We start from the raw sequence: 130,786 nt of genomic DNA, 5'->3' as shown, positions 1-130,786 counted from the left end.
GTAATCGCGTACGCGACGTGGTCAGATCTCGGCAAAGTTTTGCGTTTTGCTGTTTAGACGGAAACGTAACGGCGGAGCGTTTTCTACTTTTCCACTCTGGAGGCCGGTTTCAAATTTTTGCGTTTTTAAGCCCCCAAAACGCCGTCCTCGTATAAACGGTAGGGTGTTTTGTTGAAATATTTTGACGTTTTTTACCTGCAAGCGTCCTCGTGTAAACGGCCCCTTAGAGGACAAATAGACCCGAACCATGCCTGTAAAATGCGCCTCACAGCAGCACAGAGCCACTGGATTCACTTATTGACAATATGATGAAGAATGACTGATCTGACCACATCACTTTGGTCTGTATCTTTTTCTGTAAGCCGTTGCTTGTGGTTTTTGAGCCACTAAACTCCAATGGGTGTATTCGTCTGTGCAATGTAGTCATGTTTGCAACCCTGCTATAACAATCCTCTCTGTGTAATTGTTGACACTGTTCTTCCTGACAGTCTGGTCATGTCCTGCTTTGACATTGTCAGTCACCTCAGAAAGAGTTGCTTTTGGACTAATGCACGAGCATCCTGGTCATCAGATGTGTTAACTACCATTTCCAACCCTGTTAAATTATGACTTTTAAGTAGATCTAAATGCAGACGTCACTTTCATCTCTAACCAGTAGAGCAGTCTTTGTGCCTGAAGCTCCTGCCATCTGTACCTCAGCAGTGAACCCTCTTTTAAAGTCAATCAGGTGTTTTCCTCTTCTCATCTTACAGCAAAATTAGAATCAACTGAGCCTGTTCTGTATTTTTGTTTTTATATGTGGAAGCATCTGCATTCATTGTATTCACCAGTCATTTATTCAGATTTTTTCTTGAATTCATCACCCTTCTGTATGTCTTCAGCGTTTGAAACTGAGAGCCTCACATGGTGTAGGAGAGTCGGAATGAAGAGATGGACAAATGCACTATTTTTTCTTTTTAGAATTTGTTGACAGTAAGAAATTCCAGCCTACATAAGAGTACTATATAGATATGATTAAAAGCAGCAAAACTTTGGTTTTCATCAGGATCTATATGATAAAAAAATCTACCTAACAAGAAGCCTTAATATATTAATAAATATTTGTGTCTTCTAAGGTTTGCTGCATCAGATTTAATTCTGTTGGTGAGCAGGTTTAGGTTTCCTCCCATGATGAACAGATTTTTTAACAGCTAGAAAAGCCTTGGGCTGAACTCATTGCTTAAGTTGCTGCCTGAAAGAAGCAAGCTAATGTGTTTGAGAAGCTGAGGTGTGTTAAATGTCTTCAGTGTATACGTTTGTGTTCAGCTGAGCTGTGAGCTGGACGGCAGTTTGTCTCCTGGGCAGTGTACGTGTCGCCACCCCACCCCCTGCTCCTCACGATGCTGGATAAAGATATTAGCCGGCCAGTGTTGACACTGCATGCACACTCGTAATGGCCTCATAAATTTTCTTCGTGTGAAAGGGGAAAAAGGGAGTGAAAAGGAAGGAAAGGGACCGCAGACTCATTGGCAGTCCACTCATTCTCTGCCTGCTCTAAACCACCCAGCGTGCTCTCTACCTGCAGCAAACACATGCAGCGAATAGTTCTACAAGTAGCGTTTGACATTTGTGTTTGCATTACACTTCAGAGCTCTGGTTACACAGTTTATTTAGCAGCATGACTGCTTTTTAAAGCCCTGATAATTTATCAAGGCTTATTCTTTTTGCTCACATTGGCTTAAATACATTATGCATGTTTCTTGTAATCTATAAATCAACAATGTCTCTTTGATTCAGTCTTTCAGAACACGGTGGTGTCCACGTTTCCTTTCACACTATTCTTAAGCATCTGCTGTGTCTTTCTAGGTGGGACTAGAAGCTATTTGTTATTGCATTTCAGGTGGATTAAATGGTGTAATGCATCTCTGTTATAAGACATCACTGAACATTAAAACACTGTATCCACAGGTCACACAGGTAGTGGCATTTGGTGTTTACTTATGTATTTTCTCAATCGACTTGAAGCCTATTTGTGCCAATTACACAAATTGCAAAAGAGAAAGTAATATTTAGGGTTGATTCAACCTTCAAAAACCACAACTTGATACTTAGAAAGTGCTATTTGGTTGGATTTACCTGTAAAACTATAAATACTTGGACAGAAAGTATAATTTTGAGTGGAATTTGGGCACACTTAAGCAATCACCCAAGTTGTAGGGAGATCGCTAAAGTTGGTGGGGTTGCTGTGAAAATAAAGGGTCATAGAACTGTGGTCCTACAAGTGCAGATCCTTGAACTGCAGACACACAATATTATCTGTGATACCCAGCAAGTTGTAGCCCTGCAGAGGGTCTGAAAACCCTCGGCATTACACTGAGGTGTGCTTGCATCTCTTTGACCATACATTGCTTTTTATATGTATTCCTCCACTAGCCTCCTCAGTACGTTTTACTAGAGAACAGTGAGGTCTCAGAGGATAATTTGCCTGAAGACTTCTGAAATCAGCACCATGTCTCGTCCTAGTGTTGTCGCAGCAGTTCCAGTTGTTTCTCTAGTCTGACTTTCAGTTCCCAGTCTTGTATGGATACCAGCAGGCCAGATGAAGTGGTCCTAGCAGCTAAATGATAAGAGGCACTGATGTGAGTTCAAAACATTTAGAGTGGAAAAACGAAGCTTATTTGTTTTGAAGTGAAATATCAGTGGTTCTCTTGGTTATATTTCTATTTCAAATCATAGCGTTCTATATGGATAAAGTCCAAATTAAGCTGGATGCTACAGTCCAGTGAGTGCTGCATAAACAACAGCATCATTAACAAATTCTTCTGACCCTTTTGTGAGCCAGAGGTTTCACGTGAATAACAGGTAAAACCTTTAAAATGTCAAGCCGTTGTGGTGAATTTGATGGTGATATGCAACAGTCAGTGACTCTGCCTAAATTAGATGCTGTAAAGGGAGGAGGCAGTGTTTCTTGGCTGCTAAGATGTCACTTGCTCACCCCAGAATCCCGTGGCCGGTATTGATTGTTAGATCCAGGAGCTGTTAAGGGGCTACTTGCATCTCAATGTGTCCTTCAGTCGAAGATTAATGTGGTTTCTAAAAAACACACTCTGCTTTTCTCTTCATTATTAATGAAACTTAAACGGCCGTTTTCCAAACCAAAGTAAACCGCTTAATTAGAACGCACAGCAGTTCCACCTCCAACAGCAACATGATCAAAAGCAACCGCAAACACACAGTAGGATGCATATTTATTATTTATCTTTAACTAAACAGTTGTCAAGTTTATATGCAACCTCAAAGAAAACGCTCAACATTTTGGGAAATACACTTTTTGGCTTGTTTGACTAGTTTATTAGAGTACTGATGAGACTTTCATGTCCATGTGATGAATGGAAATCTACAGCCAGCAGTCAGTTAGCTTCACACAAAGACTGGACACAAGGGGAAACAAATAGTCAGGTTCTTGCCAGCAGTAACACACACCACCTACCAGCACCTCTAAAGCTCACTATTTAACCTGTTTTTATCTCATAATAATCTGTATGAAACTCAAGTGGGAAAAAAGACATGCATTGGGAATGTATGTGGTTATGTCTTTGCCAAACATCAGAAATTCCAGGACGTTACTGCTCCCGATCAAAAATAGTCTGGCCATTTGGTACATGGTATAAAGCACCAAGAAATTAGCAACAGACTCTTTAAAAGTCCAGTATTTTTAATTTGTGTTTATCTATCAGCAGAAATGGAATTTAATATTAAGAATTATTTCTTCATTGGAGTATAAATGTCATAGTCTTTGGTTTTGATTTGTTTATTTCCTGTTTATTTTGAAATCTCATTTCCTCGTGTATCACTTGTGTTTTTTACTTCTCCTTTTACGGAGAGAAGCAGATAATGGCAGTGTGCATTAGTCAGTATTTTGTTTATATATGTAGCATAATCATATATTGTCTCTTCAGATTTTTAGAATAATTGACTTTACTGCCATTATCTGCTTCTCTAACATAGATTAGTGTGTGTGTGTTTACAGTGTTTGCAAAATACCTGTCTACAGTCGAGCTTAATATCAGAATATTCTATTACTGTTAATCCCGCTGTGAATATTAAAATACGCCGAACCATTTGTCCTGTATCATAGCTACATGTATGATGTTTGCAGCAAAAAAATAAAAATAAAAAACGCGTGAAAATCAGTTTAATATTCAGAGTTAAGATGGATTAAATGCGCTGTCAAACAGCGCTGAGTGGAGCGGGTGACCGGACCAAGATGGCGGCCGTATTTCTCGCTGCGCAGCACCCCGAGCGGCGTCAACTCTTTATTATGTCTATGATTATAGCTACAGAGGGTCACACTTCTATGTTTCTATGGTAGACCAAAATGGACAAAACACTGGCGCTTTTAAAGCAAGGGTTAAACAGTTGTTTGAAGTCTGCAGCTTTACCACTAGGTGTCACTAAATAGTCCACACTGCTGCAGTGCAACACTTAAACATGGACACCTGCTGCATTAAAGCCCTTCCAAAATAAGCTGATAATACTGAAGTTTCTCAGTGCCAGGTAAACCTTTCTGTATTTTGCATAATACTAGAATTTTAAATCTGGTGTCTGTGATGCTGTTCCTGTGCTGGCACATCGGTTGCATTTGGCGCCAATGATTGGCTCACTAGAGCTACAATAGGGAGTAACCATAGTGACATAGCAGGAAGTAGGGTCCAAGAGAAGTTTCTGATGCTCCAGATTTGGAAAAAAAAAAAGAATAAATTGGCATTTGGATACAGTCTATTAAAAAAGCAAATGATGGTAAGGCAAATGCTAAGCACAAAGCGAGTGCTTGAGTGATATTTTCCTGTTTGAAGAGGAAAATGAAGATTTTGCACTGCAGGCCAAACAAGAGCAGTATCCCTTAAGACTCGACATTTCATTGAAGCTTCAGCCCAGCTGTCTGACGGTCACAATCTGAACTTAAAGTCGTTTCGGTCACTACACCTACCCACTTCTCTTGTGTCCAACACTTTGACTATGACAATTAACTGTTCACTAACTGAACACCTTGACATGTTTGTTGGTGCGAGATAATTCCCTCACTGCTGTATGTGTTAGAAAACTGGTAACTTTCTTTGCCTATGTGGAGATAAGTGGAGAAAAAGGGAAGTTCCAGTCACTGTATTACATTATATATGTAATGCAGTGTCAATATACAAAGTTTTCCATGTAATGCTGCACAGTATTCAGTTTGTGGTATGTATTTTAAAGTTGCTGTTACTCGTATCGCTCCACGATCCAAACGGTATTAGACGGATTTCGTCAAACAGAAAATCTGTTATTGGGAAACATTGAACTTTAAAAAGTGTGCGTTCCTCCTGGTTGTTCCCCAGATTACAAAGTTCAGCTGAATTCTAGTCGCAGATCTGCAGAAAATTTGAATCTTAATGCTTTTACTGAGCTGCTGTAAGTTTACATTCATCGCCACCTGAAAAGTTAAACCACTGCATGCAAACACACACACACACACACACACACACACACACACACACACACACACACACACACACACACACACACACACACACACACACACTGACATGCTTTTGGTGACACACATAACAGTCAGGATGGCGGGTCAGCTCAGGTTTATCTAGTGCAGTTTTCACTCAGATAAACACGGTTTGTAGACTTATTGTTTCCCATGAATTCCCAGGAACAGAATGGACTCTTGTTTGGTTTCAGTTAAATACCATCACTGCAGCTTTTCATTTTCTTAAAACAAAAACCAGTGAATAAATATCATTTTAATGGGCACTTTTCTGCTTAGTTCTTTCAGCACAGATGTTGCTAAAAACCAGCATGCTATTACTGAACGCACAGGTATGTTAATGTATTAAAACATTGGAAATCAGAACTGAATCATAAGAGACACTGTTGCCTCACCGTCTGTTAAAAACATTTCCGTACTGCCCAAATGACTTATCTATTGTTTATTGTACTGTAAGTCAAATCTTACTGCTGTTGTTCGTTCTAATGTCGGTAAATAACTGTAAAGCACAACTTTGAACTATTAAGACAAGAAAAATATCTACAAACACATGATACTGACAGAGATACTTTTACCAACTTTTCTTCACTCCAACAATCTTATTTTTGCAGCTTTCTTTTGTAATAACTATTCCTATTGTACACTTCTTGTACACTATTGTGCGAAAGTTCTCACAGAAGAACAAAAACAACCCTCCAGCTGTGTTTTCTTCCTCACTGTGATGCAAAGGGAACTAAAATTAGACCGTCATGACACGAGAGTTCGCTGCTGCATCCTACTGGCTCAAAAACTTGACAGTTTAGAGGATTCAGTGTCGACAAACACAGAACAGGCAACAATACTTTTCAAGCAAACATCCTGAATGTGCATCTCTATATTTCCTGGGTGTGTTTTGCGAGTGGACTTACAAAAATAAGGTTATTTCTTTGTTTGTGGAGTTTTTAAAACTTGGAATTGGTGTGAAAAGTAATAGCCAGTTGGTGTCTTTCTTATTTGAATTTGTCCTTATTTAATCAAAAGTTGTGTCTAATAGAAGTTGGACTAATTACTGAGCTGTTTTATAACCGCAATGCAAAAAAACATCCATTAAAAATAAATAACTTCTGAATAATGAACTCCTCAGTAATCATTGTCTGTAAATAAAACATGGAAATGAGACAAAGAGTGAGTCAGTAAATGAAGTCGCTGTATTTTCAGTCAGCTACAGACACAAAATGACTTTTATTCCCAAACTTGATGATGTCAAAAAGCCGAACAATGAGGCCCAGGTTGAAAATAACTGGAATTATCCTTTAGGTTTGGTGACTACACCCTCTGCGCTCTAGTTTTGCTGAAAGACTTGAAAACAGTCACAGGAAGGAGTATATCAAGATGAAGTTCCTTTTTTAAGCCCCACTCTTATTGTTTCACCTCAGAGCAGGAGAGAGGAGCAGATGCACACTTTCCTCGCCTGACGCAAACAGGAGACACAGAGATGGACCTCAGAGTTCATACTGTACAAACTGTTTGTCTAACCGATGTACGACAGTGTATGTATGTATGACCTGGATCTACATCTGTATCTTGATTGGGGTGTAAACTCTTAATCGATAAATACACACATTCATTCTTATTTCAAGACAGACACTAACTGTTATGTTGAAGTGTAGCAGAATCCGCTCAAATGCTTCTGAAACTACACAAGAGCTACATTATGAGGATTTGTCTAAAACTGTAAAGGGTACGTCTGGAGACATTGTTTCTTGTTGTGAACAAATCCAACACAAAAATCCCGAACTGACAATAAACCGAACCTATCAAAAACCAGATATTTCTTATTCTTTAACTAAAACACATCACTGAACCATGAGGGACCAGTAGAGTCGTTGGTTTTTGTGAGTGGATCCCAAATACACCATCCTGTTGCGATAAATCGTTATTTGAGCTAGTTTTGAACAGCTTCTCAGACTTCCTCTCCTGCTGGTGCCATTGTGTTGAACTGAATGCTCACGAATTTCAATAAAGCTCATTAGAGACCAGGGAATGCAACATTGTTGGCTTCATCAGTGTATTAAAGTGACGGCATTCTGTTCTCCAGTCATAGGCCACTTTTCTGATAATGTTTCTCAGGGCTTAATGAAGAAATACCTACAGCAGTACAGTCGCGATATTTGCTACACACAACAGTACGACACGAAGATTAGTATTGAGATTAACCCTCGTGTTGTCCTGTGGGTCAAATTGAGCCGTTTTGCAGTTTGAAAATATGATGAAAACATTTTTTTTAAAAGTATTTTCACAGTGAAACTTCTGATGTCCACATTTTCAACATTTGTTGGTGGGAAAAAATGTTTCTTAAGAACATTCACAAAAAAATCAACCAAAATCCAGCAAATTTCCCATGATTTTGTTTGATTTTTTATGAATATTTTTAAAGAAAATATTAGAAGTTTTGTTGATAGATGTGTAATCATTTTAGATATTTTTAGGGTTTTTTGGAAGATTTTGCTAATTTTTTGAAAATATTTACAAGAACTTTCTTGCCAAATGTGGGAGATTTTTTTTTTAGTTTTTTTTAAATTAAGCTTTTAAGAAAAACTTTTAAGGAATTATTGGAATTTTCTTCCTGAAGGTTTTTGGGGAATTTTTTTTGCAGAATTTTTGGATTTTTTTTCACACAAGGCAAGGTAAACACTTCGCACATCTATCAAAAAACAGGTGCGTAGAGGAAAAAAGACCATAAAGTTGCAAAAAGAGGCCCCCGCACACTGTCCAACTTGCAATATATCCTTTATTGTGACGTTTCGGTACTAGACCTTCATCATTGTCTGATGAAGGTCTAGTACCGAAATGTCACAATAAAGGATATATTGCAAGTTGGACAGTGTGCGGGGGCCTCTTTTTGCAATTTCACACAAGGCAACAATATTTTTCGGTGCCCATAAATAAAGACAATAGGAGGGTTAAATAAGTATTACTTGGCCACTCTATATAAGAATGATCAGAACATTGTTTGGCGAGGTTATTCATTAAAACTGATGTACAGATGTTGTCATCTGTTATCTCATTTAGTTTTTATTTTGAATGGACATCTTAGTTTGTGATGGATGTGAAATTGTAGAAAGTGCTTTTTTGATTTTGGTGCACAAACTGTGTCTTTTCTGCACTAATATTGGTGCTGAAATAGTGTAACATAAGCCTTCCCTAAACTGCCTCACACCAGTCAAGTTTTCCATGCCCATGATGTGATGTGACAGCATGTAGTTCAGACTTGTGCTGTATTGAAAGTGATAATGAAAGGTAAACTAGGGCTGACTTAGTAAGATTGTTGTTACAACTTTTACAAAAAACAACTGAGCAGGATTCTCATTCATACATGAAGACGACATGCTCAGATGCAGTCAGGTTAACAGAATGGAGCGCATCTCTGAGAAGTTCAACTTGGCTGCTTTTCTCTTAGTTGCTTCCTCAATACTCTTTGGTAATACTCTGCTGCAGGCTCATAGACAGAACATACATGTAGTTGTTGCTATTGTGCTACTTTCTAGTCCACTCAGAGGATGTGTTTTGTACATGCACAGTAGTCTGAATATTCTACGCACTGACTCCACTGCAGAGCATGCATACACTGCCGCCTGTGTAACTCAGTCACTGTGCAGACATATTTAGAGCTGCATGGGGGACGCCTGTGACGGGACTCTCGTAAACTTGGGGAGATGATGAAAATTAAGTTGTGGGACCCAGGTGAACACTTGCAGATGTGGAAAGTGTAACACTGGCATTTGTGATTGACAATGGTACACAAAAAATTGTCCCTAAACTCACAATTTTTTTAGTTGAAATGATTTTGTTAAAAGTTGCATAGCCTGGCTGTTTTAGGAAACTGCCACAGACCGCTGATATCCGTAACATATCATCAGCATTACCCAATGAGGACACCTGCACATCCTAAAACATGTTTTCATATCAGCTGTTTTTCTCTGTCAGCACTGTTTGGTGCTACAGACCATGTGACTCACCCTCCTCCCCTTTATTGACTCATTTTGAAAACACAATAATTGCACCGGCAAAAAAATGGGGTCAAACATGCAGCCACATAATGTTTCTCAATGAGCTGGTTACTCTCTTAGTGGCAATTCTATTTATAGTCTTGGCGAGAGCAGCACGTTTGTGGTGCCTTTGATTCAGTTGACTGAGTTCCTTTTCTCAGGTTTTGCATTGAACTGTTTACTAATGCATCAGTCAGCACATTGCAGATGATCTGCTTGCAGTCATATCTCAGAGTCTGCAGTCTAATGCGTGTAAGATGCTTGTTGTTGTGTGGGATTGATTTTTGAGCTTTAATTGTATGGCAGAAGAATATAGAAAGTAAAGAGGCTCTTCATCAATGTGTTGTACTGATGTGTCTTAACAGAAAACCTCCTTCATTTATTTAAGTGTCTGAATTATAAGTATGTAAATTTTTCCGCTACATGGAGGCCTCTGTCCAAAGAAGGATGCAGTGACTGTGATGTATACGTTACATTTCATAACAACTTGATCATTCCAGTTGCACGACTCTACAGCTGGCAGATGTTATGCCAAATTATGATGATTCTTTAAGTGTGAATAGTGAACTATTATCCTCTGTAACCTCTCTTAGAGTAATATATAGTAATGTAGCTCTGGGGTAACATCAGTCACACTCATGTTTTGTGATCTGAAACAAAACAGCCCTTTTTTTTCTCCCCTGCTGTGGCTCTGATTCCCCACAGGACCGCTCCCCTTCCTAACGCTGCTGTTTGTTGCTGTGACACACAGTTCACATATTTTTTTTGTGTAATAAATCCTCACCAGCTGACCACAGTTCTGGAGTAAAAATAGCCTCCCTTACTTCACCACACGCCGGTGAGTCACAGTTAATGCAGTGAGGGGTTAAATGATGTCCATGAGCTGCTGAGGATGTGAAGCTGGGCTGTGCAGGAAACAGGGATAGCAGCTTCCTGTTTTGAAAAAAAAAAAGGAAAAACGGGCCTGCTGTACAGCAATCAGACGGACTGATGGGCGTGGAGGGAAACAAGGCTGGTTTATCAATGCATCAGACTGATTTAAGATCACAAATACAGGTTGTGTTAGTAAGAAATATGTCTACATATCCTTATAATATCACCCAACTGGGATCTCAGAATGTGCTGTATTGTTGTCACAGAATCGCAACTTAAAAAATTAACTAAACTCCATGCTGGTGAGACTTTACAACAAATGTACAAATCATTATGCGTTCACTAAGTGTAGGATGAGTCCTGTTGGGTTACCATTAACTATCTCTAAAAGTTATTATCTCACACTTAACATATTATCAGATAAGGAAGGTTAATAAACCATTACTTCATACATGAATCAATATTAGCTGATTTTCACTTACATAAAACTTTATTTCAAACCCAGAGTATAGCTGCTGTGAGTCTCTAGAACAGGGGTGTCAAGATCCGTTCCTGGAGGGCCACTATCCTGCATGTTTTAGATGCTTCCCTCTTCCAACACACCTGATTCAAATGATCAGGCTCGTTATCAGGCTTCTGCTGAGCTTGATGATAAGCTGATCATTTGAATCAGGTGTGTTGGAAGAGGGAAACATCTAAAACATGCAGGATAGTGGCCCTCCAGGAACTGAGTTTGACACCCCTGCTCTAGAAGCACAAGAGTACCTTTTTAAAAAATGTATATGATTTTCGGATGCAAACATTTAGACAATAAACTTAAATACACTTTTGAAAATCAACTTGTATGTATCTGAATTTTAGCTAGTTTGACCACATATCAGTTATTGTAAGAAGTAACATTTCTACAAGTGTGAATTCATCCCATAAGTAATAGTAACCTAGCCTAGCCATGCTACACCCATGTTTCTGACAGCACAAGGGTCTAGGGAAGCTCGACAGGGAGGGAGGCGGGCTAAAAGGTTGTCTATCAAATCCCTCTGCAGCAATTGGGTAGGTATACAACCAATCAACGCAACGAATAGGCTGACGTAGTTTCGAGAGCACCGACGGATTGTGGCTAAGTCCCATTAGCTTCCCAACCAGCGGAGCCGCGGAGCCAACTGGTATGTTAAGGATTTGCCATATCCCGTCGGCATAAATCCAAATACGTCTTTCTTCTCAATGAAACACTTAAGTGCCGTCCTTTGTTTATCTTTCAAGTTGAATTGTAGCTTCAAATCTTTAAGGGCTGTGGCCAAAGCCGAGTCGAAAGATAACTGTTTATTGTGCGCCGGTTGTTTCTGTCAGAATCATCGCGCCTCTGTCATCACTTCGTTACGCCCGCCTTCTGACTCTACACTTCATGGTGATTGGTCCGGCCAGTTTTAGGAGAATCCAGCCTCGAGCCTTATGGAGGGTAACTAGACCCACCCTGGCAGAGAATTAAATTCGTTGCCGTGGGTTGTCTAGCGCGGCTAGGCTAATAGTAACCTGATAATCTGAAGGAATTCATGATGTATTCTGATTTTATTCATGCATGAAATTACGAGTTTCTGGAGGGGGGGCGTTTCTTCGCAAATGTTAAGAGGGGGGAGGCTAGAGGGGGGGTGAGGGAGAGGTTGTATGTGCGCATGCGCATGCTACGTTCAAAGTCGTAGGAAATTAAATCTCCTCTAATGCCTTTAATGGGCAGAGTGGCTCATTAGAAAGCAGGCAATTAATGAATTACCGACATTTATTTGCTTATGCTTTGTATTTTTGGCAAACGGAAAGTAGCCAAAGGGACCGACACAATGTGGAAACTCAAAAGGCTTATACAACTCTATTAAACAATCTATTTACAAATAATAAAATAATGTGTTATGACTGATAAACACTGTAGCAACACTTTTTAATAAGGGTACAGACCACATAGTGAAGTGATGATTAACTAATTTGTGACTAAAGAGGATTTCATGCTAGCCTAGCCATGCTACACCCATGTTTCTGACGGCACAAGGGTCTAGGGAAGCTCGACAGGGAGGGAGGCGGGCTAAAAGGTTGTCTATCAAATCCCTCTGCAGCAATTGGGTAGGTATACAACCAATCAACGCAATGAATAGGCTGACGTAGTCTTTTACGGCTGGGTCCCCCTGGATCTTTATCTGCCATTATGTAAAAAAAGATGAGCAAAACAAGTCGCCAGCTAACTACGAAGCTATACCAAAGCAACACATACAGAAAACACGCAAGTCCAAGGCGTACCTAATCTACATAACTTGGCCTGAGCCGGAAGATTTTTGATTGACAGGAAAGGGAGCAAACCAAACGCCTCGGTCCGAGCGCGTTGATTGGCTGATGTTTTTCAGGTCCTGCCATGTCCACAGTTTTTTTTTAATTATTATTCTTTTAGAGACCATACATACAAGTCCACTAAAGGTCAGTATATTCATTTTATGTGAATCAGACAAATTAAACAAAAAAACATCCTCCATAATGCCTTTAAATAAAGATTAATTTTAACCTGCCAAATCTTAAATTTTATATGTGGGTAGTAAAACACAACAACAGCCTAACTATTGCTCCTGTTTTAATCTGTGAATCATTTATTAACCTGTAAAAATGTCATTGGTTTCAACGTAAAAAGTTTTGTAAAGAAGAAAATGCTGCTATTTTCATCATGTTGGTCTATTTTCATGATGTGTAAAGTTCGTATTAACTGGTGTTTATGCAGTTCAAGGTGGTGGTCGTTTGTAGTAACTGCGTCGCTTTAATCTCATCCAAAATCTAAATCACATCCCCGCCGTTTTCACATTTCCTTATAACTCTGCAACAACCGGACTGAAATACTGATCAGCCCGGTGTGTTTCTGTGCAGGCGGGATGTTAACGTTTTGAACACTTGAGTGAAGCTGCTGCTGTTCAGGATCTTGCAGGCTGGAAGTGGATCGAGGTCTCTCCGTTTGGTTTCCAGTCGCGTCCTGTGCGCTGTAGGACGCACCGCGATCAGCTGAGCAGCGTTTCCCTCTGAGAGGAGGACTCTCTGAGCTGGATCAGTCTCTCCCTCTGTTTGGACAATTCAACTCAATTCACCGCCGGATCCATTTTTACATGTTTTCGCAAAGTGTCCTGCATTGTCGGCTGAGATGTTGGAGATGCTCGATGCGCAAAGATGAACACAGGTGAGATTTTTGATCTTAAAGTAACTGATCATGTTACTTACCTCAGTTTGTATTCGTTCTTTAGTGGCCGCTTGTTGTTGTTGTTGTTTTTTTTCATTTTAAGTTGTAATTTTAGTCACATCTTTTGATATTTCTGCTCCTTTTCTTCGCGTCCCTGAATCCAGCGACAGCAACAGGATGTGAAGCAAATATAAAGTGTTCTTAACGCCGCTTTTATTCATATGAGAGGGCAGAGCAGTGTTGGTAAGTCATACGCTTGATATACTGCTGATAGAACAGGAGGATGATTTAGAAGGAATGAAGCTCGTTTTGGGAGTGAAAACTCTAATAAGCCTCTTGAATCCTCAGCCAACCCAAGCTCCCTTTTATCAAATAGTAACTGTAAGTGTTGTAGTTTTATGTTTAGATAATCTTAATTGTCTCATTTCAATTCATTTTCTGTAAGTTGTCATATTTTGTCCACAGGTTAATTTGTTTGAATATACACGAGTTACAAAATTGTCCCTTACTGTGTATAAAGTATTCTTCTTAAAGCAGTAAGGCAGCCTGACAGGGGTTTCTCTCCTTTGAATGGCAGGAAGTGAGTCAGGGAAATCCCTTAGACTTTTCTGTATTCTTTCTCAAAGGGTGTTAAAGTGCACATTTCTCTATTAAAGCCCTTTATTTTATCTTTATGCCAGCAAATTATTGCAGTTTGAACAGCTGTACAGTATTTTTGTGATGCTTAAGCGCCCAGCTAACTTGCACTGGTTTGTACTATGGGTTGAATGTTTGTGCTTTAAGAGTGATTGTGAAGACAATGGTCAAACTGTGACCTTGCAGATATCTAAATGTGACACATGCCATTACGGTTGTATTATTTGTGAATCTTTGAGCATTTTTAGGTCACAGGGACACAATACAAATGACCTGTAAGCTATTTTAAAGTGCATAATCTTACAGTTTCCTCTTCCTGTTGTTCTTTCAGACTGCACCAAGCCTTCTGTTGCTCCAAAGCCAAGATCTGTTTGTCACACCAGCCTGAAGCGGCCCCCTCCTCTAATGTCTGCAGCCAGGGGTCCTAAACCTTCTATAGCCCCAAAACCTAAAGTCATACTGCAGCTTAATGGCAACCAGGGAGGCTGCAGTGATGGCAGCTCACCGACTTCAGATGGTGAGGTCGATGAAGAGCAGGAGACAGAGAACGGTCCAGACAAAGTGATTATAGACGCATTTAACGCCTACATCCTCAAATCATCACAAGCCGATTTACAGACGGTGTCACAGGGGTCGGAGGACAGAGAGGGGACAGAGGAGGAGAAAGAAGATGTGATGCAGAAGCTGGATGGAGACTGGAGATTAACTGATGGCGCTCGAACTGAGGACGCCGACTCTCTGGAAATAGTTTGGGTGAGCGATACGAGGCTCACAGGTGACTCTGAGGAGGTGGTGGAGATGATCGACACTGACATGACGGAGCACACGGATGCTGAAGGTTGTGATGCAGGCGAGGCGCTGGCTGACACAGATGGCCTCTCAGTGGGAGACTTCTCTGTCAACAGCATTGATGAGGATGCAGGCTGCTGTTCTCCTGAAAAACAAGACATGGAGGAGAAGCAGGAAAACACCCCAACCAGTGACGACGGAAGTACAGCAGGTGATTTAACAGAGTCTCTCACAGATGAGTCGGGTCTCCTCGTTAAAGAAAACACTGATACCCAACATGTTTTTCTAACAGAAGATGAAGAGAAAGAATCTGCCTCTGACTGTGGTTTCACTTGTAACATCCTGAAGTTGAGTTGTGGCCATAAGATGAAGGAAAGGGATGAAAACCTGCAGAACATTTGTTTTAGTGATGTTGTTCCTGAAGACCAGAAAAAGGTCTGTGATGCCATTAAGAAACATGCTAATTTAGTATGTGATCCAGCTCATGAGCCTTTTTACATCTCTTCAGAGGACATTATTAACAGAGAGTTGATGCCAAGGAGTGACAAAGCTTATGGACTCCTGGAGAGTGGACTCAAGCAGACTTCTTCTATAAACTGCAGTGGAGGATCATCTTGGAGCTATAAGGAAACAGCAGAAAATGGTCAATGTGTGGCCTCTATGGATTTTGAAGGTATTGGTGATGGTGATGAGAACAAGGTAAGGACGTGTCAGAAAAGGACGTCTGCAAAAACTGAAGAACTCAACAGTCACACAGTGGAAGATGTGTTGAATCACTTGGACTGTCAGCCGAGGTTCAGGCTGGTCTCTATCTCAGTGCCAACGGACACCGACACTTCCCTGACCTCCTCTATATCAGACAGCCAGCTGCTGTCCCCAAATGACTCTGACGTCTTCAGAGACGAGGACGACCTGGAGGGTCACATTGTGCCATTTCTGGATGACACCACTGATACAGAGCAGGACATCAGCGATGAGCATGTTTATGAGGAGCCAGGTCCCAGTTTGGAGGCTGATGTTGTCCTTCCTTTCGACAAGAGAACCACTGGGATCAGATCCAGCTCTGTGTCACAGCGGAATACGAATCATGTGGAGGATTTGGGAGTGCAGTTCATTCAGAAGCCCTACATGAGTGGATTTGGACAACCTACACTGAGCAGCAGCCCCATGTTAAACTCAGCACGACACAAGAGCTACTCCAAAACCTCCAAACCTCACTATTTGTCCCTGTATCCTCGATCCCTCTCCATGGAGGGACATGACATGCCTCTGGGTGTCTACAGGGAAGGATCTCCCAGACAGAGAGGTGCCTTCTGTTCGTCCGAAAGCTTCTCCAGGTGCTCGCCTCTGTCGTCCAGTGCTGTGTCCACCCCTACTTCTGTGATGGATATCCCTCCTCCATTTGAACTTGCCTACATCACCCAGAGGCCCATTACAAAGAGTTCACCCTCACTTCTCATTGAAGGAGACTTGTCAGAGAAAAACAGGAAAAAGAAATCCTCCATCAAGCGCTTCCTGATGCTTAAGTTTAAGTGGAAATCAGAAAACAAGCAGGTGGTAGATGTGAACCCATCCTCCTCTAAATCTCCAGCAGAGTCCAGCCACCACACACCCAGCAGACTGCTGGACTTAGATCGACACAGCATCAGTAGTTCACCACAGCTCAACTCACGCTCAGCCAGCAAACCTCAAAGTTCACCTGATCCAGCCTCCCCCTTCCTGTTGTATAAGGAGAGCAAAAGGAAAGGGAACGCCGTGGCCTTCCTCAATCGCAGCGTCGTCCGAGTGGAGTCATTCGAGGATCGCTCTCGTGTGCCTTTCACGCCTCTCCCCCTGACCAAACCTCGCTCCATCTCCTTCCCCAACACAGATACCTCCGATTATGAGAATGTTCCTCCCATCAGCTCAGACTACGAGAACCTTCAGGTGCCACAGCGGAGGCCTGTTCGGCAGGCACCGTTCACAGGCTTCTTTGACCGTCCCAGTCGGGCGCTGTCCTCTGCCAATGAGACGGATGGTTATGTGGACATGAGCAGCCTTCCTGGATTTGAAAAGAAAACTCAGCCACCTGAACAGGAAACAGAAAGGTAAGTGAACAAGAGTAGGGCTGAGTTCCAAATCGCATAGTTCGTACTGCAGCTGCCCTTACAAAGTCATGCAGTAGGCATACAACTTTTTCATAATATTGCAACTTAAGTTTTGACCTTTCACAGTCTTACAAAATCAGATGTCATCTGTCTCTGCACAATCTTGTTTATACTTGCGCAAGACATCGTGAATATATGATGTAACTGACAGAGGATTGTGGACGAATGTGGCTGGAAAAGCTAGCTTACATATATATCTGACCAAATGTAGTAGGACATTACCATGTTGTCAGCAGCTGAGGTATCACTGAAAAAGTATAATTTTGTTCTGATGATGGTACCAGAAAAAAAACAAAAACAAAATCACAAGATTTCATCATCTGGGATCTGTGTATCTTCATATTCAATTTGATGTAAATTGTTTAGATTTTTTTTTTTATCAAAAAACAAAGCAAATGACTGGCCTACATAGAGCGAAGAGAGTCACACTGCTACCAAGGCCAATAACACTCATGTCTGTGTGTAAGTATGTATTTATGAAGATTGATGGTGTTGGACATATCATTAGTGAGTCTTGCCACCTTTTGCACTGAGCACAAGCCTTTTTTATTACATCTCGGCCACTGTGTATGTTTAACAATGTCCCTAGGGAGAAGGATTCACAACTATTTATTATGTAGAGTCCCTTGATGCTGTGATCGCAGCGGACATGGATGTGGTGGTCAGTGGTACAGAGGAAGCTTCCCTCTTGCCTTGCGGTGAGATTTAATAAACTCCAGCTGCGATGTGTCCGTGTGTTGTTGGGGCATGTTGGGTGGGAGAGGAAGAAATGCAGGCGTAGGGGTGGTCTCTTCAGATCTCAGTGAAAACAAGCTGGTCTCATTCATAAATCATCTGTTTAGGTGCAGGAACAGGCTCCTCCTGAGCTGCTGTTGAGGGTAGAGCCTCTCGTGTCCCCGCTGTGGTGCTTGTTGGTATGATCAGCCATGCTGGGCTGACATTAACCCATCCCCCCTGCATTCCTGCTGGCTGGACCCATATCATACAGGCTGCTCAACATGATTAATAGTCAGAGGATTTTGGAGTCATTGCTCATCTCCAGCCAGTCAGGAACAACAGATACAATCTCACTGTGTTCAGTAGTCATCAGTTGTTCACCACAGAGCTTCTCTGTCCTCACGTTCACCATGTGTGTTACACTGTATGTGCAAGCTAAACCGTCCAACTAGGACTCTAAAATACTGATTCTGGTGAGAATAAATATTTTCTTGTATATCCTCAAACTACAAATTCATATATAGGTAAAATACATCAAAGTATATATAATACAAAACATTTTTGTCTTTACCAGCACTCCATTCTGCTGGTGCTTCAGATCATCAGGTTTAAGTGAGCAACATGATGACTTCATCCTCTGATTTTTTTCCTCAAAGAAATTGATTATTTTGTCTTTGTAGATACAGAAGGTTATTTCCAATGCACACTGGTGTATTTTTCAGAGAAGCAGTCAATACATATTTCATTAAAAACAAAAAACAGGGACAATAATCAATATCAACCTGCACAAAGTTAAAAAGGTCACATAGACATGCTGTATGATTGTACTGGTAGTAATTACTTAGATTTGGGCAAACAGTTGGCCATTTTGCCTTAAAAACATATAGATATCGTGTCTCCTTTTTTGTTAGTCTTTTCTAAATACAAACCTTTTTCATTGGATTATTTTCTTGCTTCCTGTTGAAGAAGCTGCTTCCTCCATGTTACCTGCAGGGGGGATTAGAAACAGAGACAGTTAATAAATCCTTTGATGTACTACACATCTGCCTGGAAATAGCATCCACATCAAACGGTAACTCGTATTTTTACAGTGTTTGACCCTAAAATGAAACTGTTTTAGTATATTTAAAATCACTATGAATTATTATTGTTTTTAAGGAAAGGATGCTTGACTTTTTCTGTGCTTATTTTCCAGATTTTACCCATTTTGTAAAATGACAGGGAACATCTAGTAAAGTCACAAAAAGTGTGTATTTACATGTTGACTGTACAAATAAACAAGCCAAAACTGTACAGAATCCCCGCCTCAAAAAATATGTATTTTTACAAACAATAATTTACTCCTTTACAAGGTGTGACCATAAAATCAAACTCTTATTGTATTTCAGCACCCTAAAATATCACTATTTTAGAGATGTTTCCCATTATTTATTTTTTTTACTGTTTTACCATTTTTAAATCTTACAATGTTCAGATATTTCTATATCTTTTTCTCACAGTATTTTTATTTTATTATATTTTTCATAAGTCGTTATGGCTTGAGCGTAACACCTAAATGATTTGACCAAATGTTCTCAAAATAGTTGATTATCTTTCAGTCTACTAATCAGATAATTCCTTCAACATTCAGTGTCAATGCTAAACAAAAACAGCCTTATGGATATGAATGATAAATATGAATATGGTATATGATTCTCTGCAATGTGTCTCAGCCTCTAATGAGTGTAATCACAGCAAAGTGATATCGGGACGGACAGCAGAGCCAGCGGTTGAGGCTGTTAATTTTACAGTAGCCTGAAGCAGCCATATTAGCAGATAGTTTGCAGATTGTCGTGTCTTTATCACATCCACATTTTACTGAAAACTTAACCCAAGGAAAAAATAGAAGTAATGTTTTTTTAATCTCCGTCTGTAATTTATCTCCATAGATTTTGCCTTCAGCCTTCATACGAATGAGAAGTGACAGAGACGCTTTCTTTGGTAGCAAACTCAAAGCCCAATATAGAAACTGTTCATGGAGTTGTGTGGTTCAGGCACCCTGGTATCTCTGTCAGAGTTTGATCCAGTAAGCAGTAATGGGCCATGCAGCTCTAATGTGTCCTGAACTGCTCACATATGTTCTTCATATGTAGCTAATTTACATCTCAGTGGGGCTAAATCCACTGGTGCTTGGAGTGAAACATGGTGAGGCAATTGGTCACATGGAGGACTACAGCCTCATCAGTGCAACTTCAGGACGTGTTTTTATTTGCATAACTTACCTTCCCCACTGAGCTGCAGCCATTAGCATATTCATTCTGGTTCCCTGCAGAAGACAATCTCGTAGCATAAAATACCAACATGCGTCCCTGGTCGGGTACAGTTGTCTCCTCAGGCCTTTCAGGATCATTTTATTGGCTTTCTGCAGACCTGCAATGTTTTATCTATTCACATTCGCTTCTAACACTGAATATGTTTATTATAGTGATATTTCAAAGTGCAGGACCGTAAAGGACTGCAGAGGTGGCATAATTGCTTCAATGAAATATGTCTGATTTACTCTCTCATGAATGAAGGTGCGAAGATAGAATATAGATCATATTATAAAACTGCTGTGGGAAATTGAGGAGAAAAGGTCAGTTTACAGACTAAACCACTGGTTCCCAACCTCTTATCTGAGAGATTACCAAAGGATCTCATGAAAAATATGATCCAACATAGATAATATATATTACAGAAGAAAATGATTTTTCAAATACTGAAAACTTCTTTAGAAGTTCCTAAGAATCTTTACTACTATCATGGCCATAGCTGAGGGTTGGAGGTTCAACCGCCTGGTAAGTCGAATGCTTCACTCCTCAGTGTGATGATCCAGTACAATCACCACATTACTACTACGCTGCTTCAGTTGGTCAGAGGGAGCAATCCACTGGTTTTCCTGCCGAAAACCAGAATCTCAGCCTTTGAGTTGGTCAGTCTTGTAGGCTTTCTTCAACAAATATACATGAACATAGGATTCAAACTATGCTCTCTTTAGTGAAAGTTTTGTCTTCATCCCATTGTATCAGTTTGACACTATGTTGCTCTTTATACCATCTGTTCTTGAGTGGCTGAAATATCCAGTCGTGTGTGAAATTTTCCTAGGAAATATGTAGTTTATTCTAAAATCACTTGAATTACAATATGCTGAAAGGTAGGTTACTTGAGGAATTTGGCCTACCCTAGATTTAGTTGTTGAGCTCTAGCTGTGCTGGCAGACAGATTCAGTTTCCTTTGGACTGAGCTAAGCTAGTTGTTTCTTCCTGTAACAAGTCTAAGGTAAGCTAAACAGCTGCCTTCTTTAGTTTTCATAATTAACAGATACACTGCTAGATGGATAGTCCAACATACCATGTCCACACTAAGCTTGGAGGCTGTCTTGGGGGACCATAAGCAGTCACAGCTTCATTTTAACTGGTCACCACATTACATTTTTTAACTTGACTTTGGCTGACAGGAGATTGTACTGAATAATTCCAATGCATGAATTATGCAAAAATACCACCAGGGCAGCTTAATAGAGTCAATTGTGTCCTGCTTGACCCGTCACACTAATATTTTCACCTGTTCATGCACTCATTTAGTAATGTGTCAGCGTTTTTTTAGAGTTGACTGAAGCGTTTGAAGACTTCCAAGTTGTCATATTGCCATACTGTTTCTTAATGTGATTCTGCATACATGTTTGGATACACATATTGCTTAGCCTGTCTGCACACCATGTTACATTTTGCTGCTGTTTATTCTTCCCACAGTGCCTACACAGAAGCCTACAACGTGTGTTCGATGGCTGTTGGTCCGCGAACAGGTTCAGTGGGTGATGGTGGAAGAGAGATGGTGGGTGAGGAAGACCTAGGACGCACCTCTGAGGAGGAAGATGGAGGGACGGACAACAATTACGACAGACAGGTTAGTTCTCACAAATGTATGTTGAATTCGACTAGAGATGTAAGTATTTACGTTTAGAAAAGTTAAAGTGTTAGAATGGCCGAATTGCAACCTGAAATGTCACAGTTCCTGTACAAAAGGCCAACTGTTATTCCTCATTCTTTAATGTCTGTCTCTTGTTCACTCTCATTTTTAAAATCCACTGTCCATTAAAATGTAATTTAATTAGCTTTATATTATACCATAATTTGCACAGAGTAGGTGTCACATTTTCCAGTAAGTAGAAATTAAGATGATAATAGAAGAACAGAGCAGAGTAAAACAAAGTGAACTGTTTTTCACCTTGGGCAACAGCAAAATTGCCCTCACAAGCTGGGATTTCAATGCAGGTTAATGGAAGTTAATGGGCTACTGCTCATTATTTAGAATTTGATTGCTGCTTAGAGATGATGTGCAGAGTGGAGCCAGCAATATTTGTTGAACCCGTGCCAAAATACTTCAGTTTCTCCTTACGCTGGGCTTATTACAAGTAAATATTATGATTGTTTACAGCCTGACGGTCGATCCAGAGCTTTTTACATCGTGAAAGAACTGGTAGACATGGAGAGATTGTAAGTTAGAAATATGTTTTTCTTTTCAAACATACCTATCTACCACACATACTCAGTTTCCCACCGCTATCCTGCTAAATTGTATGCTTACTCTTGTGTCCACAGACATGTAAAGGCCCTGAAGCTGCTCCAGGAAGTAAGTGACTTATCTGTATCCCCTTTTAATTGACTAATCCAATATACATCTCATGTGTGTGTCCAGATACACAGCAGAGGTGGCAATTACATTAGTTTCTACATTGTATTACAGTTGGCTGTTTGAGCCTTGTGGATCTGAGTTACATATAAAATAAATGCAATTCATATGTTATGGTTTGACATGTTTGCATTTATTGTGTAGGACAGTATAGACTGAGTTAAAAAAATGTTTTTTAAAAAACAGAGTTAGGGATGTTCCTGTTTCCATGGCTGCCTGCACTGACTGTAAATGCTTGTTTACAAGATTGTTTTCTCCATTTTTATTTACAATAACAATCTAAAGTTGTATAATGCAAACACAGTGTGATCTGTGTAACTCCACTGAAGCAGTCTGGAGTTAAATACCTTGCTCAGGTGCCTCTCAGTGGTGGTAATAAGGATGGAGCAAATCCTCCTCTCTCATTCTGCTTCCTGTTGTGTAGGGATTAAAACAGTGACTTAAACCACTGATGCTGCAGTGCTCCAAGAGATGATGAGATTCTCTGATATAATAGCTCCTGTGCACCCCGCCGCCAGATAATATCAGTTATCCTATGGCGGAGAAATGGAATGAAGACAGGGAGAAAAATGCAGACTTTGGAGAAACTGCAAGCTTTTTAAAAAAAAAGATGTAGAGTGCAAGAAAGAGTTGCTCATGTCAATGTGAAAACAGATTTCGACAAAGCAATGTCAATTGATGGAAAATCAGTTGATTTTACACTCCAAGCAACTCCGTAAAAAAATAAAAATTAAAAACACGAGTTAGGGGATGGATACAAGAATTCGAAGTCACCAAATACCCCTTGGATTACAGTTAAATCCATTATTAAGAAATGGGAGAGGGGCAAAGAGGAAAGCCACTGTTCAATAAAGTTTATATTGAATCTTTGCTAGAGTTTGCCATAAAGTATGTAGAAGACTCTGGGGTCATCTGAAAGAAGGCTCTTTAGCCTGTTGAGACCAAAATTAAGCTTTTTTTCCCATCAGGCTAAACACTTTGCTTTGTGGAAATGAAACACTGCACATAATCATAAACACAGGTGGTGACTACTCACACATTCACTTATTTTACATTTTAGATTTTTAAGTAGTTGGCATTACTTTGTAGACATTCGTTACATGAAATAGTCTTTTTTTGTAAATTCTTGTCCAAAAAGCCTAATTAAATTGATAGCGATTTAATGTTGAAAAGCAATAAAAGAAGAAAATGAGGCTGAACACTCATCAGCACTGTAACCTGAACTATAAAATAACATCCCTTCCTCTATACTCCTTTGTTTGCCAGGACTTTCGGGAGGCAGTGGGGTCGACGGTCGGGGATGAGGGGGAGCCTGTGTTGGATGATGAGAGACTTCGAGAGATTCTCAATGAGCTGCCAGATGTTTACAGCCTGCATCGCACGATACTGGCTGAGCTGGAGAATCGAATCCGACACTGGTGAGACGTGGCACATAATCTAGTGTTGTTAAATAGGAAATACTGATGCACAACCATGCAAACACATAATTTCCTACAATACTCATTCTTGTTCCTCCATAATACTGTTCAAAAAGAATTCTGGTATCTTAGACATACTGCTTCCTCTTCATACTCCTGCTTCTATTTCTTCATTCAGGGGGGAGAGACAGAGGATTGCAGACATATTCCTGTCTAGGAAGGCAGAGTTCCTGGTTTTTACCACTTACATCGGACACTATGACCGAAGCATGAGTTTACTGGAGGACAGCTGCCGAACTTCGTCTGCCTTTGCTGCCATCGTTCAACAGTTTGAGGTCAGACCTGCAGTGCTTTTCTAACTTAAAACGTGGAAAACACAAAACACTCTGTACAGCTTTGTTGCAGAAGGTAACTCCACCTTTCTCCTAATAGAATAGTGCATGAAAATTAAAAATAATCTGATATGAATGAATGCCACATCAGAAAGATGTGCTTGAAGGAGAGCACACTGCCATGAATGCATTTTTCGACCACTAAGCTTCCTTATTTTCTCTGGTCCTACATTTGGATGTGTTTTTATCATGTAGTGAACCTATTCTAGGCTCAAGGATGTCTTTATTATCCCTGAGGGGCAAATCATTATACCATCAGCAGTAACCACATAATCCAAACAATAATAAACAGAAAATAAATACAACATAAAATGACATTGAGTTATGTAAAAGGCCAATAACATCAGGAACAAAAGAGCTTTTGCTTCTGTTTGCTGTGCATGTTTGGCAGATTATATCTTAAGCTAGACGGTTGCCAACTGGACTGATCTGAAATTGACTAAGATCATCCAGGACTGCACAGATGAGAAAGGTCATTCAAAACAGAATTCTAATATATAAATACCATAACAAAAAACAGTTGGGTGCATTAAGTGTAAGAGAGACAGAGAACAGTAAACCTGTGAAAGATGTAAGCAAAAGTCAGGAAGCTAAGTAGATAAAAGTAATAGTTTAATTTAAAGCAGCTGCTACGTTGCTTGTGGCGATTAAAAAAGAAACTTCCATGTCACCCAAAGGAAAAATATAGATGCTAAGAACTAATACATTTGCCGTGAGCCTTCAGAACAACAATTTAAACACCAAATGTCTCTTAAAATTGATGTAGGTTGCATTTCCCAACAGCTTTTTTGGGCTCAACAACATCGTCAAACAGATGCCCTTTAGTGAGGAGTTATAATTAGCCTCAATTAACAGAGCAGACACAAGACTGTTTTTCTAACCAGTCAGCAAGAGATGTTGCTGGAGAAGCCAATAAAATAAGTTTAAAGCGTAAAACATACAATAAAGGCTATAATGATCCTCAGCAAAAAAACAAAAAAAAGTAATATCACTTCAATGTCGACAGTTTCATTTACAGTCAAATATTCTAGTCAGCTGCTGCGTTGAGTGTCTTCCACGGTTCAGTGTTAAGGCTGCAGTTTTTTTTTTATCTCCTCGGGGGTTGGTGGCACAGAGTATTACAACCTTTTGTAATGGTATAGCTGGATTATAGATGAATATCCAGTGGCACTGTGTGCATTCGTTTCATTTATCGACGGAAGAATTTTCAATATTTTTCCTCCGTTTTATAGACCACTGAGGACAGGAGTTGGCAGGAATTCTTTGCAGAGATGGGCAGTTTTTTTTACTTCTGATTTAGGAGCATCACTGTTTAAAAGTCCTCAGATTCTCTTAAGCACTTTGTATATTGATGCCAGTGCAGTAAGCTTTTTTGTCTACCTTTTAGATGCGAGACTGCTGACAGAATAGTTTCCCCACACTATTGAATTAGACGCGTTTGTCAAACTCTGACCAGTGTCTTCAAAATACTATTAAGGATCCCCAAAACCTAAAGCAAGCCCCAACATTATGACTACTTGCCTAATACTGTGTAGATCATCATCATGCCACAAAAACAGCCCTGATCCGTCAGTTCATAGACTAGACAAGACCTCTGAATTGTTCTGTGGTGTCTGGCTCTAGGAAATTGGCAGCAGATCTTTTGGGTCCTGTGATCTGTGGGGTGGGGTCACCATGTTTTGGGTATATTCTGGAGCATCTTGTGGATGCATGATTGGACTGGGATCTGTTGAGTTTGCAGGTTAGGTTGAGGCAATGACCTCTTTGTCATGTTCCTCAAACTGTTCCTGAGTAGTTATTACAGAGTAGCAATTTGTATTGAGGACATTGAGGAGTTAGTGCCAGGGAAAGTGTGCTTAGTCTGTAACTGTTTAGGTGGATCTTATCTGTCAAAAACCCTTTTCAGACAGACACTCCATTCCATTCATGTAACAGCAACTAAACTTCTAGGCTTCATGTCTGAATGAGCACTCTGCCTGCGTTTCTGTTGTGCTGGCAATCTTACTAGGTTGCACCTGGTGACATTTCTGTGTCACTTTCAACAAGGCACAAGTCTGAACCTCGTGTTGTCAAATTACCAAATGGCACGTACCACTTGGACTTGTGGAACACCTTTTTCACATTTCAGCACCAATATTGGCAAAACAGCATCACAGAAAGCAGAAAGAAACAGTTTTCTTGCCAAAATTAAAAATACCTTTCTCATTCACTTTGTTCTACATTTCCACATCTATTTCAAACTGCAATGTTCATAAAATTAAAACCGTACTGAGATGAGGACGGATTAATGAGCCTCACAAATAAAAAAAGTAAGATGTGTTTTTGACATAACATTAACAGGAGCTGTTTGCTGTTGAGATTGTTGCTTCTAGCTGTTTGTACTGTAAAAGTTTTCCTCTGAGTGAATGAAATACCTGCAGTATCAAATAGCATCTCCAAAAAGAGAGTTGTGTGCATTGTTGCACATTAACTCAAATTGGTCCTCACAAAGATATATGACCAGTAGAATAGACAGACAGAAGTATAGACACACAAGCCATTCTGTTTCCATCACTTCAAGGGACATGATAATGAATTACATTTACTTTCTGGAGTCTTACTCTAAATATAACACCTGGCTAACCCTTACCTTTACCGTATGCCAAGTTTTCGAACTAAAATTTAAATATCTATAATATAGGGAATTGCTTTTTGCTCGTAAAAGAAAGGCAGGTTCCCAAACCATGATTAATATGAGTAGAAAAACACACACTGCTGTGCTGACTGGCAGTCTGGGTTATTGGCCCTTGTTCGCATTTAAAAATATGTCTTGCTCAAAGGTCCACTGTTGCTGTATAATTTCCTTGTCAGTGCAACTTTTATTATCTTGTCAAAGTGTTTGAGAACGCTCGACTGTTTCAATTAATCTAACATATTGTTTGGCTAAAGGTCATGTGAATTTCTCCAGTAAATGTGGCTCTAAAGGGCAGCAATGATTCATAGAAAATGTTAAGTTTGTATTTGTCTGATTGGTCTCAGGAGCAGAGTCTGGCCGGGGAAAAGGTTTCTGTTAAACACCAGCTCCTGCAGGTCATCGTGCGTGTTGCTCAATATCGCATGCTCCTCACCGGTGAGTCAAGGTTTCATTAAATAAGAACAAAGATCTTCCTTCCTGAATAAATAATTTATTTAACCGAGCATGATTGTATATGTTACTCACTGGAGACATGGATTTCTTTCACTCCTCTTACAGATTATCTGAACAACCTCTCCCCTGATTCCCAGGAATATGAAGACACCCAAGGTACAGTAAACATGTTGCAGGGACAAACATGAGTGCAGACAGAGGCTGCCCTGTCCACTCTCACTCTCAGCCACAGGAGACTCTTACTGGCCTCTGTATGTGGCTCTGTGTGTTCACTGAGAATTTATTTGTACTCATTTGGCATGAAGACATAGCCATGAGAGAGCCAATTTAGATTTCTTTGTTTGTGGTGGAAACCCACCAGACAGTAGTTCCAGCTCTCTTCTGTCTCAAAACTGTAATGTGTAATTCATGAGCAGGCAAGTTGCAGCAACACTATCTCTTGCTGTATCTCTGATAAGGGAGCCACCTCAGTCCAAGTATGTGGACACGTCCAGACTCCTGACTTTGTAGACTAGAAATAAAGATACATATCTTTAGATGTTGTGTGTATAGTCACGTCTTGATATATAGAAATGCCTTTTCTGATCCCTCTGCTATTTTCCTGCTTTATTCAGCTGCTGTAGCCATCGTGTCCGACATCGCGGACCAAGTAAATGACAGCTTAAAACATGGGGTAAGTCTCACATGTAACTCTTGAACCCAACAAACAGACATTTGCCAGAATCCAGAATCATATCTCATTCAGATCACACACATTAAAACACATATCTGAGAAATTAATGCAAGAGCAGTCAACAATGTAAGCTGATTTGTCTATTCAAGTTGGGGAGTTAACTGCTTTCTTTCAAATGTAGTGTGACTACAGAATTTATTTAACTAAAAGCACACTTTAACCCCAACAATAAAATTGATCCAATATTTAATGTTAGAATATAAATATGCAGCATATTTAGCTGTACAGTACATTTAGGAGGTCATTGTACGGCCATAGATTGTATGTAAGACATGGATACCTTGTGACTGACAAGTTACTGTTGTGTGGTTGTGTGTGGCGTCCACTGACATGTTTAATATTTACAACACACTGATGTTCTTTGTCCAGTCATATAATTGGTTTCAAAAATGTTTTGGTGTAGGTATTAAACCTACGGAGATTTTATAATGTATGAATTTTAAGGGTGGCGATGTTGACTGAAATATTTCAACAGCCATACTAGATACAACTAGAAATCTTTTTCACAGGAGCCATTTTGACATAAAATCATACGTGCACACAGGTGTTTCCAGTCATATTAATTGAGCACAAACCTTCATTAACATCATGAGTAACACCTGGGTTTACCTACCGTATCATGTGAAAAAGATCTGTCGGATGAATTAACCTGAAATTTGGTACTTTAGACAGTCATGTTTTAGATAATATATCCTTGGGACTTTAATGATCTTTGCATCTAGTGTTGTCATGAGGCTGACATTTGTTGTTTCATATATTTGTTAATGGTTCAACAACATTAGATAGTGACATGAAATTTGGAATACACGTTTTAAACTTCAGAATTTTGAATCTATGGCTTGTTTGTTTTGGTTTATGATCCAAAATAGAATTAAACTAACCAACCCCAAATGGACTTTCTGTACAATGCTTTGTTTGCTTAATAGCATAACTAACATGGTAAGCATATCTGCTAGACATTAACATGCTAACATTGTCATTGTGACATTGTTAGCATGTTGAAGTTGTTTAGCATTTAGCCTAGCTCGACGCACCACTGCTCCAATATACACACTTAGAGCAACATTTTCTGTACACTTTCTTTAGTAGAAACTAGCATATTTCTAGTTAGACTCACGTACCAAGAAGTGACATTTCTGCACAGCCTTCTACAGTAAACAATACATGTTATGTCTGTCTGATTCAAGTGATAACTGCTGCATGCCTAACAATAAAAGGAGCCTATCAAAATAAAAAAGAATTTGGCACTGACAGGAAAATGATGGCAATGCTCTTTCATCCTGACTCCCTACTTTTGTGTCTCAGGAGAACTTGTTGCGTCTGGTCAACATAGAGTACAGTGTACGCGGCCAGCGGGACCTGCTTCAGCCTGGCAGGGTAGGACTCTGATAACAGCATTGTTTCTGCCTGAGTCTTGCCAACCCACCCTGTTTGCCCTGCACCACCCCTGTGTTGCCCTTTACACAGTCATTGAGCTGGGAATCCCCAGCCAGCCTGGTCAAAAATATCATTAATTGCTGCAGATGCCCTCTATGGATCAATTTGATTTAATCCTGTTTTATTTCCTCCTCAGGTTTTCGTGAAGGAGGGCACGCTGATGAAGGTCAGCAGAAAGAGTCGACAGCCCCGCCATCTGTTTTTGGTAAATGCTGCTTTGTGTTTTCAGTTCGTGGTACACAGACGCATGTGCCAGTGTCTTATTATTTTTAATGTCTTTACATTATTGATTGCTTAATCATAATTTTCTTCCATGGCCTATAATAAATCAGTCTAAAATATACAGTCAGGAATTCTCTGTCTGGCCTATTTCTATGTCCAGACTGCGCTATTAAGAGCAGGGCTTCCTGGCAGGATGTTTCTGAATGCTGACTTCCTGAGCCAGTTCTTTACTGACAGCACAGGGAAGGTCAACATGAGCTCCTTTTGAACTGAAAGATCCACGTAGCACTTTTACAATGCAAATTGTGTCAGTTAAATATTATAAATCTAAATCTAATATGTCTGAAGCTCCTTTAACGTAGAGACATGAACATGGTGTGAGAGATGTGGGAGTTAATTGACACATGAGGAGGAAGGGGACAAGGATTTTACTCATTAAGTTGTATGTAAAACTATGTAATGACATCAGTTTGGTTATTCTTCACTCCCTGTCAGAGATGGTTCAAAACCACAAGATTTATTTCCTGAAAGACACAGATGAAAAAGAATAAATTACAGGCGGCACTAAACATTCATTTTGTAAAATCATTACACAGAGATAGCTCAAAAATATTGTAATCAAGAGAGATTAGAAAATGAAACGCCTTCGCAAATTATCCATAGAGCATCATCAAACTGCATTGCTTTCCCTCCTGTGGAGTTTTTGAAATTTGTGGTCTGGGCTCGACACTAAAAAAAAGCTCGTAAATGCCTCTTCTTCCTGACAGTCAATGCTGCGTAACTTTTGTTCTACCGGTTTATCCACCCAAATGATGATCACGTGTTATTGGCTGTTATTAATGCCAGAGAGAACATAATAAAACAAGTCTACAGGAGCTGGCAGTTTGCTAAAAGAAGGTACTAAAACACACAGGGACAGAGAGTAAAATGATGTGTTGGAAAAATAATGCAGAGTTTAATGGCGCAGTTTTACATCAAGTTTGATATCTATTTATTGAAGAGTCCCACTTATGTTATATCATAAAGATTAAAGGTTTTAAATCCATGGATCCCCTTCACACGTGATTTAAAGGTCCTATATTGTGCCTCTTTTCAGCAAAGTAATGAAAGTCTCTCATCCTTAGAATGCGTCTTAAATTTTTCAGATCAGAACACAACAGAGATGGTTCATTTTGCCATCATTGCAGAACCCTGGTTTTAGGGCTGTTCTAAAGGGGCTGTTCCAGTGTCTGTAGTGCTACGTGTCTCTGACGTGGCTGCTGGTTAACACGTCGTCTTAATAAGCTGACAACAGAAGCAGAAAAATATTTAAATTGGAACGAATTTATTAGGAATTTAGCAGTCTATGTTTGCACAGAGAGCAGGAGAGACGCAAACAGACGTAAACAGCGGCTCAGTTTTGGGTTGCACTTCAGCACAACAGGTGACATAAAAACACAGTGACCCTTCTGCTCTTTTTCCTATTGGTTACAAGCCATTCTTACAGTTTCCACCTTTTCTGATTGTGGCTCTGCATTACAGTTTCCACGGTCCTCTGACCTATGTGTATACAATCAGTGGCAGAAATAAGCATCTTCATATTCTCACAGCTTTTGTCTTACATGTACAAGTTTTTAGGCTGCACAAAACAGTATACAAATGGATTTTGACTGTACGGCACCTTTGATACACATACATATTTAATACTGTTCTTGAAATAATTATATTTGTCTGTTATGAATTCTCTCAGTTACTCACTACATTTATTCCTGTTTTCCATCATTGAAAAAATCTATTTCTGTGAATATTTAAATATCTGTAATTCCAAAAGTTTAAGTGCAGGACAGAGGATGTCTCCTAGTGTATTGTTACACTCCTCTGCGGCCACGCTGGCCTTACAAGAGTCTCTTTTTGGTGCATGTCTCAGCTGTCCACACACATGTAAGTGCATGTGGATAAAAGAATTACAGACATGTCTGTGGGGTCTTGCGTTGTCAGCAGTCTTTTGTTGCTGAAGCTCACAATGCTGTCATGGCTGGGTATTCCTTTGAAGTGTATCCGTAAGACTCTGAGGATATTAATTTACTGAAGTTGAAAATCAAAACTTGCCACCTTCAGTAGGTGAATCTGAAAACAATCTTCTATTGTCAAAGTTTGCACATTCATACAGTACATCAATTTGTTAAACATCCAAATTCATTAACACTGAACGCATTTTGTATGGAGGAGGATTTTAAGTTTCTGCCCACCATTTAAAGTAGAAATGGTGGTGGTGATGGGTAACTGGTTTCTTTGAGAGGGGAACTGTGTGAGTATAGCACAGAGCAGCTTGCAATTATTTCTACTGTGTAACTCAAATTGTTCGGTATTCTTCTGAAAGTAAGATGTTCAGTGTAAATTTTCCAGTGGAATTGTAAACTGATAGAAACAGAGTTTTGTTTTAACCAAGAGTGACACCTCCTGGAGAACTGCTGCACATACACAACATGAATGAAGTCAGATCAGCTGATTATGTTCTCTTGTTTGTTTGATCCTTTTATAAGGATACAGAATGTCCTCTGTATTCATGTCAGACTCATCTGTGCTCCATATTTAGTGTTATATTTGTGTGTTCTCAGATGAATGATGTGCTGCTGTACACCTACCCTCAGCAGGATGGGAAATATCGACTGAAGAACACTTTGCCACTCACTGGGATGAAGGTCGGACTCTTTCATCAAGCCACATAATGTTCTGATCTCTTTCATATTTCATCAAACATTTTCTTTCTTCAAAACCTCAAAGAGTTGACCTGCATTTTAAAGTTTTTCTACCACATACACATGAAACAGCCATGGGATTTTCTGTCTTTCTATCTGATCTCTCATTTATGATTTTCGTGATTGATTGTCCAGGTCACTAAACCCATTATAGAAAATGCCCAAAACGTACTGAAGATGGAGGCAACAGACATCTCCATCACTTTGTCTGCAAGGTGGGTCACACTGTACCGTGTTCTCTTAAAATGATGGATATTATCTAATAATGGCAGTCACAAAAGAAAATACTTCACCATAACAGAACTCTAAAACCTTCATAACCAAAAACTTCATGCGTGTTTACTGCTGTAGCTGATGTTCTGCACATTTTGTCTTGGAAACCTCTGAACTGGCTCAGAAGAGATGTAGTGAGTTTGTGTGTGTTTTTGTAGTTCCTTCCTTGAAAGAGAGGACTGGTTTTACACTCTTAATCGTGCTGTGACTGAACATACAAGAGGCTCTTCAGCATTCAGCTGCTCAGGAGAGGTGAGCAAATCCTGCCTCATAACAGATGATTCCTTTTGAATCATCTGCGAACATTTTTTTTCCATCATGATTACGCGCACCAACCAGAATGATACTTACATCACACCTTATGGCCTGCGTGTGCATGTGTGTGTGCGTGCGTGTGTGTGTGTGTGCGTGTGTGTGTGTGTCCTAGGCCAGAGATGGTCTCCGGCTGTCTCTTGGAGAAAAAGCTCCCACTCTTGTTCCCGTCTCACAAGTGATGATGTGCATGAACTGCACCTCAGATTTCAGCCTGACTCTTCGCAGACACCACTGTCATGGCTGCGGAAGAGTGAGTCACAAACAAAACACAGTGCTTTAACAGACTGCGCCTTTCACCAGAGCGTTTAGTGTGCCAAATGCACTGAATATTTTCAGAGCTTACTTAATGTATATGTTTCTTTTACGCTGTTTGACGCAGATTGTTTGTCGGAGCTGCTCCAGGAACAGATATCCACTGAAATACATGAAAGACCGCATGGCTAAAGTGTGTGATCACTGTTACAGCGAGTTGAAGAAGAGAGGTGAGAAAACTGAAGACATTAAACTCACTGCCAGTCTATCTGTGACTTATTTTTTAGTGCTCATCATTATATTAGTGGGAATTGCACCACAACGTAGTAGTGATGAGAGGATCGACACATAACCGGCAAGGTTGGGCAGGTTCAGGCAGGATTGGGTGGATTCTGGTGACTGTAATAGAAAATATCACCGGTTAAAGTGGGTCAGGTCAAAAAATGACTAATCAGCATGCTGACTTAGTCATAGATGATTTATGGAAACATTGAATATACACACACACACACACACACTGGAGGGTGCTGGTCTGTTGATACTCTGATTGTTAATAATCTACAATTCTTAACTATAAAGTAACCTTCATCTATCGCATGCCTCTCTCCACCCAGGCTATAAATTATTAAGGCTGATGTCAAATTTACTTATGAAGCGATATAAGTTGAACAAACGCTGTACAGTTACACTGACAGACCATAAAACTCAATGACTAAAAGACAAATCTGAAGGAAAACACAATAAAGTAATGAAATTAAAACACAGAACACAAAAATAGACGAAGAATAGTATAGGAAAAATAGAAATAATAGTAATGTGTAGTCTCAGAAGAGCAATGGGAGAATCCAACAATATTCCTGTAATATTTCTGTAATCATTTAGTAGCATCTGTGCTGCTGAAAACAGACCCCAGACCAAAGATAGCTCTGTCGCAAAATAATTTACGGGAGACATGACTACAGGTAGTTTGTACTATAGGATGTTAGGTGTAACCTGGGAGTGGAGCAGGTAATGTGACTGAAGAAATGAACTGGTGTTGACTGCACTGCACTCAGCTGCTACAGTTATAATTGAAGATCATGCAACTGAACACCTTGTCATCGTTATGGTTACGACACCCTGCAGTGAGGCTTGTAGGTCAGATCAGATGGTAGGGATTGGCTCTCATAATGTGTCAGGTATTAAAATAACCAGAGCAAAAATATGTATATTTGATTTCAATCCATGGAAAAATGTCATACAGACATTGTGATTTGCATTAGTTCATTACTGTGTGATAGGTTGTAGATATGAATTACAACCCTGAGTGTAACATGCTGTATAAAATCCTGATTGCAGCCTTTGCAGTTTGCTAACTGCTTCAAATTGTGATTTTGATTTGAAAACAATTCATTGTTGATCCCTAGTAAACACCACATTATTATCGTTATTTTTAATGTGTAGCTCTCATTGTCACTCCTGCATATCCACAGAATCATAACAAAGCTGCCTCTGCTGCAAGGCTGTAGTCAACCAGTCATGTTCCAGAGTTTGTCACTGTAGGTTATTGTCTTGTACCTGTGCTTCACTGTAGGTGAAAGGAAGTTGTTTGTTTTGCAGGAGGAGATGTGTCTGCACTGTCAGCCAAGGGTAGCCCTCGGGTGAGCCGCTCCAGTCGTCCTCTCTCTACTGTGTTCCAAAACATTCATCCTCCAAATATTTGGAGACATCGGAAAGGCACCCTCTCCTTCAACAACGTACGTTTACAAAATGTGCCTTTGTTTTTATTTTTACAGTCCTAGTACTGTGAAGATTGATGTGTAGTTTGTGTTGAAGACAGCTTAGCCATGTGTTTTTTTGGTTTGTAACATTGCTATTGCTTTGCAGGTGACAGTGTCAGAGGAAGGCTCCATTAGTGGCAGTCTGCAGCGCAGCAAGAAGAGCAAAAGGAACTGGAAGAAACTGTGGTTCCTTCTGAAAGACAAGGTGCTTTACACCTACCGAGCACAAGAGGTGAGGGGAAACATGCACTCCCCTTTAACCTGAGCAGCACACATTCACAGTTACAGTCATCTGCTGAATAAAAATAACTTTAAGTGCCGTGTGCTAAAATCAGTTCGTTTCCCCTGATGAAATCTCTGTCTGCAGGAGAAGGTAGCATCAGAGAGTTTACCTCTGTTGGGTTTCACAGTGAAGCTTCCAGACAGGCCGGAGAGAGACGAGGAGGCCAGCGTCTTCCAGCTTTACCACAAAAACACTTTGTATTACACTTTTAAAGCTGAGGATAACTACACAGCCCAGAGGTAAGACACATGATTACATGACAGCTGATTATACATTTTTAAAGGGAACAAAACTGTTTGTCATCCTGCAGGTTGAAACATTGTGCTAACACAAGGACTGCTACTTCAGTCTATGGGTGCTGCTCCAGGCTCACCTATAAATGCCTATAAAAAGTCAGCTATCTTGGAAGTTTTCCTGTGTTACTGCTTTTCGACACTGAATCGTGGTCAATTAATTTTTACTTTTATGATGAGAATTTACAGAAAAACATCATTTTCAAATAAAAATCAAAATGTATTTCTACAAAGTAATGTCAGTTAAAAAAAACTATAAAATGCAAAATAAATGATTGTATAAATCCCCTAATTCAATGCAGGTGCAACCAGTTTGTGCTTGAAGTCACACAGTTAATGAAGTGGAGATTATCTGAGTGCAGTGAATGTGTCTGAAGAGATTTAGTAGAAAGACACCATCTGATCATAACAAAACTGAGCTTTTTGACATCAGACTAGATGCTATGTTTGACAGACACCAAACCCTGCACATCATCACAAAAACACCATCTCCACTGTGAAGCACGGTGGCGGCAACATCATCATAATATAGGGATGCTTCTCAGCAGCAGGCCCTGAAAGGCTTGTAAAAGCAGAGGGGAAATGAATGCATATGGGGAGATCCTGATGCACTTTGCAAGAGACCGTGTCCTGGCACAAGATTTGTTTTCCAGCGAGGCAGTGGCCTGAAGCATACAGACAAAGCTACACAGAAATGGTCTTCAGACAACAAGGTGAATGTTCTGGAGTGGTGCCCAGTAGAATCCAGACCTCAGTCCAATTGAGAAATGTGGGCACACTTATAAAGGGCTGTTCACTCACAATCCCCATGACGTGACAGCTTGAGCAGTTTTACAAGGAAGAATGGGGATAAAATTAGACTTATTGAGCCGCTCTGTAATAGCAGCCAAATGTACACCTACTATATACTGGAAGGGGATGAATACTTACACAATCACTTATTTTGCCTTTTTATATTTATAATTTTTTTCCATTACTGAATGTAATCTAGAAATCTGTTTTCACTTTAACATGAAAAAGTCTTTTTTTCCCCAAAATGCTAGCCACAAAAACCGTGATTCAATATTGAAAAGCAATGAAAGGGAAAAACTTATAAAGACTTACACACTGTAGGTCTTTGCCAGAGTAAATAACTGAGTGATCGGTTGCTATTCATAAATTGTTGCTGTCTGGGATTTTTTTTTTAAATTCCCGTTTAAGTTTATAATTTTCACATTAGTCAGAGTTTTATTTCACCCCTAGATGACCACTTAAACTGACGTAGAAACATGAGCATCACCAGATTTGGGGTTTCAGCTCTTTCTCTGGAGGCTGTTTTTACAGAAATAGAAATGTTACATCTTCAGTACAAAATACAGTCATTTTTAAAATTTATGGAAAAACTGTAAACCTAGCTCCTTTAGTGTAGCCATCTGTCCTCCTGACAGGCAATGAAATGGTAGTTTTTAGGCAAAGTCATTTAGCAAAGCTACCGTTTATGCAGTTTTTTCCCTATTCTAATATCTGCTCCTTGTACAGGTGGGTAGACGCCATGGAGGAAGCCACAGTTTTATAGAGCCTGCCACACTGGAGGGTTTCTAAAATAGAAGTCTGCTGCCTTTCTCCTGCTCCAAACTGGCGTCCTTAAAAATGACTGATTGTGAAACCAAAAAGGAAAGATTGGGAACAGACACCACCTTATCATGTCTGCAAGTGTGGAACTGGCCTTGCTAGAAAGACAAGAGAATAGAAGACACTTTGTTCTTTGAGAGGGGACACATTTACCTACTTCTTCAACCTCCAGTGTCCCCTGCCTGCTGCTGAAGCAGGTGTGATACTGAGAGCCACGAGAAGTGTTGGCCCAGATACCTGCCAGAGTGGAACAGTACATTGATGCCACCTGTAGTTTCCCCCAGCAGTTGATCAGCATCACTCCTCCAAATCACGTGAAACATTGTGGATTATTATTACAGTCTGGAAAAGAACAAAATTCTATAATTGAAGTTTTATTTTGGAGATGTCAAATATTTTAAGAGAGCATAAATAAGCCATTTAAAAAAATAACTGAACAAAGCTACACTTGCACACATAATTTACTGTAATTTACACGGAGGCTGAAAAAATAGTAACACATTTCAGCCCCACTGAGAGATGACTAAATGCGGAATAGCCTCATCTTTAGTTAAAAATGAATTGGTTACGCCTTCATTCATCATGTGTTCTTGCACTGGATTTGAAGCATCTCCATGACTAATACTTTGAAGCGCAGGCTGTATCAAAGAGTGAGCAATTTTATACATGTAATAGTGCCATGTCCTGTATTGTAGGAAATGATTTTGCCAGTGAATCAGTAGTTATTGTGCTTTTTGAACTGAACATGAATATGAGTGTATATCAAGCAAAGAGTTTAAAAATGTGGACAGGAATGTGTTTATTATTTTGAATTCCTATAATAAATATAATGTAATTTAGAATTTGTATAAAGACTCCTTATCCACTGTGCAGAGCTATGTTGACATAGAATGAAACATGAATCATTGATTGCACTGATCTACTTAATCTGTGTCTTGGAGTTTGTACTGTACTTAATGATTTATTTAGTTTATTTACAACACTGGAACTTTAAAAGACGTAAAAGAGATTATAATGATGGAAACACTCTGTGTCTGTGTTTTCTCTTTTTCTTCTCATGTCCTCTAGATGGCAGGTGGACTAAACATTAAATGCTTCCTTGCAGATTGGTCTCAGCACATACATTAAAAATGGAAGACCACTATTTTTGCCGTACTCTTTGCAATTCACTTGTAGCATCTATATGAAAATAGTGTGTGTGGGCTGACACGTGAATCATGTGAGGCCTGATCTGATGAAACCGACAAATGACGAATGTTTCAGATCATACTCCGATCTGCTCGGGAAGACACCAGGGACGGAGTGATACACAGACCAGTCAGCTGTGCGGCCAAAGAAAGGCCAGGCCTGCTCTGCTTCTCATCTCCCCCTGAGGCTTCCTGACCCAGAATTATATCAGGCAGAAAGTTTGCTTTCTGGGGCTCCTGAAAAGTTGCAGACACCTCGTCCTATATAGAGGACAGATCATTCATCACTCTGTTCTCCCTCTTTAGCCCCAGTTCTGTTCTCCCTCCTCTCGTGCTTTCATCACAAATCTATTTGGGTTTTCTTGGCCCGTGTTGCTAATGGTTAAAACAGAATACACTCACTACTTGCGAACACTTTTTCTAAGTATTTGTCATCTCACACTTAGTGCACCTGTTCCCTGTCACTGAATCCCTGTAAAGGAAAAAGTTATCTTTACTGTCTCTGCGTCAGCACAATTTGTAAATACAGTCAAAAGTAAGTCATATAACTAAAACTGAGTAGTTTCCAAATGTCAGGAGTAAACCAGCCACTAAAATAAGTTTATATGGATGTATGAGTTTTTCTATCAGCTTCCATGTGCAAAGCAGGACCTTCATGTTTGTTTTTTTTAATCATACTTCATGAATATTGTAAAAACAAAAAATCACTGACGTCTGCTAAATGAAGAATCAGCCACAACATTTAGACCATTTACATATGAGGTGTGTGACACTGATCATCTTGTTACAATGCAATGTTTTGCTGGGAAACCTTGTGTCACGCACAACAATGCACTCCTCTACACTTCAAAAAGTGCTCAGGAATGGTTTGAAGGAACACACCTCCATAAGTCTCCATGTATCTACAAAATACCACCTCCGGTCAGGGCTGTTTTGGCAACACAAGGCAGACCTACACAATGTTAGACAAGTGGTTTTAATGTTGAGGCTGATCGGTGTACAACTGAAACTGAAATGTCAAGTTTCATTTTTAATAATTCTGTGTCCATAGTAAAAAACATATGAAGGCTTTCTGCTAACCTAATGATGGAAGACTTTTTTATATTTACAATGGGACAGAGCAGTGTCATAATCAGACCTTACTTCCATTTTGCCACAGGCAGGAGAGATGCAGAGAGAAGCAAATAATCAATCATACACAATGCCTGCTCAATAAGGTCAAATACGTTCAGCTCTGTTACATATGCTCAGCCTCAGGAATCATTAACAACTAACGCCAAAAAGGCTGAAATATGTTCTGAGCTGAACTTCCTCATCTGTGGTTTTGCACCCATGGCGCTCTGATGATGCAGTAGTGTGAACACGGCTTAATTTTGTGACAAACTGTCACACTCCGGCCCTCAGTCTTCATCTGAGAAGGCAATGCAGTGTTTGTGTTGATGTCGTGAGCAGCAGCATGGCTTCTTCTCTTTCATAGTGCTGCGTAGGCAGCATATCCTCAGGGGAAAGAGAAAGAATTTATTATGCAACAGCAGGATATTTATTAAAAAACTATAAGAAACAGCTCTAACTACTTGACATTGGCGTGACATTTCTGGGTTTGCACCTCGTCTTATATTTCTCGGCATCCTTCAGCGATGGGGAGAGGCAGAGGGAAAAAAAAGATGTAGAGAGGCTTGAAGACTAGAGGGACGCACTTTTATGTCCCACTTTGCAAACTCTTTGCAGCCTACACTGCCAAGTCAATGTTACACCTATTCCACCTCCCCTAAGCTTTAAATAGCCCACTCTCCCTCAACAGGACAAACAGAGAAAAACACGCAGCCTTCAGCACGCTCTGCACCTAAGACTGAACATTTATTATCGCTGTTGCCTAAACAATGATTCTGAATGTGCTTTCCACTCTCTTGTGACTTTTCTGTCATCAGCATTTATCTGCAGAGAGAAATGGTATAAACACACGTCAGCAGGGCCGGCAGCCGCCACTAACGAATATAAAATCTGTGTGGAGTCTTGTGCCAACACATCTCAGGCGGTTGTTGTTTTTAAATATTAAAATAGTTTAAATTTTTAAATTGTTGTGCATTTTGGTAAATATACTTTATAGCCTTCTTGTTGAGAAATAACTGAGAAGCTTCACACCACTTTCTGGTCTCTCCACTTCATATGAAAGCAAGGCTAGCAGCTTGTTAGCTTAGCAAAGAAAGGTGTAAGCACTGGGAAGCAGGCTGGCTCAATCCACAGCTAATAAATGATGCCTTCCACTACCTATAAAGCTCGCTAATGAGTAGCTCGTTTAATTCGTACAAAAACCAAAGTGTGAAACCAAGTTGTGGTATTATGGGGGTTTATGTAATTTCTTGGCCGGGAGCTGTTGCCAGGCAACCGGCAGAGACTTCAGAAAGTCACTGCTCCAGTCCGAGACAGTCCAGCACATAACCCCCATTAAAATTACCAAGTGTTGTTTTTACACTTTGTTTTCATACAGAGTCAACAACGTACCATGAATTTCCTAAATAATGAGCTACGTTGTTTGTAGCCGCTCTCTGGAGAAAAAAAAGAAAAGCCGACATACTTCATAATATGTCCAACTATTGTGTTTAAAATAATTTTTTTGATGAATCTGTGGATTAACTGTCTATCTTTGCTGTAGCAGCATAATTGACAGAAATTTATAGATCAACTGTTGGCGAAATATTGTATCTTTGCTTAATATTTCCATATTACTTCTTAGTTCCCTTAAAATGTGGCAATGTGACACTTCTGGGCATCTTGCTTGCTTTTTCTTTTTTGTCATGAAATTAATATCTCAGTTTTACTCGGCATGCTTTGTTACACACATACACCCTCATCCTTCTGCCATTTTGCACAGATTTGATGCATCACACTTATTTTTCCAGAGAACTTGCAAGTGCCAGACATATAAGAAGTTCCACCAATGGTATTCTTCATCTGCCAGTTTTATAGCTTGTGGCTTCACTGTTTAATCAGTGGTTCTGTGATCTAGATAGTAAAAAAAAAAAGAAGAAGCACAAATTGGAGGAATGCTTTTTTTTGTTGTTGTCTTTGTGAACTTTTTCTCTCTTTGAGTAGGAACACTAAATGATATCAGCGCTTCCCAGCCACACTGATTTCTGATCCCAAAAGCAAGACGACCCTTAATCACAGATTATGCTCATATGCTCTTAGCCGCTCATAAAACCGCCAAGCAACTCTGCCAGCCATTGTTTTTTTTATTCTCAGATTGGTTTGTTAAAGTGATAAAAATCATTTACAAATTATCCAGTTTTGTTAGAAAAAATAAAAAGTTGGGAACAAGTCTGCCTTAAATCATGGAAAGTATTATGCAATTGTATGGATTTCTTTCAGCATTAAGCTGCTCTGTTGAACCGCCTTCATTTCCTTGGGTTGGATCAATTATAGTTACTAACGTAATTTTAGTCTGCCCAACCCAGTTAAATTAGGTTGGTTCAAACCCTGGCAAAGAATACTTAGTCAACACAAGTACATTAACTTTGACCAGCAGAACCGCTTAATCCCAAAAGAAAGTAATAAAATCAAGTGGAAATACTTTCCATGATTTTTTTTTCCCGTTGTTCATTGAAAAGTTATTTTTCTGAGTGTACTCCCACAAGCAGAGATTAGTCCTCTGACGTCTTTTACATGGTCCAGAGCCTAATAAATTCATAAACATTGAAATCATAACCTCTTAAAACCCAAGAGAAAAACTCAGCATCCCTCTCAACGCCCACATACAGCCATATGTATCATCTCCATGCATGGGGGGGGGGGGTTTCTATGTGGATCATCAGGCTCTCCTCAGTCACTGCAAGCTCGATTTAACATCCGCCTGCTCTCCAGCCTCAATGCATCCCACGGGTGGATGTTGACAGTGGGTATGTGTGGATGCATGAGTGTGTTTGCTTGACGAAGAAGTGAAGGAGAGGGTTCCTTGAGCTTTGAAGGTGCATCTGTCAGAGCCAGTCTTTGGTGCTCACACACCTAGTCTCCGCTGTAGACTTCCTGTGTCTGCCGTGAGTCAGTGTGCCAGTTATGTAAGTCCTCCGAGGAGCGAGGGGAACACTGACACACCTGTGCCCTGTCAGCCTGTTCCTGCCAGGTTTCATTTTGCGTTCACCTACAGCAGCAGGTACAGCTTCATACAAACATTTAATTATGACTCACCCTGGAGCAATTCCTCTGCTGCAGCCCTCATTTAAGTCTTAGGCCAATATTTCTTAAGCATAATCAGATGAGAAAAGCTCACTTGGCATCTATCAGCTTTTTCCTTTGCTCATTAGTGCACACATATATATTTGGATGTTTGTTTGTGTGTGTGTGTGTGTGTGTGTGTGTGTGTGTGTGTGTGTGTGTGTGTGTGTGTGTGTGTGTGTGTGTGTGTGAGTGTGAGGGGGAGAGGGGTGACGGATGCCGGCATGAAACAAATAAAGAATATGGATAATTCAAAGTGACTGTGCTAGTTTAGAAGAACAAGAAAAGATCCTTTTTGGCTGCAGGAGCCAAATCTGCCACCTCCTCACCAGCAAAAACCTAGCTCAGACCTCAAAACTGCCCCCGCAGCCTACAGTCCCAGCCACGTGACCCCACCCCCTGCCACACAAACACTTCACATGGGAAAAAAAAGCTTCCCCCACGTACTGGGCTGTAATCTAGGGCGCACTCACCAGCAATGCAGATCTTTATGTACAGCTATAGATGCCTGGACAGGTTTGATCTTTTTTTTTTTTTTTTTTGCTCCAGTTCAGGTGATCAACAGGTCTGCAGTGGTGAAAACAAAGCATCACACGGGGGGGGTTAAGTGGGAAATGACGTGTTTTTGAAATAGACGCATACATGTTTGTGTCTGTGTGTGTCTCTGACTGTGTGAAATGTAGTGCCCATGTGGAAAAATGCATTATGATAACTGGCATGACCTTTATTTAAATTAGGGCAACTGGGTTGGGTGCAACTGCACGGCAACTACTGGAGTGTGTGTGTGTGTGTGTGTGTGTGTGTGTGTGTGTGTGTGTGTGTGTGTGTGTGTGTGTGTGTGTGTGTGTGTGTGTGTGTGTGTGTGTGTGTGTGCGCGCATACCAGGTAAACGTCACAGCTCGCCGAGAAAGCCTCTGCGAGCGCGCTCCACACTTCCTCAATCGACGGAATCACAGAGCGAAAAAACGAGAGGAAGAGAAAAGAGAAACTTTCGTCGTGTTACGGTGAAGGAAAAAAAAACAGCCAGCGTCGAGTTTGCAAGACGAGGTGAGGCTGCCATTCTTCTTCTTCTGAGTCTTTAACGCTTTGAGTTTATATAAAGTTGCACAGAGACTTAATTCGTACATTTCTTCTTTTCATCTTTCTTCTTCTTCTTCTGTCATCTGATGGAAACAACCCCTAACCGCTGGGCTAAAGTTAGCTAATTCCTCACAGTTTAGCTAAAAATGTACCGCACTAACGCGCTGCCCGGGGCTATTAAAGAGGCAGTAAAGGCACATTTTATTACCTAGTTGTTCTCATTAAAATCTCGGAACAACTTTTTCGAGCAGCTAGTGTCGAACCTGTTTTTTTTTTTTTAATGTTGAGACGAAATCTGTGAGCTGTCAGAGTTGATGGCAAAACAAGGTCAGCTGTGGAAAAAACACAGGCGACCAGATATTGACAGGTGAGATGCCAGGACTGTATTTCATTTGGCCTCATGAGGCTAGTCAAAATATCTAACCCCGGCTAAATACACTGGATATCAACTGTATATGTGCGGCGATGGCGGCAAAGTGGAGTTATAATTCAGTCACAAAATCTCACATTAGACGCTGTGAGTCCAAACGTGAGGAGGAATTTAAGCAAGTACTGACAACAAAAACGGAGGAGTGAAGTAATGATTGAAAACGAACGAACAAACAAACATACAAAAATAATCACTTATTTATCATGAAGACAATCTGGCTGCAGTGTGAGTCAGACGTGAGGTGACATCTGCTAACTGAAACTCAACCACATCCTTTGAAGGCTGAATTGTTTCATAAAATTAAAAAAAAAAAATCAGATCTATGGACTGATGACAGCATTGCCTCACATCTTCAGCACGTGTGTGAGAGGTATTTGTGAGGGCATGTTATCAGCCATTACCAGCAATAAGACTGTAGTTTATTGCCGACAATAAACTACACTCTGATAAGGAGTAGTCCAAAAAAAATAAATAATTAAAGCGGTGACTACATCCACACAGAAAGTTACTATGCAAGCTTTGTCTCTTTTTCTGCATTTGACTTTTCCCACTTTTCCTGTCACAGTTGCTCCTCGCCCTTCTCTCTTTCTCAATCATGTGTTATTTCGTTATTTCCAATAGTAATGTTGGTATACAGACAAACATGCATCCAATATCCGTGCTTTACTTATCTTGTTCTCATCTCTTCATTTAGGATTTGGTGTTGATATGCAAGCATGCATGCCAAAACACAGTTTTTACAGTGAAAGCAAGACGTGTAAGCCCAGATTTGGGTATGATAATGTAATAATGTCCTTAGTGTTGTAATAGTAACAGTATTTGCTGCTCCTGCTAACAAACACAGTTTTGTGTTGTTCATGAATTCAGTTATCAGGAAGTAGACTATAAAAAGCAAAGTAGCTAAATGGGAAGTCTGGCAGAAATTTGCAAGTTACAGTGTGGTGATGCATAACTAGTGAATTTACCAGATGGGACAGATCGAAACTGCACATGAACAGTTTGCTAGGTAATCAATCACTACCGCCCTCAATCACAGAGTGTGTTTGCTATTGATTATCTCCCAAAACTCTGACATCACAGCAGCAGTGGGTGAGTGAACATGGTTGTTAGTCATTCTCCCCTTTTAGTGCACACTTTCTTCTTGCCTGTGCGTTTTTCTGTCTTACTTTTCTCGTCTCAATGTGGGCGGCTATGGTTTTAAGGATTGTGAATACCAGCTAGGCCTACTGTGGAGCACAGCATGCTTGTATTTGGATTAGCGACACGTTCAGGCTCGCTCTGCCTTTGTAGTACAAGAAAACACCTCCACTGTTGCAGCTGCAGCCTCTCAGAAACTACACTCTAAAGAAAGGCATGGTGACAGGGACCTAAATAATCAGCAGACAAACAGTTATGATTGTAGTACATTTGACAATGTTGCCACAAGTAATATGTAGGGGTGTAAAATTATCAGGATAGAACTGTTAGATACCATGGCCATGACTGAAATGTGTGGCCACATTAACAGAAATCATATTTTGCATTTCACATTCAGAAACTAGTAGAGTATCAGTGGTTAGAGAAAAATAAATTGTGGCTCTGTCTGTAGCAATGTAAGCTTATGCAACCAGTAATTCATGCATGCAGTAACTTGTGTGCAGCACAAAGAGTTCTATTGATTTTCTGCCAGTTTGTCATTATCAGTGTATATTTCACCTCTAATGCACCAGAGATGTCCTTTGTGTGTTAAAGAGACCGTCCTTTAATGTATCATTGTTATCAGTTATCTCATCTGTGGGTCGAACAATAAAAAAGTGACAAATATCTTTTGTAATATTTAAAATTCGCAAACTGGTAATTTTGTCTGTATATGCAGTACAATATACAGGTCATATAGTGTTATATTATATGTTAATCATATTTTTAGTTTGCTTCCAACAAACATTTTGGAGTCAGATACAACAAAATACCTGTCGTAGTCTCTTGCTATGTGTGACTGAGTTAAAATGTCTCAAAGTGAGGTGACTAAGTACAAGATTAAGTCATGGGACAAATTTCTCTAATTTCTGTTAGTTTCACCGTGGTCAGCAGAATTTGCGCTCTCCTTGCTGACACAGCTATCTATTGTTTTTGCATGTCGATACAGGTGTCTGACAGGGTGACAGAAAAAGGAATGTGTTTGAATGTGTCTGTCAGACACCAGTGGAAGGGGCAACATCTTATCTTCTTTTTCTAATATTGTTTGCTTTCACAATGTACATGTGCTCAGCAGTGAGCGAGGAATATTGCAGCATGAGAGTATGAAACTATGGGATTGTACGCAGTGGATGTGATGGATGTAACTGCATGTGTAACGGCCGTGGTTTAAAAGATAATTTTCACAAGGGTATTACTATTCTTTTTTTTTCCATAAACAGGTCACCCTGGTACTCGTCACCATGGCTCCTTTTTGAGGATCGCCTTCAACGCATACGACTTGGGCGTCCTGCCTCCTCTGGCCGACCCGCCCTTTTGTGCAATCAAGATGAAGGAAGCCTTGTCAACTGGTGAGGGAATCTTTGAAAATGTGCATTCCCATGTCTTTTACAGAAGTTGTCATTTCTGTAAAGAAAGTTATCACGCCTACTTACTTCCTGTGCTTATATACACCAAATATTATTTTTGTCCTTCCTCCCTCTGCTCACCTTCCTCTTAGAACGAGGTAAGACCTTGGTTCAGCGGAAACCTACCATGTACCCGGCCTGGAAAGCCAGTTTTGACGCGCACATCTATGAAGGTCGTGTGCTTGAGATACTGCTGATGAAGACAGCGGAGGAGCCACTGGCTGAGGTCACTGTCGGTGTGTCTGTCCTGGCTGAGCGCTGCAAGAAAGCAAATGGCCGTGCTGAGTTCTGGGTAGGACATCACAGATTGTCCTCTATCCCCTGCAGAGCAATACCCCAGCATTATTTTTAACTATGTATGTGTTTTATGTTCAGGTGGATCTTCATCCATCTGGGAAAGTAATGATGGCAGTGCAATATTTTCTGGAGGGTGTGGATACAGGTGAGAAGAAATACAATTTAATCTTTTTCTTCTTTCTTCTGTTGTCAGCTCTTTCTTTTGTTGTCGTTGATTTCTCAAATTTAAAACCTTATATCCCTTCTTCAAATATATGGGAAGAGAAAGTCCCCCCCACAATGTTTATGTATAGCCAGACTAGCCAGCCACATATCACTGTTTTCCCTCTTTAAATTAATCTGATCATTCACATGAGCAATTCCTATGGGTGTCCGGAGATTGTCATTCAAGCAATTAATTTGCAACTAACACAAAGCAACTTTTGTTTTTTCATTGCAGTGTTGTGCAATAACTGATCTCTGTTTCTTGTCTGTCTTTGAAAGAGAGTAAGCAAGCTGCAAAGGAGGAAGAGGCTCCCACTCTGAACCGTAGACGAGGGGCCATCAAGCAGGCCAAGATCCATTTCATCAAGAACCACGAGTTCATCGCCACGTTCTTCAGACAGCCTACTTTCTGCTCTGTGTGCAGAGAATTTGTCTGGTCAGTACAGTTTACGCTTCCTACGAACACACCTAAAGTGAATCTCAGAGATCACTGATCAGATAAACTAAAACTCCAGACAGAATGACGCTCTTAGATTACAAATATAGCGTTAAGAAACTCTAACATTTGGCCCTGTATAGCACTCTGAGTAGACAGATTTCTGTCACAGTGAGTTAGGTTCTGCTGAGACTATATGTCACTTGGTCCGATAGTGTTGGTGCACGATGATGCACAAATCAGCTATCTGTACTTCATCTGTTCTTAATCACAAGCATGTGATTAATAAGCAAACCATGCACATGATCAAAGAATGGTACAAATGAACTCCTTTCTGTCTCTTTTTCTCCCACAGGGGACTCAACAAGCAAGGCTATAAATGCAGACGTAAGTGTACAATCATTTTTAGAAACCACTGAATGAACAGCCCAATCCATAGATGGTATATATAGAATATATGTACTTGATCATTAAAAAATATAATAAAAATATATTTTAACCGTTTTGTTACCATCGTTTGTGCAAGAGATGCTCAGACATTAGTATACTGAAAGTATACAACTCTGTTTTATCTTTGTTTTTTTTTCTCAGAATGCAATGCTGCCATCCACAAGAAATGCATAGATAAAATCATTGGCAGATGTACTGGTACTGCTGCCAACAGTCGGGATACTGTGGTACGTATCACACATTTCTGCAGTACACCATGCACTGTACGTGTCGTCCGTATGTCTACAGATTAGTGTGTAGTAGTCAGTTTGTTCTGAGCTTATTTCACTCAGATTTTGGCTGCTTTGCTGTATCCATCCTTTACATTATCAGCAATGGTGCACATTGCACCAAATTTACTTGTGATGCTGCGTCAGTATTTAATACAAAGGTACCAGATACCACTTCCAATAAAGCTCTCCTTAACGATGGTTAGTGGAGAAAGCTGGTCAAAGCTCAACTGACCTAGATTACAGAGGCATGTGGATGATCATGCACTCACCCACACAGTAGGTGAATAACAGATGGAGTGTGGTGTCAGAGAAGCATTTTAAATCAGACAGCCTAAAGAAGAAACCAGGATATTTTTTACTCATCACTGTGGTGAATTCTGACAGATTAACCTCAAACAGAATAGTAGAAGACAAAGCAAAAAAAAAAAAAAAAAAGATTGAAGATGAGGCAGTTGTGCAGAGATGTTAGAGGCTGCTAATTAAATTTGTTTTTTCCCCACCACAAAGATAATGAATGCCATTTGTCCACACAGTTCCAGAAGGAGCGCTTTAAAATTGACATGCCGCACCGTTTCAAGACCTACAACTACATGAGTCCCACCTTCTGCGACCACTGTGGAAGCCTGCTGTGGGGTCTGGTCAAACAAGGCCTCAAGTGTGAAGGTGCAGAGCAGCACATATGATTGACTGGGTGGTTACTGGAGTGTACGCCTGCTTTCATGTGTAACAGACTTGTTTTATTCTGTTTGCAGACTGTGCCATGAATGTCCATCACAAGTGTCAGGATAAAGTAGCCAACCTTTGTGGTATCAACCAGAAACTACTAGCTGAAGCTCTGACACAAGTCAGTCAGGTGAGTTCATGAAGACGGTCACAAGTTATTAAAAACTTGTTCAAATAAAGTGTTTTCAGGTATATAGGTCAAAGTTCATTTAGACATTAGTATGACAAGTCAGACTCATTTACCATACCCTAAATCACAACACGACTTTTAAGACATTTCAGATACTTGATTAAATTAACTGTTAATTAACCAAGAGGTGACTGATATAAATTTTAATAATAATAAAAGAACTGGATCATGAACTACCTAATATATTTTGATGTCCTGCTCATCCAATAAGATTTTTTAAAGTATTCTCTCACACATTTGTGTACAAAATTGCATCGTTTTATCTTCAGAAGTCCTTTGTCTGGAGCCGAGTTTGAAAAAAGTTTAGTAACACTTATTTGACTGTTGGCCAAGTAGGTGTTACTGAACTATCTTGTGACAAAAAATAGCTGAAGTCTCAGAATAGTTTCATCTACTTAATGATGAAACATTTTTTATGGTATGCTAGATATTATTACAGCTTTGTGTCTGAATCATACAATCTGCTAAAAGAACATAAAAAAACAGAAACTATTGAAAAATTTATATTATTATTCACTGTCTTGTGTGCAGCTTTACTTTGAATTCCAGTGATCCCCTATTGTAGTTGTAACCTTGACCCCATTATTCTCTTTAATTCAGCCCTTATCAGAGCCTGTTTCTATCATTTGTGTAAGACCAATCCTGACCCAGACAAAGCGTCACATGACACATCATAGTCCTGTGATAACATGTTGGTTATTGCCAGTGGAGTGCCCGAAAGATGTAACCGTCAAATTGAGTTTCACTTGAATGTGAAACTCCCAATTACCGGTGTGTGTAACAGATTTTTCAGTGTGACACCTGACCTTCATGTGAACCTGAGCTGCTTGTCCTGGTGTGTTTAAGGATTGGTTTGTTGTTTTAACTTCCACTTCTCTTGTTGTTTCTTTACAGGGTTCTGGTTCAAGAGACAGTCTGGGTAGTTTAGTTTTTCTCACAGTGCTGTTTCGGAGATTAAAATCAAATAAAATGGGTTTGCCCTGGATGTACCACAGCTAGATGGGTGATCATAGCTGGAAAACTATTTGTCTGGCTGTCTCATGCATATTTTTTCTGTTTCTTTCTGTTTTGTTTTGTTTTTATCAGAAATCATCCACTCGACGTTCAGATCCAAACATGCCTAATCTGCCTGATATTGGAATCTATGATGAAGTTAGCAAGATTGCTGGACTTGACATCAGTGGTCAGTGAGCATTTTTCTTCATGTTCATTTAATTTAAAAGCATTCATATTATCAGTATAGGCTTTATACTGATAACAGTACTTGCAGGATACTGTGCAAAATTGTGAGAGAATGATGTGAATAAGTAATTCACGTTTGTTTATAGATGGGTCTCCCTATGGCAGACTATGGGAGGACTGCAGCCCACGGCCACAGTCTCGTATTACCCATCTGACTCGAATCAATGTGGACAACTTCGTCTTCCACAAGGTCTTAGGAAAAGGCAGCTTTGGCAAGGTACACAGCAAACACATCAGTGTGAACTAAACTGAGAATGCTGTCTATAAACCTCCAGTGGGAGAGTGAGAGGATATCACAAGTGAACCAGCAACACTCCTGTCAACACTCATCAACTGTCATAAAAAATAAAAACCAAAGGCCTCCTGTAGAAACAGCTCAACAGGTTGCTTGTCTTAAATCAAGCAGTGAATCAGTGTTAATTTTGAATCCTGTATATGTAAGTGTATATTAGTTTTAGTCCAAGTTTAGTCTTTTGATTTTGATTCATTTCAGTGACTGAAAACTAAAAACATTTAGTCCAACTTTTGTCACTAAAATTTTTAACTTTTTAAATTCTATACATTCTATATCACCGAAGCACTTTGAAGCTACAGCTGTCGCCATTGTTGTGTACGGTTACCATGGTTGCACGTGTTATTCACATCTATGGTGACGTTAAATGAAAAAGCCACGTCCCTCTGCTCTGCGGTGATCCAACAGACGGATTCTCTTCAGCAAATCCAGTTATCATTTTCAACCTGTGACCGCTCTCTTGCTGTTCGCCCTGCTCACTGAGCATTACCACAACTACATGCTCTCTCAGCTGAAGAGCAGCCACTCATTCAGTAGATGATTCACTCAATTTGTTCCCTGAAGTCCTGTTTACTGTCTGAGTTTAGCTTGGGAAAAGAATCTGATTGGTTGGAAAACATTAATACTGTTACCAAACATTACTTCTTTAGTGAACATCTGGAGGAAACTTTAGATGGAAGAGCGTCATTAATGCAGGAACTTACTCAGCTCTTGTGACTGCAACATGAAAGGGATCTGACTAACCTTAATTAATGACAATACAATAGATCAAACTGATAAATCTACTGAATAAGACAAATGTGTCATGGCATCTGATTTCATGCATGTTGCAGCTCATTAATTATCACTTTGCATTAAAAAATAATTGGTTTGTTTGTCCATTTGTTGGTCTGAAGTGTTATTGTTTTATTTCTATTTGTTGATGAAAAGGATAACACATTTCATCAGAGTTTGTCTTGAAGTGTTACTTTATATTCAGTTTTGATTCCATTTTCCGATTGAAAAATAGGTTGTCATGAATATGTTGTGTTCTAGTTTTTGTTGACAAAATTAAAACTGCAGTGAGCTGTAGCTAAAATGTAGAACTTAGTCAGCATACATTCTTTTCTCTTCTGTAGGTTCTCCTGGCAGAGCTGAAGGGACGTGGGGAGTATTTTGCAGTGAAGGCTCTGAAGAAAGATGTGGTGCTGATGGATGACGATGTGGAGTGCACTATGGTAGAGAAGAGAGTCTTGGCTTTAGCCTGGGAAAACCCCTTCCTCACACACCTTTACTCCACCTTCCAGACAAAGGTAATCCAGTCATTGCCATTGGTATATATGTTTTAGGATGCATTTGTGTGTGTGTGTGTGTGTGTGTGTGTGTGTGTGTGTGTGTGTGTGTGTGTGTGTGTGTGTGTGTGTGTGTGTGTGTGTGTGTGTGTGTGTGTGTGTGTGTGTGTGTGTGTGTGTGTGTGTGTGTGTGTGTGTGTGTGTGTGTGTGTGTGTGTGTTTTGTTGCTGTACCGAACAGAGTTGCAGTCTTACTTTTGTTGTATGCTTTTTCTTTCAATGACAAACAGAACTGTCTGTGTATCTATTAACCACATTTTCTTTTTATTGCTACTTGAAAGGATCTTCTCAATACTAAAAGTAAAACTTGTCCACAGGAGCATCTGTTCTTTGTGATGGAGTATCTGAATGGAGGTGACCTGATGTTTCATATTCAGGAGAAAGGTCGCTTTGAGCTCTACAGGGCCATGTGAGTCCCACTGGTCACACAACCACAACAACATACGTACTCAGTGGAAACAGACTACCTGCTGTTATTCCTGAATGCTATCATGCCTATACAGTTGCTCACAGACACATATATACAAGATCAATGGGCTTATGGAAAGCAGATACTTGTGAAGAACAGTGTGCAATTACTGTCTTTTTGTCCCACCCTCACTTTGCTTTTTTTTTCTTTTTTTTTATATACTGAAGTCCTATAGACTAAGGCAGGGCTGGCATCAGCTGCTGTACATGAGCAGACAGGCCTTGTAAGGAATGAACAGCTCTTAGTGTCTGTGTACTGTTGTGTATGGGGAGGTATCAGTTACTACCACCCACCCACCTCTCCTCACACTATGGGAATCCCTCCAGAGAAAAACAATGGCAAGCTGGTGAAATAAAGTGTTACAAAGTCCAAAAGTTGTTAGCACCTCTGCTGCCAGCTAAAGTTTGAAAAAGTCGCACATTTACAAACCTGCTAAGATTTGTTAGATGGTAGATGCTATTGGACACACCGATGAAGATTCAAGAAAACAAATAAAAGAGCAATGTTTATTTTATGTGATTTTTCAAACGGACAAAATGTGTGGATTTTTTTTAACTGATCAAAAATAGAAAATCATTTACTTTTCAAATATAAGAAAGTCTTTCTTTGAAAAAGACAGCAATAAGCTGAATGTACTTTGTATTATGTGGAGGGACTTAGAGGGATTCTTTTTTTCCAGTTCTAGAGCACAAATTGACTTTGCAAGTGTAGGGTAATCAGTTTGGTTTGGGTACAGTTAGCAGAAAAGTAAAATGAAACTAACAGTTGGTTTGAGAGCCATGTAATGTTGTGAAAGCTAGTTTTATGTTGTCATGCTTGAATGCCTTTACCATATTCTCACTTGTAAACCAGCACAGTGCTTTGCATACTGCTTTCTGGTTTTACAACAACTGGTGTGCTCAGTGACTGATCTTACTGTGCTGTTACAGCTCCTGTAGTTAAACCAGTGGCTGCTTCTTGGACCCGTGAAATGACAGGAGTTAATTCTCTACTCCGCAAACACAGACACCTGATCCTGTGTTGGCATCCACTCAAATCCTCCTCACTCAGAGGCCGTATTCATCCTTGATATTTTATCCTCAGTGAGCGAAACACAGAGAGTGTGCCGTTTCATCAGCTTACAACGCATTCATTTATGTGTCTGCATTTCAATTAGGGATGTCATGATACCTCAAATTTGGTAGTCGGAGTCAAACTACAGAAGTACTCTAATTCTACACCAAACTCTGTACCAATAATAATAAAAATCACTCAAATGGATGTTTTTCAAAACAAATTCTTCAGTTTCAACATATGCACAGTCTGTTTCTGACATACCCACACAATGTTTTACTTTGACGGACGTCATGGTAATGACATCAGTGTTCTAATTTTATGAGCACCTCCAGGCTCTCGTTATGAGCTAGCCTAAACAAGATAGTATCTGTCAACATTGTGAGTGGAGCTTTGCTACAGCAGATGCAACTGTACCAATTTGCAAACAATAACATTGTAAACATTTTGACAGGAAGTTGTTAATGTAGAGTTTACGACTCACACACACTCACTGTAAATAATATGTACAGATCCGGATGTCTGTGTCTGAGCTGCTAAGATAAGTCTGAAGTGTTTCTTCCTTTTGTTTTAAATGCTCTGTGAGACCTCTTGCATCCTGCCTTTGGTTGTATCTGATATGCCACATCACATACTGGGGTGTTTTTTAACAAGTTGCAGCAGACCTGTTGTTACACTTCACTTGAGACTCCAGTATCTCCAGGAACTATAAGATTAACAGTGCCTTCTATGTGACGCAAAACTAAGTACTATCTCGTTTTCAGATATTTGGCATCAGCTCAGTTTTGCAGAAACAGTTCTCATCATATCCCAAGTTTAAACTTCATAATCTTGTCACAGCCGAATAGAATGTGTCTCCTGGATTTGGTTGTGTAATATTTTTCCTTAGGCAGCGACTGAACTGCAGAGTTTCAAGCGACCTCTTTACCAACACAAAGGACTTTTTTTCCCAGTAGCTACTGCTAACCCGTTGACCTATCGAAGAGAGTCAAGTCCATCATTTCAAAATTCTTCACGCAGCAGAGCCCAACGTACTTCCACCACTTATACACAATCCAGACTTCATTTTACAATCTGTCTTGCAATTATAGTGTTGTTCATTGTGCAGTTTTGTATATACTTATACATAGGAGAGCACATTCTAGTTTGTACTATGAGAGCTGGTATATTTATACTGCTGTTAAGTGCATAATATTGAGTAGATAAAAGCTGATAGCCTTTTCAGTCCTTATCAGCGGGTCATTTACAGTGAATAAGCAGGAACTGGGTTAGAACGACGGCTTCTCTGTCTGCTCTCAGGACTCAATCGTTTCACCTGACACAGATGACAAGAGAAGCAGGTCAGTGATAGGCTAATCTTTCGGCTCCAAGCAGCTCTTGGGTTTCACATCATGAGAGTGTTATTCACCTGTCTCCTACTCCATACAAATGTCCTAATCAATAATTCACGTCTACACTGAAATGAGTCTGCAGTGACACCAGTGTTCAGCTGCCAGCTGTGCAGTGAGATGGCGACAGTGCAGGCCTGTAGCTTTCCATCAGAGATGAGTAGCTGATATCTGTCTGTCTCTGCCATCTTTGTCTTCCCAGGTACTACTCAGCCGAGATCATTTGTGGTCTTCAGTTCTTACATTCCAAAGGGATCATCTACAGGTCAGAGCTGAATGTGTAGCTTATACACTTAAAAGTATTCATTTCTCCACATGAGCTGGCCATTTTTCCTAAGCTAATGATTTTGGTTTAGTCGCAAGTGCAATATGAAAATGAACTCTAAACTTGCTTGGTGAGATAATCCCACACATTTTGACGCATTTTTTTTTTCTGAAAGTTTTATCATTCTGTGGCAATGCAGTTGTGAGCAAGGACTGTTTAGAAAACTGTCACTGTGGGTGCAAGCCAAAAATGATAAAAAGACTAAAAACAATGAAGCATGGATATCGTGAAGAAGAAAATGTGAATTTGTTCATCTTATTGGGTATGAACAGTGACTCAAAAATATGAGGAATAGTGTAACTGCTTGGAATTTCTTGACCATGTAAGAATAATATAGCTTCTAAAATAATCTAGTGAACTAACACAGTAAATGAATACATAAACAGTGGATTAATACTCACTTAGATTAATTTTTGCAAGCAAGTTACAGATTTCTGCAGTATTTAAATTCTATCATTACGATTAGTATGGTCCTTAGAAACATTTCAGAAGCAGTTCTTTCTTGACTAGTGTTCTAAAGATGAAGATTAAAAGTTTTCTTTTAACTGTTGATTGTGTCTGTTATCTTCAAAAATCTCACATTTATTTCCAATTCTCTCCCAACTGTTTTGTTTCCAGAGATCTCAAGTTAGACAATGTGATGCTGGATCATGAGGGGCACATAAAGATTGCTGACTTTGGCATGTGCAAAGAAAGTGTGTTTGGAGAGAATCGTGCCACAACTTTCTGTGGTACTCCCGACTACATCGCTCCAGAGGTACAGTGTTCCAAAATATTCCATTATTACAAACAAGTTTTAGTGTCTGTCTGCTGTATCTCTAATTTATAATTGTGTGTTTCAACAGATCCTACTGGGACAGAAATACTCGTTCTCAGTTGACTGGTGGTCATTTGGCGTGTTGCTGTATGAGATGCTGGTTGGGCAGTCGCCCTTTCATGGAGATGATGAAGACGAGTTGTTTGAGTCCATCCGCATGGACACTCCCTACTATCCTCGCTGGATCAACAAAGAGGCCAAAGACCTCCTTGAGCGGGTCTGTACCATACCGTTGAAACAAAACAGAGCTAGCCTAGACAATATTAAGGAATGTTAAACTATCAGTAGACTTCCATGAGCTTCATAAGGGTACACCATAGGATGTTAAACTAGATTCTGATCCACAGAAAAACACTTTTGGCACAACTCTGAACTAATATTTTTAACTTAAATAAATGAACCAGGACAAAGCATGAAAATATCCCTCCAAATGGCAGCAAAATGTTGGACCAGTTTCTGGAACATGTCCGTTGTTACTTGGAACTGGTTAGTTAAAAGCATCTCCAAAAATGAAAATACTCAGAAAGGCTCAAGCATTGTTTGCACAGAAAGAGCCACATTCTCAGTCACAAACTTCTCTCCTCCACGTTTAGCTGTATTGTCAGGAGGTTCTAAAATGCACAACCTGTGGCTGAAAACAAGAAGAAAAGGCTAGAAAGAGCATCAAGGATCACTTCAGAGATGTTTAGTAAATACCAGATACAACTTAATTCACAGACTATTCAAATAGGATCAACAACTGTGGTACAAGTGAAGAGTGATCAGGCAGAAACCTTTCATAAGCTCAAAGAATAAGTCAGCTCTGATTAACGTGCAGAAAGACAGCAGTTTAAGAGTTTTAGAGATGTGTGTTAAATTCAATGAGTCTAAATTCAGCCTTCATGGATCTGATTGTGGAACATTTTAGTGGAGGAAACCAGGGGAAGAACTCCAACAGGACTACGATAAGAATACAGTGAGACATGGAAAGTCAACATCTGGGGCTCTTTTTTTGTGCTGTCAATGAACTTGAATTTATTGATAGAACTACGAACTCTAAAGTTTATGGAGGAGTTTTGGTGGCAAACTCAACAGATGTCAAAAAAACAAAGTGACAGAAGGAGGACGATTTAAGCGTAACACCAGCCTGTTGAAAGAATTTTTGGCCAGGACAAAATTAAACTCATAGAACGACCCTCTTAAAGCTCTGACCTAAATCCACAGAGTGCCAATGGAATATGCCATGGAGGAAAATGTCAGTTTGTTCCATTCTCTTGTGTAGATGGACTGGAAAGTTTGCTGGCTCAAACATGCAAACTTTCACCACAGCTGTTAGACTAATTGGTTGAGTGTGGGCATATATTATAAAACATAGGAAAACTTCTGTAGATTCATACATCTTACCCTTATTTCAAGCACATTTGCTTTTTGCAACTGTGCAACAATAAACAACCCACTGCAGCAAACTTTGAAGTGAAATTTCTTTGACAGTCTTTATAAAGCTTTTTGAGGCCACTTCAATGTAAGATATACCTTAACCTTTCTGACTTTGCTTTTCTTTTATTCTTTGTTGTTCCCCAGTTGTTTGAAAGGGACCCCACTCGCAGGCTAGGAATTGTGGGTAACATCCGGTTACACCCCTTCTTCAAGACCATTAACTGGCAGGCCTTGGAGAGGAGAGAGGTTGAACCTCCCTTCAAACCCAAAGTGGTACGCCCCACACATCACTGAGGAATACTGTAATATGTGATGAGTGTCTGATTTATGTATTGTGCTGATGTTTCTCTGCATCATTTACAGAAAGCATCAAACGACTGCAGCAACTTCGATCGGGAGTTCCTCAGCGAGAAGCCTCGTCTATCCTACAGCGATAAGAACTTCATAGATTCCATGGACCAGTCGGCATTCGCTGGTTTTTCATTCATAAACCCCAAAATGGAGCACCTTTTAGAAAAGTGATTGTTGTAATGCCAGTCTGACTCGGGCTACTTTTCTGCTGCTAATGGGACAGTTCACTTGCAGATAAGTGAGCTGTTCCACTGTCAGTATTTCTGTAACCTTAATTTAAGCACAAACTCTTGTCTGTGGGTACTTATAGAATTAGAACCAGGGTCTTGTACTGTATATATTGATGTTACTGTGTTTGTGTGCATGCTTATTATTTGTCTAGGCTGTGTAAGCCTGTATGAGTAATAATATAAGGGTGGGAGGTTAAAAATCCTTACATTCCACTTGACATCACTGCTACCATTTGCAGCCATTTTGTGTCCCTTTTACATTCAGTTCAGTCCAACTGAGGATAGAAAATTATGAAGAGGGGAGATACTGTACTGTGTACTTCAGATGTAGACTGTGTGAATGACGTGGCTGCATGTTTAGAAATCTCAGAACAACCAAAACCTATTCATCTTTTAAAAATATAGCTTAATAATTAATGTTAATTTGTTTTTAAAACATCTAAATTCTTGCCTTTGAGTTGATAATTCAGAAGAGCTGTAAGTATAAGAGGAACTTATGGTTGTGTGGATGAGCGAAACGTGCCATGTAAAGATCAAATGTAAACAGCTGCAGCTGTTCTCAGCTGTGTTGAGCGGTCCTGTCTGTGGATGGAGGCAGACTGTATGCAGCCATGGATACAAAAAGGTTATTAATGTTACATGAGTGTAATCAGTGAGTGGAAAGTCACTGAGCTGCTGTATATAGACAATGTATATGTATATTGCTGTAACATGTATATTGGTTCGCTGAGGATGTACTTTTTTTACTGTCTCCATATTTTACATCTGATTAAAAAACCATCAACTCCCAAGGCTGTGCTTCTTTTTAAACTCTAGAAGGGTTAAATGCTGTTTTGGATATTCATTCTGAGTTTAATCTGTAGTGATATAATTCACATTCCAACTCCTTTCACCCTGGAAGGTCACTGGACTGTGACAAGATTATGTCTGTTACAAACCAAAAAGCAAATGGCACTATCTTTCAAAGTTTGCCAAGTGTGACACACTGATTGAAGAGGCTGCCTAATAGTACTATGACTAATACTGAAGCAGCATCTGTTGTGCTTCATTTCTGTTACACTAAACCTGATACAGTTGCAATTAATAATTTCCACAACACACCCAATGACATCAGCGTCGACGGACGCATTGTTAAAAGGCTGTTATTGACTCTCTAAATTACAGTTTTGATAAATTGAATATTGCTGGAGATTTGCAAAACTTTGGTCTGTTGATAAGAATAAAGAGATGTAGTAGACCTCAGTGTCGTTCACTTTGGCCTTCCAGTTTTGTAGCTGTTACTAAATTCTGCAATATATAATAGAACCAGGGTTCTCTACAAATTTTCCCAACAAAATGCATCTGCGACAGTTGACACCAGACTCCCAGAGTAGAAACGAGGACAGGATCACAATGCTTAACTAACAACCTTTATAGCGCAAACAGATTATCGTGTTTTCATCAGAGTCAAAGTGAACAGAGACATGAGGCAAATGCACATATTCAGTGGAGTGTTTAGGCATCAGTTAAGAAGTGAACTTGTCATGGTTCCTTTTGACAGATATTTATGGCTTTGCTTTTGAGCTTTTTATCCATGTAACAATAAACAAATTTTGAATTTTGTTTTTTTTAATTCTGACATGATGTTTGCCCTCTGACATGTTGAAGTAATTGATTTTTCCAGCATCCCCAGGTTTGTCATGTATAATATTTGTTCTGACACTTTTGTACTTCTATCCTCTGTGTTCAGGAGATGTGTGTTCCTTGGATCGTGTTGGGGATATGGAACTTGACCACTGACTGTAGCAGCTTTCACCCTTTTTATCATGTAGTAGATTTGAAACCTTGTTCAACCAATTATCGAATGACAATTTTACCCATATTTCAGGTTGAATATGTGTTTGTCTCATGTCTTTGTCCATTTTGACTGTTGTAAATTTGGTCAAATGAAGTCAACAGCCAAAGAAAGGTTTAAGCTTTGTCGTGTTTTCTTTTCGACCTGACTTGAAACACTCTAGGAACAAATATTACTACTTTTGGTTTGTGGTTTCATAAGTGAACCAAATCAAAAAATCTACAGACAATATTGGGCACGTACAGATGAGATTTTTGCACTTGTTGAACAGAGAAAAAAAGTTGCTCATTTAGATAACAGACATGCTCACTGCCATAGACTCAACTGCTTTTACAAACCAGTAAACATCATTCAAGTACTGTTTTTGGAAAAATGGCAAAAATGTTAGTATGATTAATGTTCCTTGATATAAAAGCGCTTTTATATATTTTGAAAACAGTTTTAAGAATAAATTGTGTTTTGTTTGTGTTATTTTATGGAAGTAAAATTCACCTGCTAGAATCAATGTGCTACACATTTTTATCCTTTGATCAAATGGAGATTCTCTGTACAGATGTACCAGTTGCCTATGAACCAATCAGCTCTCAGGCATTTTCAGCAGGAAGATTACGCCCTCTAGCGGCACTACGCTGAATAAACATTCTCTGACGTCGCCACGTAACGTCGCCTACGTACAATGTGTACGGAAGTACTTATGTTCTCCGGCTTCCAGCCCTCTTCTGCTGCCCAACATTTGTCAGTTCACCCTCGCTCATTAGGAAAAGGAGTATTGTTATCGGTTTTCAGACAGTCAAAGTCACAATTTTCACAATATGACTGTATAATGATTATTCTTCATAGAAAGCAGCGGATATTTTGTCGACTTCACATTTGACAGAAGTTTGTAACGAGTCAGAAGAAATCAAAATGAGCTCTCAGGATATACTGAAGAATGCGTCCACTTTAGCATCGTATAATGTGTTGCTTCAGGTAAATAAACACATAACTGAGCCATATATAGCAAAACACTGCAGATGTCTTAAATGTTAATGTTGTTTTGTGCTGTTTTTTATGTCTAGGTGATGTTCCGTGTTCTCACTTTCTTACTGAATGCTTTCACTCTGCGGTTTGTGTCCAGAGAGCTAATTGGGGTCGTCAACGTCAGGTAAAGAGGGCAGAGGGCTGTGAGAATGTCAAAAGCCATGAAATAGCACAATGCTACTAGATTTCACTGCACCAGATTCTGTAACGTGTTTGTTTTTTTTCTGTCTTTATCGTGCAGGCTTACACTGCTCTATTCCACATTAGTGTTTTTATCCAGAGAGGCTTTCCGGAGAGCTTGTTTGAGTGGGGAATCAGGGACAAACCAAAGCTGGAGACCAGTTATTAACCTACTATGGCTGACGTGAGTAGACAGAATTAGCTTTTTGATAGTATGCTTTCAGCTGTGCTGCCCAAATCTAATTTTTTTCCCCCTCATGTTTCAGAGTGCCACTTGGTGTCTTATGGGCAGCCCTACTGGCCTGTGTGTGGTTGTGGCTCCTGGAGGTCCCAGATGCTGAGACTGTCCCTTACTACGGTCCTGCTGTGGTGTTTTTTGCCTTAGCAGGAGTACAGGAGCTCCTAGCTGAGCCTCTTTGGGTCTTGGCTCAAGCTCACATGTTTGTTCGGCTGAAAGTGGTGGCTGAGAGCTTAGCAATGATTGCTAAGTGCAGTGTAACTGTGGTGCTGGTGGTGTTTGCCCGTGAATGGGGTCTTTATATCTTCTCAGGTGCTCATGTAAGACATCTGCTGCAGTTTTCCACATTATCACTGTTAATACATCTTTTAACTTTTATTGATTTTAAGCTCTATGTGGTCTTTTCTTAGTTGGTGTACACAGGATTCCTGGTGTTATGCTACGCTGTTTACTTTGTTCGTTTCTTGGGGTCAAAAGAGGCAGCCAAGAAGAATTTCCCCCTTCAGCATGTTCGAGATCTGCTGCCCTGCAAAGAGGATGGAGAGGTAGTAGGCCTATCATATTATTATGCTTTAGTTATTGCTTATGTTCACAACATGCTACTAGGAGTTTAAACTTTTTCAATTGTAGATTTAGAGCTGATATTCCATTTACTCTTTTTAAAGCCGCTAATCGATTGGACGTTAGCCCGGCTGACATGGAGCTTCTTCAAGCAGTCCTTCTTGAAGCAGATCCTGACAGAAGGCGAGCGTTACGTCATGACCTTCTTGAACGTCCTCAGCTTTGGAGACCAGGGTGTTTATGATATTGTGAATAATCTGGGCTCCATGGTGGCACGCTTCATCTTCTTGCCAATTGAGGAAAGCTTCTACATCTTTTTTGCCAAAGTGTTGGAGAGAGGACGTGATGTCAAAAGTCAGAAACAGGTCTGAGCTGTGAAAATATACACAAACATGTCTGTGTGAATAGCTAGGCAGTGATCAATGTTGATTTTACCTCTTGTGGGTTTTGCTTACAGGAAGAAGTTGCTATTGCAGCCGAAGTGCTGGAGCGCCTGCTGAAACTGGTGCTGGTGATTGGTCTGATTATCACAGTGTTTGGCTATGCTTACTCTCACTTGGCTCTGGATATTTATGGCGGCTCTCTGCTGAGTAGTGGGGCAGGTATGTGAGCTGCTATCCAGTCACAGCAAGAGACACCAACATAAAAAACAGAACAATCAATGAGTATTTTTTTGAGGTGCTTTATGTTTTGTGCTTTGTTCTTAATTCTGCTGAAGGACCCAGTTTGTTGCGATGCTACAGCTGCTACGTCCTCCTGCTTGCTGTAAATGGTGTTACAGAGTGCTTTGTGTTTGCTGCCATGAGCCAAGAAGAAGTTGACAAGTGAGAATGTAGACACGCACACTGCTACAGATACAGTTATTACATTGTATGTGAACTGTCCATTAACGCTGTGCCTCTGTGTTGTCCTCAGGTATAACCTGGTCATGCTGGCTCTGTCTGTGTCCTTCCTCTTCCTGTCATACATGCTGACATGGTGGGCTGGTGGTGTCGGCTTCATACTGGCGAACTGCCTTAACATGGGCCTCCGCATCTTCCACAGCCTGCTTTACATACACCGTTACTTCCAGTTCAGTCAGTGGAAACCTCTGCGAGGCCTGTTGCCTTCCCCACTCCTCCTACTGGCACTGGCTGTCAGTGCCATTGTCACAACAATTTCTGAGGTACCAAAGAACCAGATTTTATCTAAGTGTTAACTGTTAAATAGCAGCTTTAGTCAATATAATATACTACTGTTTTCCTGTTTTGGATCTTTAAGAATATGTGGCCCTAACTTGAGCTTCTGTGTTCTCTGATTTTAGGCTGTTTTCTGCTGTGACAGCGGCTGGTTGCCGAGGCTGGTCCATATCGGTGTGGGAGCAGTGTGTCTGCTTGGTGTGCTTGTAGCTGTTCTCCTCACAGAGACCCAACTTATTGAGTTTGTGAGAACTCAGCTGCTGCCGCGATACAGAAAGAAACAGACTTAAATTGGGCAGAACATTTTTGCACCTGAACAGAAGAAAATATCTGTTCCGTTACAAACAGCGACGCCGCTGTTTGAGAGTTACAGGTTGTGTGAAAGCAGGGGAACAACTTATTTTGAAGAGACCTCACATGTGTGTGTCTCAGTGTTTTTAGTTTTACTGTAACATTCCTGTGTTGTACATACAACAATGAAGAAATGTCATGACTGTTTGAGAATTTAATTGTGGGTGAAAAAGATGAATGTATTTTTAAGAGGACTGTTAAATTTGTTACTGGCCTTTTTTTTTATATAAATAAAAAGACAACTTAATTCCTATTTATGAATGTCAGATGGCCAAAACCCCTCCTTTTTTGTATGGTTTTTACTTTTTTGCAAGCTTCAAGCTGTTACTTCAGCTGTTTTTAGGAGTGCATTGCAGTAAAGTGTGAATCTACAGTTATAGTTAATCATCAAGTGGTGTAGTGCAGGATACACATTATATTGCCAAAGGTGTTCTCTCACCCATCCAAATAATCAGAATCAGGTGTTCCAATCACTTCCATGATCACAGGTGTATCAAATCAAGCACCTAGGCATGTAGACCGATTTTTACAAACATTTGTGAAAGAACATCATTGTGTGACCTCACAAATGCGCTTCTGGAAGAATGGTCAAACATTCCCATAAACACACTCCTAAACCTTGTGGACGGCCTTCCCAGAAGAGTTGAAGCTGTTCTAGCTGCAAAGGGTGGACCGACGTCATATTGAACCCCATGGATTAGGAATGGGATGTCACTTATGGGCATATGCAAGTTAAGGTAGGTGAGTGAATACATCTGGCATTATAGTGTATGTGGGTACCTGTTTATGTTTCAGTTGGTATTGCATATACCCTCTTCTGATGTGCATCATTCAATAGTGTGCTGCATTCAGATTCAGACAAGGAAGTTGATGCCATGAACAGCCCTGCTCAGCTCACATGGCTTTCAGTTCTTGCTTTTGTTGGTTGGGTTGGTTAGGTTTAGACAGGGAGAACCATTTTTGGAGCTGCTCTAAAGTACATTTAATAAACTGTAAGCAGCACTGTGGCAATCTTTGCCTCCCCAAGGTTGATAAATTGTCAAATTCAATTTTGGAAAAATTGGCATTGTCATTCTGAATATTTGCTGAACTACAGTAATCTCTGACTGAAACACAATGTTTGCCAAATCTTATACCCTATATTCAATTAGATCAGTTGAGGACCAGCAGTATTAGCAAACTGTCCTTTGACAAATTAATGTTACAGCAGTGGCATGCTGTGGTCTATGCTATATGTTGAAAACGATATGTTCCAAGAGACAGTTTTCAAAAGAAACTACTGGCCTATAGACTTGCAAGCCGTGAGAATAAGTTTATACTTAATGAGTTTATACTGTGAGAAATACTGATTTCCTAGTGTACAGGCTGGCACCAGAGATATGGATTTAATTTTTTTTTAACTTCATTACAGCTAAGAAGGTTTGAGTTGAGTGAACTTATTTATTATTTTTTTGATCGTCAGTGATAATGTTGCTAGGAAACACTTTGTAGTGATTTGTTGATCTGCCCTCTATACTAACTACCACTAAATTTAAGGTCCCTAAGGACTGAATAATGCTGTAATTATAGAAAATGAGCAGGAAGGGGAGGGAGTGGCATTCTTTTACAGCTGTGCAATGCTTGTTTATTCTCTTCTCGGTTTCTTTGTAACATATATTTGCACGAATCACAAATGATGTAGACTTTGCCAGCTGGGGGGAATATCTTAAGACATACAAGTACTTATCTTTTGACTCATTACTTCTGAACTTTGAGTCCAATTTGCTTGGCTTGCTTGTATTCATTGGTGTTAGAAGCTGGTGGTTTGACTGCAGTAGTGACGAGGAGAACTACCCGAACAGATATTCATGTTGTTCTGGGATTTGTATGATGAAATGTAATGCCACAAGTTTCAGCAGTGATCTCATCATTTTCAACTGAAAGCAGAGAAGAGCAGATCGTGAGAACAACCAGAGGCAGAGAGACAGAAAAGAGGAGGAGTCGGTTCTCTCATTACGTCATTTATTAGTGTTAAGAGCAGATTTATGGTCCACCGGAGAACCACTGCTGGGTTGTGTGTATACATGAGTGTGTGTTGGGCTGGACCTGCAGCAAAACAAGAGACAGCTGACAGAAAGAGGAGAATTTCTTATCTTCAGCGACTCGACAATCATGTCCCAGGTAAGACCGTTTGTTTCAGTTTTCAAAGCAAGACTTAATATTTGACACTGTTGAAAGGAATTGTGGCATGAATCTCTTTAATTTTCTTCTTTTACTGTCCTTCAGCCTGCTCAGGGAGATGAACCGATGCAGCGTCCTGAAGTGAGAGAAGAAGACGTGACTGAAACCAGGAACAGACTGGGTTTTACTGGGCCTGCGAAGAGCAAGACATTTGAAGTCATGGAGGAGTGCGGTGAGGACACATAAACACACATAGAAAGTGATTTGACACTGGATGAGAGTGAAAGGAAACAGTCCTTTAGTTTCTGTGTCTGGTAAAGCTGAGATCACATTATGGCTGGAGTTTGTGTGAGGGGCGTTTCCCATGATGCTCAAGTTTCCACTCCATATACAGAGAAGGAAGAAGGCTTGTAATGATGGGAGATTCCTGTCAAACAGAACTCCCTCTCTTTGGCTCAGTGGGGTGAAGTTTGTGTACTTATAAAGTGAACATCAACAGTCTTATGTAACCCTTCTTAGTCCTTCACTCAGTGAAATATGCTGATTGTTGATTCCTTTTTCTTCACAGAAAAAATGGGTAAAACTGCTCCCTCGGTGTTCAGCAGAGCAAGGTCAGGAGCAGAGACTGTTCTCAGCAAAAGATCAACTCCAAAGTAAAAAGGAAACATCCTGACTGACATCCTGACTGGAGGGCAACTGGTCCATGTTCAGGGCTTTTGATCAGATCTGCTGTACTTCAGTTCATGCAAATCCTATTTTTGTTTTATTTTACTGTGCATATTTTGCTCTGGTCTTTATACTGTGGGCTCATATGTCACTGCAATATGAAAATCCTGCACCTCTTTGTAAACAGCAGTATGGCCAGAAGTTGACTCAGTAGTGCTCGAATTAGAAATGCATAAATCATTTAAAAAGAAATCTGACAGTTCAATTTATAGTTCAGGTATGTTCTTATCTGTATAATGAACTGCTAAATAACATGCTTAAACATCTAAGCAATAATTGATTAACTTAAAATTGATGTTTTTGTTAATTCATGTTATATCAGCATTTACTGAGTTTTAGAGAGGATGTAATAAAAGCAAAATGCACAGCTACAAAAGAGCTTTACACAACTCACTGTTGTGCCTAGACTATGTCCAATTTGAAAACTACACATTTAAATAAAGTCTGGGGAAAAATGCAATTTCTGCCATTCATTCTTTTTTTTTTCCCACAGGAAGAACTCTCAATAAGTGACATTAAAAATGTGATACACCAATTGAAACAATATTACACAAAGCTGAGGCAATTTGTGTTTTTCTTTTTATTCAAAAATTATCTTCAAACAGAATGAATAAAACTTCAAATTTATTAGAACACAGCTACTACAGTAACGAGGCAGACACAGGGACACTAGACTGAACCATGGTAGAGATGGAAAAATGAGAAGAAACAAAGACGGAGGAATAAACATCGGCCCTGTGAGCTGCGCAGAGAAAAGGTGGAAAACGGCTTTATTTCATAAACTTGTGGTGCTGATCTTGGAGGATTTTAGCTGAGGACTTGGCGTCGTAGAACAGCTCGTTGATCTCCTCTACCTGCTCTCTCTCCACCGTCTCTTTTCCCTGAACTCGGCCCAGCAGGCTGGCAGGTGTCAGCAGCTGTACGGCATACCTGAGAGGAAACGGGAAATATTAGCCATAAAATTTATGATGGAGAGGTACATGAGGAGTTGCAGCTGACGTATTTTTCTACATAAAGTATTACATTACTACATCAATATTGCTCCGGCATTAGGAAAATTCTGGGCTACGTTCATCCCTTAAAATGCCTTATCTTTTATAAGTACTATGGTGCGTATGAGGCTTATTAATTGTTCTAAAGCTAAACTAACACATTTAATATCCAGCATGTACATTTTAAGAGCAAAACTTACTTAACAGCAATGCGAGCAACTGAATTTTAAGGTCACTGTTTTTCTCTACTCTAAATGGCATCTGTGTTTTTCTTGATCATTCTTGCTCCATGACCACCGTGGACCCTCAACGTGAGGCTGCTCTACTCTGTTTATCAACGCTCTGAATGCCTGCGTGTACCTGAGGGTGGTCTTGGTGCCAATCTCTGCCAGGTGTGTGAGAGCCTCCTCGCTGATGCTGATCCCCTCAGTCTGAGCTCGGATCTTGATGATCTACAAACCACAGCCTTGTTAGTGGCGGATACGCAGACAAGATCGTCCTACAGAAATGCTGTTATTTTGGTAGTGTGGCTCACCTGCTTCAACTCCTGCGGCGTGTACAACATGGTGCGAATTATCATGACTCTGTCCAACAAGTCCAGAGGAATCCCGTGTGGAGAGCTGATGTCTTCTGTCCCCCTGGTAAATCACAATGAGCTGTTAAAACTACAAATCTCAGCAAGAAAACTACTCTGTTCTATTTACCTTTGAAGACAGAGTTGCTCCACGTGACATGCTTTCTACGTCTCTCACCTAATCAAGCAGTTTCCTCTGTTAGAAGCGAACACAACGATGGGGGCGATGGTGCTCTCCAGTGCTCGGTGGAGGTACGTGAAGCATTCGATGTCCAGCATGTGCACCTCGTCCACAAACAGCACGCCAGGCACGAGCTCAGCTACACCTTGGTCTATGTAGCGGTTCACCACCTTGTTGATCTCAGCACGCAGCTTATCTGGAACGAGAAAACGAAACCAACACGAGTCAATGCGTGACGGCAGTTTGTGGTGTTTGGATTCAGGCAGTTGTGAGGTTTTCTTTACCTGTGATTTCTGTCTTTTTGGGCTTCATCAGCTGTCCCATCATGGAGAGAATGTCCTGGCCTCCCTGAGATGAAATGAGAGATTATTAAAGAGTGGAAATGTTTAGTGGAAGGGAACAGATGCATTTGCAGTGCAGTTACGTACCTGCGGTCGGGCGTTTGCGACATCCAGGTCGTGCAGTGTAACATCTTGGACTATTTCTTTCTTTTTGTGGACGTCACCTTTGGGCAGTGGAACATACTCCTCTGCCTCCAGGTCAAACTCTGTTGCAAAGGTGTCACAGCGACCTTGTCTCTGCAAAGACACAATAATATGACAAATACACTGAGAAAAAAAACAACAATGAATGTCTCACATTGCTCTGGTCAACAGTGAAACGAAAGACAGCAGGAGGAGGGCGAGCAGGTGTATGATTGAACCCGGTGCCAGCTCATCGCAGGGAGGAGGGCATGTGGCCGAGGGATGAAAGAGCTGGAGAAGGCAAGTCATGAGATTGCTGTCAACAGTAACAAATGTGTCACCCAGCCCTTCTCCTTTGCCCTCTGACTAGTGCCGGCCTGCGCCCCCGGCCCACCTGCACCGATTAAAGGAGCCGTCATCGCAGCCTGTCAACACAGGCCACAAGCCCCGCCGGTGGAAAAGAGGCATTGTGGGAGATGGGGAGATAGAGGCAGCATGAAGAGCTGCAGGAATGAGAGAGGCTCATTCCAGAGTACAGCAGAAATGCAGCAGGGCTGAGAGAGATGAAAGCACTCAGAGGCAAGAACACTCAACTTTGGCCTCAGCAAGAATGCCTTGGTTATAACATTTATATTTAATCATTTTATTCATGAGTTTAAACATCATCCTTTTAATTAAGCATCCAAACCTACAGCAGTGTCTGAGCTCTTTTGCTCCCCTCAGTTTTGCTCATTTCAAACTGCAATATAAAGTTCTGCACCACTGTGGAAACAGCACAACCATGGCCAGAGATACGAGGGACTCAAACATGCCTTTAGTGCAGTTATAGTGCCATAAATCATAAAAATAGGGGGGGAAAGTTTATTTTTTTTATTTATTTATTTTTTTTTTAATATTGAAAAAATGGAATCAACATGTACAGGATTTTTCCAAGTGCACCCAGATGTTACCAGGGTTTGAGGGTTTAGATGGTTGAAGTCTAATATTGAAACCTTTTTCTCTTTAAGTAATATTTGCAACAACCGTAACACATGTAAGTAACATGGTTTACCTTGACAGCGCCACTGTTGGCTTCAATGTAAATGACATCGCCCACTTCCACACGCTCTTTCTGAAGACTCTCATAAATACTGGGATCCAGCTGTGGAAACACAAGAGTCAAAATCTGTGCATTAGTGTTCCCAGGAAGCATAAATCTAACATCTAAAACCATCAGAGTAAGTGGTCAGTGACATTTTAAAACACATTAACATATAAATAAAAACAGAAATCAAATACTGCACACTCATGAGATTGGATATACGGACCAAACAAGTGGCAGAAAAGTTGAGGCAGACGTAATCAAAATAGTTTGCCAGGATATAACTTTTTAGGTGAACGTTTTACCAAAGAAAGAGATTATACTTTGAATAGCGCTGGAAGATGCTGACAAAGAAATTATGACACAAACTGCATTTGAGAGACATGCCTTAGGAAATACTTTAACCATTGCAAAGTCATTTTAACAATGTATCATTTATTAATCAACATGTTTTGTTTTCTTATAACAATTACCACATTTTTCATACATAAAACACAGCTCAATCTTCTCTAAAATCAATAACAGGGGAGCAACAAATAAGAGGATCAAAGCAAAAATTACAGCTCCTGATCTGACCTTGAGCTGCTTTGTGCCTTTGCCTGTCTTCAGACCGATGATGACGTGGCTAATGGTTTTTCCATAGCCACCCATGGGATTCTCAGTCTCACAGGGGGTCAGCTCTGTCACCTCTCCTTCATACACCTCCTTTGTTTCTTTGATGCGCAGACCTGAATGTGGGCGGCATTACAGTTAGACACACACAGTACAGAGTGAGAACTCAATCGGGCCTTTATATTCCTGTATCAGCTAAGCCGCCACATCCTTCAGACTACTGAACGCTGTATTTTATTACGGGAAAGAACGCGTGCGTGCCCATGAAATGCCTGGGCATCATTCAGTGTAACATGATCACACTCTTGTTACTCTTTCAGGCAGCCCGTGGCCTCAAGTATGGGCAGCACACAGGTGCCTGATCCTCAGTGCTGAGGGTCAGAGAGTAATGCTTGAGGCGGGGACAGTCTGTCACAATGCTGGTATTGACAAAGTGATGACAAGCGTCAGATGAAACCCACTCCCCCTGCAGATCCTGTTCTGGGGGTGGAGCGAACGTGCTGATGACCACCTCTCCCTCCACCGAAGCTCCATTTCCTCCCCACTCGACAGGTACCGTCAGCAGTAAGAAAAACCCCTTCCCCTCGCCATCCTTTCTTCCTTCTCACTATCCTCTCACCATCCTCATAAATCCCCTTTCGAGTGTTGCCTTTCAGCTCATGACAAATGCGTGTGCAGGACACCTTAGTATTCCTCTCCAAGGACTCTTTACTCAAGAACTATTGAAAATATGTCCTTTTACAGCAAAAAAAAATGCAACAAGTAGAAAAAACAGAAAAATAACTGGAGAAAGCTTATTTCTCTCAGCACCTTTAACTAATCCAGCCATCATCAGCAATCTCCCTTAGCCCAAGCAGGATCTAATTTTGCTGACAGATTTGATTTTAAGTATGGTGCCAATGCAATACAAAAGAAGTGAATGAAATAGATTTTTGTTGGTCAGAGAAAGCGTTTCAGATGGTAGCAGTTTTGTGGCACCATTGATTAGTAAATAAAAGGGCTCAATAGACAGACACTGTCTATTGAGCTGAAATTCTGCTTCTATATCTGTATTTTTACTTTGCTCTACCTTTCACTCTAGTGCTACTTTGGTTATAAAACAACTGGCAGCTTTAAGAAATTGTACTTGTGTTGAGTGAATTCTTTATTTACTTATTTTCATTGCTATAAACTAAATATACAGCAGGTCAAAACTTTCCAAAGAACAACAACCTCAGTCTCAGTGAATTCCTGGGGACTTCAAAAAAAAAAAAAAAGTCTGAGTTAGTAGTAACCATTTGCGTTACACTCACCAATGGCCCTCCTGAAATTTTCCATCAATACTTCTGTTTTTTTGATCTCAGATGAGTAGACTTCACTGCCAACCATGGGGCAGAAAGGCACCTTGTTTCCCAACTCCTGTGCTACGGCCAAGGCGAGCGCAGTCTGTAGGTGGGGAGGTAGGAGTGACAATCTGCTGCGATAACAAAACTATAAGAAGGTTTGCTAGTCAAGAACACTGCACACTTACCTTTCCTGTTCCGGGTGGCCCTGCCAGTAAAACTGCCCTTCCTGCCATTTTTTTGGAACGGATCAGCTCAACAATGATGCCACAAGCCTGGAGAGAGAGAAATGTCCTGTTATACAGTTCACAGCCTTCACTGGTAAAACGTCAGCAAGACTTAAATGCAGTGGTAGCTCTGAAAGCCGTAACCCAGGAGGGAGTTGTTAATATAGCTAAAAGTTGCAAAAGTACTTCAGCATACTGTCTTACTTGCACAATTACAGGTATTACCATCATTTTGGTGCTACATTTTCATCAGACCAGTGTTTTCATTCATACAAAGAGATGCCCTTATCGTTTTGTGCAGGAGTCTTTTTAAAATCTGGGATACACTGGTCCTTCTTCTACACACACGTCCCATAAGACAGGTGTACATGGAGGCCTTCTGTCATATTTAACATATCTCCTCAATATTTTGGACTGCTGTAAAGCACACATTATGCTGTGGCTAGAGTCCCTCTGCTGCTACAAAGATAGACTTCTTTGTCGCGGTTGCAACTAACCTGGCTGATCACACAATTAAAATCAATTCAAAGAACAGCCAGTGCACTGAAAACCGCATTTCCCATCATTTACATATAGTTTAAGGGTTTACAGTTAAATTATTACAGTTCTAATTTCACATGATATGCCATTAGCTCCTACAATTTCGACTGTCTGAAACATTGTGCAAATAAAACAAGATATTTTGCAGTTGTGAACAGGGTGCACTGGAAATATTTTATCCCTACAACATTTAAGACAGTAAACTTAGCATCTTCTGTAATTTTGAAGCTGGTATTTTGTCACTAAGTTTGTAAATATAATAAAGTTTGTTTCAGTATGTCCTGATAAACTCGATAATAAACAAAGGACATGCAGTAGTTACTGAAAAAATATACCCACATTTCACTAACATAATTAGTGTTTTCACCTGTGTCTAACACCAGATTCATTTTTCTCTACATGTATTAATAGTGTTTCGTTTAACCCCTTCCTGTTCAACACTTGATGATAATGGGTAAAAATGTAGACATCAGACCTTCGATATTACAGGTTAAAAGAAGAACATGAATAAACGTGACCTCCATTCAGTGCTAAACTTTCTCCTTAGCCTACATCTGACATGACAGTGAAACAGCGACACCTCAGTGCTAACCGGATTAGCTTATGGTGCACTATATCACATGCAATACACCAGATCATCTTCGTCTAAAAACATCCACACCTCTTTAAGTCACTCCCCCAAAGAAAAACAACAACAATGTAATTGCAGTGAATCTTGAACATTACCTCTCTTGCAGCCTCCTGGCCGACCAGTCCACATGCTGTCTGTTTAGCATTCCCGGCCTCGTCTAGCCCGAGTCCTTTGACGTGACTATGAGAAGCGATACGCTGGGTTTTTGTGGTGCTTTTTACCTCCTCGATTTTCATAGTTGTGTTGTTTGTGCAAAAATATAATGAAAAGACTGCGAGACGCGCTGAAGACGGATAAAATGTCTCCTGTGCCTCTTATCTTTCCTTACCGCCGCAATCGGCGCCGAAACTCAAAACACAGGGAAACTGGTTTCCATGTGGGTAACTAGGGAACATGAGCGGAAATTATACCCTGAAGCACCGCCTATTTGGACTGTTCTGGAAAACTATTGGACCGTGTCAAATCATATGAAGCATTCATTGTCTTATGATCATGTCAATCATTTTACCAGCTCTGGCCCCGCCTTCCAGAGGTTTTATTTCCGGTTGTGTTCTACTTGTTTTGTCGTAGTAGAAACTGCTAGAAACTTGTGAATGTGTGGATAAAAGTATCAAATAGACGTAAGACTAACATATTGGAGGGGTTTCTATCGATATTTTGCAAGTAAATTGAAATTACAGCGCCCTTTAGAAGGTCAGTTTCCCGCTGTTTGACATATGGTAGCTACAAAAAAAAACGTTCCGCTTTACCATGTTGTTCTGAGGATGGAGTGCGCTGACACGAAGGAAGACGTTTCTCTCAACTGTTTACACGAGAAGTAAAGTCCTGTTTAGAGCTAGCAATACTGGAAAACACCAACTAGTACGATTTTTGTTGCTTGGGGTATATTCGGTTTTGACTAACGACTGACAACAAGTGGAAAGTTTGTGGAAAGCAAAAAACTCTGCCTAATGTTTCCGTTGGAGCTGAGTACAAGGTCCAGCTCTGAGTGAAGAAGAAACCACACGTCAGTAAACATTTCATCAGTTAGTTGACAAAATGTCGGAGTCTGCTGACAGCCGCACTAAAACGTTAAATTTCAACATCGGGGTGCTCGGACATGTCGACAGCGGGAAGACGTCGCTGGCCAGGGCGCTGAGCAGCACCGCGTCCACGGCTGCCTTCGACAAGAACCCTCAGTCCCGGGAGAGAGGCATCACGCTGGATCTGGGCTTCTCCTCCTTCACGGTGGATCTTCCGGATCACTTGCGGGACAACGGAGGCCAGCAGCCGTATGACAGCCTTCAGTTCACCCTGGTGGATTGTCCGGGGCACGCTTCACTGATTCGGACTATCATTGGAGGTGAGCTCTGATGTTGAGAAAGTGGTGTAGGACACCCCACAGAGTATTATTAGGACACGTCTGTTTATGTTCTCCTTCATCCATGCTGCGGTCATGGAAATCCTAAGAGCAACTGAGTAGCAACTGGGCTTCTCATTTTGGTTATTGATAACGTTTCACCTGTCATCCAAGAGGCTTCATTTAGTTTTAACCGACTGATGTAGAGTCCTATATATATATATATATATATATATATATATATATATATATATATATTGTAATCCACAAACCCACGACTAGTTTCTCAGTAACTATCAAAGACTCATATAACTGGAGGTGTGAATGGCACATCGATCTGGAAAAAGCAGCACATCAAACACAGAAGAAGAAAGGAACAGACAGAACTACATGTTATGTTATGTAGCTGGTGTGTCTAAGAAACAGAAAGATTTTTCCAGTCACAACAAAATACGATTCCTCCGAAGATAAAACAATCAAAAATAAGATTAGTAACATTGTAACTGCAGTCCAAGTCAATGATGAGTGCACAGACCTATATATAAGGGAGACTAAATAACCACTCCACAAGCATATGGCTCAACATAGCACAGCCAGCTCCTTAAGACAAGACTCAGCAGTCCACCTGCATCTAAAAGATAAGAGGCACTCCTTTGAGGACAGCAGTGTTCACATTCTGGACACAGAAGACAGATGGTTTTAAAGAGTAGTGAAGGAGCCCATCTGTGTAAAACTGAACTAGACCAATTATCAATATCCCTCCACAGAAAATGTCATCACCATTAACATCTTGAGTTCCCATCCTGGCAGTTTCACAATCACTCACACCTCGAGGCATACAAGCCTTTGGTCATTGCTGGACCATTAGCCATGGCTGCGTGAATGATGATGTACAGTGGCAAGAAAAACTATGTGAACCTTTTGGACTTTCATGGTTTCCTGCATTCATGTGTCATAAAATGTGATTTGAGAGTATTGACAAATATAATGTGCCTAAAATAATAACACACGATTTCTGATCTTTCATGTCTTTATTGAACATACTTTTTCAACATTTGAAATGGTAGTGGAAAAAGTAAGTGAACCCTTGGAATTAATAACTGGTTGGTCTTTGGCGAGGCATGGCTCAGATAACTGTATTATTCTTGTGTGGAGCAAACTTATAAAGTTTGAGTGTTTTTATCCATCAAAGTAGCTCTATTCCACACCTATTAACTCATTTTCTTAAAACGACTCCAGGTATGCTAATGCTTGACTCTCATTAGCTTTTTTGAGGCCATTAACTCAAGGATTCACATACATTTTCCACTAGCACTATGAGGTATTTATGGTTGTTCCCAATAAAGACACGAAAGATCAGATTTTTTGTGGGTTATTATTTTAGGCACATTGTATTTGTCAATATTCTTGACTTATATGAAGCTCATATCACATTTTCTGACAAATTAATACAGAAAACCATGAAATTCCAAAAGGTTCACATATTTTCTCTTGCTGCTGTAGATCTAGGACTCTGCATCAACTGAAGAAACCTCTTGAATAAGAAATTAAACGTCTTCAAGATCCAAAATGTCATTGCTTTTTTAGAAGCTCGAAGGACTTTAGGACACATTGAGCACATTACTGTGAATGTAGATATAGATGACAATAATAAGCCATACCGTTGCCTTAACTATTACTTCACAACTTGTACTGTTTACTCAGTTGGTTTTTACTGTTAAGCGTATTGTATCTCTGTTTAGAAAAGTGCCGTGTAAACAGAGTTATGCAACTATTATGTCTCCACAATTAAACTAAGTTGAAACTTGCGTCCACACACCATCCCACCAGACTCCACTGCTCAGTTTTGAGTGAACAGTTTTCTAAAAGTATTGATTCATCTTCAACTGATGGGTGTTTGTGACTTTTGTGTTAACCCCATTTATATCACTCAGACTTTATGTTAGAAACACTTCTGATTATCCTGGTGTCTATGATAACACCCATGGTAAAAGAGTTTGTCACTGGGCTTTTGTTTAGACTGCATTTGCTTTTACCAGAGGCTTTCTGACTTCTCATGGCGGGAGAAAAGTGAAGCTGTCACTAACATTAACCCTGGCTGTATTCTATTCAAGTGTCCCAGTAAGTCATGACAGTGAGCCAGCATGAACTATACCTGCCCCCAGAAACTGAAGACGCTAAATGAAATTCATTCATTTTTAATTTTATGAATTACATTTGTGTTGTGACATGTTTCAAAGTCTTCAGTGCAATAAGATCAAATTATATCCTACTGCTTAGTGTGAAAAATACACTCATTTCTACACTTATTTGATTGAAGTGGTGAGTAAAATAGTATAAAAATAAAATGCATGCATTCTTGACCTTGTTTACAGACACACCATCATGCAAATATAAGATGAACTGGAAATTGGATAAATTCGATTTCAAGACATCTTCTGACTTTTGGTCTCAGTCTTTATATGAGCTTCATACAGGTTCAATATCAGCTCCATTCTTTTCACTCTATACAACTTAGATATAACAGTAAAATCACAAAAATAGAAGGAAATAACTATGTAATGCTCATAATTAGTGCAAACACCGATACTGCTGATACAGTGGGTACCACAAACAAGATGAACTCTGTTTGCTGCAATGTTCACACCTGTATGTCGATCACAATAGAACATGGAGCTTAACAAAGATGTAATGCCGCAGTTACTGCACCAGTGGCATCCTGCTTCCTCACTGTAATGGAACGCAAATGTTACCCATCCAGCAGGGGGCGCCTTCTCACTTCAAAAAACCTGGTTTCTGGTAACATGTTAACTTGGATGGTTGGGGGCATTGAGAGAAACAGCTGACGTCGTGGTGCAGTTCAGTGCAAATAATCAGGACATTTATTCAGAGGGACTCTATCTGTGATGCTTCTTTTCTCATTAAAATGATTAAAATTCACTTTTTGACTTGCAGTGTTGAACGCAAACTTCACGTGTTGTAGATGTAACAGAGTCGCTTTTTAGGCCCTTCGAACGCTGAATGCAGCTGTGTCGTGTAAGCAACACAATAAATTAAACCTTCGAGCCACTGGGATGGCACATGCTGTAGATTAGGGAGGAAGAGAAGTGTGTAGATTTACGGTATGTATTAAACTTCCCCTCCAGTCCCAAGTGGGGAGAGCACAGGAAAGAGAGGGAGCCAAATAGAAGGAGAGAAAAGAGGGGAGCACAGGAAAGAGAGACTGCCAAAGTCAGGAAAAGAAAGGAGGGAAAGGAAAGACGACCAAGTGAGCTGCGGCTCTAGTTTCAACCCTCAAGCCTTTTGCTCTCTCTTTGCCTTGGTGCACCCCTCACCTAATTTCTCTTCTTATTCTTCTATTATTTTTGGGCGTCTGTGTCCATTCCTGTTTGTGTTGCTGTTGTCGGCTTCATATGCTCGACTCATATTTTCTATATTTTTTCCTAGATGTAGACCTTTTTATTGAGCAGGGAAGCTGGAATGTCTTTAACAGCAAAGTACTCATTCGCTCTGCTACAGTTTGCTGCTTTTCTTTCAGTTCCATAATATCTGCCCTCTGTAGGTGCCCAAATCATTGACCTGATGATGCTGGTGGTGGATGTGGTGAAAGGGGTGCAGACACAGACTGCAGAGTGTCTGCTGATCGGAGAGCTGACCTGCCCTCGTATGGTCGTCGTCCTGAATAAGATCGACTTGCTGCCACCGAACAAAAGACAAAGTGCCATTGAGAAAATGACCAAAAGACTGCACAAAACACTGGAAAACACCAGGTCGGCATTGTTGAGCGAAATAATTCACTGGGATATGTGTAGAGGTAGAAGTAAATCTAAAGCTAGATGTTTTGTCAGAATCAGTCTTTCATTACTCATTACTCCGGCATCAGTCCGTCAGGCCCACTTGTATTTGTCTTCAAAGGTTTTTTGGTTGTGGTTAGTTATATCAGTACTTCCACATCAAAGCATGAAGTAATTCTAGCATGACTATTCTTCTGGTGGCCAGATTTAAAGAATGTCCCGTGATTGCTGTGGCCGCGAAGCCTGGAGGCCCGGAGGCTGCTGTCACAGAGGAGCCACAGGGGGTGCCACAGTTAATAGAGGTAACGTCTGAAAAGAGAATAATCGCCAACTATTTTTACTGATAAAGGTCCAACTGCTTCTAATAAATAAACAAGTGCAGGAAGTCAGTTGATATCATTCTTACAATGGTAAATTAAGGGGAATGAATAGTAGAGGATCTGCTGATAAGCTAATAAGCCCTGACCACTTGGATATTAGTTGCGCCTATTATTACTTGTCTGATCTGCTAAAAGAAGTAATTTATCTTCTGGCATGTACTGAGTTGAATTATTAAGAAGGAATACTTGCTTAAGAAGTTTGAAGACATTTGATGTCACTTGTTGTCTGTAAACACTTAAGGCAAATACCCTAATCATTGCAGAAAATGTCTTAAAAAACAAATAGTTTTGATTAGGATTCTACTAATTTATCTTTAAGCTTGTAGTGACTAAGGTACGTATTAAGAACAATGTTTTACAGTTGAAAATAAACAAGTCGGTGAGCCTTTAAAGGACAAACTATGTAATGAACACGTTGCTTCCAACATGTTGTTGGAACTGATTGGTTCAGATCGACTGCAATAAGCTAATATTGGATTAGCTGTTTTACTGGCCAGACGCTGCAAAACCTAATGAGGTTATCTGCATTTTCATAGGATTTGAAGAACAGTAGTTTGACTCATGACTCATCAAGGTCAGATCACGACACAAGAGACAGTATTTTAAGAGGAAGTGATTGTGCAGACCGACTGGATATGAATCTAAATAATTACTTGGTGCAGGTTTATCCTCATGTTTGTGTACCTCAGGAGCCACACACGTTATTGAGCAGTGTTATGACACCAGTTGTTGTTTTGTGAGGGAATATTTATGTGTTTTTCTTTTCCCCTCAGCTTTTGAAAAAACAGACATACCTCCCTCTGAGAGACCCAGGAGGGGACCTTCTAATGGCTGTGGACCACTGCTTCTCCATCCGCGGTCAGGGAACAGTCATGACCGGGACCGTCCTGCAGGGGTCGCTTGCCATTAATGACACCGTGGAAATCCCAGCGCTTAAGGTATGTTCCAGAAAAACGGGCATGAGTTTGGAAACTCTGATATTTACCAGCAAGTAACATTCCCGAGTCATGGAAATGCATTTGTAGAAACCACAGAGGTTCGGAAGTTCAGAAGTTGAGTTGGCTGTGGGCAGACAGAGGGACGGATGGCCGACTGGGTTCAGAGGATGTGTCAGTTTAATGTGAGGGAAGGATGAGGGGACTGGGAGTGGACTGGCAGAGCAGGAGTTGAGTAATTTAGACCAGATGCAAACATTCAGCCAGGCTCAGCGGGTTTGTCTGCAGTTATCGTCTTCACCTCTTGGTGGCAGCATATGGCTAAATTGACAGTTGCTTGCTGTGGAGCTTGAATCTGTTAGACTGCTGCTGATTTGGTCAATAAAAACAAGCAGAAAAGCCCCAGAGATAGTTAGGTAACAGGTTAAGAGTTTGGTATGGTATTTGCATATACCCTAGATAGATCTTTCAGCTGTCCATCTGTACATGTGAGATTTATTTGGAGATGTATAGTTTAATATAATAAAACAAAGCACCTGCTTAAAAAAAAAATTATCAGTGCTTTATATTATTCAGATATATATTCAAATACAAATTTTGTCAACAAATTAACATTAAATAGTTCGTACTTTTGGCATCCGCGTTTGGTCATTAACAGTCTTTAGCCGTGCATTTGTACTGACTAATAGCTCTGTTATCTTTTAAAGAAAGAAGTGCTTACACTGCAGGTTGTGCATCTTTAATGAGCTGTTTACTTACATATGTGCATATTTTATTGACAAAAACTTCCTTTTGTGGGTCCTTTTAGTGTGATATAAATATGCCTGTACTGCAGAGTATCCAATAATTGATGTTTATTTACAGTCTTGCCATATTCCTTGTTTAGTTTCCAGATTTTAATTGTAAAAGCAACCTTGATCCTGAGTAATTAACTGGAAATGTTAGGAGTACCATTTTTACATTACTGACTTAAATTTCCTGTTTTGTGAAAAAAAAAAAAGCGAGCTGTGAACTGAAGTTGCACGGATCCTAATATGCTTTCTCTTTTTAAGTTTCTAAATTCTAAAGCCAACTGTACAAGCAGTCTGATAATCAATCTATTTCTAGGTTTATGTTTAAATGTGTTTTTGTTTTCAGATTTGTTATGTATTCTATCTATATGTGCTCTGACTTCAGGTGACCAAGAAGATAAAGTCGGTGCAGATGTTTCGGAAGCCAGTGTCTGGGGCCATGCAGGGGGATCGTGTGGGTGTGTGTGTGACACAGTTCGACCCTAAACTGTTGGAGCGTGGTGTGGTTTGCACTCCCGGGTCCTTGCGCACCCTCTTTGCGGCCGTCATCTCTGTGAGGAAGATAAGCTACTTCAAGGGCTCTCTTGCCACCCGTGCCAAGTTCCACATCACAGTGGGTCACGAGACTGTCATGGCAAAGGTGACCTTCTTTGGGCTGCCACCCGTCAGTGCTTCAGAGCCCCCTTCAGACTCTAAACCTCCTCCATCAGAGCCCTGCTCACTGGAAACGCCCTTCACGTTCGACCGGGAGTACTTCCACCAGGATGAATATGTTGCTGGACAGGGAGAGGGGAGCTCAGGGCCGGACCCAGAGCAGTGGGCCTTATTGGAGTTTGATCGGCCAGTCACATGTCCTTCACTCTGTCTGGTAATTGGCTCCAAGCTAGACACAGACATCCACGCCAACACATGCCGACTGGCCTTCCAGGGCCGTCTGCTGCAGGGGTTTGAAGATAAAAACTACGTTGAGACCGCCTTGCCTCAGCTGCGCATCTACAAGACCAAACACAAGGAAGGACAGGTGGAGAGGGTGAGTGGATGATGAACAGTTTGTCTGTTAATTAAAATGATTTGTTCCATGACCTTTAGGCTTACTCTTGAGTGCTGTCCTTACTTCTCTGCCCTCTTGATCACCTTGTACGCCTTCTTCTGGCTCCGGTTCTTGGATATTTCTCATTGCTGGTGGCACTGGAGCGTGCCTCTCAGACAGAGCCCCTATTGTATATTCATAAACAGACACGTACACGCAAACAAGCATGCATATGCAGCCCTGAGCAGGGTTTGAGGCATGGGTGGGTACGCATGCCTTAGCATGTGCTGTGACAGAGGTGCGCGTGGGTGGCCGCCTGACGCCACTTGTCCCGTCTAGCTGTCCGAGGCTGGCGCTGTTTGGACACACCTGAGTGACACAGGAATATCCACATGACTGAGTTTAGCAAACTGTCCTCTCACCTTCCTCAGTCTGAGCATCTTTCCCTCTCTTTTTCTTCCCCTCTCTCTCTTGATTTTTGTTGTCGTGTGCTTGCTGTTACATTCCGTACTAATTCCTGAGCTCCACTTTATGCTGATCTGTATCTCGTCTTCTCTAATTCTGTTCTCTAGTTGATATAACTTAGCATTAGTTTGACTATTTTAAAAAAAGTCAGCTCCCTTCATCTCGTCCCAGCTCTATTTCCATGTGTGTACTCTGGAGGTGTTGATGATGATGCCTCTTGTCGTTCTGTCTGTGTTACAGTTGTTTCTCAGTGTGGACCCTCGTTCAGGGTCACATTCAGGTCAGGGGTCAAGTGTGGGAACTAGTTTCCTGCTTTAGCACCTCAGGCTGTTGACAGCTTCACTCACTTGCTCAGGAGTAGAGCAGTGCATGTTCGAGGTCAGATCGTGGTCATGTGACGTTACATTTGTCGTTCATATATTTCTCAGAAAGAAGCAGTTCTGCTTCAAGACTAAAGAATTCCCTTTTGCAAAAGAACACATTACTGGCATTGTTGAGATATGACTTGCTCCTCCAGTCACAATTCATACAGTCCGTCAGACGTGTACAGCAACTGTGTTTTTTTTTTTTTTTTTTTTTAATCAGCGCATCAGTCACGCTTGAGGGACGTCAGGGTCAAATGTTCAAGAATGAATAAGGGTTTAGGCCGAGGAGAGAGGAAGAGCTGGTGGCAGGGCTGAGTTGGAGACAGAGCGGTGCCCTCCTGTTATCAGATTAGTAGCGGGTTAGATCGACTTAGTGATGGGTGATAAGCAAGAAATACAAACAAATATGCCGTAAAAAATGCAGGACGATGAAAGAGAGAGTAAGAGACAGCTAGGCGGCGAGCTTCAAAGAATGTGGCTCATGGTGAATGGTGGGATTGATGAGGGCGGCACGGGACAGAAGACCAGCTCTTCTTCCTCAACCGTCACGATGGCAGAATGAAATCATGGCGGCCCACAAGAGCTGCACATCAAAAGGAAAATGCTGAAATTTGCAGTCAGAACCAGAACATACTCTTGCACACCGTTTGTCCAGCTAATGAGGTTTGTCACATCCTGTTTGTCATAAATGCTGCAGCTCATAAGGGCCTTCTTCTGATTCTCTTGTGCTCAGGTGACCGATGATTACAGTGTGATCGGCCGCAGCCTGTTCAAGAAGGAGACCAACCTCCAGCTGTTTGTGGGGTTGAAGGTCACACTGTCGACAGGCGAGACCGGCGTTATCGAGGGTGGGTTTGGACAGAGTGGGAAGTTTAAAATTCGTGTACAAGGTAAGGATTTATTGAAGTGATTGAACTGTTTCTGTCACTTAAACCACTGGTGCCATTAAATGAAGAACACACACAACAAACTCACTGCAGCTTTCAACAAAGCTGCTCAGTTTGACATTAGATGAGTCTCCTTCATCATCAATACACAAAACCAGAACATTTTTTTTCTGTATTCCCTTGAATTTTGGGGCTCAGCGGACAGCTTTCAGGATGTGGTCAGAGCGGTGGGCCTGACATCCCGAGCTGCATTCCCAGGATTCCTCTGGGGATCGCCTGTGTTCCGGGGGAAGTCTGATCAGTGTTTATTTTACCTTCTGTTGCTTAAAACGCACGACTCCACACCGGGAGGGAAGAGAAAACAAAAACATTTAGAAAGAGAACCTCACCTACATCCTCTTCGCTGCCTCACTCCTGCATACTCAAACGTCTCAGATATACTGACGCAGAAACCTTCACGCATGAACATAAAGTAGACATTCAGAGGCGTCTCAGTGAGAACGCTGTGATCGGTTAAGGTGTGTCTGTGCAGGCGTCTTTACGCTTAAGTTTTGTTTTATGGCAACTTTGTACATGTTGCAACTCCGAAATCTGCATGTAAGATTGTGCAAAACTGAAAGCCCTTAGTGAGTGTAGACAAGCTTTTCTTCCTCACATAGCTACTGATAAATAACGATGATGAGTAATGCAGGATACTTGTCGCCAGTAGTTCTTCTTGTCCTTTTCTAGGCAAAATTGATTCAAATACATCATGATGCACATTTTTGCTGCTTCTTATGAAGAGAAAAGTTGCATTGTTCACATAAAAATGTTGAATTTCCCTGACTAATCTACAAGGGAGCATTGTACTCTGGTTTAATAATTCTTGGAAACACTAAGTTATTTTTCTGAACTACTTTAGAAGACACCGAAGGCTCCATGTTTGCACAGCAAAATGAGCTAGGAACACAGGGAAACACTGAAAAGGAAGGCTTGGTTGAAAAAAATAAGGCAACGTCAGTTATATGAATATATTTCTGCTACAGAAATGATGATGACCAAAACAAAGGTGCTCTGTTGGCAGCATAGACTCTGCAGTGTCTTCAAACTACTGCCACTAATCAGCAGCACCAAGCTCTGTGTGAGAGCAAAACCAGATCTGAATGCCATCAAAACCAAAAAAAACTTTGGATGGCTTTGTTTTGAAATGCCACTTTGCTCTAAAGAATTAGGACAAAAATAAACTTTTACAGAGTTAGACAGAATTAGATAAATAAGGATTTTTCTACGCATCTCATACTCTCGGTTGGCCTGCTCTGATGAAGTATTACTGATCATTAATACTTTTCCAGTGGCAGACACAGATTTTGAATTAAATGTGCCTCCACAAGGACTGTAAAAAGAAAGTAAAGTGATTGTTTTGGCCATATTTGTTCCTTGCTGGGTGTTAATTTTTGACCTTGTCTAATAACTGCAATCTGTAATATTTCACATGAATCTAATTCGATTCTTAGGTGTCGCCGTCAGTGATATCCCCCTTACTCTTCAAGTCTCTGTAGTATTTTAATACTACATGTATGTTTTGTTTTATTGTGTACCGAAAAATACAGAGAAATCAAATTGTGTAAAAGAAGTTCAACAGCTATCCTGAAAAAAAGTGTCTCTTGAACTGAGATCATATGATTGGGTGTGAGGGTGTTTTTGTGTTGGCACACGGACGTTTTCAGCTGATCCTAGATAACAAGAAGACATTTCTGGCCCTGCTGCAACCATAACAACCCTCACACAACGATACAACGATGGTACCGCGATAACAAGAAGAATGCTGGCACCGTTTTACGTGAGGTCAAACAGCCGGCATGTAAAGCAGTGAACCCAGAGCATTTCTTACCTTTTGTGTGCAAAACTGCAAGCAAACAAGCAGCCAGCTTCTATCCCCCAAGTGCACATGCACAAGGACAAGAAGGCAGATATGATGGAGAAGAAGAACTTGTAGTTTATGCATGAGCAACATCGAACACAGAAAACCGAATAGCATAACTGAGAACAAGACCCAAGAGAGGGAAACGTGATGAGGGTGAGTCTAAACAGATAGATGAGACACAATACAGAACTGTACAAAGTGGTGACCAGCAGACTCCAGCAGCAACTGAAAGCTGCCTAAAGAGGACGAAGGCATCAGTTGATCTTGAGGTCAGCACACTGAACAGGCTCCAGCACTGATCAAGCTCCTACTGCACAAATAACAGGGCAGAAAAGATCCATGTTAGGCACCAGATTCACCAGCACTGAGGTGATTAAGTTGATCTAAGTACTGTCGAAAGTGTAGGACAGTATGGTTTAGATTTTGTGCATAAGAGGTTTAATCTCTGGCAAGTGTCTTGTTTTTTGAATGATACATAATCAGCGTCTTTGCTTGACTTTCTCTTTGATGTTTCAGAGGGCCTTCGTCCTGAAACCAAGCAGTTGTTATCCTCCGCCTCGAAGAAGAAAGGGAAGAGTGGAAGCAAAGGTGCAAATGAAGAGGAGCCCAAAGTAGATTCTCAGCCTGTTAGCATTCACTTGCATTTCAAGCGATATGTCTTTGATCCCCATAAAAAGATGGTTCAGTCTTGACCTTGGCTGAGCACACTTTAGGCTGACATTATGTCGCAGTGCAGGCGGCAGAGAGAGGGCAGCTCCAGAGGTCTGTAGAGGTGAGGTGAATAGCTGCATGTGTATCAGGGCTGTGTTAACCTTCATTGGCATTTTCTTGGGATGGAGACAGTCTGCTGAAATGCAATGACTGTGGAATGCTGAACGCATGTGAAACAGTGATTGTTTTTATCTCCCCTTAAGGAGCTGGACCTAATCCCGTTTGCTCCATCACAAGGGTGAAAGCTGCTCTGCTCTTCCTGATATGTTTGATTTGTCTTTTTGAAAAAAAAAAAATCAGTACTTGTGTTCTCCTGAAAAAAAAAAAACGAATCGATTTCTCTGCCTAGCAACAAACTTTTCTTTTTATGTTTCGGATTCAGCTGAGCTGTAATTGGTATAAACACACTAACTAGCATTTTAAAAACGCTGAGCTCAAACATCTGCTCTTACTGCTTCAGTGTCTCTGTGTTTCACTAATGGGGTTAAAATCATCAGGTCCTTCTTTGTGACCTCACAGTAATTTTTCTGTATTTCAGCATTTTTCAGTTTGGACTCATTTCCCTTTTTAATGGCAGTTGATCAGTGATTACTGGCAGCTTGTTAGCTTGATTTGAATTGATGTCAGAATGAAGACGAATAAAGCAAACTCTTGCTGAAACTCCTGCTCTGATTGGTTCATTTGTAGTGTTGTTGATGCATATATATAAATAATTGTCTAAAAACTACATTCGCAAGTAAAGCAGAACTTACCTCTTAGCCGCTACTGTACAAGCATGCACGATGAGCAGAATGAAAAACTGAATGCGTACTGACAGAAAGTCATAGAAACCCTCTGTGGTTGGTTTCTTCTGCTGCAATCTACTGTACAGCATAATAATCACTACCTCATACAGTCACTGCCCACTTTATTAGGCACACATGTGAAGTATGAAACAATCCAAAACAGCACCCCTGTCATAAAGCTGTACAATTTATTGAAGTTTCTACATTTTCTGTTTCCTTTGTTTATTACTGACATCATTGCGGATGGTAGTGCTGTACTGGATTGCAGTACAAATGGAAGTGCTGCTTATATTTTGTTTGTGTACTTTATTGGAGGAGACAAAATATTAACACTTTAAACATCATGATAGCAATAATGTTCATGAATGTAAAGAACAGCATGAACAAAAAGTGAAAAGGCAGAAGCTTTGCATAAGTCGAATTTATTTTTGAATTGCTATAGACTTCACAGGTTTATCTAATAAAGTGGCAGATGAGTGTAATTGTCAATACACATGCGGTCTCGGCTGTTACTAAAATGCAAAAGATGTTGTGAACCTGGCACTGAATTGCCTTTTAGTGCCAAACCATTTTCTATTCAAAGTTATATTCTACTGAAATGGTAACATTTTTCTGAATTTGTAGCCCCAAGTGCACCATTATAATTACAATAATTAAATCAATCAAACTAACTTGCTATCTGACTTGAAAAAGCAATGAACAAATCATGCTCAAGTGTTTGCATCTGTGTGTTTAGCATTTTCAGTATTATCAGTATTCAAACGTTTAAACAAAATTATACTGTGTTTGCTTTAAATTCTTTTCTCATGTGAATTTCCAATCTTTCTATGAGCAGAAAAATGAAACAGTGTGAAAAGCATGTGTGTATGTGGGTGATGGATTTTGCTACTAATTGGCCTGATATTGAGAACTGTGCAGGGTAGAAATGATCACATCTCTCTTTGTGTATATGTGAGTCAATCGTGTCACAGAAGTGTTGCTGGGCGGTGCAGTGAGAGTGCGGGACACTCAGTATGTAGCGGATGATGTCAGCAAACTGTCCCTGTGAACAGCGACTCTATCTCAGCAGGAATCTGTGGAAATTGGAGAGAGAGGGAGGGAGAAGGGAGGAGCAGCACGAGCGAGAGGGGACACTGGAGGGATTGTTCCTCTGAGTGACAGTCCTTTTAGTCTTATCTCCTCTCGTTCCTCTTATAGAAAACCAGACGGGAGAGAAAAAAAATGTCGCTTTTTGCTCCTGCGTCTCTCCACTTTCTCTTTCTTGCTCCTCCCCCTCTTTCATTCTCTGTCCATTCTAGTTTTTATTGAAAACCCTCCTTCTCTGTTTATTACCGGCCTCATCATGAGACAGTAATGGAAATTATCTTTGAAGGTTCTAAACATTTCCCTTAATGTTATAATTACACAGTTGGACCATGACAGTGTGCGTATTTGTGTCAGTGCTGTAATAAAATCACTTGGATATGAGAGCATTTTAAATCTTACTACTAGTGCTCATGTTTGCCAGATTCATATCGTTACATGCAGGCTTGGAATAAAAAGCAAAAACATACAGTGAATTAGATTAAACCATTGAGATGTCTTGCATCACAACATAATTGATAAAAGAATATGCATTTTGCTTTAATGGAAGATGATTACTTTAATCCTTCTAGCCTCGATAAAAATCCCCTCATGTTCCATTAATACAAACACGGGAGTGTGGGTGCACTGCTTTTCCCCCCACGATATTTTAACATGCATAATAATCCTGTTGTGTGAGAAAGAGAGAGTGGGAGACACTTTGGTCTCTTATGAGCTTAGGTGAGGAGGCCTGAATAATCTGCTTTTAGAGGCAGGACAGACATCAGACAGGGAGGCTCTGGGACGGCAGCTGGGAGCCTGTTCTCACCTCCGGACACTTGAGAATGATCACACCTTAAGACAGCAGCAACATTTTGGCCTGTATGTTGGATCCTTTTTGTATTTTTCGCCTTTTATAACCAGGCTCTACCTCACCAAGAGATAAGACACAGGCAGGGTGATTTTCCCTTCAATACCCCTGTCCTTTTTTTTTTGCTGGTGACCTCCAGGTCATGCGGGAGTCGAGGGTCAGCGTCTGAGCTCCTGGATGTTTATAGATGGGAACCAGTCGCTGATGAGCGCAGATAAGCCTCGTAAGAGAAAGAAACAGAGGGAGGAGAGAGGTGGCTTATTGACAAGGCTGAGGAGGAGGGTAGGAGGAAAGTGGTTCAAGGCAGAGGAGCTTGAAAAGACTAATTAGCAGCTATTTGAGTGATAAATGGATGGAACATTAATTAACAATGTAACCAGTGGGGAGGTGGTTAGGCTGCTAACATGCTCTGTTCTGCCCAAATACACTACTGGCTAGTATTTTACTTTCTTTTTCTTTGATAGCCTATTTTCCAAGCTCCAGATGTACTTTTTTTCTCATTTCTCTGTCTTTATCCAAGCAGCTCCAATCAAGTGCTGGTCATGTCTATAAAACCCGTCCACAGTCAGCGTTTTAACAGTATCACCTCTGACAAAGGTGATATTTATTGCTTTTCATTTGAGGCTGTACTTTGCCATCAGACAGCTCCACCGTACTAATGAGCACAGACACAGATACAATCACCCTCAGCCCCCTCAATCCTCTCAGCCCTCGCGTGCAAATATAATTAGCTATGATTAAAATGGGCATTGTTTAATTAATACCTCCGCAGCCTCTTTCAATCGACTTTTCCATTTCCGGTGCCGCTTATCTCCAGTCCCCCCATCAGCTGTGTAAGTCTTTCTAGGTGTTTTGTTCTTGACATATGCCTTTCTAAATTATGGGCATGAATGTGAGCCTGCATGTTACACCGATACAAATTATATAGTTACATTTGCTTTCACATTTCCTTTAACAGTTTGAACAGTCTCGGAACTAGTCAGATGACAACAAACTGCTAATCCTGGTAACTGAAAGATAAACATACATGAACAGTAAAGCGGTTTTTAATGAGAAATATCGCTGTTATGATTATAGAATGTGGTAAATTAAACACATTTCCTTCTGTAATGAGAATAAAGTGAAATATTCAAGCAAAATCACAGAGTTTAATTAACAAAAACACACACACTAGCAAAATGATTTCTTTCGAAGATTTTTCCTGTATTTCTAAACTACACAAAAATACTAAAATTACAAAATAAATGACCACGAATTTACATGATTAATGTAGAACAACAGAAAAATCTCCAACTGTAAATAACCATAAAATTTCCTTTTAAAAATATTTGTTGCATAAAAATACATTTTTGTACACCTTTCTATAATTTTACATTTAAGTTTTCGCAACAAAAATATTAAAACACATTTCATGTTTTTGTTGTGAAAACCTGTGTGGTTTTCATCGGTGTAAGTTATCTATTAGCATTTTTTATTTTTAAATGTATGATTTCAGATGTCCCTCATTAAACATGAAAAAGCAAAAAATACCACAAAACCGAGGCTAGAAAATGTCTGTTAATTATTATTTTATTTTTTTTCTTTTTAATTAAAGCTTTATCCCATTTTACAAAATACAGTCATAACAAGAGTGGCATAATATTTTCCAAAGAAATAAACAAAACAAAAACAAAACAGAAACAAAAAAAATAAAAATAAAAGAACAAAAAAAAAAGCCTAAGCCACCACCCCGAACCTCTGTACATGCTAAATTCTGCACAACTGACTGGGAAGAAAAAGAAAAAAGAAAAGAAAAAGGGAGAGCGTACATTAATATAATTCTCCAAATAAACACAAACATTCTACAAATGAAAATGTCTGTTAATTATGGAAAAGTCTTTATTTGCCACTCCAACTGTCAGAATATTACTTTTTTTTATTACTGTTGTTTTACAGTGTATATGAGCTTTCATCTACCAGTAGAAGTAAAAAGCTACTTTATAACTGTAGAGGAATGTTAAAACCTTGCTATTAAGAACATGTCTTGCATGAATAAAACCTTAAAGATGAGAAAGAACGACACTGTTGGTGCCGTAATTCATTGTTTACTCCTTTTCAATCCAAACTGGAGTGACTGGTGTCTGATAGCAAAGTGCTTTTGTCAATGCGGTGAGGATTATATAATATTGATAACAAAAGGCAGATCAGTGAGCATCTTTGTGATTCTGGTTGTTTTGGGATCACTTACGCCTGCATCAGATAGCGATAAAGCTGTTGTGTTTGTGTCATCATAATTAACATTTTTAATTCCACCCTAACTTCTCTTCTGCCTAAACATTTTTAATTAATCTATTTGGAAATTTTAGCCCACATACTTTGCAAAAATAAAAGATTTTGTTGATGTGGACAAGCTTCTTTGCTTAGGGTTCAGATTAACCAGTTGTGATATTTGCTTGTTACCACAGAAGGTTTTATCTGGTATCACAGTTTTAGATTACTCGTGATTGGAGTCTTTAAGCGTGCTGCTAGTGTTGGAAAAGACTCAAATTCATGCAATCAGCTATTAAACCCCATTCTTCATTTCTTTTGCATATTAAAGGGGTCCATTAGCTGATCTGTCCACAAACTGTTCTAAGGCGTAAGTAGTCCACCATAATGAAAGAAAAGCCTTTAAAACCACCATTGTTCTCGCATCATCACTGAGTTGTTTGCATATCTCTTCCTGTCTCATTTACACAGACAGAAAAAACATGCAAATTAGTGCTGGCACCTCGATAAAGCAACGTAATGATAAACAGTTTTCATACGCTGGCACACACAGACACACGCAACGATCTGTTTTTAGCACCGCTGTCATCCTCCCATCACCTCAGGATGGAGGGACGGTCAGTGAAAGGCAGCAGCTGATGGCTGAAGAATGACCGCCGATCATTACAGCTGAGCTCAGCAGAGTCCAGCCGTCCAGGTCAGAGGTCACCTGCAGCATCACCTTGAAAAACGCCAGCCTGTTTTCTGTGCGCCTGTCGATGTCCTGCTGTCTGTCATTCACCGTCACCCACAGAGAGCAGTGGGGGAAGAGAAACACCTGCAGCGGTGACTCACAGATTGAGGTGAAGCAGTGATGATGAAGAGGATGGAGGACACAGCAGTCACTTTGTCAAACTTTTTTTTTCTCCCACAGGCTCTTTCCATTAATCATCCTCCACTTTGTCATCACATTTGCACATTGCTTTTCTATCTGTAGTTCACTGGAAGTTCTTAATCCCATACGGCAGGAAAAATAACTGGAACTGCTGCAGCACTTCAGCCCATAAAGAAATCCATAAGTTTGCACTGTGCTGCTTCTTTATCTTTTTCACCTTCATATGCTATACATTTAAATATCACTGCCAGTGTATTTTGTGGGGCTGTGACTAAACAGTTTTCATTATCAAATGATCTACCAATTACTTCCTTTTTAATTGACTGATGAAAAATGCCTGTTAGAAATTTCCTAAAGCCCAGATGACATCTTCAAATAGCTTGTTTTTTTTTTTCTCTGACCAACAGTCAAACCCCCAAAACTTATCAAAGTAAGAGGCTGGACTTACGTAATGTTTAGGATTTTTGTTGAAATAATTAATCATGAATCAGTTATAAAAATAATGAATCATGATCATCATTGATCAAATAATTGTTTCAGCTGTTGCAGAAGTAGAACCAGTCTGATAAACTGTAAATGTTGGTTAACAAGACATCATTGCTGTATGTTCAAACCATGGATTGTGCATAAGGATGGACAAAAGTCTCCATGATGTCGTCTATTTTACAAACAGCAGCACTGAAGTTCAGTGTGAGAAGACTCTGACCATCGACATCTTCATAGTGTCTAACCAAAGTTTGGCAAAGAGGTGAAACATGAGTGATACTGAGGCAGCCACGGCCTTAATTATGCAAAACTTTAACCTTCAATGCAATATAAACAAATGAGTTGAATAAAAAATTCACCCTGCGTACAGCTGTCAATAACAGGGAATTTAGCTATAGAGACCAAAATCATTTTTTGTAACAGGCTCTAAACATGTTTATTTCAGCTGTAATGTAGGAATTTTAACATGTTTATCTATGAGGATTGATTTTCTTTTGAAGCCACCCTCAAGTGGACATTTAAGGGACTACAGGAGCTTTCACGTTTGCCTTTGTTTTTCAGTGTGTTGTCCACATTAGTGCACTTTATTTTAAAATAATTAAAGGGTTCTTTATCACAACTGTTTACTTACATTATGTAAGAACTGCAATCTACTAGCAAGTCAATATCTTATATTTTAAATCTTAACTTTCAGTTTCAATGTCAGCATCAAACACTTTTTGTCAGTTGGCTCTACTGCAAATATCAGCAGATAAAATGAAGATAAATATTTAAGTAAGGAGAGAGCAGAAATGCTCGATACATCCCTGCCAACACTAGCCTAGCCGCGCTAGACAACCCACGGCAACGAATTTAATTCTCTGCCAGGGTGGGTCTAGTTACCCTCCATAAGGCTCGAGGTTGGATGCTCCTAAAACTGGCCAGACGAATCACCATGAAGTGTAGAGTCAGAAGGTGGGCGTAACTAAGTGACGACAGAGGCGCGACGATTCTGACAGAAACAACCGGAAACAACTAGCCTAGCCGCGCTAGACAACCCACAGCAACGAATTTAATTCTCTGCCAGGGTCGACAACAAAAACGACAACAGTCGTTGAGCTCCATTAACACCGACTCTGAATAATTTTTCTGCTAACATGTCTGTAATATACTTGAGCTTCACCCATTGACTGTATAAATAAGGCTTCACCGAACTCCCGCATCCTCTGATTTCCAGAGCTCTACGAACTACGTCAGCCTATTCGTTGCGCTGATTGGTTGTATACCTACCCAATTGCTGCAGAGTGATTTGAAAGACAACCTTTTAGCCCGCCTCCCTCATTGTCGAGAGTTCCTAGACCCTTGTGTCTTCAGACCTGGGTCTAGTGCGGCTAGGCTATGCCAACACACTATGAGGCATACAATTTACCATCACCTCACTTTATTTAAATGGATCAAAACATCTTTCCAAAAAACGTTTACATTCCCTGCAGAACAGTAGGATTCTAAGCTGATTTTTTTTGTTGCACTAACTCAATATAATGCTCTCCACTGATGCCATCTGCTCTGTGTGCAGCCTCAACTGCTGCTAAATGACAGGATTTTAGTTTGAGATCCTGTGTAGGTACAAAAATGTCTCCAATAATTTTGTTAAAATAACACAGTAATGAATTTGAAGGAAAGGCCTGAAGCTGTTCCCTTTCTAGCATTCTGTTACTGCTAAGAGGACTCTGGGCTGCAGGGAGGAGGGTTTAAAGCTGGGGGTCCAGCAGCGAAATTGCTGCTGGCAGGGTCATGTGATGTGTAGGGTCATGTGAAAAGTCACTTACACTCTGGATAACCTTGTAAAAGATGTCAAAGAGATGTCAACTATTCTTGGATCTTCATGCTTGTTTAACAATCTAATGAAATGTCTTGAGGGAGCGTTGGGGAGTCCATGTGGCCAGCTGAAAACGAGAGGTAGATGTTGTGTTTAGATTAGTCACTAAACATGATCGCCCTAAACAGAACAAACCAGTCCTAACTCACGCCTCATGTGCCGTTCAATTTATATAGCTAGATCTCTGAATCCACTGAGTCTAAATTATGTTGGACTCATAAGTTTGTTTATTAGAGTAAACAGTGTCGTGTTGATGTTAATTGGTCTAACATAAAAATATGTGATCAGGGAACAGATTTGCATAATTTGAACAAAAGACTTTTGTGAGTCTTGGAGTTGTGAATCCTCCCAGATAAAAAATAAAATGAGTTAACGGATGAAAAATGTGCTTTTCTTTTCTGCAGCAAACATCTTTAAATGGTTGTATGCATGATGAAAGTTTGAGAGAAGAGCTGAACACGAGCATATGGTTGTAGGTTAAAGCAACCTCATTCTTCACTCAACAAAAGTGAATAAAAACACAAGTGTTCTGAACATGACATTAGCATACAGCATTCAGTTTAAGGTCTCTTTCTGGCCACCTTGTGATCGGAAGTCAAATCTTCTTTCTCCTTTTAGCTCTGCTTTTGGTCTCTACCAACTCCTGAAGGAAACGTTGGTTTTTGGAGCTTTTTGTTGGCTTCGTCTGGAAACAGAACTGATGAGAGCAGAGAGTGTGAATCAATAATGATCTGACCTGCAAAATACTGCATGGAAACGAACCTTTTCATTTCCAGGGCATCAAAAACTGCCATTTTACACAGAAAATGATATAGATTCAATCTGTGATATTAGATGCTGACAGACCTACAGGAGTATTTCCTGTTAAAAGCAGACTCATTAAGAGGTTAGAGGACAGCAGGAAAGGAAGTCACTGGATTCTTACCAAGGAGACCAAGGTTTGTGGACTTAGTTTAGTCTCAAGTTTCAGTTTCTCTCACTGTTTAGTTAAGTTCTGTCACATGTTAATCACATTTGAAACGCAAACCTGTCCTTATCTGAAAATGTGCAACAGTGATAACACCAGCAGAAAACATCTGCCTTTGGTCGCCCACCTTCTATCAAGTTCACAGATTTTTATTGGGCAGTATGGTGGTGCAGTGGATCGCAGTCACGTCAAAGCTAGAAGGTTCTGCATCCGTGCCAGGGCCTTTCTGCGTGGCTGTTTTCATGCTAACCCTAAAAAATGTTTTTTAAAAAGACTGAAAAGAAATAACATCCACATCAAAATGCAATTTGAACTGTATTTAAATGGGCAAAAATATCATTATTTTACAGATATTTGCCTTTGTTTTCACTGTTTTGACAGATTTCAAACATCACAATATTCCACAATTTTTAAACATAATATTTATGTCAGATTTTTACTGTTGCTTTGCTGATTTTTTTTTTAAATTATTTGTTTTTACAGTGTAAGTCTGGAAACTAGGCTGCGCACTGGATCGGTGGGTAGCAATGTCGCCTTGCAGCTGGAAGATTCCTGGTTCATGTCCTGACCTGGGCCTGTGACCTTTCTTAGTGGAGATTGCATGTTCTCCAGGCATTCCAGCTTCTTCCCACAGTCCAAAAACAGGCTGAAGTTAACCGGTAACTCTAAATTATCCATAGGTGTGAATGTGAGTGTGATTGTTTGTCTCTATGTGTAGCCCTGTGATAGACTGGCAACCTGTCCAGGGTGTCCCCTCCCTTCACTCTGTTAGTTTACTGAGATAGACTCCAGCCCCCCATGACCCTAATGTGGATTAAACAGTTTATAGATAATGGATGAATGGATTTATGTCAGATTTCTGCTGTTGCATTACAGATTTTTTTTATTGTTTTTTTTTACAGTATAAATCTGAAAACTAGGCTGTACACTGGATTGATGGTTAGCACTGTCGCCTAGCTGCTGGAAGAGCCTTGGTTCACGTCCTGGCCTGAGATCTTTCTTAGTAGAAATAGCATTTTCTCCCTGTGCAGCATGGTTTTCTCTCGGTACACCAGCTCGATCCCACAGTCCAAAAACATGCTGAGGTTAATTGGTGATTCTAAGTTGTGTGTAAGTGTGAATGTGAGTGTGATTGTTTGTCTCTATGTGTAGCCCTGTGATAGACTGGTGACCTGTCCAGGGCGTCCTCTGCCTTCGTAGACTAGGATAGGCTCCAGCTCACCCACAACCCTAATGAGGATTAAGCGGTGTATAGATAATGGATGGAGGATGAAAATTTTTAAAGTAGAGACATGGACTGCCTGTCTACCTCAACATCAGTTATTACAGCCTGAGTGCTTGGAGGCTAAGTTAACATGCACAACACAGTCTATTCTCTGTGGACCTAATTCCTTTTAGGGCAGTACGGTGTATGTGTCAACCTGTCTCATCTTCATGTGAAAATATACCCATAAAAGTAAAGAAAGAGCTGAGAGTGACTTTCAGCAGCAGTCGTGTTTGAATGGGACTGCTGCTGCACTGGCATGGAGTGGGATTGTGGTGCAACTGAAAACCAAAAGCACACTTAAGAACCTCAGGATCTCAGCCTTAGGAGACCACAAATGGTTCTTTAAGTATCAGTGAAAAACAGTTTACAGATTTAGAGGTTGTCCTTAGAGTAATGCGCTAGCTGATCATTTTAAACCCACACAAAAAACCCTCTAAATGGATTTCTTTTTTTAAAAGCAAACACAAAGTTATCAGATTAAAGATTATTTATTGTGCCCTGAGGCCGACATTGTGTGTGCTGTAATGTGTGTATACAGAGTTAATCCTGGACTGACAGTGGGGTTCTGATGAGCTGGGGGGCTTCGTATCTGCAGGGTGACCCAAACATGGCTCTGGTTCTGTCTGGGACCCGTCTGAAAGCCCGGCACTGTCAGCCTGGTCCAAACACTGGCTGATGGGGCTTTTAGAAGAGCAGAGTGAGTGACGGAGGTTTAGAAGAGATCTGACACTGCAGCCTGTGGTGCTGCTGTTTATGTATGTATGCTGGCCCTCCAAAAACTGTGTTTATGAAAACAGTGGCTCGCTGCCAATCAGATAGCAGCTCTGGGGCTGGGACAGGGACAGCTCCTCTGAGAGCACAGAATGGAGACAGAAAGACAGACAGAGAGAAAATGACAAGAAAAAACAGACAGCAACACAAATGGAACATATAAAAAACAGGCCGGGGGATCATTTGATGCAAATATGGTCTGAAATACCTCCTTAAATCAATTTCAGCAAATACTCTCTTCAGATGTCTTTATTCCTCGTCTTCCATCCCAGTTTGTCTCATCCTCCGTAGTTCCAAATGTTTTTGCTAAACTCCAGAAAAAGTAGAAAGTACTTTGCCTCTCTCACTAATCCTCTCCTGCCTTTAATTTGATTTCTTCCCTCTGTTATGCCCCTTCGGTTGTCTTCCTCCTTAATTAGCTCATATCCCTCTGGTCTGCCAGATTGAGGGTGTTGACATGTACACGGCGCAGCCCCAAATCAAATACATATAGCCCTCCCAACTACAAACATCACATGCACAAACTTTCCTACCTCTTCTGTCTCTTTCAAGGAGCTCAGGTTGCAGTTTTGTGACCTTTCTCTGTTTTTTTGCCACCACCCTTTGCAATTATCTCATTTTAAAACAGCAAAAAACTCTCCTTTAATGAGTAATATATTGTAAGTCAATATTATTTGCTTTGTTTGAAATTTAATTCATCTTTTTTGTTGCTGTTACAAAGGATATTGTACAGCATCAGCCAACTGAAAACACCTATATATACATATTATACATTTCTTTAAACATGATGTTGTTGTGCCTGTTAATGCATTGCAGCTAAAGCCTCCATATTTAGTGTTGTTTTGTCCTCACATACTTGTGCTCTAAGTTTTTTTCACTCGTCCTTGATCATTTCAGTGTTATCAATGGAAAGCGGAGGGAAAACTGCTTCTCAAAGTTCACATTTCAAATATTTTAATTGTTTTATGCAGCTTTCATTTATTTTTCTAATAATCCCCCGAGGCGGCTGGAAGACTGTTTACTGTCTTTGATTTGCAGTCCTGTAGCTTTCACTCCAAGCGTTAATTAACCTTCAAATGGAGAAATTATAGTCGACACACAAGTACGTGCGCACGCGTGATGAGCGCACACCAACACACGCACACACCCAACAATGGAAGAGAGTTTTTTTTCTCTCCAGCTTTTCATCTGAGATCTCCCTCCCTGCCTCTTTCTCTCTCACACACACACACATAACAGACAACATGCAAGTCGACATTTATTCTCCCTCTTTCTCTCTCCTCGTTTCTTTTGTGCACCAAAGTCTAACTCAATCTCGGCTTCCAGATTCTTTGAACTTCTGTCAGCGCTGAAATAACATTACAGGTTCAAAGACAACAGATATCTGTTTCCTGCTCAGAACCAGTTAATCTTCCTGCCTTTCACTCTGTTTGTCTCTCACTTCAGCTTTTTTTTTCTGTCCTATATGTCATCCTTGTGGGGATTTTTTTTGTTCACTTCTTACATTGCTGGTAAAACATTCTATTATTTTGATATAGGCTCTCATTAGCTGTTCGGTTTAATTAAATGAGCTCATTCATATGAAAATGGGAGGCTGATAGAGATTTCCTTCCCTAGCAACTATCGTTACCCTTGCACAGCAACTCTTAATTAGAAACCGGCTTGATTGACGTTGAGTATGCACTATACGCACTTATACACACATGCATACATAAGCGTTTTGCAAAACTATACAACACACCTCTGACTTGTGAAACATCTGCTATGCTGAATCCAATCAATACTTGCCTTTTTACGGCACCAGTTCTGACAGCTTTGCAGATTTTTCGCAGTATTTGGAGGTTGGTTGTTTCAAGCATTGTGGAGAACTCATCTTAGTTTCTTCATGTAATCTTTATGGCTCTGGCTTTACGTTTGGCATCATACTGCAGAAATCTTTTGGGACCAGTCAGACGCTTCTCTGATTATACCGCATGATCAATGTGAATCTAAACACTCAAACTTTTTCTCAGCACCGTAAACCATCTACTCTCACTCTTTCTTCATTGGTTCTCTGCTCACGTCTCATCTTGTCAGAGCTCTGATAGGTTAATTCATGCAGTATTTACTGTCCCCCAAAAAGATTCCCATCAGGCCTTTCTCCGCCTCTGTTTCTCTTTTATCCCCCGTCTTTCTTTTCACTGCTTCATCGCTGCATATTAATCATCAGGTGTGTGTACATAACATCATTTCACAAACGCACACAGTGGTGTGGAGACAACGGAGACCATTCAAGGGAGACAGTGACTGACAATGCAGAGTAAAATATCTCCTTCTTTCATCTGATTCAACATCTGCGTCTTAAAGCATCAAATAGCCTGTTTGTTGTGTTGTTACTCACTGGGATATATTAGTCTGGATGCAGCAGCACACAGAAGTTAATGTGAAACACTGGGACAAAAATGATCATGTAATGTTGATTAATCATCAATTAAAGTTACACTTTAAGTGATTTTATGAGTATTTACTGATATCTTATGTAGTATCCCTGCTTCAGGTAAGCAGTTAGGAAATACCATTAGAGGTAGGAACAAAATGATGTAAAGTGTTTAATATTTACACAAAACTAACATCAAACCATTAACTGAGTACAAAGAACAAGTGTTTAGATATACAATTAGGACAAATAATTCACAGACAAAGTAAAAGCTAAATAACTAAAGGAAATATTATAATTTCTGAGAATACCCCCCCCCCCCCCCCCCCCCCCTCCAATTGTTTCCAGTGGTTTGGTCTTGGAACTCATAGTCAGGAGTTAAGGCCTAGTTTCCTATTTTGTTTGTTGGTCAAAGACAGCAACTTCTAGGTGAGTGCTTCAAATCACTGCTTTAGCTTCAAGTGTTGGCTAAATTTCAAACAGTTTTAAGCTCACGGCACACAAGATGGCACATCTGGACTGTTCACTGCTAGCACAACTTTCTGTACGCTGAAAGTTTGGTCTACGTCCACGTGCTTCCTCAGTCCACCACAACAGTAACAAGAATGTCAAAAAGTAGTCAATTATTCGACCAGGAATAAAAAACAAGGTGTGTGTTTATTAATTTAACAAGCAATATGTTCTCCAAGTCATTCACTGCCATAAAGTAACACTTTTACCTTGTTAGTGACATTGGCAGTGATTCCCAGCAGCTTCTGCATATTTCTGATAACCTTATGTAAACTTCACATAAATTGGAAAAAATTCTGGATTATTTAAGCATGTCATTTGGGATTCAAGAGTAATTCCCTCAATTATGCTTTTGAACAAAAAAAATCCATATTGTGTTTTTTTGTCTTAATTTTTTAATGATTTCCTAAATATAAGATGTAGTGTTCAATGGACTAATGTTTGGCAAATAAGCAAACATGGCAAACATTTATTAATTTTGAGCATTGTTTTCTTTTCTCCTTTCTAATCCGTTTCTTGTTTTAAAATTGATATGCAATTACGCTCAGTTAAAAGAAAAAGAAGCTAACTTTAACTATGTCAAATTCAATGTAATTTATATGGCCAAAAGTTAGAAATTGAGTTTTGACTTCTGCAGAGATTTGAAAGTTTGAAAAATACTATTTTTAGCCAGCATTGCATCATCTGTCACTGCTTATCTGAAAGCTTTTTAATGTCAAGGAATTTAGTCTGTGTATCTCCTAGTAGATGTGCCCAGACAAACAAGCAAACACGAGAAAGCCACTAATCATATATTCAGCGTGTTCGGGCCGGTAGTTTCACCTGCTCTGCCACTACCAGGTCCGACCGTCTGCTCTCTGGAGAGAAACTGAATAAAATCAGATTAGACATACTCCTCACTCTTTTTCCTGCTCAGACTGAGTGGATGAGGAGATTTAATGGAGGACGGGGGTTGAAAGTTGTCTCTTCACCGATGTCAGGCCCAAGGCTTAAGGGTAGTTTCCCATGGAAATGAGCCATTAAAATTGAGGATTTATTTATTTTTCTCCTTCCCCTTTTCCTTGTCTGCATTTGGCATGGGGTGCAGAAGTCAGGCAGGCTGTTTGGGAATGATTTGGGGGACGGGATAGACGGCCTCGATGGCAGCCCGGCCTGTGAGTTAAATTTCATAAATGGAAACGCTGCTTCGATTATCACGGTTTTATTATTTCATCAGCAGTATCTGGGAGGGGGTTGGGTGTCTTAAATGCTTCCGATTTGCCCAGACAGTAGTTAAAGCGTGTAACTGGATCTCTTCTTTTCACAGACAGGCAGTGCAGCAAAGTTACGTGTGCACGCTATTGACTCTGTTTGTGACCTTCTCCTTTCTGCTGTAGTTTTCCACCTTCCAGCACTTTCTTGCCATTATGTTTTGTATTCTTTAAAATAAGCCCCACACATGCATGTACGGGCTGGTTTTAGGCAGATATAGACGATAGCACAGGACTGAGAGATGTGGCTGAAGTTACGGATAAGGTGTTGTTTTGTAAGCCGGCACAAGGCTGGGATCGGTGCACTGAACACAGCTTTGATTCGAGTTGTGATCCAGACAGTGAGGAGGTGAAGTATCACCCAGCAGTGATGAGTGATGAAGAGAGGAGGCCTGGTGTAGACACAGATGAGCTGCACAGAAGCACCAAAACAAATCTGCGGTAAAGCCCGGTTGTTTTAGATTTTCCTCTGATGCAAAGAAGTTAATCACAAGTTTTTGTGCTGTTGTGAACCTGAACTTGTTCAGTTGATCAAAGACAGTGTGCACACTTAGTCATGTAATTATTCAATATAATTCCAAACATTTTTATAATTCTGAAACATAATTTATCAAGTAAAAAGTCCAATGATATTAGACAAAAAAACTGTCACCTTGAGCTCAGAAGAATTTTGATGATCTGAGCTTTTATTTTAAATATTAAATTAATTATTAATGAAAAGTAGTCATAGTTTTGAAGCTCAGCAGGGGGTGATATTCAGTATCACAGTAAAATCAAATGCTACAGTAGAAAGAAGATGAAAGAAGCAAACTTTTACCATGAAGCTTCAAACAGCCTGAACTGTCACTTAAACTAACAAACCCCCATCTGAAGTTTCTAAAGTGAGGAATACAAACTGACTGTAGACAGATCTGGTTACGGATTGTTTTCTGTAAACACCAGCAATGAAACACTGGAACTTTCCCTCATCCTCCATTTTGGGGATTAACAGCTGACACATTTCTATTTAGTCTGGTGACTCTGTGTGCTTTGTTTTGCTGTGTATGTTTTTGCAGCAGTGACATGGATTCCCCAGAGTTCATGTAAATACCAAACTCACCATAACCATCATCGTAGTTGTCTGGTCTGATCGTCCTACATCTCTCTGTGTATTAATCTCCATAATCGCAGTGTTTGTTTAACGAAATGTGCGGTTGATTTGAAACCTCTGAACTCAGACTGCAGAATGATTTCATATGGAAAGGGTTAGCTGACAGAGTGGCTCACTCATCTGGTTGTAGTTTTGACTTATGGAAGACACATCTTAGTTCCCTCATTCATTTTCTTTTTTTTCCCCTTTGTCCCAATGAAGCAAAACCATTTTCAGCTTTGTTGCTCTGTTTGTCTTTCAGTGCATTCTTGCCTCAACTCTATCTTCACATATTTTAATAGCATTTTGTCTCGATTAGGTTGATTTGCAGACCTATAATAAAGCAAACTTCCTTTGTGGGGAAAAAAGCTTATATGTGAAAATTACATGAGGTTACTTTACATTTTCATGATGTTTAAGATCTCTATTCATTTTCTAATATATACACAACAGGAAAGCTGCAACATCTGCCGAAGGAGAAAAATGTTCCACAAGCTGCATCTCACAGTAGCATGTTAACATTTCAGAATAATTTTTGTACTTCATTAAAAGTCACCTTTAGACAGTGATGGTGTACAACTATTTGTAAATGTCATCAGAATCCATCCAATAGTTGTCGAGACATTTCACTTAAAGACACATGAATGATTTAAAGGAACTCATGACTTTGGTGTTCATCCTCTGGGGATTGTGAATGTCTGTACAAATTTCCATATTTTTATCGTTAAAGTGTCATGTTTCAGTCTGGACCTGCTGAATGGCATATAAATGATATTTCCACTGGTTGAGCAATTTTTTATTTTCAAATGTAGCCTGCTCTGTGTCCTCATACTCTATTTGCTGTCACAAAACCATAGTTTCATAGCGTAGCAGCGGTTTGTCCCGGGCATACGAGCGGCGGCAGGTGTTAGCCGACCAGCTAGCGGGGGAGACCGGGGGAGAGCAGCCGGCGGACCCGCAGAGTTAAAAATGACAGCTCCGGTGGCTTGGTGCTTTCCGTTTTTTTGGGATTTTTTTTTTGGGCGCGGACCAGTGAGGCGGCAATTTCGGCAAAATTGTAGTGAGGCGGTGGCCTATACCAGCGAGGCGGCCTCATCGGTCATATAGGAGGGGAAACACTGCCAAGGTGATGAATTTCTCCCCATCTAATGCATGATCGGTTCGCTGAAAAGAAGTGGCAGCTGAAAAGCAATACAATAAATGGCAAAGTTATATTGACGTTAAACGTCTTTGATTTATCACAGCAAATGTAATCTGTCAGAGAACATATTTTCCTCAAAACATAATTGAAAATACAATTAAATTTCAAAGGAATGCAAATTTTACAAGACCGCTTACTATCTACAAGCATAGTTTGATAATTCTAATCGCATATCTATCATATTTCTAATAGATATAATAATAAATGACATGAAGTTGTGGCCCTTAGTTCAATGTCCTTCTGCTTTGTCTGCCTTTGTGCACTATGGATGGTTCCCCCCTCAGGGTTTTTACATTTGTTTCTTTTGTATAATATGATCGAAGCCCAACAATTTCATTAATTATAACATGTTGCGAAAAGAGGTCATTTCACTCAGTTCTGCTGCTTGTGAAAACACTGCAGGCAAGGCATGAAGCGGCGTAGCTGACTGTACACTCATAAATAGGCATGCACATAATTGCTAACACAGGAGAGACAGACACATGCAGACGTTTACAATCAGGTTTTCTACTACTTTGATCCAGGCCTCGAGGCTCTGAAACCCTTTCAGTATCTCAGCTCAGTCCACATGGTTATTGTGGTTTGTCTTATGTGTAATATCGAGGCCTAATGACATAACTCCCACCTGGAGAAGCAGCCTTTGAACAGCCATTATGAAGCCTGCTGCAGAGATAAGGCAGCCATTAGCCGAGCTTGATCATTTCATGGCTGCCGCAACAATAAGAGTGACAGGCCCTGAGCGTTAACTACGCCCACTGAGACGCACTGCTTCCTCTTTTTTTTTGGCATGTCTACAGAGATGTGGTGGAGGGTATTGTGTGCGGGTCAGAGGCCGATTTAAATAAGCAATAAATGTTAAATCTGCCTGACATCTTCAGTATCCATTACTGCAAAGAGCATGGCGGGGAGGAGACGGAAAAAAGCGGGAGTGAAACTGGTAGACAGAGGAGATGAGATCAATAGAGGCAGAATGGAGGATTGATTCAGGCTCTTAGATCTTTCAGATTAGTGGCTCGATTAGAGACAAATATGGAGGCTTATTCATGTGACCTTAGCAGTGACAGCCTGAACTAAGTGGCCATAGAGTAATTACATTCAAACCCCAGTATCCCACTGATGCTGGAGATTTGTAGATGACTGCTGCAATGGATTTTCTAGAATCTTTGGAGACCAAAAAAATGTTTATATGGCCCAGTTTTAGATGAAGCTGGTGCACTCTGTCACTTAATGCTTCTCTGTGGCCAAGTTATTTCTTCTAACAGCTTATAGAGAATGTTGGATTTCACTTCTAACAGCAGCAGCGCATGTTTTCACCTGAGCTGCAGTGCTTTAATGCATCGGTTGTGAACAATGGAGGCTTCATGTGTTCTGGATGTTCCAGTATGAAAACAGGCCTCATGCAAATGCAAGCAAATGGATCATGTGTAGGTTATCAATGCTTATCTGTATTGTATCTTATCTACTGGCTCTTGACTGTAGGAACTGGTTTAACTGGTTGATCCACAGAATAACCTCAAATGATCCAACACACACTTCCCAACTGTAAAAATGGGAGAGATTTTATTGCAGCCTTTAAGGATAAAGTGTGTACAAGAAATGGTAAAAATATTAAGGGAAACACTGTCAGTACAAAAATGCTATAAATACAAAAGCACAAACACCTACTTCAATGTCAGAACACATTTAAATTACTAAACAAGGTCCAAATTACTACAGTGGAGGTGATCCAGGACACTAGAGGGAGTGATATTGCTGATGATTTTGCATGTGCACCAGGCCTAACTGCTCTTTACTTGCCTGTGAAGTCAGTGTATTTAATTTATTTCTATTTTTGGAATGCATTTTCCTTCTTGTGCCAGCTTTGCCCTGAGGGGCCAATGTATTTCTGTTATTGAATATATAGTATTTTCATATTTTACAATGCAATGTGTTACATGATGAACAGCGAAACTTCTAAAAATGTTTTTTTCCAGTGCTAGTCTACAATTAGACTGATATTTGAATATGACTTGAGTAAAAGTATAAACTGTATCATTCATTTTTTTTGTTGTAAAAAAAAAAAATCTAACAAACGAAAAATAAAGTTTTAGATAATCGGAATCTGATCTTCAAGCCACTGGGTGGACATTTCCATCTTAGCATTTGCCTGACATTCAAAGGTGCCACTCAGTCACCTTGTGATTTTTAATGCAGCATGTCATATTGTTGTAAAACATTAATGTTGTCAGATTTTTCAGCAAGCCTACATGGGATTGTTAATCAATTATAGAGCCCTTCATGTTTTTCTGCTTTAGGTTGTCGTTCTTTTTGTCTTTGCTATGAGAGAGACACACTTAAGGAAATATACGGTCAGCACCTTTTCTGTGCATATCCGTAAGGAGTACTGAAGAGCAAATACACAGATTCAGACTTCCTGGGTTCAAATGTAACAAATGGAAGGAGCCAATACTATTGCATGCTGGGGGTTTCTGTGTTTTTCTCCAGAAACTTGACACTTGTGCATCACAATCTGGTCTTACAGTGTTTGAGTAGAGTTTGTAAACTGATGTTTAGCTGTGAGTAAGAAGATATCACACAAAAGGAAGGTCATAGGCTGCCTTCAACAACTGGAAAAAGAAGAAGCCATTAACCGCCCATCTTTCTACAAACTTTGTCCTGGAGAAATCATACCGTGCATCTTACCATGCATGTATGGCCTACCAAAAATACACAAGGAGGGACCCTTCATCAGCATCATCAACTCCTGTCCCATACAACTTTGCTAAACACCTAGCTATAATTGTAGCACCGCTGGTAGAAAACGCAGCTCATCACATCCAGAACTTCACAGATTTTGCCAGGAAGGTTCAGAGAGTGAAACTGGCCCAGGATGAAACCACATTTTCATTTGATGTCACATCACTCTTCAAGTGCATTCCCACATCTAAGACACTGGAAACTGTCAGAAAACTCCTCCTGCAAGACAGGTCTCTAGGGCAGAGCCAACCTCCCCCTCAGCTAGATATGCACCCTGCTGGACTCCTGTTAAATTTGAAGTAGGTGATGGTCAAGCAGAGGTTTCTACAGACAGAAGCATGACTGCACCATAGGGTCTTCGGTTTCATCCATTGTGGCCAACCTCTGGAGGGCATGGAAACTAGAACTCTGAGCTTGTTTAAGGGAACAAATCCACTAGTTCAGATATGTGGATGACACCTGGGTAAAAATCAAAGCCCAAGAAGTGGAAGCCTTAACAGAGCACGTCTGCTCGGTGGACAGCAACATCAAGTTCACTAGGAAAGATATAAAGGGTAACTAGCTGCGTTTTTTTTGGACTGTGTGATGCATGTTGAGGAGAATGGAAGCCTCAATATTGAAGTCTACACGAAACATACACATATACACCAATATCTTCTGTTTGATTTATTTCCTTGATAGTTTGTTTCCTAGCACTGGAAGAAAAAAAAAACATGGACAACTTACGGTAAAAAAACAAACAATCATGAAGGGTCCTTAAATCAGTGATTGTCAATCCCATAGGCTTGCTGAAAAATCTGTCAACATTTTTGTTTACAAAGCTATGACATGCTGCATCAAAAATCACAAGGTGACTGAGTGGAACCTTTGGATGTCTGTCAAATGCTGTGATGGAAATGTCCACCCTGTGGCTTGAAGATCAGATAGAAACTTAAATAAGAGGTTATTTAAGATCAGATTCCGATAATCCAAAACCTTTGAGACTCTGGTTTCAAACAGAAGTCAGATGGTATAAAAATATGACGAAAGGATCCAATTTGGCTTTTAATTTGTTACTTCAGCAAACATTTTCTTAATCTGTGGATTATTTTAATCGCTAGATTCAAGATTGATTCAGTACAGCGTTTGGTTCGTTTTTGTAACTTTACCTCTCATTTAGAGTAAAACAGACCAAGCAGGGAGTGTTCTGTGATTGACATGTCACTATTGTATGGATAAGTCAGTCTCAGTCAGAGCCAAACCTTGTCACTTCTCAAAAAATAACTCCAACGTGCTGATTGCCAGAATGCAAAACTCACAAGTAAAGAAAATGGTGTCCACAAACCAGCAGGTGAGGTTACTGTAACAATGTCAATCTTTTTGTTCAATCTAGACTTTGTTTAACTTGTTGTTGAGTCATGATGCTAAGTTTGGGATTCCCTCAAATCACTACTGGCTCTGTGAAACAATTTCTAAAGTCTCCTCCATTGTTTGTGTGACTGTATAAACTGTATTTTTAGTGTCCACCCACACAGATACTGCATCAGTCAAATATGACAACATTATCAGTCAGTATCAAAAGCTAAACTCTGGAGACCGGTGAAGTGGGCTGGTGATGCCACTGCTGAAAAATAAGTACAACTGTCGACCCGATATGTTGTCAGTTAAGAATTCTGTATATATGTATGTGCTTGGTTTTTAACAGAAATTTAGTTTTTAAAATCTACTACTGTGCAGTCCTTGTGTTGACGCAAATGTTGTTTTCTCCACCATCGTTGATGTTTAATTAACGTAGCTTGCGGGCTGCTTATGATTGGCAGGTGAAGTTTGTTTCTGTTGCCCACACTGATAGGACTGTGAGAGATACGACAGTAAACACTTACAGCTAGAATTAACGCAGGAAAACCCCTTCCTACCATGTACAATGTTCCCGTGCAGACGGCCATTTTAAATTAGATGAATAAATTTGGAGGCTTAATTATTTTTGGTGCTTTGAGCTATTATTCTCCTCTTTGGGAAAGTGAGGGATGAGATGAGGGAAAGCGAAGGGGTATATGATCCCTAGAAAACAAATGCAGATGTATTTGCTTGAAATCTCCTTCACTTGTGTCCCACTCCTTCTGTCGCCAACAGGCATAACTTTATTTTCCCCACCCGTCATTAGATTGGCACCAAACAAAACAAACTCAATTAACCTTATTTGTCCCCTTTAATTCTCTATTTCTATCCAGGACGCACAAACAGATATGAATATTGGATCAGAAACTATAATGATGCAGCTTTAATGCTTAACAAGCACTCTTAATCAGTGTGTAACCGTTGTTATGAACCGCGGCCTGTCAGTCCCTACGCTTTCAGCCCCACACATGGTGTTTTTGGCCGAGTGCAATTCAATCAATTCACACCAACTCTCTCCTCCTCCCCTCTTTTCCTGCTGAACTTGTCAGGTCATGTTCTGTGGCTCATATGTTTGATTGAGGCCTCCATCTCGTGTCTGGGAGAAAGGGGAGGTGGGCTCCGCGGGGAGAGACGGCCGGGTCGCATCGGGACTGAACTTCCCTGAGCTGGGAAACAATTACAACCCCCCTCTTCCTCCCCCTCCTCCCCCTTGGTTCTCCACTGTCTGTCCATGACTGTTCTTTTCTTTCTCTCTCGCTTTAACACTGTCTCGTCCGTCCCAGTCCTGGGGCACTACATACCCTGTTATTTATTTATGTATCGAGAGACGGAAATGGACTCCCACCCAGGGAAGAGGGGTGAGAAGGAGGTGAGTTGCGACTGCGTGCACGTGGATGTGTGTTTGCATGTGTGTGCACGTGCAGGCATGCTGCATATGCTGCGTGTGCTGTGATTAAGGACTGGTATGCATTTCAAATAGCCTGTGGAGCTCCTGACCACTAATGGTGTTTTGTGCATCCATGTTTAGTTTGTCACATGATGATGGGTGGAGTCGACATGATTCACCTTCCTGTAGCTGGTTTTATGCAATTCAGCTTATTGACAGTGTCATTGCTGAGATGTAATGGAACAAATGTACTAATACAGACAGTAAAGGAACAGACTGGCATACATGCTGCACATACATGCAGTTTTTAACACATTTTTTTGAACAATTTTCCTGTTTTGCTAAATTACAAATAATGACCAGTAAAAGTTTTGGCTTTTTTTTAAATATACATTCAGCTTTAAAATTTCTCTCTTTTTTTTTTTCAACAAAAATAGCATTATTTTACAGATTTTTCCATTATCTGAAAGGGAAATTCAATGTATTAGAGATTCAAAAAAGGTAAATCCAATCTTTTACGGTTATGTTACAGATATTATTTGTTTTATATTGCACATAATAATTAGTAAAATTACAGAAAACATACTGACTTGCATATTGACTGTAAAATAAAATAAAAAACTGTACATAATATCCACATCAAAAATCACTATTTTTTATAAATACTGATTTGCTCTTGCACTTTACAGATACTGTGAATGTTAAAGTATTTCACGTTTCTCTGTGGGTCAGGGTTATTCTTTGACACTCCTGCTGCTGAACTTTCACTTTCTTTTTCTTCCAGAATTTTCTTTTTTTTTTGTCATAGTAAACGGCAAGATTTAAAATATATTTATCAGACTCAAAAGAGCAACACTGAGCAGAATTTTATTTAACAAAATCTCCAGTTGTAAAATTTTAGAATTTTTAGAGATCCATTAATCAGAGCAGGTTTTATATTGTACAGAGGAGTGTTGCTTATTTTATTTTTTTAAAAATCCGCTTTCTTTGATGGCGTTGTAAAGCAACCCAGATGTAGTCGTCATACTGCAAAGTTTTCTTTCTGCTAGGGAGACTTACAGAGCAGGAAAATTCTCAACCACGAAAAAAAGAAAAGAAAAACGAAAATCAAATAAAATGTAAACGACAAAAACATACAAGCATGGAGCAGACTTAGCAGTAGATGAGAAGTTCTGATTGCATTGTGCACTTCCCAACTCCTTCCTGTATGTGACCTCTGTCTGACCTCGGGGAGACCCCTCTGAAAGAAGTCCAGGACTTCTGCTCGGCTACTTTGGGCTCAAGGTGGATGACGGTGGGGTGAGCTGAGGTTCAGAGTGCCAGCTTTCTGTTCGTCTAGAGTGCATGCTATCGCCTCCATCGCTGCAGCACACTGCTGTAATTGCAGCCTCTGATCTCTTTCTGGCCCAGCTTTCATTTTCCTTTGAGATTTTTGAAGGTCTTTCCAATGTTCTCCTCTGCCCTGTTTGTCACCCTTCAACCCTTTCACTTCGGATACTTGAAAAGAAAATCACATATTTCCTGTAAAAACACTCACTGAACTTTGTCAGGTCTGTGCTTAAGCTACACGTTTTAGTTTTTTTGTCAACACACAGTGACAAACCGAACTGCAATTTGCCTTTCTAATGTTTAATTCTGCTTGACGCTTCTTTGTTCTTTTAAATGCAGCTTAGTCAGGTTTCTATTATAGCAGATTGACGGAGCAACATTTCACATACGGCACTTTGAATACATTCTACTCCCGCCGCCTTCCAACGAAAACATTTGCTGTGATGTTTTACAGACAAGAGGCACATAGAATGGGAACTCAGCAGCAAAGTCACGATAGCTGGGTTTTGTCACCACTCTGCCTCACAAATGAGAACATTAAAATTTATTGGAATTTTATAGCAGGCAGTTACATGCCTTTTTAAAGTTACACAAACCAAGATGTGGCGGCATGTGACCTTTAACCACACTGTAAGATTTATACACTAGCTTTGATAAAATCTGTAAATTGGTAATTTACTTTAATAACGGGTGTATTATATTTTAAAGACTTGAGTAGGAATGACTATGAATCAAAATCAGAGTAAAAAGATTAATTCCAATCTCCAAAAACAGTTGATTCAAATGTTATTGTAAATGTGAAGCCTTGTGAAAAAGTACTTTAATGCAATATCAGTGTTTATATGCACAGCTTTTATATGTTATGGAGCAAAAATAAGGGCAAGGCTTGGATAAATTTAAAACAAACTACACCTGCAGAGAAAGTGTGCCGTGTGAGACTGTGTGTGCGTTTGCATGTGGTTTGCGTGGCTCTGAGGCCTGGGCTCATCACCTGCAGGGCCAGGTCTGCTTTCTTATCACTTTATACCTCTCTGATTGGCTTTTATCAGCGCTCTGAGCTCTGATTGGCCTTTATCTCTGGGCCCAGCTCTGATTGGGAGGTCATAACGCCTCACTGCAATGGAGCATAAATAGCCTGATAACACACTGATACCAGAGTTCAGCCCCAACACACCGACAGTACTGAGCATTATATCCTGACCCTCGTCCTGCTCCCACCTCGTCCGTCCATAAGCAGACCCACTTAGTTTTAACGGTTTGTAATGACAATTTGCTTGTTTGTTTCTTTTTTTAATGAAAAGGACAAAGTAGGTTTCTGGTACTGTGCATCCACAGACAAGTTTTATTTAGTTTTCCACATCACTCCCCGGGTTTTGTGGCTGCAATGAAAGTACATACTGATCCTCAGCTGATATGAGTATTAATAAATTAAATTAGCTTTCTTTGATAACAACAGCTTGAAATATCCAGTTTCCATCTTGTCACAGTTGCTTTGATTGATTTATTTGCCCTGTTATATAAGGCCAAACAGAACACACATTTAAGGACTGGAAATCATTATTTTCTGCTCTGAATCCATGTCTATGTCACAATAATTTCTTAGAATGATTCTCTGTCTTTTCTGTGAAACTTGTCACTGCTGAAAGCTGACTTCAGATGTTCCGGATATTTCTCTGCTAAACTTGTTCCTCTGGGAGTAATTAGGATTGGTGATCCCCAGTGATTTGGGAGGGTTACATGAATGAATATAGTGACATTAGTGTCTATATATATTTTTTATATGCTTTGATGTTTTTTCTTTTTCTCCATTGAAAAGAAAGGGTGTAGAAAGAGAGGCTGAAACAAATTTGTTCTAGGGGGTCCTGTGCATGCAGAAAAAACAGACTCAGTTTTGTTCATCTTAATTTGATTAATTATCAGTGATCCTGTTTACTCTGTTTTTTCTTGTTCACTCACAATTGAGTGAGAGGACTAAAATATCCTTCTGAAAATCTTAAAGTGTATGTATATATAAAAAGTCCAAAAATCTTAAGCTTTCAATTGTTTTACTGCAGTTGTGTGTACTGTGTTTCATACAGAATTTAATTTCAAAGTAAATGTGTCATGTAGTCACAATTTTCTCATTAATATTTGGATGAAGCAAGTAAAGAAAGTGAGGGATAAAATTGTTTTTTTTTCCCACTCTTTTAAGCCTCATACAATGCGTTTAAGATTAAACCAGTGGTCATGTAAAGTACATTTACTGAAGCACAACTTTAAAAATCTTGATATGTCATTTCATTTACAAAAACCCTGCCGCTTATAAATATGTAAATATACATAAAATGCATATTATTGATATTAAATATAGCACTGACAGGCCATTCTGTACAATTTGTCCCACTTTTTCTTTGTAGCATAATATTTTGTAGTATTATTTGCATTACTCAAGTAAATAACTGCTTCTTCCATCATCACAGTAGTATTAAACACTGCTAACCTATTTTGTCTAGCTGTGTATGATGGCAGTAAACGTTGAGCCGAGTTGAATTCAACTAAAACACTCCTGAGGTTTTCCACAGTGGAACATTTCCTTTGCCCTGAACTCGACCGTTCTCTCCCTCAGTAACCAGCTCAGACCTTTAGTTTAATGGTGTACAGTATATCAAACACATCCAGATCTCAATTATCATTCTTAATGAGGGAGCGACTCCAGAGGAATCCCCTTTTCCATCTGCAACCTTCAAAGGTCCTTAAAAGAACATCTGAGGGTCTTTATCGGACAAAGTTTCTCCTTCATTTGAATAATTCTCTAAATCGGCCAGAGGGAGATATGAGAGTGAAGAGTGAGGTCCTAAACTCCTGAAACTGAAATGAGATCTGGGTATCACAGGGAGGGAGACGTAGTAGACTATGATATGGATTAGAGTTTAGGGATGTCTATCGCTCCCACTCCACCCTTTCTACTCATTTTTTCCTTCTTCTTTCTGCTTCTCTGGTGTTTGCGAAGCCCTGTACAAGTGTACTGTACGTGCAGAGGCATTAGCATGCACACTTGCTCAGAGGTAAAAGCAGGGTCAGGAGGTGTCGGAGGGGAAGAGAAAACGTCTAAGATATGAGTGTTCACAGGGCCTGTATCTCATTACATAGCAGTGTGATAGCCATCAGAGTCACAATAATATTTAGCACATGCTGCCTGCTAATGAAGCGGTAATGTCCACAGACTGGAAATGAGAACCAGAGGGGGCTCTTTTTCTTCTATCCCCTCATCTTTACCATCGCTGCTCTGTGGACTATTGATGGTCACATCAGCTGAATACTACCTGTTAGTTACTGTAGTTGTGAGAGTCTTTCTTTTTCTTGTGATGGCACACAAAGATTACAGCATATTGTTAGTGCAACTGTCTCCTTACTTTCAGCTGTTTTGTGATCTATAAATGTGTGTTTTGACTTTAATCACTTTTCAACTTATCCTCACTGTTCATGTTAAGATAAATTGTTTTATATGAAAAGCACAGTTAATGAAACCAGAGAAATGTCTTAAGGGCTACTTCAGGAAAGCTTCTTTTTTTGATTTTTTTTTTTTTTTAAAATCATGTTGGCTTTTGCCTTTAAAGTGTTTTGCATTGCAGTTTTTGTGCCGGTATTTTTTTTTTCTGCACAAAGAGTCAAACTGAAACAAAAATGGTGGCTATATGAAGAGCTGCTATTTACAGATAATTTTTAATGCAAATCTGGTCACAGCAGCTGTACATCTGCTATAATGAATGAGCTGTAGGCCAGTAAATTTACACAGCTGTCGTCTTTGCCTGTAAGTTTACGTCATTGATTGTTGCAAAAAGAGTTCATTATTTACATATGATCCACACATAAGTACAGGCTTTTTGCATTGTACTGCGCATGTGTACAATCAAGACTACATATTATAAAACCAGAATAATTTCAGAACGTAAGAACCTATTATTCAATTAAGAGGTGTTTACAGTTTTTTTTTAAATGTCAGCAAGACCTGACTTATTGTTTGACCTTTTTGTTTTTATTTTCTAGATGGAATTACAGGGTTTATATAACAGATTTCAACACATAAATACTTTTTTTAAATGAATCCTCAAGAGCAACATCCTACAGAGAAGCAAATTCAAATAAAACTGTCAGCAACTACTTTTAAATGTGCTTTAAAGACTCTCGGACCACACTCATGGCTCTGATGGAGGATTAGGTTTATAGGCAAAGCATAAATTAGATTTTATAGCAGCACTATAAAACACTCTCCGTACTGACCATCCTTTGCTGGCTTGATTTACTTTTTGGTTCTAATAAAGATCTTTGTTACTCTTTGTGCGCTCATGTGACATTTTTATGAAGGCGGCGTTAATTCCAGCTTTATATTATCAAATAGTTGTTACAGGACAGAATGTGGCTCTAGTATTACAAATGTAAATGTCAGTAAACTAAGCTGTCATGTGGTGAATGCTGGAACATAAAAAATAAATGGAAACCTTTTATTGGTACATTTGCAGCACTTGTAGATTACATATAAATAATCAACGCCTTAATATAACTTTTCTGAATTAAAGTCCACCAAAAAATGCATTTGTGCTTTTCTCTCTTCCCTTCACACACATTTGAGGTTTGCAGTCGCTAAAGGGCAAATGCAAATCATCCAAAACTGTAACCAAAAGAGAAAGCAGATCTGAACTCGACTTATTTGGTTAATGCCATTAAGTCTGTCTGTGTCATTCACTCTTCACACAGCCAGGCTTCCCTTTTCTTCTTCTTTTTTTTTTTTAACACACGTGCAAACACAAAAACACCTGCACAAAAGAAAAAGTGATTGTTTCAACTTTCCTCCGTGCCCCCTCTCTTCTCTTTCTCTAGCCCTCTTCCATGTCGAGGAGATTTACATGCTCTGTTTTTTTCCTTTCTGGCTCTTTTATGTAGCGAATGTCATCCTGTGTAGAGCCGCCTCCTCCCTCCGTCGCTGCACAAACACAGCTGACAGGAGGTGGAGGCGCCGCCTTGACACGGTCGCGTGCCATCCAACAAATCCCTCTCAATCCGTCAGCCAGCAGGCCCCAAGTGGGCTTCTCTGCGTCTTTGAAACTGTCCTCAGCTTTGGAGTGTGTGGGTCTGTGTGTTTTATGGGCTCTGCACTGGTGTCTCCATGTGTCTGCAGCTTTCCTTCATAGTCATTATTTACAATTATCCCACTGCTGTTTGCCCTACAGATCAAGAAGAGAATTTATTGATTATTGCTTTTAAAAAGAAATAGTGGCACACACTCGATTGATTAACTGGAGGAGCTTATCAGGGTATTGGACATCGATGCAAGTTTGTTTTGAGGCAGCTTGCTGCGTTCATCAATCCTCCATCTGATCAGTTTGTCAGCCTGTGTTAATGTATTTGTCTTTCTATTGGTTCAGTCTTCCTATAAATCTGTTTTGTTTTTTAAGCTAAAAAGTTGCACACAAGATTACAATCTACTTGGTCGCATTTTATTGCTAACTCGAATCTAAAATCAAAGTGGTTCATATGTTAAGAGGGCAAAGTTGACATCTTAATTTAGTGTGTTTGAATTCAAATTTTGCTAATCCTCATCAGCACTAAATACAAAGTGCAGCTGATGTTAAGGGGATGTCATTAGTTTTGTTAGAATTTGGGTAAAACGGTGACAAACTGAAACATTAACCTCATCGTAGCGCTGCAGAAAGCATCAGAGGGTCCGGGCACCACATATCTGTACCACATTTACTACAAATCCATGTGACATTATCAGAAACTTCATAAAAAATACAAATAAACCCACACACACTCACAAAGGACAAGCTGTCGGCAGTGTGAGTGGATGCTTCAAAGATCACCAAAATCACTGTTTTATCCTCTGGTGACCATGATTGTTTGTGTGTAACTTGGAAAATCTCCTCACTTGTTTCAACATTTAGAATAGACCAAAACGATGGACTGACAGACGGATTGGCTCTGTGGATGTCAGTCTGTTGGTCCAACAAACAAGAAATTCAAGGCTGGAACAATTGTTTTCTTTTATAATACAGCTGAATCTAATTTTGCGCAGTTGCTTGTCCCTATTCAAAAGCTAGTTTTTGTTCACCGGGTCTTTTCATGCATGACCTTTGCCCCGTCGCGCGATGTAAAGAGGTTGCTGTTTGTCTTTGCTGTTGTTGGGACGTTAGGAACCATGCAGACACACTATTGTCATGTAAATGAAAGTTGCTGGTGGTCTATTGTCTATCGTGATATTAAAATGCTACAGTTTGTTTTTGTGTCATTGTTCTTATGTTTATTTTAAACCAAGCAAGTTAGAAAAATACTCACACGTCCTCAGATGATAGTTTCTTTTGTTTGTTCTTGTGCATTAGATATTTCTGTGTGTTTATATTGTGTGTCTGCGTCTGTCATATAATATGTTTTGGAGATTGAGGTGATGCAGTCAATTATGGATGGATTTTCTTTGCTGTGTGGCATTTTAACCAGGTCTTTAGAAATGGCTCTGCAGCTGCCTCCTGTGTGTGTGTTTAACACTGTGGGTTAAACACACACACACTGCAGCCCTCCAGCTCTCCTCAGTCCAGGGGGCAGTAAAGTGGTTATCTCTCTCTTTCAGATCCTAATCTGACAGCAGCTCCTGCCTGTTGCCAGGTTACCCCTGGGGCGTCAATCTCCATTTAAATCCTCGCTGCCTCCCCGCCCACCCATCATCACCAGGCCTGTACACCCACCACCACCACCACCCTCTACTGCCATCCTCCACTACCCTGCTCTCACCCCCCTCCACCCCGAGGGTCCACCCTCTTCTCCCCCACCCCTCCGCCAGCCCCAACTCCGACTGCGATGGTGGCATGAGGCTTAATTCCCACCAGGCAGCAGGTGATACACGGATGCTTTAGAATCAGCTGGTATTCAGGAAAAGATGGATGGCATGTTTTTGTGTTGCGCCGTGTTCTCAGTGCTCTGTGTTGCAGGCTGTTCCCAGTGTTCTTTGGCAGAGGTTCACTCAGAGTGAACAACCTGGTCTTGTAGAGCAGAGGGATGTGGGCTGAGTGGGTTTGTTTTAGAGAAAGGCGGCAGACAGGGGGTCTCGTAGCTGTAGGAGGATGTGGGCAGAGCCTGCTCGGCCTGCTCTGCTCAGACAGATGAGGGGAAATGATGGAGAGATGGAGAGATACGAGGTCTGATGTCTGAGAGAACCATCCTTTTCTTCCTCTCCTCCTTCTCTCCATCCACCCCTGGCTTGTGAATGGAGGTCCATTGTGTACGTTTGAAGGGGCGTCTTGCATGTTGACCCTCACCCAGAGGTCACAGGGTGAGCATGGTGGATGAGAGAGAGCGCATAATTGCAGCACAAACACAAAGACGAGCCCACTGCCGACGTGCCAGCTTCACCTCAGAGGAGCTGCCAGCCTGAGCTGATCTGCAGGATGCACTTCCTGAGCTCTCAGCATACAGTACAATGTCTGTCTGACTGTCGTGACTGTTTCTGCTTGGACATTTGTTTGTTCTGCTATCTGCTATTGACTGGTTAAAGCCTGGAGGCTTAGGAAGTTGTGGCTTTTTTTTTTTTTTTTTTCCAGGAAGTAGGAAGCGTCAGTACCTGTTGTAAGGTAGGAGGCAGTGACATGGAAAACTGCCATGACTAAGACAAAAACTTGGCAGAAATGTTGGTTGTTTATACGATTGCAGTGGGTGGAATCTGTCCAGCATCTTTCACTGTTCAAGGGAAAATGGAATGAAAATACATTTATCATATGAAAATTAATGCAAAACTGTTTGCCCAAGTTTAACCCGCATTAAGCCTCCATACCTTTAAGAAACACTGAATCCTGCTTTCCAAATGATGAAAAGACATCCCTCTAAATAGACCTTGGGCCTTCCCACTTATATTAGATCCTCTAAGTCCATATTCCTTACAGAGAAATAAGCCTCTTAGGGCTGGAACCAAACCTTCATGAGGGCCTCAAGTCACTGTTTCTGACCTTAATTGTATAACCAACACCTGTCCATCACTAAAAACATTTCCTTTTCCTGAAATTGAACATACACATAAACAACTGATCATGATCATTGACATATATATACAAATAAATGATGACCTAAGAGCTTGTTTTGTTTTTACAATCGATGAGGAAGGTAAGTAGCTATCCATCCATCTGCTGGTATTGTAAAGCAAACACTCGACTATATTTGTAAAAAGTAATATTATGACTAAAGCATCAAACTTATTCTGTATGAGTAAAAATTAATTCAGTTGATTAGTCATGAAATACTTCAAACTATTTTGGTAGTTGACAGATCGCTTTAAGTATTTAAGTCAAATTTCTATGGTTGCAGCTTTTTAAATTGAATATTTTTTCTTTGTATTGAACTTCCCACAGTCATCTGAATAGCTTTGGGTTGTGGACAAAACAAGACAATTGGGGACATCATGTTTAGTGAACACTGCTAAAACAATTTTCACCATTTTCTGACATTTTCTAGACCAAACTCCTAATTAACTAATAAAGTAAATTATCAACATATCAATAAACTATGCCAATAATCGCCAGTTACAGCAGTAGGTGCAGCTAATGCCATTGTATTTTCTTTTTTAGATACATTTTTACTTTCATTAAATGTAGCTAATGGGAAGAGAGAAAATGTTGGGAAAGAGAAGATGACATGCAGAACAGCTACTTGTTGGAACACGTGAGTAGAATCTAGCACCACACTAATGATTTAATTTATTCTGTTTTCCATAGAACAGTTACCTGAACAAACTATTGATGGTGAAATTCTGGGATCTTTCTGTGTGGAGTTTGCATACTCTCCCTGTGCATGTGTGGGTTTTCTCCAGGTGCGCTACAGTGTGTAGAGTGCGAGTGTGATTGTTTGTCTCTCTGTGACAGACTGTTGGAAGTTTAAAATGTAAGAATGTGGAGGTACAGTATATTTAGCATGCAGGAGTACAGTGTTCTCACAGGCCTCCAAGAAAGATATCTTTCTGGCATAGTTCAATCTGAGCATTAGCATCTGGCAGTAGCTTCGCTGAAAACCTGCATGGGGAGACAAAGTCAACACAATAGATTTGTGAGTGCCTTGCAGCAGAGATGACACTGAGCCTTCCTTGGCACTTCACAGCTGGTGTTTTTTTTTTTTTGTCAGAGTTGCAGAGGACCAGAGGCTTTGGGTGGATGTGTGTGTATGTATGCTGCAGCCTCTGCTATGTTTGTGTGTGACTGAGGTTCAGGCAGCTCACTCCTGGTCAGTGTGTCAGTCAGTGTCTTGTGAGAGGGCATGCTTGGTGCATCTGAAACCCCCGGGCTGACGGCCGGCGGGCACAGCTCAGCCACCGGTGCTCCACCTGGCTGATTGATGCGGGCCTGTTTGAAGTCGTCTCGGGGAGAATGAGCTCCATTCATGAGCTGCTGCACCCTCCACACTCCCAGCCCCACCTCTCACTGCTGTCCCTCAACTCTGTTAACAGCTGAAATGCTACACTGCTCAGAGCTCATAGCGGTATGAACCCGAGGTGGACAGACAGCTATATGATAGATAGCCTCAGGATATTCTCCATCTGTGTGTAGCTGCAGCCTGTTGTGGCTTTTAGCTTCCTGCTATTCTGATTTTAATATATTATACTGCATGGGGGGGGAAAAACTCCAACACTGCTCACTTGTGACATTCACCAGTGGATTGATAAATCTATCAAGAACTTTATATGGAGCTGCTGTAAACGTTGGGGTACAAACTTTAAAACAGTCTTGTTTTTGATTCTAAAGCTTATTTTCCCAGTTATTGGTTTGGTTCATGAAACATCAGGTAGCAGGTACAAGTATGCTTCATGATTTCCTACAGCCCAAAGATATTTAATTTATTGTCATGTAAAACAAGAACAGCAAAAAATCTTTACATGTAAAATAGTTGGACATTTTTCTTGAAGGTCACTTAAACTAAAAATATGAAGAAAATTATTTAAATATTTTACAACTCGAAAAATATACATTACATAATGGAAGTTTGCTCATACAGAAAAAAGCACGAAAAAATAATGGTTTTCATTTAGAAAGCAAAAGTCTACATATTGTAAAGCAGAAATACAACTTTTTTGCATGAAATGAAAAGACTAATGGTTTCATGTCTGTACAATAAACATGTGGATTAGTTTAGCATAAAGAACAGACACAGGTGAAAACTTTCTAGTTCTTTTCAGAACCAACAAAATCTGCTCATAGCAAAACGCCTAAAACTCACCAACTAACACACTGTATCTCCTTTGTTTTAGCTGTTCAACACTAAAGTACAGCAGTGACATGTTATCCAACTTAAGACAGAGTTCGGTTAGATTTCCAATGTCAGTCAATATAATTGGGCTTTTTTTTTTTTTTGACAATTTGCAAATGAGATGACAATAACTCATGTCAGTTAGATTCAATATATAATGTTAAATAAATAAAACTGTTCAAACATTAAACTGACTCGCCTAACTCAACACACAGTAACCAGTTAGTACTCGGAGCCACAACTGTTGATATGGAGATCTGAGTGCAGTGAATGTGTTTCAAGTGAATGTGGTATAAGGACAACTGGATCTGGAAGATCACTTGTTTTGAAATATTCTGTTGACACAACTTTGTAGAAATGTTTCCACCTTGTCACTGAGTCTTTCTTTTGAAAGTTCTTGTCAAAAAAAGTCAAATTAAATTGACTGTGATTCAGTACTGAAAGGCAATAAAAAGGGAAAGCTTCCAAGAAGGTGAATATTTTCGAGAGCGAGTGGTATCAATCTTATTTTCTCATTCCCTGCAAGAATGGGAATAATCTGACAAAATGTTGAACTTGAGAACAAAAGCAACTACACCTCATTCACCCGCGATTAGTTTCAAAAAATGTAATTGAAATCAAAGCTGATATATTTTTGGTATGTTGTGTGCTCATGCATGCACCTGGTCTGTTTTTCTTATGTCTTCTTGTGTCATGCATATGTGAGTATGGACCTTTGCAATTTCTATCGGAGAGATCTGCTGTTGACAGGCCAAGCCGAGGTCAGTTCCTGGCCCTCTCACCACGCTTTGTCCGTGGGATCCCAGGAATGTACAGGAATGTGGGCTCCGACAGGTGGCGAGGTCCTCCTTGGAGACAGACACCCAGACACAAACCAAACCAGCCCCCACTCCATATTTACATCCTTTTTCTTCTGCCTCTGCTGGTTGGTTCCCCTCTTTCAGGTTTCCCCTCAGCCTGAAGAATGAATGTCAGGAAACCGTTCTTCTCTTTTCTCTCTGCACGTGGTAAGCAGAGGAGAAAGGAGTCAGACAAATGGCAGAAAAACACTAGATTTAACATGAGAGAGAGAGTCCAGGCATTTCCTTTTTTTTTTTTCCTCTTTGTAATTTTCTTCCTCTGTCTGATTGATTGGGTTTGGACCCTATTGTCACCACAGATGGACAGATATTCCCATTCTCCTACAGATGAACTGTCAGACAACAAACGGGCCCCTCGTTCCCAGCACTGCATCATCCAATCTGCCTCAGCGTGAAGTTAGACAGGTATTTCTCCAGGTTAAACTGGAGAAATAACCTGCCTCAAGAAGAGCTGGATAAAACTGAGAAAACCCTCTGCTGTCAGCTTCCCTCATCCCCCATCCTCCCACCACCCTCTTCCCTTCACTCAGATTGTTATCGCCAGTTAGATTATTGCTTCCTGTAGAGACCTGGAGCTGCCTCAGCTCTCAGGTTTATGTGCCTCATGTTTCTAAATAAAGCATTATTACTATCCACACGCAATAAATGCAACAAAAGATCAGATTTACTCTTTGGAGTAAGCCGCCCTATGTTTAAAACAAGAAATGGCTTTTTGTTTTGTTTTTGTAGATCTGCCTTCACAACAGGTCACAGCTTATTATTGTTAATATAAACATTACTAACTCAATTTGATTAAGCATCCCAGGGACCATGTCAGTGAGTGAGCTTGGCCCTAACAGCAACCTCTGGGGCTGAAAGATGAAGCCAGTGTGCAATTGCCCAAAACTGAAATTCCATGAATGGTCACTTGAGGCTGCTTCCAAAAGTGACTAAATCCCCAAAGACCCCCATATTAAAATGGTAGTTGCTAGAGGTACGGACCCGTACTTTCCATTTGCCAATCAGATACGCGAGATCTGGTCATGTGACTCCCGGTAGATGCTGGAGCTATGGACCCGTAGCATCGGTACTACAGGTACGGACCCTAAACCTGACCCTAACACTAACCCTAACCTTAACCTTTGCTTACCTTTCAACAGTTTGCAGTGGTTAGCAGCTTCTTGACTCGCGAGACTCGCGTACGGGTCTGTATCTGTCTGGCAAATGGAAAGTGCCGTCCGTATCTGTAGACACTACCTATTAAAATACCCATTTATAGCTGAAACAAGTATGTTTACAAATACAGCTTTGGTCTCTACAGCTAATTTCCTTCTTCATTTCAATTATACAGGGGTTGAATTTTCCTGTAACTCACCTGTTTAGATTGTATTAAGGCTTAAAGTTATGCATAATGACTGGCATAACTGCACTGAGTGGCAGTTCGATGACGCCACACCTCAGCACCACTTACATTATTGCTCATTTTTGCTTAGTTAAGGGTTGTTCAGGATTCCTACTAGTGAATGGTCATCAATCTTTATCGCCAGTCTCTGACCAAACGAGAACCTGGGATGTAATCACTTTATTTCTCATTTAATCCATGTAAAAATGTTATATTGAATCTTTTTTATAGTAAAAGAAAAGCCTAAAACTCGAAAAATTTCAAGGTGGGAGAATATATATATATATATATATATATATATATATATATATATATTTTTTTAGGAAATACAAACGGCTTAAGAAAAAGTAGAACACTTGCAGATAGCACCTGTAATTTGACTTGCATACTCTACAGCCTTTTTCTCACCCAGCATTTTTCTTTAGTAACAAAATTAACTTTAACTATGCTAGTCTGTTTTTACAAAGCTGGCATACTTCAATTCCTAGACATCATCATACTCATTAGAGAATTGAAATTCCAAAGGGGAAACAGTTGTCTCTTTCTGGCCTTTATGTTTTCTAGTAACCTTTGGGGTTTTGGCTTGAACTGGTTTGTCTGCAGTTTATTTCTAATCATGATTCTTAAGTTAAAATCGTCTTTAAATTATGTATAGTCTCAGAGCCCTAGAACACACCAAGTATCTATGAAAATATAAGATAAACAAAAATGAGACAATTTCAGTTACTCCAATAAACAGTGAGCATTACAAATATGACATTTATGTTTGTTTGCTTTGTCTTTAATCTTGCTGGTTGGGCATTTTTTCACCAATCTGACTTTTATTTCAAGAACCAGAGTCGTCTGAAACGGCTCTTCCCGCTTCACAACTCTATCACTTTTACACTGTGCTGACAGACACTGGTGCTGAAACATTGCCCTGAAGCATCCTTTGAGCACATTTGCATTGTAATTTTAATTTTCCTGCACGCAGTTGTACGCACATTATTCAAATATCTCATGTCTCTCCACCGTGCAGCAGCCGTCAGCCTCTCAGTCTCCATTACCAGATCGCTTCAGGGGGAACCGGAGCCATCCAGGCCCCTTTGACACCCACTTCAGCACATGCTGTCCTCTAGGACTTCTGTGTCCTCTGATTAGATTTGACTCCTCAAATTGAATCTCCCTCTGAAACAAACACCCTTTTTTTGCACATGAATATACACATAAATGTGCATAACGTGGACACTGAAACCCTACGTAGTCGATTGTTTGCGCAGGGACTCTTATTCTCAGTAAAAGCTGCTAATAGGAGCAAATTACTCCCAACAACTTAGAAACATCAAGTGCCTAACTGCCCAGCTGTAATGCAGTTAACTGTCGACCAATTCAATTATGGGCCTGCAAGGGGCTCGGTGGAGCCGGGGAGGGACGGATGGGATGGAGAGGAGGGGTGTGTCAGCCTCGGGGGACAGGGGAGTGGAAGGTACCTGGCTCCTGGGCTGCTAACTGTCACTGCTGGGCTGTAATTGGATTTGGAGTGGACCATGGGGTAGAGTTGCCCCTGCCATTTTTGACCAAAGGATGTGATCTGATCAGGCTTTATTAGCAAACATACAAGAGCTCAGAGTCTCTTATTCCCAGTCTGTCACAAAATTACTCCTCCTCCGTCTCATTTTCGGGCCATTTAGAGCCACACAGAGCAAAGGGTTTGCCATATTTCCATTTAATAACCTGGAAAGTGTTTTGCCGAACTAAAATGCTTAAGGTAATTGAGGATTTGATGGAGTACTTTTAAGGTTAAAGTAACACGTAGCAGCCCTTGGAGTGTGAGCAGTTTCAGCCGTGGAGAACTGCCGTGTGTTTGTTTTTGTTCTGTTTTGTGAGAGACATTAGGCGGGTGGTGACCCAGGAGGTCAGTGAGAACACAGCTCTCCGCTCGCTGGGTCAACTTTGTTTGACGTCTGGAAATATTAGAGCAGTGACTCAAACCAGGCCCGTTAATCAGAGCTAATGCAAGTTTGATGCAGCTGTATTTCTCCCTCTATCTCCACTTCATTTAACCTCCATTACCTCGGCTTCGTTTCCTCATTCCATGTCCCTGTCCTCCCTCCTCCTCCCCCCACCCTCTCCTCTGTCTCCCAGTGGTGCTCTGTTCAACTGGCTCCATTACTCTGAGCCCCCCGCTCCTCCCCTGGCCCCGCTCCCCTTAGGCATCCCAAACCTCATTTACACAGATATGTTTAGCCAGCACAGGAAGCAACCCGTGCCCTTAACAAAATTACCGTCCAGCCAGCGAATGAGCCGCAGGGCTGGTCTGCAGGGACCAATCACAGAGGGCCTCGACTCTACCACTTCCTCCTTTGAAAGCAATGGTAGTTCCAAAATGCTGACTTTTTTTTTTCGTATTCCCCCTTTTTGTGATACGGCTTTGGACCCGACCAGGAGCTTACCTCTCGCTAATGCAGTCCATTACAGCTTTTATATGGGCTTCATGTGTAGCTTTGAATGATGTTAATGATAAGAACAGTAATGATAGTGATGTAAATGCACTGAGTGCTGCGTTAACAGACCCAGGGTGCACGTCCACGCTCTGATCACTATCTCTGCGGCGCCTCTGTAATTTGGCTCTGAAGTTCGCTGTATTAATGGGACTTTGCTTTTCCTTTTTCCTCTCATATCCTTTAACTCTCCCCATCCCTGCATTCCTCTTTGAGCCTTTGTAAAACTCTTGTTTATCCTGCCACACTCTTTAACAGATCAGTGTTTATATGAAGGTTGCTACGCCCATAACAAATTAGCCAGGAATATTTTCTATATTTGTAAGCATAAAAATAGGAAAAAAACTTCTATTCGAGTCCATGAAGCGCATCTATTTTGCATTAACACCTCACAGCAAGCCTTAACCTTTACTTGAAACATTCCCTCCTGCTTTTTACTGCTGCAGGTCTGCGGCTCTGTAGGAAACGGCCTAAAGACGAGCGCCTCCCTTTGATTCTTGTTTAATATTCCAGTGTTGTCTGTGGTCTTGGAGGGACCATGAGGCCACTTAAACAGCCCCGTCTTCCCACTCCTCCCCCTTAAATCTGTTTCAGTATGCATCAGGGACTTTGGAGGGTAGCCATGTGAGATATCTCACCTCCCTCGTTCCAATCACCTCTCCCTCCATGCCCTCTGCTCAGGTAATTAACTTCACCCTCACATCTCGATCCCCCTCCATGCCCAGCCTCTCTCTGCTCCTTATCTGGGCTCCTTTCAGACTGTTAAAACTATCAGCCCTCTTCCCCGTCCCCCCTGTCTAATTCCTCCAGCTGAAGGTGGGAAATAGGTAGAAACTAATCCAGACCTGCCCTCCACCTCCACCTCTCCTCTCCCATCCTGTCACTCTCCACATCTGCTCACTACCTCTGTCTCACACCAGCTGAATCACTCTCTGTGTTATGCCCCTCTTTTTTTTTTAAGAATTAGGGCTTTTCAGAGATTCATCTTTCTCACCTTCCGTTTGAATGGCGATTCAAGAGCGAGAGATTGGATTAATTAGACATGTTATCCTGATCAGTGAAAGAGAGACTTGATCCCTGTTTCTCTGTATCCTGATTAGGACCTGCACACACATTCACACTGAAGAGGCCAGGTGGGCAAAGACAGGCTAAATCTTTGACTTTTGGAACTGCTAGGGATTAAAGGGAGATTGTAATTGCTTTTCTCCCCCCTTCTCGCTTGGTTCATTTGTATTGACAACTTGTTACTCCTCTGTCACACAGCAGAGAGCAGAAAGGTCGTCGCTTCATGAATGGAGTTGGGATGACGGTTGACAAAGACAGAGCACGAATGAGCGGACAAGAGAGAGCGGAAGAAGCTATCATCTCCCCCCTCTAATACACTAATGCCAAGTTATGATCTGATTCAGAGCTTCTGTAAAAAGCTAATGTGCACACAGTTGGCAGATGTGAACAGAGAACACAAAGGAAGGTGTGATCTTTGGCAGATAATCGCCGTCATAATTACCATAGAGTGATAATGGAGAGGGAGCTCTGATTGAATGTCAAAGGCAGTAAGTGGAGTTACATATACGTTGCTCTTATTCTCTCTTTCTTGACTATTTATATCCCTCTTTAACAGCCTGTGAGTCCTAGTGTGTGGTGCTGCTCGCCGAGTTAGAGGTCAAGTGTTAAGTGTTGTGTGTGTGTGGTGAGGATTTGTTCCAGATCGTGTGCGGTTAACCGAGACGAGGTGCAGTGCACTGTTAAAAATGAGCTGAACTTGAAAGCGCAAATGGTCCAGCTCAAGTGGAGGATGCAAGTTAAATTCAGCAACAATAATTTTAAAAAAAAATGAAACAAACAAAGCTATGAATAATGTTTGTCGGACAAACAAACTCCCAAATGGCAAGTTTGCAAAATTAATATAAGAATGGCAAGTAGTAAAGTCTGTTGACACACATTTAGCAGCTGCAGTTGAAATGAAAAAAATATATATATTACCATTTTTAGTGACTCTAAACCAAAAATGAGCCACTGAGAGACTAAGTTAGGGAGCATTGCACTGCTGACTCGCTGCACAAACAACATAACCATTTCTGAGTTTCCGACTGTCGTATTTATTTGAAAACGCAAACAAACCAGCATAACAAGGCAATACAAGATGTTCAATGTTCAATTTGTAGCTAGATTCAGAAACAAAAAAATACGTCCTCCCTACTCACTCCCTGCAGTCGCTGCGGTAAACGGGTGAATATGATGACATTCATTCTCTCAAATCACTACACCTTCGACCACACCCCCCGTGATCTGAGTGAAAGGTGTCAAACACCTGATGCCAATACAAATATAAACATCTACATATATGGCAACTACACCATTTACTGTTTGTGCTTAGCAGCATATCGGTAATAATTGTGGTAGGTTGTTTCAACTATTTCTGTATTAAATTTAAAACTGAACTTGATATTTTTTGGACCAAAAATGAATTCTTAAGGTCAAGTACCTTTATTAATCACATGTGGAAAATATTTTTGCTGTAAATTGTGTGCTGTTCTCTAAGGCTGTTTTTAAAGGGGAACTTCGGTTTTTTTCAACCTGGGGTCTGTTTCCATATGTAATTTAATTCATGTGAGTGATGGAGAAATGAATTTTCGACATAGCTCCAGTATTTAGCCAGGCAGGCAGCTTAGCAGCTCAGCTAGCAGCCCGGGATGCTCATTTGTCTCGCACCGGTGTTTTGGCGCAAGCTCTCGCGCGATTTCAGAACGAGATTTTCTTTCTAGCGTCCTGAGATTTGGATACAGACCACAACAAAGAGGGATCGCCAGGTAATGTGGAGGTTTTCGTTCACTTCTCATCTCTAGTATGTTGTGGGACACTCATTGAGACTATCTGAGCCGGTCAGTGTGGGGAAAAAAGCACGTTAGGGCGGACTTTGACGCGGGGGGGGGGCAGCTGCCCCATACTTTTCGCTAGCTGAGCTGCTAGCTGAGCTGCTAGCTGAGCTGCTAAGCTGCCTGCCTGCCTAAATACTGGAGCTATGTCGAAAATTCATTTCTCCATCACTCACATGCATAGGCGTCAGTTTAGCGGGGGACGGTGGGGATGTGTGCCCCCCCCCCCACACACACACACACTTTTTGTCAGGAGTCATTTTGTCTCCAACACATTCAAATTCTTCACATGTAAGCCGTTGTAAACCCAGTTATTTTCAGTAGTATAGAAAATTCCGACGCTCCTGAACGCACCATCCGCACTCGGCCGAGAGTTGCACAGACATGCAGCACATCTTCGTGAGGTTAAAAAAAAAAACGTGCAGATGCTAAATTTTCGCCCGGGCAAAATTTCGGCCCGGGAGAATTAGTGCTATAGCAGCCCAGCTTGTGGCATTGTGCCGCCGTTCTTCGACATTTTCTCAAAGTGCTGTCTTACCAACGACACGGAAGCATATGAGAAAAGCAGGCGTGCTGCACCAATGCTAAACTTGGATCTCAAGTAGAGGGCCACAAAATATCGTCCCACAGGCCGCAGTTGGCCCGCGAGTTTGAGACCCATGATTTAAAACATTATTATTATTATTATTATTATTATTATTTTATTTTATGACTGGAGCGGCCCAACAATAAAGCGGCCCACCAGGGATATCCCCGGTGGGCCCAATTACCCAGCACGCCACCCAGGGTGTGCATTTCCATCTCACAATGGCTGTGGTCTCCATCCCCCCCACTTTTAAAAACAAACTGACGCCCTTGCTCACATGTATGAAATTACACATGGAAACAGACCCCAGGTTGAAAAAAAAACGAAGTTCCCCTTTAAGTATACTGTTTACAATGTGATTCTTTTTATTACAGCTTGTCCTATTTTGCAACCTGCTTTACCTTATTTTAAATAAGGTACCTTATAGACCTTACAGTAGGATGATGTGCACTAGCAGTCAAAAGTTTGGACACACCTTCTCATTTAATGGTTTTTATTTAATTATTTGATACATTGTAGATTTATACTGAAGACAAAACTGCAAAAGAATACATATGGAATTATGTTGTTTAAAAAAAATGTCAATCTTCAGTATTAATCTACAGTGTAGAAAATAACACAGATAAATAAAAAGCACTGAATGAGAGTGCATCCAAACTTATGACTGGTAGTGCAAGTGTGACATAACATGTTTTTCTGTACACAACTCGTAAAACTAAATTTAACTGAACTGAAAAGTCTTAGTCATTTTTTTTGAAGATGGATAACTCTATTGGCTTTACCCTGTCATCAATTTTCCAGACAGGATAGATCTTTGTGCACTATGTTCTAACAGCGGGCATGAACATGAATAATTTCTGCAGAGGAGGATAAAGCTGTCTTTGTATGCAGATTATTTAATTATACACCCTCACAAAGTAGACATTTTTATTTCTTGATCCCCCTGGATGTAATAGGTAGTTTTGAAAATAACTGCAAATATCAGATTATATCCGATATAATCAAATTTCTCAGATATTTCATATTAAACTCGTTAAAGAGCAGAATGATCACTGCGTTTCAAGAATATGACCAGTTTCCATTTAAAAGCTTGTGATCACAAGCTTTAAAAGATGAGCAGGAGTTGATTCAGTGCTCCTCAATCCCTTTATAAATGGTTAAACTATTGGAACTAGACTTATGCTTCTCACAAAAAAGATAATTAAAAACTGAAATGTAAAAAAAGAAATGTATCTCCATTTTAAGAACATTTTTTACAGTGTAAAATGAGCTCTGTTGGATGTTCAGAGTTCTCTGAGCTTTTAGCATCAGCTGATCTGAGGTGCTCTGTTGATGAACACAAAACCCGAGTCTACAGTTTCACTCTTTGCATTGTCCTTTGGCCTCCACTTAAACTGCCTCAAAAAGAGTCTCCGATAGTTGCCAATGAAATGATTTCTGTCATTAAATCCTGTCACGGCCACAGCACATGCATACTGGACAGTGTAAATTTCTAAAGTGAGGCCTTCTTCTTTTTCCCTTCCTGGCCGTATCCTGTTGCCAGGACAAAGCCGTGGAGATCCCTCCTCCTTTTACACCTCTGACTATAGCCACGTACAAAGACCTGATTCACACACCCTCTAAGCACTCTTCTCTCTTTGAGTGTTTATTGTTTACCTCGACACCTACAGCCGAGGTTGGACTGGATCAAGCTGGACAGCTAAAAGGTGGCAGAGCTGAAGTTGTGTGGTCTCTGTGATGGAGTAGGATGGAGGGAGTAAAGAGAGGATTGAGATATGAGTAGAAATTGAGAGAAGGAGGGCTGAAAGGAGAAGGTGCAATAGGAGAAAGGAAGGCAAGAGATTACTCGGTGCTTATCGCAAAGCACAGTGACAGAAGGAGACTGGGACACTGGTTTGGAGTTTTGGGCTAAT

The 130,786-nt window shown here is 40.4% G+C and overlaps 5 protein-coding genes across 7 annotated transcripts; 4 read left to right on the top strand and 1 right to left on the bottom strand.

The window, feature by feature from the left end:
* Positions 1-13,188: 13,188 nt before the first annotated feature.
* LOC110949184 (FYVE, RhoGEF and PH domain-containing protein 5-like) lies at positions 13,189-38,496 on the top strand. 3 transcript variants are annotated; one of them, XM_051948338.1, is made up of 22 exons: positions 13,189-13,612; positions 13,777-13,855; positions 14,580-17,124; positions 21,672-21,825; positions 22,357-22,415; positions 22,521-22,551; positions 23,878-24,029; positions 24,208-24,364; positions 27,440-27,530; positions 27,654-27,704; positions 28,163-28,221; positions 29,587-29,658; positions 29,855-29,923; positions 32,538-32,621; positions 32,814-32,893; positions 33,110-33,203; positions 33,379-33,516; positions 33,646-33,748; positions 35,118-35,254; positions 35,385-35,483; positions 35,646-35,800; positions 37,373-38,496. In XM_051948338.1, the coding sequence occupies exons 2-22, from the start codon at positions 13,834-13,836 to the stop codon at positions 37,407-37,409; spliced, it is 4,389 nt and encodes a 1,462-aa protein (XP_051804298.1). In that variant the 5' UTR covers positions 13,189-13,612; positions 13,777-13,833; the 3' UTR covers positions 37,410-38,496. The 3 variants fall into 3 exon arrangements, with proteins under 3 accessions (XP_051804298.1, XP_051804297.1, XP_022046771.2); XM_051948337.1 differs by having other exon boundaries at positions 13,194-13,612; positions 35,385-35,510; XM_022191079.2 differs by lacking the exon at positions 13,777-13,855 and having other exon boundaries at positions 13,198-13,612; positions 35,385-35,510.
* Positions 38,497-43,283: 4,787 nt separating this feature from the next.
* Positions 43,284-59,232, top strand: prkcda (protein kinase C, delta a). The gene is made up of 19 exons (XM_022191078.2): positions 43,284-43,380; positions 43,750-43,911; positions 46,771-46,899; positions 47,049-47,248; positions 47,332-47,398; positions 47,737-47,893; positions 48,249-48,280; positions 48,485-48,570; positions 49,149-49,278; positions 49,368-49,468; positions 50,615-50,711; positions 50,857-50,987; positions 52,181-52,354; positions 52,710-52,801; positions 55,505-55,567; positions 56,246-56,384; positions 56,473-56,661; positions 58,005-58,133; positions 58,224-59,232. The coding sequence occupies exons 1-19, from the start codon at positions 43,284-43,286 to the stop codon at positions 58,380-58,382; spliced, it is 2,334 nt and encodes a 777-aa protein (XP_022046770.2). The 3' UTR covers positions 58,383-59,232.
* Positions 59,233-60,966: 1,734 nt separating this feature from the next.
* On the top strand, positions 60,967-64,056 carry rft1 (RFT1 homolog). Its single transcript, XM_022191046.2, has 10 exons — positions 60,967-61,244; positions 61,334-61,419; positions 61,537-61,659; positions 61,742-62,033; positions 62,124-62,258; positions 62,379-62,639; positions 62,732-62,876; positions 62,993-63,098; positions 63,190-63,439; positions 63,578-64,056. Exons 1-10 carry the CDS (start codon positions 61,182-61,184, stop codon positions 63,740-63,742), a joined length of 1,626 nt encoding a protein of 541 aa, XP_022046738.1. The 5' UTR covers positions 60,967-61,181; the 3' UTR covers positions 63,743-64,056.
* Positions 64,057-67,246: 3,190 nt separating this feature from the next.
* On the bottom strand, positions 67,247-73,720 carry ruvbl1 (RuvB-like AAA ATPase 1). The gene is made up of 11 exons (XM_022191077.2): positions 73,409-73,720; positions 72,104-72,190; positions 71,886-72,018; positions 70,558-70,709; positions 69,952-70,041; positions 68,865-69,014; positions 68,721-68,784; positions 68,434-68,632; positions 68,217-68,319; positions 68,042-68,133; positions 67,247-67,619 (listed from the first exon to the last, which is right to left on the bottom strand). Exons 1-11 carry the CDS (start codon positions 73,547-73,549, stop codon positions 67,460-67,462), a joined length of 1,371 nt encoding a protein of 456 aa, XP_022046769.1. The 5' UTR covers positions 73,550-73,720; the 3' UTR covers positions 67,247-67,459.
* Positions 73,721-73,889: 169 nt separating this feature from the next.
* On the top strand, positions 73,890-86,573 carry eefsec (eukaryotic elongation factor, selenocysteine-tRNA-specific). The gene is made up of 7 exons (XM_022191076.2): positions 73,890-74,655; positions 78,215-78,422; positions 78,652-78,748; positions 79,600-79,764; positions 80,938-81,582; positions 83,146-83,302; positions 85,719-86,573. Exons 1-7 carry the CDS (start codon positions 74,352-74,354, stop codon positions 85,892-85,894), a joined length of 1,752 nt encoding a protein of 583 aa, XP_022046768.1. The 5' UTR covers positions 73,890-74,351; the 3' UTR covers positions 85,895-86,573.
* The last annotated feature ends 44,213 nt before the right edge of the window (positions 86,574-130,786 follow it).

This window comes from Acanthochromis polyacanthus, chromosome 5 (genome assembly GCF_021347895.1).
Source record: "Acanthochromis polyacanthus isolate Apoly-LR-REF ecotype Palm Island chromosome 5, KAUST_Apoly_ChrSc, whole genome shotgun sequence".
NCBI classification, from domain to species: Eukaryota; Metazoa; Chordata; class Actinopteri; family Pomacentridae; genus Acanthochromis; species Acanthochromis polyacanthus.
The sequence above is the reverse complement of the archived record's forward strand: the minus strand, read 5'-3'. Positions and strand labels throughout refer to the sequence as shown.

What these genes read in the sequence shown, in the direction of transcription:
- eefsec (XM_022191076.2), top strand. Translation starts at nt 74,352, where the DNA reads ATGTCGGAGTCTGCTGACAGCCGCACTAAAACGTTAAATTTCAACATC. An exon ending in GATTCGGACTATCATTGGAG is followed by an intron (nt 74,656 to 78,214) that starts GTGAGCTCTGAT and finishes TGCCCTCTGTAG; the next exon opens with GTGCCCAAATCATTGACCTG. An exon ending in GTTTAAAATTCGTGTACAAG is followed by an intron (nt 83,303 to 85,718) that starts GTAAGGATTTAT and finishes TTGATGTTTCAG; the next exon opens with AGGGCCTTCGTCCTGAAACC.
- ruvbl1 (XM_022191077.2), bottom strand. Translation starts at nt 73,549, where the DNA reads ATGAAAATCGAGGAGGTAAAAAGCACCACAAAAACCCAGCGTATCGCT. An exon ending in AAGGCACAAAGCAGCTCAAG is followed by an intron (nt 70,042 to 70,557) that starts GTCAGATCAGGA and finishes GTGTTTCCACAG; the next exon opens with CTGGATCCCAGTATTTATGA. An exon ending in GGCACCAAGACCACCCTCAG is followed by an intron (nt 67,620 to 68,041) that starts GTACACGCAGGC and finishes GTTTCCTCTCAG; the next exon opens with GTATGCCGTACAGCTGCTGA.
- rft1 (XM_022191046.2), top strand. Translation starts at nt 61,182, where the DNA reads ATGAGCTCTCAGGATATACTGAAGAATGCGTCCACTTTAGCATCGTAT. An exon ending in CGTATAATGTGTTGCTTCAG is followed by an intron (nt 61,245 to 61,333) that starts GTAAATAAACAC and finishes TTTTATGTCTAG; the next exon opens with GTGATGTTCCGTGTTCTCAC. An exon ending in CCTGCAAAGAGGATGGAGAG is followed by an intron (nt 62,259 to 62,378) that starts GTAGTAGGCCTA and finishes CTCTTTTTAAAG; the next exon opens with CCGCTAATCGATTGGACGTT.
- LOC110949184 (XM_051948337.1), top strand. Translation starts at nt 13,834, where the DNA reads ATGAGAGGGCAGAGCAGTGTTG. An exon ending in GGAATATGAAGACACCCAAG is followed by an intron (nt 27,705 to 28,162) that starts GTACAGTAAACA and finishes TGCTTTATTCAG; the next exon opens with CTGCTGTAGCCATCGTGTCC. An exon ending in ACCTGCTTCAGCCTGGCAGG is followed by an intron (nt 29,659 to 29,854) that starts GTAGGACTCTGA and finishes TTTCCTCCTCAG; the next exon opens with GTTTTCGTGAAGGAGGGCAC.
- prkcda (XM_022191078.2), top strand. Translation starts at nt 43,284, where the DNA reads ATGGGAAAAAAAAGCTTCCCCCACGTACTGGGCTGTAATCTAGGGCGC. An exon ending in TCTGGAGGGTGTGGATACAG is followed by an intron (nt 47,399 to 47,736) that starts GTGAGAAGAAAT and finishes TGTCTTTGAAAG; the next exon opens with AGAGTAAGCAAGCTGCAAAG. An exon ending in CCGACTACATCGCTCCAGAG is followed by an intron (nt 56,385 to 56,472) that starts GTACAGTGTTCC and finishes GTGTTTCAACAG; the next exon opens with ATCCTACTGGGACAGAAATA.